Source organism: Colossoma macropomum, unplaced genomic scaffold (genome assembly GCF_904425465.1).
Source record: "Colossoma macropomum unplaced genomic scaffold, Colossoma_macropomum, whole genome shotgun sequence".
Classification (NCBI taxonomy): Eukaryota; Metazoa; Chordata; class Actinopteri; order Characiformes; family Serrasalmidae; genus Colossoma; species Colossoma macropomum.
Window position 1 is genome coordinate 13,099,893 of NW_023494810.1, and position 144,179 is coordinate 13,244,071.

At 38.5% G+C, this 144,179-nt stretch overlaps 9 protein-coding genes across 15 annotated transcripts in view; 4 read left to right on the forward strand and 5 right to left on the reverse strand.

The window, feature by feature from the left end:
• The first annotated feature begins 4,860 nt into the window (after window positions 1-4,860).
• Window positions 4,861-21,232, forward strand: LOC118799894 (bile acid-CoA:amino acid N-acyltransferase-like). 3 transcript variants are annotated; one of them, XM_036559982.1, is made up of 11 exons: window positions 4,861-5,118; window positions 7,605-7,809; window positions 9,478-9,577; window positions 10,491-10,702; window positions 11,822-11,997; window positions 13,402-13,518; window positions 14,698-14,777; window positions 15,615-15,708; window positions 17,923-18,003; window positions 20,784-20,919; window positions 21,003-21,232. In XM_036559982.1, exons 2-11 carry the CDS (start codon window positions 7,605-7,607, stop codon window positions 21,179-21,181), a joined length of 1,380 nt encoding a protein of 459 aa, XP_036415875.1. In that variant the 5' UTR covers window positions 4,861-5,118; the 3' UTR covers window positions 21,182-21,232. The 3 variants fall into 3 exon arrangements, with proteins under 3 accessions (XP_036415875.1, XP_036415876.1, XP_036415874.1); XM_036559981.1 differs by having other exon boundaries at window positions 4,862-5,118; window positions 7,600-7,809; XM_036559983.1 differs by lacking the exon at window positions 7,605-7,809.
• Window positions 21,233-24,932: 3,700 nt separating this feature from the next.
• inpp1 (inositol polyphosphate-1-phosphatase) lies at window positions 24,933-42,383 on the forward strand. Of its 2 annotated transcripts, none has more exons than XM_036559627.1 (6): window positions 24,933-25,290; window positions 32,665-32,870; window positions 32,981-33,041; window positions 34,823-35,023; window positions 36,256-36,430; window positions 38,112-42,383. In XM_036559627.1, exons 2-6 carry the CDS (start codon window positions 32,667-32,669, stop codon window positions 38,611-38,613), a joined length of 1,143 nt encoding a protein of 380 aa, XP_036415520.1. In that variant the 5' UTR covers window positions 24,933-25,290; window positions 32,665-32,666; the 3' UTR covers window positions 38,614-42,383. The 2 variants fall into 2 exon arrangements, with proteins under 2 accessions (XP_036415520.1, XP_036415519.1); XM_036559626.1 differs by having other exon boundaries at window positions 24,933-25,230.
• A 1,979-nt stretch (window positions 42,384-44,362) lies between these two features.
• On the reverse strand, window positions 44,363-55,885 carry dnajc14 (DnaJ (Hsp40) homolog, subfamily C, member 14). The gene is made up of 8 exons (XM_036559797.1): window positions 55,736-55,885; window positions 52,076-53,486; window positions 49,847-49,945; window positions 49,578-49,684; window positions 49,152-49,271; window positions 47,102-47,262; window positions 46,870-46,972; window positions 44,363-45,406 (listed from the first exon to the last, which is right to left on the reverse strand). The coding sequence occupies exons 2-8, from the start codon at window positions 53,207-53,209 to the stop codon at window positions 45,103-45,105; spliced, it is 2,028 nt and encodes a 675-aa protein (XP_036415690.1). The 5' UTR covers window positions 53,210-53,486; window positions 55,736-55,885; the 3' UTR covers window positions 44,363-45,102.
• Window positions 55,886-61,190: 5,305 nt separating this feature from the next.
• nab2 (NGFI-A binding protein 2 (EGR1 binding protein 2)) lies at window positions 61,191-74,377 on the forward strand. 3 transcript variants are annotated; one of them, XM_036560023.1, is made up of 7 exons: window positions 61,191-61,821; window positions 62,702-63,704; window positions 65,735-65,868; window positions 66,150-66,216; window positions 68,366-68,495; window positions 68,713-68,898; window positions 73,590-74,377. In XM_036560023.1, exons 2-7 carry the CDS (start codon window positions 62,787-62,789, stop codon window positions 73,673-73,675), a joined length of 1,521 nt encoding a protein of 506 aa, XP_036415916.1. In that variant the 5' UTR covers window positions 61,191-61,821; window positions 62,702-62,786; the 3' UTR covers window positions 73,676-74,377. The 3 variants fall into 3 exon arrangements, with proteins under 3 accessions (XP_036415916.1, XP_036415917.1, XP_036415915.1); XM_036560024.1 differs by having other exon boundaries at window positions 62,778-63,704; XM_036560022.1 differs by lacking the exon at window positions 61,191-61,821 and having other exon boundaries at window positions 62,292-63,704.
• Window positions 74,378-79,847: 5,470 nt separating this feature from the next.
• Window positions 79,848-89,750, reverse strand: zgc:113184 (uncharacterized protein LOC553745 homolog). Of its 2 annotated transcripts, XM_036559929.1 has the most exons (5): window positions 89,529-89,750; window positions 86,973-87,191; window positions 83,803-83,940; window positions 82,236-82,441; window positions 79,848-80,936 (listed from the first exon to the last, which is right to left on the reverse strand). In XM_036559929.1, the coding sequence occupies exons 2-5, from the start codon at window positions 87,082-87,084 to the stop codon at window positions 80,763-80,765; spliced, it is 630 nt and encodes a 209-aa protein (XP_036415822.1). In that variant the 5' UTR covers window positions 87,085-87,191; window positions 89,529-89,750; the 3' UTR covers window positions 79,848-80,762. The 2 variants fall into 2 exon arrangements, with proteins under 2 accessions (XP_036415822.1, XP_036415823.1); XM_036559930.1 differs by lacking the exon at window positions 83,803-83,940.
• A 1,176-nt stretch (window positions 89,751-90,926) lies between these two features.
• On the reverse strand, window positions 90,927-102,130 carry LOC118799945 (LETM1 domain-containing protein 1-like). Its single transcript, XM_036560079.1, is given in 10 exon segments — window positions 90,927-91,821; window positions 94,617-94,713; window positions 94,864-95,016; window positions 95,146-95,229; window positions 95,231-95,248; window positions 96,407-96,593; window positions 96,809-96,891; window positions 98,866-98,981; window positions 99,634-99,773; window positions 102,002-102,130. Coding segments are annotated over 10 exon segments (1,011 nt in total). The 5' UTR covers window positions 102,064-102,130; the 3' UTR covers window positions 90,927-91,750.
• Window positions 102,131-115,034: 12,904 nt separating this feature from the next.
• Window positions 115,035-120,499, forward strand: cnpy2 (canopy FGF signaling regulator 2). Its single transcript, XM_036559495.1, has 6 exons — window positions 115,035-115,143; window positions 115,327-115,453; window positions 117,507-117,622; window positions 117,808-118,005; window positions 118,930-119,026; window positions 119,683-120,499. The coding sequence occupies exons 2-6, from the start codon at window positions 115,357-115,359 to the stop codon at window positions 119,724-119,726; spliced, it is 552 nt and encodes a 183-aa protein (XP_036415388.1). The 5' UTR covers window positions 115,035-115,143; window positions 115,327-115,356; the 3' UTR covers window positions 119,727-120,499.
• A 1,973-nt stretch (window positions 120,500-122,472) lies between these two features.
• On the reverse strand, window positions 122,473-129,808 carry LOC118799754 (coenzyme Q-binding protein COQ10 homolog A, mitochondrial-like). Its single transcript, XM_036559781.1, has 5 exons — window positions 129,204-129,808; window positions 127,869-128,015; window positions 127,353-127,545; window positions 125,557-125,658; window positions 122,473-124,287 (listed from the first exon to the last, which is right to left on the reverse strand). Exons 1-5 carry the CDS (start codon window positions 129,299-129,301, stop codon window positions 124,120-124,122), a joined length of 708 nt encoding a protein of 235 aa, XP_036415674.1. The 5' UTR covers window positions 129,302-129,808; the 3' UTR covers window positions 122,473-124,119.
• An 8,715-nt stretch (window positions 129,809-138,523) lies between these two features.
• The window catches only part of LOC118799738 (probable serine/threonine-protein kinase kinX), an 18,330-nt gene continuing 12,674 nt past the window's right edge, over window positions 138,524-144,179 (reverse strand). The window contains exon 2 of the mRNA XM_036559757.1: window positions 138,524-139,428. Within this exon, the coding sequence (XP_036415650.1) occupies window positions 139,237-139,428 (192 nt within the window). The 3' untranslated portion in view covers window positions 138,524-139,236. The remainder of the gene's footprint in view (window positions 139,429-144,179) is intronic.

Consider the following 144,179-nt stretch of genomic DNA (forward strand, 5'->3'; position numbering starts at 1 on the left):
AATACCAAATAGATGTGGAGTTTTAATTAAACAGTTAAAAAGCTGCGTTTTCAGATCATTGCAGTGATCAACTCTGCTGAACAAACAGCAGCAACAAGTTTCTGAACTTTGTATGAACTTTGAACGTGATGTGGGATAAAACAGAGCTCAGAGTCACACCCAGGTTTCCTACTTCAGGTTTGGTATATGAGCTTACGGAGCCGAGCTTCTCATAAAATGGCTTTCTCTGAGTTTTCATACCAAGAATCAATAATTCAGTTTGTTCTTGATTTAGTTGTAAAAAATCTTCATCCACTAAAATATATCTGACACACAGCTGGTCAGCCTGTTAACAGAGTCTTGATTTTTAGAGGGAATGGAAATGTATAATTTGTGTGTCATCAGCATACACTATAAAAAACTATAAAAAGTGTTATCACCTAGAGGTAATATAGAGAAAGAGAAAAGCAAAGGAACTAATACTAAACCTTGTGGGACTCCACAAGATATGTCAAACAATCCATTTGAAAATTCATAGACCTCTGAAGAGTTCAACGCCTCTAAAAGCTTCCTCACATAAAGTTATTACAAGAATTGGTTATAATTGTGCTGCTTGATGTCTGAGACAATTTTTTGGATAATTTTGAAAAAATTTTCTCCTAAAATGTATTTTTTAAATGCATTCAAAGTGGAGGGGTCCTTGCAGGGTATTGTAAGGCAGAATAGTCCCCAAACTTATTTTTAAAAATTTATCACTATTTTTCCATCAACAACATTCCACATAAAAACTCACACGACACATATAGGTTCACTGGTGGCTTTGTATTGTAAATAAAGTGGCTATATGTGTGTTGTAGTCATGGCAGAACAATTCATGGAATTAAAGTGCCACCCAGAGGATTTTTGCACACCTCATACTGCTAACCAGGGCTGAATGGATCTTGACCCTGAATTTCCTTTTGAGAATCTATCCTTAGATAAAGAAAACATTGATATCAGAGGTGGGTAGAGTAGTCTAAGTCAATACTCAAGTAAAAGGATTGATACTTGGGTAAAATAATGGTACAAGGAAAAATAAAGTTACTTTCCCAAAAAAAGAAATTGAATAGAAATATGAAAGTATCAAGTCAAAAAATACTCATTGAGTAACTTATAGAACTGCAGTGGAACTTCTTAGTAAGTCCAGCATCAGTCAGCACAGGAACTGAAGATTGTTACACTATATTCTTCTGTTTTTGAGATTCTTTTGGTCTAAAATAAAATGCTAAAGCTCTAACGTGAGAGGAGTGACCAACCACAAAGCAGAACAGGTGTCATCACCAACAAAACAATGAAATTAAACACAAAAAGGAATTAGTGACAATATATGAATGGCAAAAATGTAATTGAGTAAAAAGTACAGTCCTTTACCGACAATATACTTGAGTAGGAGTAAAAGTATTATGATTTGAAAAAAACTCAGGTAGAGTACAAATCCATCCTTATTTTACTGAAGTATATGTACTTGTGTAAATGTAACTAGTTAGTAAGCTCCTCTGCTAGTATAACTAGTGTTTTTCTTAACCAGTAATTTTCATATGTATCATAATGTATGTGTAGAATAGGAACTAGTTTTCTTTTCGCCCTTTTTCTCCGCTCCTCGTACACATAGGTCATATATTAAGCTTTGGGAAGACGTAAGACATAAGTGGATATGGCCTGTCAACTGAAAACATGCTTTTTTTCAGGAAAACAGTCTTTATAACTTGTCTTTTTCACTAAAAGAGTGAGTTATTGAAAAAATATTACACAATAAAAGTCCTTATGGAAGCAGGTAGGTGCTTGCTGGCTGTATTCTTATATGCAGTATTTATGATCAAGAATTACAGTAAAGCAGGTGATGAGAGCCAAAATAACACTGAGGATTTTGCATTAATTTTTGTATTAATTTGAATAACTAATTTTTTATAAAAACATTTTATCAGAAGAATTAAATAAACAAAACCCCCCAAAATCCCCCCAAAAACATATTATCAGAAGAATTAAATGAACAACCCCCCCCCATAAAACTGCCAACCAGTAACAGAAAGGAACAGCATGAAATAACTAAAAATTACAGCAGAGTTTTTCCCATGTGCTTTACATAAAATGTGTTTTGCACACACACACACGTTTTTGACCTGATTTGTTTTTTGACTCCGTTTTTGCCTAGCCCTTTTTGTACTTGCCTTTTCTCGTTTTTGACTCTGATTGTGTTTTTTGACCTGATAATATACATTTTTTTTCTAAAGTAGTAGATGAATTGAATCTTAATTATTCCCATGTAGGTATTATATGGTGGATGAACAGTTTGGCTGTGTGTCTGTGAGTGGCCTTGAGGTGTCGGCTGTGAGTTGGTGGGACACACACATACAGCTGAAGTCTTTTTATATCATCAGAACATTAAAATTATCACGGGAAAGGAGGAAAAGTACATATGTAGCAGCAATAAATTAAAAACATATCAATCGAAATGTAACAGATGAAGAAAATAAAGCTTGAAGGTTTGGGCCTGAGAGCAGCCTTGGCCTTCAACATTTAAAAAAATATTTTACTCCGTGGTTTGGAAATAAGGGTGGCGAAAATAGCTGTGACTTATGGAGAGAATGGTGTGCAAATCAAAAGTTTGAAATATATGGAAAGGACAAGGAGGAGCCAGGTGTTGACCCCTCCTGGCCCAAAAAGAGTATAAAAAGCGTGGATTTTTGTGGGTTTGTCAGTTGTGCCCAGGCCTACTCTAGATTAACGCTTGATGCTGGAAAGCCTTAATCCTCAGTGAAAGAATTGTGCTATTTCTTGCCAGTCCTGTTTTATTTTTTGTTCTGTGTCGAGAGCAAAGCTATGGAGATTTTTTTTCCACGACAGTCTCTTTTGGCTTATGTTCGTTCTCCCTTTGTTTTGACCGTCGCCTGTTTAATTACTACAAGTTTGGATCTCCCTTTTTTCATTAAAATCTCAAAACTGGTTTTTATCCACGCTGAACATGTACAGTATTTCTAATTTGAATTTTTATAGGGCCCTTGGCTCACGGGGGCCCTAGGCGGCTGCCTACGGCAAAGACATCACCTGACAGCATTCATTTGCCAACACATCTGCATGTTTTTTACTTAATGTAAATAATGAGTAGCGATCTCTCTGGCGACACTGGCTGTACTCCAAGAACCAGAAGCATAATAAGACCTAATATAAGTAGAACAGAACTAGAATATAGTTGGATATGTGGGAGCTGTTTGTCACACGTTTTCCATTGAGCATGTAAAAATCTGCTACCATGTGGAACAGCAAGTGCTCCTTATCGCCTGTTCTTCCTCGAGGATGTTTCATTCACACAGTATCATATCCAGTGAATCAAAACTGAAATGCTTGTAGCTTTAGTAGACTCATATGCTTTAGGTGTTTGTCAAAAATCATCTGTAACGACCTGTATGCACAAAGATGATTGACATATAGAGTGCTTCTAAAGCCATTCAAACAGATCAGGAGTGAATTTTGCAGTGCACCATTGCAAACTGCAAAAGTTGCACTTCAATTATCTGCTTCAAATAAGCAGATGTTTATTTGAAAATGGGTGACCAGATCTTATCTTATCTGTCCAAAAGTACATCATGCTACAAACCTGATTCCAAAAAAGTTGGGACAGTGTATGGAATGCTAATAAAAACAGAAAGTGATTGGTAAACTAGTAGTGATTAGTAAATTTTGTTTAGCATGCATTGAATTGAAAACAGCACAAAAATGTGATGTTTATTGTTTTTTTTTATGAACATTGTGTTTTTTGTAAATATTTGCTCATTCCAAATTTGATGTCTGCCAGAAATTGCAAAAAGTTGGGACGGGAGCATGTTTACCAGAGTGCTCCATCACCTTTTTCTTTGAACAACACTTAACAATCACTTGAGGACTGAAGACACAAACTGATCCAGTTTTTGAAGCGTAATTTTTTGCCATTCATCTGTTATGCAGGTCTTCAACTGTGCAACCATACGGAGCTCTCATTGTAGTATTGTAGTGTAGAGCTACACATTTTGATTGAAAGACAGGTCTGGACTGCAGGCAGGTCATAGAACAATCTTAACCTGCATTTGTGGATGCAACAATGAACTGTGATTATGGACATCGCATTTCCATCACAGGAGCATGCTGATTTTTAATTCAGTGCCTTCTGAGGAATCAAAGGTCACAGGCATTCACTTGTGTTGTTGGCCTTGCTCTTTACACATAGAGCTTTTTCCAGACTGCCTGGATCTTTTGAAGATATTATACACTGTGATATGATGTGATGAGGGTGAAATACCCAAAAATCCCAAACTGTTGGATTTTTTGCTCCTGCATTTTTGGCAAAGTGGTGAGCCTCGACCCATCTTTGTACATAAAGGACTCGGCCTTTCCTGGATGCTGCTTATATCCAAGCATGATTGCATCACTTGCTTAAGGTGTTTTTGAACATTTTATAATGCTCCTCATCTTAAATTGACCCTGTCCCAACTTTTTCGGAATGTGTCGCAGGTATCAATTTCAGATTTAATGTATATTTAAAGAGAAATGATGCTGCCAAGATAAAACACTATGTATTTTGTCTTTGTACTGTTTTTGTTCAAATACAGGTCACAGTATATTTATAAATCATTGCTTTCCAGCTTAAAGAAGAATGCCAATGAGTTTTCTAAATGTCTGCATATTTAAATTGTTAAGATGTAACCAGAGTCATTCAGAGTGGTTTGGTGTGAAATGCTCTGTTCTAGAGAAATTACTGACTCAGAATTGTTCACAGTCTCTATATGCGCATGCACAGTTAAATAAGTTGTGAACTGTGGATTGCCAAACCATTTGACCAGTTATCATGGCGAGCTCCTCCTTAAATACACATGCCCTCAGATGCTCTTAGATCCATCCAACCTAAACTGAGGTCATCAAGCTGCATGCAGTATAGGTTTTGTGGCACTTGGAGTGGAGTGTCAGCCTGAGAGAGGCTCTGAGAAAAATGTAAATAAGAAGTTACAGATCTGAAGATAATGTGGGGAGTATTGTCGAACCTGTGTCAGACGCAGTATAAATGCTTTTGCCTGTTTGCTTGGAGAGTGACTTCCAGCAGAAGGACCTGAATGAACTGTAGGCACACCGGTAAGATATCTGGACTGTTTATTCTGGTCAGATATTAAGCATTGTGAAGACATATGTAGGATGATGGATCTAGGCTTAAAACTGAAAGTAAATTTTTTTCTTGAATCTTTTTAAACTAAATGTTTTTCCTAATAGATTAATATTTGAAAACGAATATTTTAATTAAATGAATAGATCACTATTTTTAAAAAAGACCTTATGGAAGCAGAATGAAGTAGTTTACTCAAAGCAGATGCTTAGTACAGAATATACTCCTATGTACAGTATTTCTGTCATAATTACTGTAATACACTGACAGCAGGTTTTTACACAGAAATGTCTTAAAGAGTCACTCCACCTATTCAAAATTGTGGCATAATTCAATTCAGGAAACAATTCATTCAGAGTGGTTTGGTGTGAAATTCTCCGTTCTAGAGAAACGTATCGAGTCAGAATTGTTCACAGTGGTGGTGATAGGAACCAGATGTTCACCTCTAAAAGCTCCCTCACAGAAAGTTATTACATGAAATGGTTATGAGTACACTGCCTGATGTCTGAGACATTACAATAGTTTAGTCCTAAAACATATTTTCTTAATTCTATTCATGACAGAAAGGTACTTGCAGGGCATTATAAGGCAAAATAGCCCCCCAAAAACATATGTTTTTCAGATGTTCCACTATTTTATTATCATAAGCTTTACATATAAACACTCAGACTTCCCCTTAATGTTGTGTTTTAACTTTTAGCTAGTTATCCTAAATGTGGTTGTATTTTTGATTTTCTGGTCCACCATAGAAAAAGGTTGAAAACCTGTACCTGTCAATATAGAGTGCAAATCAAAGGAATTGTTCACAGTGGTGGTGATAGGAACCAGTCGGTTAAAATAATTTTTTGAAAAGTCAGCAGAAATCCCCATTAATTTTATTCTTGTGATGTTTAAAATACTGTACAATTTATTCTGCTAAATTTCCTTTGGGGTCAATAAAGTATCTATCTATCTATCTATCTATCTATCTATCTATCTATCTATCTATCTGTCTATCTATCTGTCTACCTATCTATCTATCTATCTATCTATCTATCTATCTATCTATCTGTACTCATCTACTGATGAGTACAGATCTCACCAGCTCTTTCTAAGAAGTCATATTGGCTGTGTTCCAAGAACCAGAAGCAGAACAAGATAAAGAAGGACAGAACTAGACCAAAGACTCCTGTACCATTCACATTTGAAAAAAGATGGTTCTTCCAGGGTTCTTTCGTAAATAAAATGGTTCTATATAGAACCATAAACACTCAAACAACCCTTTGCATGAATAAAGCGTTCTTTGCATCATGAAAGAGCTCTTCAAATTGATGGAGAATGCACCGCAGATGGTTCTATATAGAACCTTTTTGAAAAGGGTTCCTCACAGCACCAAAAGGGTGTGACACAGTAGAAGAAACTTTTTGGTGCTATAAAGAACCCTTGAAGAACCATCTTTTTTAAGAGTGCACACAGAAAACATAGCTTCCTAGATCCTACACGGAGAACAGAGATTAGATTAGATTAGATTCAACTTGTCGATGTGAAGAGTACAGGTCAATGAAATGCAGTAAACAGGAGGTGATAAGCATGAATTGTTCACAAGTATTACAATAGAAGTTATATACCAATATGTATGTTATGTAGATATGAAAGTGGGGAAATGTATATCCATATACATTAGAGGCTAAAGGGGCTAAAGGGGTTTAAAGCCTAAAAAACCCACACTTCAGCTCTACACTCTCATAATTGCAGAATATAATCATTAGTTTCACAGTAGTTACTGAATAATTTATAATTATATATAGTGGAATTCCACTGATTTTTCAGAAAGACTTTATAAGCTTTGTGTAAGTCATTTCAGTGAGGTTAACTTAAAGAGGAATTCCACTGATTTAAAATTTCTGCATATTTCAGTGTTTGAGATGTACAGAGTGATTCAGAGTGGTTTGGTGTGAAATGGTTCAGATTTCTTTACAGTGGTGGTGATAGGAACCAGGGGTCAACATGACTACAACACAGATATAGCTATTTTATTTGCTATCCAAAACCACGAGTGAACCTACACGTGTCTTCTGATTATTTATATGGAATGTTAATGATGGTAAAATAGTGGAAAATCAGAAAAAAATGCATTCTCTTTTTTCTCATTTTTAAAAGCACTAAACCCTTCAGTCGTCTGGTTCTTATTACCAACACTGTGACTCATTAAGTTTCTCCAGAATGCTGCATTTCAGCAAACCACTCTAAATGACTTTGTGTATATCTTAATGATTTACCAATGCCAAAATTCAGAAAAATCGGTTGATTTCCTCTTTGAGTCTTAAGATGAATAACTGATGAATAAAACAGCAGTTATGTCTTTCTGTCTTCTTTCAAACTGCATGATGGTGTCCTCTAAAAAGGGTGGGCCATGGCTGAGCTATTGATAGTGAACACTTTGGAATTTTTTGATGAGTACCTGTTCTCTCAAGGTCAGATGAGGTGGAGAGTGACCGATAGAATGGTTCGCTTGCTGACCGCCACGCCTTCTCGTGCTTTGATGGACGAGCAGATTGTTCTGAAGGGCCATTACCTGCCCTGCAACTCACCTGTAACCTTTCGAGCACGGATGCGCTGTGAAAACGGAAACTTATGGGAATCCATGTCTCATTACCACACTGATGAGAACGGGGATGTTGACTGTGAGCAACTGAAAAGATTAACATAATTAATAGATTATTAAAATTAACATATTAATATTTCCCAAAAATAGAATGAATTTGAATGGAAGCAAAATTTTGCTTTCAGTGGAAGCATCATATATCTACAGTATGATAGTATATGATATGTATATATATATATATATATATATATATATATATATATATACATATGAGCTGGTTCCATTGAACATATCAAATGTTAAAACTAAGAAATTTTATTGTTTTTTGAAAAATATATGCCCATTTTCAATTTGATGCCAACAACATGTTCCAAAAAAGTTGGGACGGGGCAACCAAAGGCTGGTAACTTTTTGTAATGCTAAAAAAAACACCTGGTGGTTAATTGGCAGCACGTCAATAAAATGATTGGGTATAAAAAAGCAGGGAGAGGTTGACCACTGTGAAAGACTGCAGGGGCACATAAGGTAACAATTCAAGAATATCGTTTTTCAATGTAAAGTAGCGAAGAACTTTTGCTTTTCATCATCTACGGTACATAATATCATTAAAAGATACAGAGAACCTGGAGAAATCTCTGTATGCAATGGACAAGGCCAAAAACTAGTATTTGCTGGCCGTGATCTTTGGGCCCTCAGGTGGCACAGCATTAAAAACAGACATGATTCTGTAGGGGAAATCACTGCATGGGCTCAGAAACACTTCTGAAAAACACTGTCTGTGAAAACAGTTCGTTGCTGCATCCACAAATGCAAGTTAAAACTCTAAACTCTAAACCGTACATAAACACAATCCAGAAACACTGCAACTTTCTCTGGGCCCAAGCTCATTTAAAATGGATTGAAGTGAAGTGGAGAAGTGTCCTGTGGTCTGATTAATCAAAACTTCTCTTTGGAAATCATGTACACTGTGTCCTCCGGGCTAAAAGCTATCAGGCTTGTTATCAGCACAAAGTTCAAAAGCCAGCATCCGTGATGGTATGGGAGTGCGTTAGAGCACATGGCATGGGTGACTGGCACATCTGTGAAGGCACCATTAATGCTGAATGATATATACAGGCATTGGCAAAAATTGCTGGAGCAGACCAGCAATTGGTCTGCTCAGTTCCCAAAAACTTACAGAGTGTTGTTAAAAGAAGAGGTGATGAAACATAGTGGTAAACATGCCACTGTCCCAACTTTTTTGGAACGTGTTGTTGGTATTTAATTAGAAATGGACATATATTAAAAAAAAAAAAATACAATTTCTCTGTTTCAACATTTGATATATTGTCTTTGTTGTATTTTCCTTTAAAAATATGGTTTACATGATTTGCATATCATTGCATTCTATTTTTATTTACATTCTGCACAGCATCCCAACATTTTTGGAAATGGGGGTGTAGATTTGCTCTCCTTTAACTTACAATCTGAACACTTATTCTAAAAACTTTATTTATATAATTAGTATATAGTATATAACTTGATTTATATAACTAGTCTAATTTGCCCTGCTATGTGAGCAAAGCCCTGGATTCAGATCTGAATGCTCTCATTATGGTCAAATGGGCACAATTGCAATGTTTTTGAAAGAAGTTTGAAAAGATCTGTTGTGAATTTTCATTTTCACACTGCTCTGAAATAATTAAATCTGTGTCATATTTAGGCCAAAAGTTTGATTAATAGAATTAAAACTCTCCCTCTTTAACAGTGACCAGGGATTCGTCTATGGGCGGCTCATACATTGGTTGTGAACCAATGGGACTCTTTTGGAGTCTGCAGCCTGCACGTGGACAGGAAGAAGGTCTAAGGTACAGAAGGGAAAGATGGTCATCTTATTGAGGTCATTTTTCTATTAATGTAATTGTGTAATTACATGATAAACAGCACAGTTGTGTAATGAATTACATTTGCTTTGATTTGCATTCTATATTGACAGGTTCAGGTTTTCAACCTTTTCCTACAGTGACCTGTATACAACAACCACATTTAGGATAGCTCAAAATACAACCACATTTAGGATAGCTAACTAAAGATGAAAAGACAACATTATGGGGGAATTCCACCAATTTTTCAAAATTTCTGCATAATTCAATGTAAACAGAGTGATTCAGAGTGGTTTGGTGTGAAATGGTTCAGATTTCTTTACAATGGTGGTGATAACAACCAGGAGTCACCATGACAACAACACAAATATAGCCATTTTATTTACTATCCAAAACCATCAGTGAACCTAAACATGTCTTCTGAGTTTTATATGTAATGTTTATTATGGTAAAATAGTGGAAAATCTTTTTCTTTGGTGACTATTTTGCCCTTTACTGCCCTGCAAGTACCTTTCTGTCATGAATGGAATCATGAAAATATGTTTCAGGACAAAACTGTCATAATGTCTCAGACATCAGGGAATGTATTCGTAACCATTTAATGTAATAACTTTCGGTGAGGGAGCTTTTAGAAGGGGAAGTCTGGTTCCTATCACCACCACTGTGAACATTTCTGACAGAGCATTTTACACCAAACCACTCTGAATGAGTTTGTTTACATCTTAACTGGTAAAATTCTCCAAAAGATCATAAATTCAAATCATAAATAAATAATAATAATATTTATAAATATCTCCTCTTTGCCTTACAAACACAAACATGGTATGAACTGAAAGTTTAGAATCTGCTATTTCAGCACAATTTAAACTTTAACCTCAATTCTATTCCTTGTATTCAGATTACGGAAGAAAAATGTGGACACTCCATATACGGTACATGTGACCATGCTGGAAGGCCACATTTTATTGCGTGATTCCTCTGAAGACGAAGAGATGATAGGAAAGCAGGAGCTGGCCACTGTCACAGTGCAGCGCTGGTACAAGGCCCCGGGGGTCCAGAGAATAGAAATATGTCAGAACCAAGTTGTGGGAACCTTGTTTCTGCCTCCAGGTGAGTTTGGAAGGGAAATGAGATTAAAAGAAGTTCCGTTGTGCTCCTGTAGCTCATCTAGCAAATCATGGCATTAACAATGTCAAGGTGATCGAATTCAAAGTCGCATTGCAACAAACTGTCAGTTGTCGTATATTGAGAAAATAATATTGTAAAGGTCTCTTCAAAACTGGAACACATATGGCAAAGTTGTAATGTCACAATACTTCAAAAGGTTTTCACAATACATATGTCACGTATATTTTTTCAGACATATGATTAGTTGGAACGAAAACTGTGGATACATTGTTTTGTATTCCACATTTCAATGCTGAGCTGCGCTAAATACAATTAAGCAGGATGAAATCTGCTCTCTTTTAGTCAAACTAGCAGTTGGAAAGTGGTTTTTAAGGACCAACGATATTCACAATACACTCAGAAAAGTTTATTGTGAAATATTGTGACAATTTATCACAATAATGATAGATTTGTAACTCTTAAAATGTACAAATCTTTACACAGGTCAATACTTTAATTCCTCACTTTCATAACCGGTGGCGATCCTATGATTTTTTTTTAGCCGGAGCCATAATGAGGCCATAGTTTCTGTTCTGGGGCTACGGTGGGCCTCTTTGCAACGGCGTGGGGCAATTATTCACAGCCAACACGGGTTAAGTTCATTTCTGAGTCCATGCAGTTCACACATGGAGCAAAAAAAGCTGCAAAAAACAGCCTTTTTTTAATTCAGTGCTTTTGTGATATCACAAAAACCAATACATTTACATATATACAACTACTCAGCCTACAGCAGTTGAGCCTGCCCACTCACACTGATATTATAAGGAGTGTTTCAGCCCAGACTGATTTTTGAATGAGGTACAATCAGAACTGAACTCATTTACATATATCAGGCACAGTAACAAAAACAGCCTGTTTAACACTAAGGTATCAAGCGAGATTGGAAAATGAACATATATCTGAAGGTGCATAAATGCAATGGAGGACTTAGCGCAAAATCATAATAACATTCTTTTAAACTCATTAGATGAGAATTGCGAATACTTTACTTTGAACAAAAAGCTTTCCAAGTGACTTATATTTTAATGAATGCTGAAAGTAAATTGTGGCTTATTCTTCCAGGTCCAGGTCCGTTTCCTGGAGTTTTGGACCTGTGGGGAATTGGCGGAGGCCTGGTGGAGTATCGAGCAGCTTTGTTCGCCTCTCGTGGTCTGGCTAGCCTGGCATTGGCCTACTTTAACCATAAAGACATTCCAGGCCCCCGAAATCACTTCACTGTTGGAGACTCCTATTTCAAGGTCTAGCCTTGAGTAATCATATATAGGCAGTCACATCATAGATTTTCCGTTATACACTATATGGACAAAAGTACTGGTACTATACTGTGGTACTGTAAAAGGATGCCACTGTTGCAAGTCAATTCATGGAATTTCTTCCCTCCTAGATATTCCATGACCAACTGTGAGTGGTTTTATTGAAAAGTGGAAGCATTTAGGAGCCACAGCAGCTCAACCACAAAGTGACAGACCATGTAAAGTTACAGAGCGGGTTGCTGAGTGCTGAGGCACATAGTGCATAAAAGTTACCAATGCTCTGCTGATCAACACTGCAGAGTTCAAAACCTCCTCTGGCTTTAACATCAGTACAAACACTGCACCGGGAGCTTTATAGCACAATCCCAAGCGTCAGGTGGAGTGGTGTAAAGCACGGCGCCACTGGACTCTGAAGCAGTGGAAACATATTCTGTGGAGTGACGAATCACACTTCTCTCTCTGTCAGTCTGATGGACAAGTCTGGGTTTGGCAAATGCCAGGAGAAGATTACCTACCTGACTGCATTGTACCAACTGTAAAGTTTGGTGGAGGAGGGATAATGATATGGGCTTGTTTTTCAGGGTTTGGCCTAGATCCCTTAGTTCCAGTGAAGGAAAATCTTAATGCTTCAGCAGACCAAGACATTTTGGACAATTGTATGCTTCAACTTTGTGGGAACAGTTTGGAGAGGAACCTTTTATGTTCCAGCATGACTGAGCCCAAGTGCACAAAGCAAGGTCCATAAGGACATAGTTGGGTGAGTTTGGTATGGAAGAACTTGGCTGACCCTCACAGAGCCCTGACCTCAACCCCATCATACACCTAATGGAGATTGTGAGCCAGGCCCTCCCGTCCAACATCAGTGTTTGACCTCGCAAATGCTCTTCTGGATTAATGGGCAAAAATTTGCACAGACACACTCCAAAATATTGTAGAAAGCTTCCCAGAAGAGTGGAAGCTGTTATAGCTGCAAAGGGGGGAACCACTCCAAATGAATGCCTATAGATTTAGAATGGGATGTCATAAAAGCTCTTGTGGGTGTAATGTGTAGGCGTCCCAATACTATTGTCCATATAGTGTATGTAGCTATGCAAAATGAATTTAAAGAATTCTGACTGTTTCAACATATATACACAAACGTGACCATGCCAAGTTAGTTTAAATATTCTCGCAACTGGTAAACTTAATGATATATACATACAGTTGTATGCAAACGTTTAGGCTCCCCAGCCAAATTACATATTTTGTTGATTTAGGACAGTGTATTTAATATTCAGCCCAACCCTCTATGGGATTATGACAGAATTAGTGTTTGATATACAGTTGGAACACAGACTAATTATCACCATGATGAATTTGATGAATAGCTTTCTTAATTGTGTTCTCCAGGCAGCATGGCGTGTTCTTCAGGACCATCCACAGGTGTGTGGTAACAGGATGGCCATTATAGGCCTTTCGTTTGGGGTCTTCATAGCCCTGCGGATGGCCATGTATCCTTCAGTCAGTGTAAGTAACCACCTCTAGATTAATATGCTCATCTCTGCTGTCCTGCCTTTTAAAACAAGTCTGAAAAGAACTTCTGAATAGAAGTACACATAGAAACTCACACAAAACATCTGTTATTATCTACTTATAAGTGTCTCTCTGGATCTCTGTATCATTTGCAAACATGAATTCAAAATTCAAGAATTAGAAGTATTTACAGGTGATATTATAAGGCAGCTACTAATATGAATGCTGAAAAAAGTAATGCATTTCCTTTCTACAAATATGTTAAAGGGCCCATATCTTACATTTTTCTTCTGTTTTATTTGTGTCCCATGAGGTAATAAAGAGGCTGTTTTGTTGATGGATGTTGGTAAATGAGCTCTTTTCTGATTGGCTGCCCTGTTTTGAGCCTCAATTAAAAAGCAGTCCTTGATGAAATAGTCCATATAGCTTCAGGGTGAATGGGTGGGGCTAAACCTCTATAGGCTGAATAGGCAGATATATGTACAGGTTGGTTTTTGCGACATCACGAAACTAAATAAATTCAGAATTGCCTGTGTAATTTCCATATGTGGACTGTGTGGACTGGGGAGTGAAAGGTATGTTTTGAAACTTAACATACTACATGAAACCCTCCCAGAAAGTGTGGAATAATCAGTTTTCCATGATACGGGCCCTTTAAATTTTTAAATTACATACACAATTATTGGCAAAAGTAAATCAGCTGAAGAACAACATGTTGATGCATTGTTAATTGTTGTTGATATATTTGAAAAGTTGATTTATTAATTTATTTAATAATTATTTTAACAATAATTATTTTATTCATGTGGAAATGGTGTGCACTTAAATTCAATGCACTGCTTTTTTAAGTGTGGCTAAAAGGCTCACCTGGTTAAATGACATGTCTGCACATTTTAATGCACAATTACTGTTTATTTAACATAGGAAATTGTTGCCTGTACAAAAGCTGTATCACAATTTATTGTATTTATTTTTTTTGTTTTTCAATATTTAACTCAGCAATATTTGAGTGTTCCCTGTAAAAGATATTCTCAGTAAGATCAACAGAAACATGTCATTTCAACAGGGCACCCAAATGTCTGAATGTAACTGGACATGTTTGTCTGCTGTTGTATGCTTTATATCATGCAAAACACAACATGCAGCATTTTTTTTCTTCCATTAATTGTCAAGCCCAAATGTGTGGTGTGCATCAACGGGCCTTTGGGGGTTTACAACAGCTTAGCCAACGAAGACCGACTTACTTGTGATACGTGAGTAGATAATGAAATGAGTTAGCAGTTCTGAAATAAACATGAATGTCATTATGTACAACGATCAGCAATAACATTAAACCCACCTCTTTGTTACACTCATTTTATCAGCTTCACTGACCATATAGGAATAATTTGTAGTTCTACAGTTACAGACTGTAGTCCATCTGTTTCTATGCATACTTTGTTACCCTGTTCTTCAATGGTCAGGACCCCCACAGGACTCCCACAGAGCAGGTATTATTTGGGAGGTGGGTCATTCTCAGCACTGCAGTAACACTGACGTGGTGGTGATGTGTTAGCATGTGTTGCGCTGGTGTGAGTGGATCAGACACAGCAGTGCTGCTGGAGTTTTTAAATGCCTCAGTGTCGCTGCTGGACTGAGAACCAAAAACATTCAGCCAACAGCGTCCTGTGGGCAGCGTCCTGTGACCACTGATAAGGAACTAGAGGATGAACAACACAAACTGTGCAGCGGCAGATGAGCTATCGTCTCTGACTTTACATCTACAAGGTGGACCAACAAGGTAGGAGTGTCTAATAGAGTGGACAGTGAGTGGACTCAGTGTTTAAAAACTCCAGCATCTCTGCTGTGTTTGATCCACTCGCACCAGCGCAACACACATTAACACACCACCACGACGTCAGTGTCACTGCAGTGCTGTGAATGACCCACCACACAAATAATGCCTGAAAACAGATGGACTACAGTCTGTAATTGTAGAACTACAAAGTGCTCCTATATGGTCAATGGGGCTGATTAAATGGACACTGAGTGTAAAAACAAAGGGGTGGTTTTAATGTTACGGCTGATTAGTGTCTATGTTACGTCTACAGAGGCAAAAAACTTTGGGGTGTTAATCAGCAAGGTTACCTGAGCTTCTGGGAAGCATCCTTGCCCAGCAATTTTCCACCTGCTAACATTGTTCAGGTGAGTTTTCACAGTCAAATGTTCAGGTTATTCTCAAGTCACCATAAAGAAGAATTTCGCTGATTTTCTATATTTATCACATAATTTATTTGGTGAGATGTAAACAAAGTCATTCAGAGTGGTTTGATATGAAATGCATGTACCACACAATAATTAAAAAAATAAGTTTAATTTAGACCAAAACATTTATTTCAGAACTATCGTAAAACAATGTCTCAGGCATCATGCAGTTAACCATTGTGTGATAACTTTCTGTGAGGGAGCTTTTAGAGGTGGACATCTGGTTCCTATCACCACCACTGTGAACAATTCTGACTCTGAATGACTTTGTTTACATCTTAACCATGCAAATTTAAAATGATCATGCTGTGAATCTGTTAGGCTAAGACAAGTTATACAAACACATTTTAGACACATGAAAACAGAGAAAATACTACAGTGACACAGTTATTAACAAAAGTAAGTAAACTGAAAGACACAGTGATGTTGATGTAATACATTGTATTGATGTGGAAATGATGTACACAATGCATCACTGTTTTCAGCATAGGACATGAAATTCTCAACAGTTTTGAAGCATAAATCCGAGAAGGTGGCTGATGCAGAGAATTTGTAGAGGGGAGAATTACCGCTCCGTATAGTCTTCCGGGTTTCTCAAACGCTAGAGGGCGCTCCTGAGCAAGTCCAAAATGAATGGGTTAAGATGGAGCATTTGAGCAAAATCATAGTTTATAAATGATTGAACATTTTAATGTAAAATAATATATTAACTTCCAGATCACAGAACAGCATAAAACATTTTAACATTGCTGTTATATTTTTAACACTTTTGAACTCACCAACGCTCTAATAGAAGTTTAATAGAAGTTCAGAACGCACCTTGTGGACGTCCATGACATCAGTGAGCGTGAACAGCCAATGAGCTGCTCCGCTGGCCAACCGATCAGCACTCAGTAGCAGTAATGTTAGCGTCCTGCTGCATCAAACCCGTTTGCTGTAGAAAAAAGGAAAAACACATTTTTTTAGTGAAATACATCCTTCTGCTTTCTACAATTAAAGGAAAATTCTGGGCAAGTGATAAGAAACTATTTTAACATATTGTTTTTAGCTGTTTAGCTCCATTCACCCCATTTATTGAGGACTCGCTCATGTGTGCCCTCTGGCGATTTTGCAGTCAGGTTTTTGATATAACTGGGGAAATAGGTAAAAGCCAGGCTCCTCATAAACTGATGTGGTGCCCAGTCTCACATTCCCATCCTAATCTTACTTCCCCTAGTTTCCGTTCATGGTATTCGCAGTTTTATTGGATGAATCATACATATCACATCCGTCAATCAACAATTCTGGGATGAACCTCGAAAGGCATAGGTAGATATGTATGTGCCTGGCTTTTTGTATATTTAAATATATATTTATAACGCAACAAAACTAACACACAACTGAATTAAAACAGTGACATGGTTTACAGTTAACAGTACTGGCGTGACAATGAAAATGTGCTAACTTGCTAACTCTTGCCGAGGGTCTTTGGGACGTGAAATCAGAATGGGGATGTGAGATTGGGCCAGAGCCGGCTCATGAGGAGCCTGGCAGCAGAGGGCGCCCGCGAGCGAGTCCTCAATGAATGGGAGTGAATGGAGCTCAACGCCTAAAAACGAAAAGTTAAAATAGTTTCTAATCACTCGCCCAGAACTTTCCTTTAATTTTAGAAAGGAGAAGGATGTATTTCACTAAAAAAGCAAAGAAAACTCACCTATATATTTCCTTGTCTCTACAGCAAACGGGTTTGGCCAGAAGAAGGTTGGCATTACTGCTAGTGGGTGCTGATTGGTTAGCATTACTGCTACTGAGTGCTGATTGGTTGGTGAGCGGAGCAGCTCATTGGCTGTTCACGCTCACAGACATCATGACCATCCATGAGGCGCCGTTTTAAACTCGAGTTTAAAAGCTCTTAAAAATATAACAGCAGTTTTAAAATGTTTTATGCTGCCCGGTGTTCAGGAAAAATATTCTTTTACATTAAAAATGTTTAATCATTTATAAACTATGATTTTTCTTGAATGCTCCATCTTTACCCATTTATTTTGGACTCGCTCTGGAGCGCCCTCTAGTGTTTGAGAAACCCGGAAGACATTACAGAGTGGCAATTCTCCTCTCTGACTGGTCTTTGCACTGGCTTTTCCTGATGTCTCTTTTTTGGCTCAACTTGTCCAGATTGAGAAGCTGGAGTGCCCCCTGCTGTACATTGTGGGCGAGGACGACTTAAGCTGTGCAAGTATGGTGAACGCAGACGAGGTGAGCAGGTTGTTTTTTGGCCGTGGGGTCATCACCAGAAATGGACCAGAAGCATAATAGTCGTGGCCTGGGGTGGCGAGTGCCATACTAACATGAAGCATGGCCACCTAAGTTATGGAAAATGAGACAGTCAGCCATCAATAAAGCATCAATTACGCTTTATGGTAAAAATCTGCTTTTGGGGTAGTTACCAATCAGTTATGAGAGTGCAATGATGCTGTGTTTAACATATTTAACATACCTTGATGGGTTGATAGTGAGTAAATGTGTGCTGGGTCCTTAAGCAGTGCTGCTCACTGAGCTACACTATGAAGTACTCAATGGTCCATTCACACTATATTCAGTTTACATCAGTTTAGATCTGCCCATTCACACTCTATTCAGTCTACATCAGTTTAGCTCTGCCCATTCATGCTCTATTCAGTCTACATCAGTTTAGCCCTGCAAATTCTTGCTTTATTCAGTCTACATCAGTTTAGATCTGCCCATTCATACTCTATTCAGTCTACATCAGTTTAGCTCTGCCCATTCATGCTCTATTCAGTCTACATCAGTTTAGCCCTGCAAATTCTTGCTTTATTCAGTCTACATCAGTTTAGCTCTGCCCATTCATGCTCTATTCAGTCTACATCAGTTTAGCCCTGCAAATTCTTGCTTTATTCAGTCTACATCAGTTTAGATCTGCCCATTCATACTCTATTCAGTCTACATCAGTTTAGCTCTGCCCATTCACACTTCATTCAGTCTACATCAGTTTAACTTTGCACATTCACACTTTATTCAGTCTGCATCAGTTTAGCTCCGCCCATTCACGCATTATTCAGTCTACATCAGTTTAGCTTTGCCCCTTCACGCTATATTCAGTCTACATCAGTTTAGCCCTGCACATTCACACTTTATTCAGTCTGCATCAGTTTAGCTCCGCCCATTCATGCTTTATTCAGTCTACATCAGTTTAGCTTTGCCCCTTCACGCTTTATTTAGCCAACATCAGTTTGGCTCCACCCATTCACACCCTATTCAGTCTACATCAGTTTGGCTCCAACCATTCACACTCTGTTCAGTCAACATCAGTTTAGCTCTGCCCATTCACGCTTTATTCAGTCTACATCAGTTTAGCTCCACCCATTCACACTCTATTAAGGCTACATCAGTTTAGCTCCACCCATTCATGCTCGATTTAGTCTACATCAGTTTAGCTCCGCCCAAGTCTATATCAGTTTAGCTCTGCCCATTCACACTCTATTAAGTCTGCATCCACTAAGCTCTGCCCATTTACACTCTATTAAGGCTGCATCAATTTAGTTCCACCCATTCACACACTACGAAGTCTACATCAGCTTGGCTCCACCCATTTACACTCCATTAAGTCTACATCAATTTAGTTCCACCCATTCACACTCTACGAAGTCTACACCAGCTTGGCTTCACCCATTTACACTCTATTAAGGCTACATCGGTTTAGCTCTGCCCATTCACACTCTATTAAGTCTATATCACTTTAGCTCTACCCATTCACACCCTATTAAGGCAACATCAGTTTAGCTCCACCCATTCACAATCTTTTAAGTCTACTTCAGTTTAGCTCTGCCTATTCACACTCTATTACGGCTACATAAATTTAGCTCCGCCCAAGTCTACGTCAGTTTAGCCCCGCCCATCACACTCTATTAAGGCTACATCCGTTTAGCTCAATGCATTCACACTCTAATAAGGCTACATCAGTTTAGCTTCACCGATTCACATTCTAGCTGCATTCCAAAGCCTAGGCTGCATTTCTCGGCTGCTGTGTCATATCAGGTCATTCCGAAGTAAAGCAGCCTTCATATACAGCCTAGAAATTCAGCCTACATTCGGAGTGATTTGAAGGACCCATCAGATGTATCCTTCCCGGTCTTCAGTTACCCACAGTTCTCTGCACAATAACGACGCAAAGGAGAAAAAAAAACAGCACAACGAAAATAGAGGAAAACGAAGCTGTTGGAGCAGAGCCTGTTTTAAAATGTAAATTGTTTACATACTTGAATTCTTCTTTGTTACATTATAAACTGTAAAATCACTGATTAATTAAAGAATTCATCCATGTATCATAATGCGCCCTTATATCGTATTTTATTTAGAAGTATTTGTATATACGTAGTTTATTGTACTACATAAGAACGTTTCCTCCGTTTTTGTGAAGAAATGAAAAAGCAACAAACACAATGCAACGAGCTCCATTTTCTCTCACCAGTTCTCTCACGAGTTTTGCGCCTCTCTGGCGACGTCACCACTCAGCCTCATTAGGACTGTTCTATTTGTGTGTTCAATAGGCTACTAAGGAGGAGTCTTCACAGTACAGTCCTACCGAGGACCTGCCCTACCTCAGCTGCAGCCTAGGCCTTGGAACGCAGCTTCTATTAAGACTACATCAGTTTAGCTCCACCCATTCTCACTCTTTTAAGACGACATCAGTTTAGCACCGCCCATTCACACTATTAAGTCTGTATCAGTTTAGCCCCACCCCTGCACACTCTATTAAGACTACATCAGTTTAGCCTTGCCCATTCACCTTCTGTTCAGTCTACATCAGCTTAGCTCTGAACTCAGGCTGAAGTTATAAGGAGTGTTTCAGCTCAGACTGAAATGCAGGACAGCCAATCAGAATAGAGCTCATTTACATATATCAGTCTTAAAGGCGTAGTAACAAAAACAGGCTGTTTAATTGCAATAAAGAGAGGTTGGAAACAAAGAGCCAACGAAATACGTAAAACATGACAATCACCTGACTTGTGCTGTAGATCGAGAAAAGATTGCTGGCTGTTGGCAAATCTCACCTGTTCACTCGTGTCTCTTACCCTGGTGCGGGTCACCTGATCGAGCCTCCATACACCCCCTGTGCCCGGACCTCTTTGTGGGCAAAGCGGCCTACTAAATGCAAGTGTCCTTTTCTCCTTTAAATAAAAAATATTTTCAGCAATTTTTTTTTATTATTAAACCTGCGGTTTGTGTCATTTCAGTGTTTACCCAGTGGGGAGGAAAGCTAGCAGAACACGCAGCAGCTCAAGAGGACTCATGGCAAAGGATCCTGGGATTTCTTGAGTGTAACTTAAGAGGGGAGCAGAGAACACAGTCCTTTTCTACAAAAGAACCAAATCAACACATTGTTCCAAAACATCTGGACACCCTTTTCAATTAATTCAGCTATGATAAGGTGCACTCAGTGCTGACAAAGGAGTTTAATTGCAAACACAGAGCTTGTAAGGGGGAGGGAAAGTGCAGCACTACGCTACCTACTGGTTGCATACAAAACATTGACTTATCATTCACTTTGCCATAGGGAACTTTCATGAAGTTAAATCAGTGTCTCTAAAACCTTAACCTGAAGTTGTGATGCTTGAATACATGTGTAATTTTATGTGCTTGAAAATGTTCACTGTGAATTTTAGATATTTAAATATGAGTCTGAATTACCTCTTTAAAATGTAGGTCTTGAAAATTCAGGTTAAAAAATTCAGGTCATAAAAGTTCAGGTTGAAAAAAATCAGATAGTAAGGAATTCAGTTTATAAAAAATCAGGCAGTAAAAAAATTTATTTTCATAAAAGCAAGAAATTTAGGTTAAAAAATCCCAACTGTACAAAATGCAACACCTAATTTTGGCATGGTGGTGAAAATTCAGGTCATATTTTTGAAACTTTTTAAAGACCTGAAATTTTTAACCTGAATTTTTCAAGAACTGAATTTTAAAGCAGTAAATTCAGACTCAGTATATTCAAATATCTAAAATTCACAGTGAAAATTTTCAAAAGCATAAAATTATGCATGGATGTTTTTTCAAGCATCATAAATTCAGGTTCAGATTCTAGTGACACAGATTTTAGTCCACAAACTTTTCCCGTGGGGATTTTTTGTATTGGAAAAGAAATGCAACTGAGAGGTCATCTGCTTAAATATGCATACATTTACACAAAGGGAGGATTTTACAGTACAAATCATTGAAATTTTATTGTTTACACTATGAGCTGTTATTACAGAACCTTTTTCTTGTCATTTTGTAGTACACAATTTTGCATAAATCCAGTTATGAGCAATATATTTAAAAAATCTTATAATAACCTTCAAAATACAATTACAAATGGACATGAAAAAAATCTGGACAAAAATAAACAAATCCCTGCTGAAAAAAAAGCACAGACCAGCAAGCATTTCATGCTGGTCTAAGCTGGTCAATGCTGGTTTATGCTGGTCTTGTGTTGTTCTGGTGCTGGTTTAGCTGCTCACCCCAGCATGGTCATGCTGGTTGACCAGCATACCAGCATCAAAACACATAAGTAAAACGTGTTTTGCTGTCTTTTCCTCTCAGTCAATCATTTGGATCATTCACATAGTATCAAATACAACTGGATATAGAAGTGACACACTATGTTATGTTTTAATGTGCATCCTTTTTCCAAAAGAATGGGACACTCTGGAACAAGTGTCTCTAAACCTATGGTGGACATACACTGACCGACCACTTCATTAAAACCACCTCCTTGTTTCTACACTCATTGTCCATTTAATCAGCTCCACTGACCATATAGGAGCACTTTGTAGTTCTACAGTTACAGACTGTGTAGTCCATCTGTTTCTATGCATACTTTGTTACCCTGTTCGTCAACGGTCAGAACCCCACAGGACCCCCACAGAGCAGGTATTTTAAGGGTGGTGGGTCATTCTCAGCACTGCAGTGACACTGATGTGGTGGTGGTGTGTTAGTGTGTGTTGCGCTGGTATGAGTGGATCAGACACAGCAGTGCTGCTGGAGTTTTTAAACACCTCAGTGTCGCTGCTGGACTGAGAACCAAAAATATCCAGCCAACAGTGTCCTGTGGGCAGCGTCACTAATGAAGGACTAGAGGATGACCAACACTGTGCAGCAGCAGATGAGCTAGTGTCTCTGACTTTACATCTACAATGTGGACCAACAAGGTAGGAGTGTTAGAAGAGAGAAATGCTTAGCAGGACCATTTGTCTAGTATTCAAGACATACAGTCTGGACTCTTGGTTGTAACCAAATAGAGAGATAAATTGCCTAAAAAGACTTTTGAGTGTTGAATTTTTTTACACTTTGAAATGATGTACGCCTAATTTCTGCAACCTTACACCTACAAATACAATGGCTCCTGGTGTGGATGTACGGTTCAAGAAGAAACCTTTAATTGGTCTACACACTTAAAAATGATGTTTCTTCAAAGGTTATTTAGTAAAATAGTTCTATATAGAACCATGAACTATCAAAGAACCTTTTGCATGGTTAAAAAGTTTTTGGCATCATGAAAAGGTTGTTCAGATTGATGGAGAATGTGCTGTAGATGGTTCTATATAAAATCTTTTTGAAAAAGGGGTTCCATATAGCTCCAAAAAGGGTTCTGCTATTGTTACAAGCTTGACATAGTCACAATAGAAGAACCATTTTTGGTGCTATATAGAATCCGTTTTAAAAGGGTTCTGAATATCACCATCTACAGCACATTCCCCATCAATCTGAAGAACGCTTTCACAATGCAAAGAACCCTTTAATCATGCAAAGGGTTCTCTGAGTGTTCATTGTTCTACATAGAGCCATTTTGTTTACAAAAGATCTCTTAAAAAAACATCATTTTTAATAGTGTAGAACTTTTTAGAACATTATGTGGAGGTGATGATGTGGAGGTGAGAAGCAGAAAATGCAACCAAATTCTAAGACTGAACTTTTAGGTGTGTCTGCAGATTTCTTTGAGAAACTGAAAGTGAGTCTCCTAAAAAGAATGGAAGCTGTAATAAAGGTAAAGAGTGACACACTGAACACTCAATCATCTGATATTAGATTTACACACACACACTTTCTAAACCACTTATCCTTCATTTCGCTTATCCTGGGTCACAGGGGTGCTGGAGCCTATCCCAGCTGTCATTGAGCGGAAGGCAGGATACACCCTGAACAGGTTGCTGGTCCATCGCAAGGCAAACAGACAGACATATACATTCATACTCACATACACATTCACACCTAGGGGCAATTTAGCATGTCCAATTGGCCTTGCTGCATGTCTTTGGATTGTGGGTGAAGACACAGACACAGACACGGGGAGAACATGCAAACTCCACACAGAAAGGACCCCAGGTCACCCGACAATCAAACCCAGGCCCTTTTTGCTGTGAGGCAACAGCACTACCCACTGCACCACCGTGCCGCCAATATTAGATTTAGTTGTTGTGTGATTTTATGTTAAATATATGTTTTTTGCTTTTTTCTAACACTGAAATGTGAAAAACAATTTTGACTGAAAACCAAATAAATGAACTGAGCTCTGAATTTTGGACAGTGATTTCTTTAGGAACCTGATAGGAACCAGGGGTTGCCATGATTACAACACAAATATAGACATTTTATTTACTATCTATAAACAACAGTGAACCGACATGTGTCTTCTGAGTTTTATATGGAATGATGATGATGGGAAAATAGTGGAAAGGCTGAACAAATATGTTTTCTTTGGGGGTTATTTTGTCTCACAACACCCTGCATGTATCCCTCCACCATGAATGACTTTTTAAAATACATTTTCAGCCAAAATCATTTATTGAATGTTAATGATGGTAAAATAGTGATAAATCTGATTTAAAAATACATTTAGTGGACACACAGTGGCCTCAAAATATATTTGGACATTTGTGCCATATTTAGAAATGTACATGCAGTGCATGTTTCGGATTGTAGTGCGGTGCATTGTAAATATTAATAGAAAAGTAAAGACATTCAGATTCAAAGAGATTCAGACAGAATTGTACCTCAGGCCTTTTGTTAGACACATGGGCTTTAAAATGTTAAGAGTGATTCTGATTCGGATACAGAAAAAAATGCCTCCATGTTGCCAGCAGGGGGCAACAGAAGCAGCAGCGCACAGGCCCCGCCCCCCTGCGCTGACGTTTTCCATGGGAAAATATACGCTTCAGCACCGAGCGCTAAAAACACCGATACAAAACAAACCACAAACAGCGGTTTCGGTCAAAATGAAAGCTGAGTTTCGATAGAGAAAGCAGTCGGCTCAGGTCGACCTGCCCTGTTTGCCTCGACAAGTCCGTGCAGAGGGCCAGCAGCAGCTACAGGAAGCAAACACGCATCTGACTGCCTGCCTGACTGACTGGTGAAGAACTCAGCAAGAATTCAAGGGCGAAAAAATCCAGATCGAAAGCAGCTCGACCGGAGCGGCGTTAGTTTAAGGTGAGAGCTTCTTCAGACCCGTCTGTAGTCCGGCTGTGCTCCCTGACTGCCTGACCTTTGGTAAGTTTTGACTACATAAACTGCACAGGTGAGGAGGCTGAAGTCAGCTCCTCTCTCGCCAGCTTCTGGTTCGAATTTTCGTGTTCCACCTTAAATGGTGCAGCGGTTACATTCTGGCGTTACTGCTCCGCAGTTTAAGGTGGAATGGAAAAAAATCGAGTAGGAGGAAGTCTCTACTACAGCCTAATGCACAGATCTGAGTGAGTGTTAGGGGTTGTGCACTAAAGATTTTGGGTTTGGTAAAGGTAGTGGTTCTGTTTAGAACCATGCGTTCTATACCTTCTTAAAAAGATTGTTCATTTTCAGGAAAGAAAATGATTCTGTAAAGAACCATGAACACTCAAAGAACCCTTTGCATGCATGATTAAAGGGTTCTTCAGAATGTGCTGTAGACGGTTCTGTATAGAACCTTTTTGAAAAGGGTTCTATATAGCACCCAAAAGGGTTCTTCTGTTGGTTCTTTCTGTGTTAATGGTTCTTCATAGAAACATTTTCTTTTCTAAAGAACCCTTGAAGAACCATCTTTTTGAACAGTGTATAGAACCATTGGCTTGCTTTTATTGCTCTTTGCATGGTGAAACGAAATGATGGCGAATGTTATGCTCGTTACCTTGTAACAATAGCAGAACCCGTTTTGGTGCTATATAGAACCATTTTTTTCAAAAAAGGTTTTATGTAGAACCATATACAACACATTCTCCATCAGTCTGAAGAACCATTTCACCATGCAAGGAATCTTTTAAGCATGAAATGGTTCTATAGAATTCATGGTTCTAAATAGAACCAATGAACCGAAGATGAGCCATCTTTATGCAAGTGTATATAGAACAATTTCATGCTTAAATGGTTCTTTAGAGTGATGGAGAATGTGTTGTATATGCTTCTATGTAGAATCTTTTTAGAAAATGGTTCTGTGTTGCACCAAAAAGGGTTCTGCTATTGTTGGGATGTCAAGCTTGTAACAATAGAAGAACCCTGTTTGGTGCTATATAGAACTCTATTCCGAAAGGTTCTATGTTGAACCGTACACAACACATTAATCCATCAATCTGAAGAACCATTTCACCACGCACAGAACCTTTTAAGCATGAAATGGTTCTATACATGACTATTTCTGAATAGTCCCATTCCCTTTACTAAGGAAATCCTTGAGGAACCGTCTTTTTTAAGTGTGTTAATAATATAAACTCTCAAAAATAAAAGATATGAAACCATCACTGGGGCAGTACCTCGCTTATCACTGGGCTGGGACCCTCAAGGGTACGTCTCAGTATCTTTAGTCAGGAAACATAACTGTACCATAATCCACTGAAATTATATTTTCTAAGTTGTGTTGACTCCGCAAACAACGTCTCGCCTCCAGGTTTTTTATTTTATTGTACTGTCTTATAACTTTAGGTTAAGAAAAGGTACAAATACATACTTTTCACCTGGAAAAACTTATTTAAGGTGCACAGTTGGACCTTAAAACCACTGTTGTACATTTGAGGAACATTTACATGGTTTGTATCTGTATGTTAATGATTGTGGTTTAAAGCGAAAAGTCTGATCTTTTAATAGTATTTGTCATTTATGGTTTTTGCAGGACGTTTATTATTGTTATGTCGGCTCAGGCTGTGTGGCATCATCACTGAGTCACCTTATTCAAAACCAGTGGTGCTCTTTACAAATCATACTTGCACTGAATTTGAGTGCCGCCCGGGTTCATGAGCTGCTCGGCGTGTGATTCATGAAACGACGTACACATGGAAAAGAGGGAAGAGGGGGCTTATAATGTTTCAGCTTCAGTGCGTGAAATCAAGCGCCAGCCAAACAGCACCTCGTTCACATGGAACAGGCCCTAATTCAGCGGCTTGTAAGCCAATGGCTGTGCTCGTAGGCGGAGTTCGAGGGAGAGTAGTGAGTGTGCTGCTCCGCCCACTGACCAAACTTTATAGTGTAAAAATTACAATGACTGTGAAGAATAAAATGTGATATGATTAATGGTATATTTAAACTTTATTGCAGTGTATGAGATGCTACTGCACTAGCTGTATTTTGTATTGTTTATTTTGTGGGCAAAGTCAGTATTATAAAACAAACACAGTGTAATATGCTTTTAAATGGAAAGTGGAATTGGGTGGGTGATATGGCAAAAATATTACATCACAATACTTCAAGACATTTTTGCGAGACATGATATGCATCACAATATTTAGTTTTTTTCTAAGATTTAATAAGTTGGATCAGACAAAATAGAGCCTATAGTGCCACATATAAAAATACAATAATACTAATACTACTACTAATAATAATAATACAAATAATACACCTTTAATTACAATGATTTATATTCAGTATTTTGGAAATTGCACTAAATCCAGTTAAACATTTTAAATGTGTTCATTGTTGATGTGAATGTAAAATAAGTACATCCACTTTTGTACTGGATTGTCATCTGAACAAATTATTAGTATTACCATAATGTTCTGTTTTTATTCTGATTAATGTAATTATAGATGATGTTGATAATAGTTTAAGCGAATTGATCGCAAATAAACTGTAATGTATGTCATGTACTTTGTGCTTTAGGTTGTTTAGGAAGAAAATCCTTTAAATATCTTTGGAAATCAAGTAAATAGTAAGTTTAATTTCTGGAAATGTCTTTTCCTCCTGGTTTATGCTTCTAATACTGTGTGAGGTGTGATTTTTAAAAGAAGAAAACAGTCCAATCAAAACGATGAGGTTTGTCAAGTTTTGAAAGATTCCTTTAGCACAGAGCAGCATGGAATCACTAACTTTATTACCCCAACCTTAAATATTGTTTGCTACTGTGATTCTGTGATATATTCAGAAAATATTGCAATGTTGAAGTTTATCGAAATTCGCCTGCACAACTGGAGGACTGTATCAGGCCCTCTTTCAGCTCAGACATCAGCAATCTTTCAAAAGATTTTCTATATTAAACCATTAGAACCTTTTTAGATCTCAGTCCTCTGATAGTAGGTTAATTCTAACTGGGTGTCCCAGTTTGCGTGATATTTTTGTTTCTAGTTTTCACGCAGCCTGACCTGATTATAGTATTATGTATACAGGGTGATTTCAAATGATCCACTGCAGTAACCCCACCTTACTATCTATGTTAAACACACTGCAACTACATTGCAAATTATTATATGAATAAATAGTATCATAATTATTATTATTACCCAGTACTGTTGTTTAAACATCAGACCTTTGAAAGCAAAATTGCAACCCACAGAGCTTCACCTGGTCATGGACAGGAATGTACTAATACAGTACAGTGCATGTATAATACATACTTTTCTATAAATAATTGTACAGCAAAAGGACAAAACCCCCATTTATTGATAGAGGATGTATTGCTAATATATATAAATAGTTGAAAATCAGAGTAAATAATAAGTATAGCATTATTTCCTTTGAGTAGAAAAGGCAGAAAGGATATAATCCAACATGTTTAATGATTTGGTTACTTTATTCTGCAGTACATGATTTAAAAAATAATAATAATAATTGTAAAAAAGTTCTTTACAGCACCAAAAAGGGCTCTGCTATGGTTATGATGTCAAGCTTGTGTTAATAGAAGATTGGTGTTGTATAGAATCCTTTTCAAAAAGGATCTATATAGAACAATCTAGCACATCACAATCTCCATCAATTTAAAGGACCTGTTCATGATACAGAGAACCCTTTAATTATGCATAGGGTTCTTTAAGTGTTCATGGTTCTATATAAAACCATTTTCTTTACTAAAGAATCCTTGAAGAACCATCTTTATGAGTGTACTCTGCGTCTGATTCATAAAACATTCATACGACACAGAAAAGAGCGGAGATTGGCACATGATTTTAAAAATAATAATATTGATAATAAAAGTCTTTATTTATGTTGCACCTTTCATACATTAAAATCAAAGCAACAATAGCTGTTAACCACTCAGTCCAAGCAGCATAAACAGAGGGGTCGTATAAAAAAAACAATATAGGCATTTAAAAAAGAAGAAATAAATGCAGGTAAAAGATTCAACTATTTAAACAAGGGGTTATAATGAAAAAGAACGGATAAAATCAAAAGAGTAAAGTAAAAGGAGTGTTTTGATGTAATTTAAAAACGACTTTAATGACATAATAAGTGGCCTTGCAGCGTTATATATATGATATACAGCAGTGTTTTACCACAGAGAGCCTTTTGTAAAGTCCACCAAATACCACATCTGACCCTAAATGTCTAAACGTATGTGGAAATCTGACCGTTACATCCACATGTGCTTACTGAACATTCATTCCAAAATGAAGGGTATTAACAGTGAGTTTGTCCTGCTTTGCTGAAGTAACAGCCTCTACTCTTCTGCGAAGGCTTTACACTAGATGTTGCTGTAAGGATTTGATTGCATTCAGCCACCACAGCATTAGTGAGGCACTGTTGTTGGGTGATAAGACCTGGCTCACAGTTCAGGCTTTGCATGGGGTTGAGGTCAGGGCTCCAGGCAGGCCAGTCAGGTTCTTCCACACCAAAATTTGCAAATCATTTATTTATTGAGCTCATTTGTGCACGGGGACACTGTCCTACTTAAACAGGAATGAGTCATCCCCAAACTCCTGCCACAAAGTTAACACACGATCATCTAGAACAGAGATTCCCAACCTTTTCTAACTCGCAGCTCACACAGCCATGACCAACATTAAACAAATCTAATGCAAAAATCAACGTAGCCTGTCAGTTCTGCTTGATTTTGTAACAGAATGCAACACAATAAACACTAATAAAATAAATAATATTTTCTGACTCACCTAATGAGTTTGCTGCTGATGTTTGGCAGCTACCAACTACTGGATGACATGCTGAAGAAATGAAAGTTGCGAAAAGAGATCTGTCTTAGTTTAATAGGTTTAGATGCATATTTGTTTAGCCTTCAACTGACAGAGTATTTTGGCTTCAAAGTTTTGCTCCAGAGAGATGCAACCGTGTAAGCGCTGGCCCTCTCATCAGGAGATCGCGAGTTCGATCCCTGGTGATGCTACAGCCGTCCATAGCCGGGAGTCCAAGAGAGCGCAATTGGCCTCGCTCTCTAGGTGGGTAGGATGGCCCCTCCTTCTCCCCCCATCACTCAAAGCGATGCTAATTAGCGCAGGCGTCTGTTAGCTGACGTAACAGATCTGGCGGTTGGCGCTTTCCTCCGCGCGCGTTTAGCCCTGCAATGACGTCTTAGCTCTGCAATGACGTCTGCAGTTTGAAAAGAAGCGGTAGCGCTTCACAGGTCTCGGAGGAAGCCTGTGCTAGCCTTCGCCTTCCTAGAGTTGGTAGTACCATGTGATTGGGGAGTCCTAACTAGTGGGTGGAATTGGAGATGACTAAAAAAAAAAAGACCTTTGAAGGTTTGAACCTTGCTTAAAGGGCCCAAATCATTATAACAGCCCCAGCCAATTATTCCTCCTCCACCAAACTTTATGTTCAGTTCAGTGCAGAGCGCTAGTTACTCCTTTTCTGGCGCAGCCTTGGGATCTTTCTTTGTGAAACACTGTCTTCAAAACTGTCGATCTGTGATGGATGAATTTATTACGAAATAAAAGAGAAACGACTTGCACTGAACATGTAAACATAGCTAACAGTTTGCCAGACTTATAAATGAAGTCAACCTAAATATGATGTTCTGTTTTTGTGAATAAGTCATCATTTTTAAAATAACATTTGATTAAATGTCTACAAAAAATGGTTAAAAAACAGCCCTTAGGTTTAAAACCACTGATCTAGAAGATTATTCCATGCTGTAGCATTAAGATTTCCCTTTACTCGAACTAATTTACATGCACTTAATAATCCGATAACTGCAGCAAATCAGATTTGGTCAGTAAATACGATCAATGCGTTTATATGCACTTGAGTAATCTGATAATGGGGAAACTCCAGGTCTACATGAGTCAGGCAGTAATCAGATTTCTGCTTTACAACCAGCCAGTAAACTCACAGAAGAAGACGTGAAGTAAACGTAACTCAAACTTCATGCCGCAGCCTTAGAACATCGCTTCACTTTACCTGAAAATATGAACATCTATCATCTAGAAAATGAAGAGTATTTAAATCCTTCATTCAGTCGAGAATGTAATGCTCCAAAAGTGTTTTGCTGTCATCTCACAGCTTGTTTATTTCTGGGACAGCAGTCTGTTTTCTCAGACTGAGACATCCGAAAGAAATCAGAGTAAGAGTTTACATGTACTGAGAAATCTGATTACTGAGCAAAAATCCAGCTCTCTTCATCAGATTTCTTGATCAGATTTCTAGACCTTACTCAGATCTAAGAAATCGGAGTGTGCTGTTTACATGAACATTTGAACAATCAGATAACAGCAGAAATCCGGTTTTGATTGGATTATTAAGTGCATGTAAACACGCTCGTTGTAACAGCACCAGCCAATTATTTCTGCTCTACCAAACTTTATTTTCGGGCAAGTAGTGTTCTCCTGCACCCAAACTCAGATTCGCATGTCATCAGTTTAGACCTCTCTAGCTGACTCCTGGCAATCTTAGATGGAAAAAATGGAACGAATACATTACAGATTTTCACATATTAATGGAACTGAGTACTCTACAAACTAATAACCTTTTTGTTTAAGGAAATGAAATGAATGTGTCTTTTCAAACTTGAAATGCGCAAATTTCTCTTTAAAGCACTGCAGCATATCACAGTAAAAGCCCCTCTTAACAGTGTATGACAGTGCGTCAGTATTGATGATTTGTGCAAGAGGGCTCTCTTAAATTCCTCTGTACTTCAAACCAACTTTGACAGCAAATAACCATTTTAGACTTTTGTTGTCAGGTTTTAAAAATAAAATATAATTGAAGAATATGGTCGGATATGAAATACTTGGTGAGTGCGCCTCACTTTAAAACTCTTTTGCTACCATAATGTCTTAAAATAGATATGACAGGTTGTGCAATGAATTGTTTAATTGTGACTGCACATTATAGGAGATGTACAAATTTTAAATTGAAGAGAAAATATTGGATCAGTACTCTGTATTGGTAAATAGTTCAGGTGTTGGAGACTGGTTTTTACGTGCTTCAGCACTTAGCAGTCCTGTTCTGTAATAATGGCTGTGCTGTTGTTGCTCCTAGACATTTCCACTTCACAATAACAGCACTTACAGTTGCCTGGGACAGCTCTAGCAGGGCAGAAATTTTATAAACTGACTTTTTTCAATTGTGGCGTCCTCTGATAGTGCCATGTTAAAAGTTTGCCAGTGCTTGTCCACAGAGATTGCATGGCTGTGTGCACCTATTAGCAATGGGTGTGGCTGGAATGTGTGTCCACATAGTTTTGGCAATGTATTTTACCTCAGTAAACAGTATTTTTTTCTCCTGTGTTATTCACAGTGATGGCAGAGTTGCTGCGTCTGCTGCTCAGCGTGTCCGAAAAGGCTGCCAATGTTGCTCGAGTGTGCAGGCAGGAGGCGGCACTCTTTGAGCTGCTGGTACAGGAGAAAACAGGAGCTGATAAGAACAAGAAGTTTGTCCAGGACTTCAAGACGCTCGCCGATGTGGTGATACAAGAAATGATTCGACATGATGTTTGCACACAGGTGCTTAGCAAATATTTGATTGTATTTGTCAATTGGGCGATATTATCATTTGGCTGTGGCTTATCATAATGTTATCTTTCTGCTCTTTTGTGTTTATTCTTGTTTGATAGTTTCCAGAGTTGACCGGCTTCATTCATGGAGAGGAATCAAACAAGTTTGAGAACGGACTTGGTGAGTGGTTTCCCTCAAGATGCCCCAGCATACAATTGCTGATCTCACATCACATTGACGACCTGGTTGCTAATACAGCTGACAGAATTGACAATATTGAACGTTTTATTTACCCCAGTTGACTTTACTGTGTACCTAGCGTGCTAGCCTGTTAAGTAGTAGCTTATGAATGAGCACAGCTTAAGTTTCCAGTATCTGCAGAAGTTGGGCAGGCTAATGCTGTTTTTGCATATTGCAGTTGGAAAAAAAAGGTTTTCTATGCCTTTTTTGCTGAGTTGGTTTAAAACAGTGAAGGTTTTAAGTGTTTAAAGTGAAAGTACTGACTGATGGCATTATGCAGCCATGAAGAAGGTTGAGTCCAAGCCCCCATGAACATCGCCAGTGGCGACAGTGACAAGGAAAAACTCCCTAAGAGCAAGAGGAAGAAACCTTGAGAGGAACCAAGACTCAAAAGGGGAACCCATCCTCCTCTGGTCCACACTGGATAGCAAACAATACCAGTGGAGAATGAGGTTTGACCATCAGTATAAGATACGGAAAAGGGGAAAAGCAGGAGTAGCAATGTCTGTGATTACAAAAATGCTGCCGCATCATCAGGAGGGTCAAGGCAGATGAAGCAACAGCATCAGACCACACAGGATGGGCAGTTGTTCAGCTCAGCAGAGAAACACACAGGCAGTTCATTCAGTTAAGAGAGACTGATTACGGTATACAGTGATAACAGAGCGCAGCAGAGACTCCGGGAACAGGATGCTATTTATTTTATTAAGGTAGAGAGAAAAGGCAGGAAGATGCAGGAACTCTCAACGAATGTGCTTTTGGTTTTATTCATTATTGTGAGAGCACAAGGCAAATTACATTTAGTAATGTTTTCATTGGCATCAGAGATGTGAGGATCCACCATAGTTTAGGTTTGCGCACCCCCTGATGCTTAAAGCAGAGTTAGGGTTATGGTTGGTCAGCTAACTAGTTAACTAAGTTAACTTTATATCGAAAAGTTTCAAAATATTTAGTATGAAAGTGCTTTGTTAGCTAGCAAGCAACCTAAAATACAGCCAGTACATCCACAAATTGACTTCATCTGTTTTCATGTAAAGAAAAAACTTGAAAAAATGGAAAAAAAACTGTTTATTTTTCATCTTTGTAATTTCTTGCTTCTCATTTTTGCTATTAAAATGTGCGGTTAAGGAATTTAAAATGTCAACGTTACATATTACACAAAAAAAAATTCCCTGAAACTGCAGGTAGTGCTAAGTGATGCATCGTCTGCACCATTATTACTTCACACAGCAGTACTGATGTTTAGTTTTAGAAATATTTAAAGGAAGCATTTTGCGCACTACAACATACTAGTCCATAAACCTGACATCCTTAATACACTGTGCGGTTCACTTCTGTAGTATTTAAAAAGGAGGAAACAGAACACAGCAATCCGATCAATACAATTTCTGGTTTGTAAGTCATTCTTATGGGATCATTAACATTATCAGTACAAGCTTTAATATCATCTGATACTGAGATATTGTGACATATATATAGAAAATATTGTTATATTGAATTTTGTCAGTATTGCCCAGCACTGCAGGTCTGGAATAACATAACAAACATTCTGTCTCAGCTTTTTGAATTGTTGTATCTTATATTGTACTGTATCTTCATCTACACTGAAAACTTGAATGTACTTGATTTAAATGTGTGTCTTCATAAAAATAGCCTTTATATCCTCAAGCTTTTGTTATATTATGCATCATTGTTAGGGACGTCTCTGTGTTTCCTTTTAGGAGAGAGTGTGACCGTTACAGTTTGTGCCAAGGAAGAGGACACAGCTGCCTTGTTAGCCAAGGTGCTGGATGGTGACCAAGCAGCTGCAGTCCTCCTGACCAAAGCAATCCACCAGGACCTGCAGATTAGAGATGAAGAGGCAGAATCCTTGCAGCTTGCTCTCAGCCCAGCAGATGTGGGCATCTGGATTGATCCCATTGGTAACTCATGATCTGTTTCAGTCATAGTTTTGTGTTGAAATCACTAGTAGTAAGTTAATGTTGACCTAATTTCAAATTGGACTTTTATGTTGTTAATGACCTGGTCATGTTAAGCATGATTTGTTGTATCATATCATATAAAAGATTAAATTCTTGTTTTCTTGTAATCTTCCATTAAAATGTAACAACTTTGGTCCCAGCTCTAAAACTTGATGATATCACTGTGCACCAGTGGGCGGGGCAAAATAACATTAACCAAAAATATCATGTTTTAGCTACCCCTCCCACCCCCACCTATCATGAAGAGAAAAACGCTCACCCTCCCTGGTGTTGTGTTTCACTCACAGATACAGAGAAGAGCGTCTTATGATTTCACATTCACGCTGATTAATGTTAGATATTTTGAGGTGACGGTTTAGTGAAGTATCAGATTTACACAGTTTGTTCCTTTCCACAAATTTTGTTGGTCAGCCAAGACATTTTGGGGTCTGAAGATGGTTCTTGCACTGAAGCTACAAGGCTATAGTAGCTAACAAGTAATGGAAGCCTGTACTTCACCTGTTAGCATCTAAATCATAACTCACCTCCCTCAAATTGTGTGGAGCCAAATCTGATGGCTTTACAGTGGTGCTGACAGGAACCAGGGGTCGCCATGACTACAACACAAATAGCCATATTATTTACTAAAGCCATATTATTTACTATCCAAAACAACCAGTGAACCTACACGTGTCTTCTGAGTTTTATATGGAATTTGATGTATTCTACTGCATTTGTAACCCTACAGAAACAAATGGTACATTTCTCTGTAGTGCTGATTCAAGTCGATCTCAATTTCTAAATTTTATAAATGTTTATAAATTGGCATCGGCAGATATGTACATGAAAAATATCGGTATCAGCCCACGACTTCCATATCGATGCATCCCTAGTTTCTGACTCTGTATGACATACTGTAATCTATGGACCATTTGAAAACAGCATAGCTAAAAGCAGTAATAGCAGCCATCTTAAAACCTGGATTTGCTTGGTTCTGTTGTTTTTATAGATAATATTGTGTCATACAGTGTTAGAAACCACATAAGCTATTAGCTAAGTATATTAGAGATTACTGCCTTTCTAGCTAATGTCTTGCAAACATGGAGCGTACTCCTTTATTTTTGCCCAAGGCTCATATGTCATTACTAATACTCATGACCTATTAAGCAAACTGAAATGTTCTCTTTGTGCAGATGCCACCAGTCAGTATATTGAAGGGAAGGAAGAGGAGGTGTCAGATGGAGGCTTTTGCCCTTCAGGACTTCGATGTGCACTGGTTCTGATTGGGGTCTACTTGCGGGCCACTGGAGAACCAGTAATGGGTGTCATTAATCAACCATTTAGCCGCAAAGACTCAACAGGCAAGGGGTAAGAGTCCTCTTATCAGCACTACATTATATGTCCAGAGGTGTCCAGAGGGCTCTAATTGGTGAATTCAGCTGTACTCATTGCTGACACAAGCATTCAGCTCTGCACAAACGGCTTGTATAGTCTCCATAGAAAACCAAAAAAAAAAGGTCTACCATTAAAATAATATCTGGACATTAGTGGTCTTTTATTGGAGGTGTACCTCATAAATTGGCCAATCAGTGTATTTTCTTAGAGTTTTAATTGTAGTAAGTGAAATTGTATTCCAGAGATAATTCACAGATACTTTTGCTTCTCTTAAGTAATTTAAAAGAGGATTCCAGCCCAAACCTGGCATTAAATGTGTTGTTTGGCCTGTTATGATATTCTTTAGCACAACATTGCATCCCTCAGCCTCATCGGTTTGACAGAATTTGCAGTTTTATATTGTTTTCATGTTTCCATTCATCAGTGTTCTCTCACTACAATACCCAGCATGCATTGCTCAAACACATCATATAACTGTTGGAAATCTGTGGTGTCAACAAATCTACTTGTTGACTGCTAGTCTAGCAGCTGAGCTAAAGTTAATAAATAAAACTGAGCTAGCATTATTGCAACTCTTACCTCATCAAACTAAATCATAAAGGAAACAGCAATTCTGTCTTTATTCAGTACAAAATAAATGCCAGAAATGAGATTTTACCCTTTTAGACAACAAAAAAAGCAGAGCTGAGGTGCGATATCTATAGCTTGTTGTCCTCCTGATCTGAGTCATTTCTGTCATTTAAGGGACCCATTCTGTTTGTTATAATAATGATATGAAGACAGTTATTACAGTTATACACTTATTACAGTTATTAGAGCAATAACTTTAGCTATCTGGCTTCATTCTGCATTCACCAGCAAATAAAAACAGAAAAAGTCCAAATGGCCTTGAAAATTCAACTCTAAGCAGTTTCTTCCACCCTAAGACACATCATCAAAGGGTTTTTTCTAGTCTTTAAATCACAAAATGTCACCATATTGATTACAGGAGCGCCTCTCTAGAAGGTGGATAGGCATGTTTATGACAGATGTAGCGAAAGTTACATTTTTCATTTTGGTTGGAGTGTTCCTTTAAAATATGTCTTTTTTATGTCCACATTAATTTATGTAACTATTCCTGTGACTCACCATACATGAACAATTGAATTAACCCTGAATTAAAGTACTATTTAAGCGGAAAATCAAATTTACACAGTTTTCTCTCCCTAACTCTAGTTGATCAGTCAAGACATGTTTGGTGTCTTTCTGTAGTTTTAACACTGGAGCTACGAGGCTAATGAAGCTAACAAGTATTGTAAACTAAACTATGGACAAAGTTCAGGCTTTAACAGGGCGAGTAGTTTATAACTGTGCAGCTTACAGTCGTACAGTGTCAGAAACCACATAAGCAAGTCTGTTAGAGATTATGGAACAAACAGACAAGTGTGTGTTGATTTAGGTGAGCGGTTAGCATCATGCTAATTGGATATATTGGCTGTAAGCCTCCATTACTTGTTAGCTACATTAGCCTCGTAGCTCCAGTGCTAAAACTATAGAAGCAAACTTCAGACACCAAACATGTCTTGGCAGATTGACTGTATTTGAGGGAAGGGGGTAAATTGTGTCAACTATTGCCAATTTATGAACCCTGTCTTTCATTTTGTTATCACTTTAGGTGGAAGGGGCAGCACTTCTGGGGAGTGTCATATGGAGGAGTAAATACTTACTCCTTCAAACATCCCAAGCAGTCTCTTAAGAAGAAAAATGACTCCCTCTCGGTGGTCCTGAGCTCCAGTGAGCGCCGGGAAGTAAAGGATGCTTTAGCACCGCTTTGCAATGGCCGTTTGAAGTATGCTTCTGGAGCCGGGTACAAGATCCTGTGCGTCATCCAAGGCCTTGTGGATGTGTACGTGCTCTCAGAGGGAAGCACCTTCAAGTGGGACTCCTGTGCCCCCCATGCCCTGCTCCGGGCGCTTGGGGGAGGAGTTTCCGACCTCGGGGAGTGTCTCTCAGCCGTCAGCGATGGAAACAAGGGCTTTAAAGCCGAACTGACCTACCATCAGCCCCAGGCAGGCTGCCAGGGAGTAGAGAGGTGGGCAAACCAAGGCGGACTGGTGGCCTATTTGGACTCTGCAGTTATTGACAGGGTTGTGGGTGCACTTGTTGGGAAAATTTGAGTTATTATGTTGTCAGATGTTTATCTTTGGAGCAGGTTTTATTCTTTTATTAACAGTTATGGGTATGTTCATTGTTGCTATTCGTTGACATAGATCTTCATGGCATTATAGACTATTATATGTATCGAGAGATTCAGTGATGCCAAAATGTTTTAAAGTCTATACAGAAATCCTTTTTAAGCTATGAAAACAAGACAAATCCTGATTGGGACCTTTTTAAGTTTCATTTACGTAGCCTACATGTAATCTATTGCGTACATTTATATTTCCATTTTTCTCAAACTAGCAAATGTTGGAGCTGCCAGTGAAAAAACAGGCAGTCAGAATGCAATATTATATTTTGTTATGTCTATTATATTTTAAGATGCAGTATGTAATGCAAATTCTTAAAGTAATATTAAAGACATATAATACTGTGTAATCTTTAGAGTTATGCAAAAGAGCATAAAGTTTGTGAAAATGTAAAGTAAAAAAAAAGATAAAGTTACCATTGAGTTTGCATGTTCTACTCCAAATCGTCAGTGTCAAAACAAACTAGAATGTACCTCGAAAATGCTGACTTTACACATTGTTTGGACAATTTTTATTGGGCGATTCATCATGAAAGTTTCATGCAATGTAAAGGAAAGCTGGCACTTTCAAATCATGTATGGAGGAGCGGGGTTCGTTGGCACTCTGCCTTTATCCCAAGCATACCATACATTAGGATGACCTACCTAGCAGCAAGTGAAACACCTAGATGTGTACATTTATTACTCAAATAACTTCATACGAATTTCATTAACTTAGCATCAGTTAGCTTTTATGATTCTCCAATTAATGGATGTTTCTTTCAGCAATGAAAGCATCATTCAACTCACCACTGCAGGTGTTGAGGTCGTCACAGCTCATGGCCCAAACTTTATTTCTTCAGCAGACATTTCTTGATCGTGATCTAAAATCTGGCTGGCAGCTCGCCAATTGTTGAGAACTCCCAAATTATTGAAGCTATTGAGAATAAACTAGACTCAGGCACCTGTGCGGAGAAAGTTGGGTTTATTAAAAGACATCGTCATACAGAGATGTTAACGGATCACCATTTTCTTCTTTCTCCTGCCACTGAGCAGGAGTTCACACATTACAGAGAGTGTTATCACCCTCAGCCAGCCCAAACTGTCTTCCCCTGATAAACATCAAGGTTACATACCAGTGATAAAGAGGCATAGGAACATGCAGAACATTCCTAACCTGAAATATTTAGGCCCTAGAGACAACACAACTGCTCTGATAGACAGAATAAGCATATAAAAGTTCTAAAAATTAACCACTTTCCAGCAAAGGTCGTGGCTAAAAGACAGACCCTTTTAATATCAGTAAGTATTGGTTGGAATTGGTTGTGCATTCATGACTAAATTAATATTGTACACTTGTTCCAACCAGCCCCAGCATAGAATTCATTGGCACAGTGCCAATAAATATAATTTCAAAGACTGAAGCAACAAATAGAAATGATCAGACTAAATGGCAACCAAATGACATTTTCGAATCAATTAGATGTTCAGAATGTTATTTTTATTTTAGTAGCATACAATGTACAGCTGTGCTTTGTGAAAAAAGAGACAGCTTTCATACAATATTACTCAAGCAAAAATTTGAGTATGTGTATTTCACATTTGAAAAATGTTGATTTTCTAAGTGAAAATACAAACTCTTGTAGACAGCTTAGAGGTAAAAACAACTTGTTATAAATGTAATCTAATTTTAATATAAACACAGGATTCTAGTCGTGTTAGTATGCTATGTAGTATGTGTGCAGCGTATAATATAAAATAACTTAGGCAGGCTGACACATGTGCCAACCAACCCCACCCACATCAGGACACAACTCTGTTTACTTCATGCTAGCCAGCTGGCATTACTTATCATTGGCTTTCAAATCAAACACAGCCGATTGCTATCTCTTAATGTATTTCAAAATTCTGCCTTTAAAAATGAACTGTGTTTACTCAGGGAGATTTTTTTATACCCACCTTAACACACGGTAGCGTTCAGAGCTCCTGATAAACTGGATGAACATCGGTTTAATGAGGGCAGTTATTTTTATGTTACATTTTGGTGACAGTGTCTCCTCTCTCTGTAAGTTGACACTGTGCCAACCAACCCTGTTGTTTCCCAGAGTCCAGTGGTGGTGTGCTTTACACCCCTCCAGCCGACACCTGGCATTGCACACAGTGACCCTAGGCTCCGTGGTGTGACACTTCAAGGCTGAGCTATTGTTGCTTCTAGACGCCTCCATTTTGCAATAATAACACTTACAGTTGACTGGGGCAGATCTAGCAGGACAGAAATTTAACAGTCTGACTTTTGGCAAAGGTGGCATCCTATGACAGTGCCATGTTCAAAGTCACTGAGCTCCTCAGTACAACCTATTAAACTGCCAATCTGTGTTTATCGAGACTGCAAGGCTATGTGCTTGATTTTATACACCTGTTAGCAATGAGGGTGGCTGAAACACCTGAACTCAGTAATTAGGAGTGGTGTCCACATACATACATTTGGCCATATAGTGTGTGTGCATGTATGTGTGTGTGTATATATATATATATATACACACACCAAATAGCCAGGTTTCAGAAACTTGTTCTGGATTTATTTATATCATCAATGGGGAAAATATCCACTAATCCTTATTAGTCCATTTCCTGAACTGTGAATGCCACAGAGCTGTGGTTTCACTGCGGTTCTTTTCGTAGGGTTATACTCTGCCGGTGAATCAGTGTTGTGGAAACAGCAGGATACATCTGCACTTTGGGAAATGCCTTTTTATGGCCAAAGACCTCTCAAAGAGAGAACTCGATTTCATCTCCACTCAGCTGAAGAAACATTAAGAAGTGTTGCCAAAGCCACATGAATAAATAGAATAAGAGATTAGAAGGCCATAAAGAGCCTTTGCTCTTTAGTTGATTTACTGTAAATACTAGATTAGTCTGTAATACTACATGAAAGGATGCTTGCAATATCAAACTGGCAAACTCATAAAATTACAATTACAGTACTTTCTTCACTATTTGGGGTTCATGAGGTGAAATCTATTCTTCCTGTGTGAACATTTTACATGATCTTGCAGCTTTTCAGCTTTAAACACAGTAGGACTAAACCATTAGAGTATGTTCGTGTAAGGAGTATATATTATACACTATTCAATTCAGCTGTAGGACTAGAATGAATACCATATTTTAGTTGGAGTCTGTTTAACCTGTAGCATATAATGAAAATGGTTGGTGCTACTGCTGAAAAGTTTGGAATCACGGTAATAATTGTTCATAAATAATTTTATTCAATAACGTTCGGGGTAGACTAAAATATGAACAAATATTTTCGATGTTTTGTTCAATATTTTCATAGGTGGCAGGATATTTTGACATAAATAGTGTACTGTAATTGTCTAGTTATTTCTTGTCTTGTCAGTCATCTGCCTTTAATCACTACTTTTGAAATATGAGGAATTCTGGATATTTTATTATAGCTTTATTCTTGATATTAGACAGCTTTCTCAATCATTTAATCATTAGAATCTTTATCTGCAGCAAATTTGATTTTGTATTATTTTAAAACAGTGATACCAAACTTTTAAACAGTGTGTAATTCTGATCACAAGAAATTTGCATTGTGGGCCGTACTTCAAATATATATAAGCGCTAAATTCTGATCTGTGAACTTTTGTAGTTCAAAGTTTGGAATGAAGCAGGAAAACTGAATTATGCCGTTTGAAATAAATTATCGCATCATGATCTTGTTTCTGGCATTTTCTTCTATAAATACACTTTGTTTTCAGATGTCCAGATGTTTGAAGGCATTAATAAAGGGGAATACCACCATTTTTTTCTAAATTTATATATAAGTGTTTGAGATGTAAACAGAATGATTCAGAGTGGTTTGGTGTGAAATGGTTCAGCTTCTTTACAGTGGTCGTGATAGGAACCAGAGGTCGCCATGACTACAACACAAATTTAGATATTTTATTTACTATCCAAAGCCACCAGTGAACCTACATTCTGTCTTAACCACTGAATTATGCCAAAATTTTGAAAATATGGTGTAATTCCCCTTTAAGTTTCATTGAAAATTACAGTACATAAATCCACAGAACGCTACCTCCCACAAAAGACTTAATACTGCAAATAGTTACGGAAATCAACTTTAATATGAAAAGAAAAAAAACAGCAATTGATGACTGATTATGGGGGAAAGGATGGATATAAGTGTCCTGCACCATCATAATGATTGTCTGAGATTTTAGTTATATAAATTTTTTGCATATACATTTAAATTCACTTAACACCTTATTCTGGGATGGTCATCCAGAAACAGACTGCCTTCATCAAGACACATTCTTATGTAAACTAGAACATTTATGCTGCCATGCATCCAATTTCTTTTAAGCAAATTTAGTGAAAGTGACCCACTGGAATCAAACTGATTTGTAAATACTGAGATGGGGAGGGAAAAAACTCCTTACAGTTAAGAGTCCTCAAGCAAATATAAAGTTCAATTTAATAAATTTAACATGTGACAAAATTCTGTTCATATAATGGAGCCATTCTTTATACAAATGGTTGACAGACATTAAACGAAAAGGAAAATGATCGAAATTAATTGCACATTTATCCCCACTTTACACTGAAAACACACTCATACTCTGGGAAGTTCTATCACTGTTAGTGTGTTTAGGCTATTTTTTTGCATGCCTGCTTTATCCCTTCAGCACTATCATCATTCTAACTGCCCAATTAAGAAACGATGGCTGATCTGGCAAGCGCAGCTATATTTCACATTCTATAGTACTCCTAAAAAAGATGCTTCTTTAAGGGTTCCTTAGTAAAGAAAATGGTTCTATAAAGAACCATGAACACTCAAAGAACCCTCTGAATGAATAAGCGATCTCTGCATCATGAAAAGTTTCCTCAGATTGGTGGAGAATGAGCTATAGATGGTTCTATATTGAACCCATTTTGAAAAGGTTCTATATAGCACCCAAAAGGGTTCTTCTATCGTTACAAGCTCGACATCGTAACAATAGAAGAACCCATATGGGTGCTATATGGAACCCTTTTCAAAAAGGTTCTATATAGCACCATCTACAGAAAGAAGCTTTTAATCATGCAAAGGGTTCTTTGAGTGTTCATGGTTCTTTATAGAACCATTTTCTTTACTGAAGAACTCTTAAAGAACCATCTTTTTAAGAGTGTTGAAGTGACAAGGCAGAAAAAAAACATAGGAAGGTATGGTGGACTAAATAGAAAGTGGACGAAGATCTTGAATATCAATCTGGACAGTATTAAGACCATCACAGTATTAAGACCAAGCCCATTAAACATGGTTCTTAGGATACCGTCTCATCAGGATTATTGTGCAAAAAAACACTTTTCAGAAAGCAGGCTGTTTGCTTTTTGCCTAAATATGGTTTACAATAGATTTGAACAGATTTAATTCAAATACAGTAATTCAAATACAGTAAATCAATAAGAATAAAAACCAAAAAGATGGTTCTGATGTGTATTTCAGCATCTGTTTTCAATATAATCACTTGCTGCTTAGCAAGAAACAAACTTGCAAAAAGTGCTTATTTTAAATTTTTCTAGCATTCCAACTAAATTTCAGTGAGCAGCTCATTCGGTTCAGCTAACAAAGCAGTTAGCAGAAACAAGAGGACTGGCGATAGTTGTGTGTCTCACATCTGTTTCAAACTACGCAAAATGTGACCAAAAATCTAGAACAATAAAGTAATTCAAAATTCATTCAAGTGTAAACAGAAGTGAACTGCTGTGAGTTTGGGCAGAGTAATGACAGAGTAGCGTTCCTCCTGACCATCCTCAGAAGGCTGTGGACTATCATTATTGTACTCTGTGCAAATTCCACTTATATTTCAAATTCTGAACTGCCTTTCAGATCATCAGCTTCTTCTCTCTGTTCTCCGCAGACCAACTGTGACCGCACCATAGTCATCCCTGAGGTGTATTCATGGTCGACAGAAGAATCATAAACACTGATGCAAAAATTTTTTACAAAGAATGGCAAAAAAATTATGCAAACTTCATCATGAAAAACCATGCCATCATCTAACTGTGCATGACAAAAACATACGAAAGGCCATGGAAATTTAACTTCTGCAAATCATTTAACACAATAAACCTGTGGAACGAGTGGCATGGGCAAGCTGTGCCTTTCCAGACACAAATAAAAAAGAAAGGGCTTGAAAATTATCCGACAAAAAGGCTACAATTGTAGATCTTTTCCTTCGCCAGCCTTCTCAAACAGAGCACAGTTTTCAGCTAGTTCCTGTTGGCATCGAGAAGATTCGACACACCAACACTGAAACATTCTTCTGAGGTCAACCCAACCCATTTTGTCCTTGTGCCCCGGCACAAGTCCGTCAGGCCAGGCCGTGGCAGCGCTCTGCTGCAGTCCGTCTTCCTCCTGCAAGGTCGTCGGAGCACGCTATGGCACCACTCAGCGCTGGAAAGGCTTGCGTGCCTTCTTCCGCCGGCGTGGGTGTTTTCCTCCTTCAGTCCAACATTCACTAGGGTCTCCTCGTTGCGCCCCAGGGTTAAAGAAACCTGGCTGGGGAGGGGGACCTGAAAACAGTCCACCAGTCCCTGTGCCAGCCCCTGAGGGATGATGGGGAGGCGTTCCTGAGGGGAAGAACCCACCGTTGGAGGAAGCATCACCGGGAGAACCCCCCTGGAAGATACGGTTGAAGAAGTCCTGTAGGTCTGCAGGTGAGCCTGCACCTGGCGGATGGTCTGAAGGGGATCTGAGAGAGAGAAAATACATCAGACACAGGTCTCAGCTGAGAGTGTACAGCTGGTGTGTTGTGTCATCACATCATAACATAGATATACACACCATGTCCTGCCATTTATACACTATGTTCTGCTATTCATGTATGCAGTGGAATTACAGTTGCTGTTATTAGACACGGGTGGAAAACGATTAATTTTATCTGAGTATTATTTTTGAGGATGTGTACCGAGTATAATTGAAGCTGAATATTTGAAATACTTTCTCAATTAAGAAAAATAAATAAACTAATAAATAAATAAATAAATAACATGTTTTACTTTATTTGCTTATGAGTCAGGTTACCTTGCATTTAAATTTATTTTTCTGAAAAGCAACCAAATTCATATCAGCATAAAATGAAACTTCCCCCAGATGCGCATTCATATTTCTGTGAGGACTCCATTAGTCACCGCACCACACACCACTAAACAAGGAACTTTTATGTACTGGGTGTGTTTAAAGGGGAATTCCACCAAGTGTCCAAATTTCTGCACTATTCAATCATTAAGATGTCAAAGTTTAAGATGACAAAGTCATTCAGAGTGATTTGGTATGAAATGCTCAGTTCTAGAGAAACTTGTCAAGTCAGAAATGTTCACAGAAGTAGTGATGGGAACCAGACAGACTTTTTTTATAATACATGCAAGGCAGAGAGATATATGCATAGTGTTGGCACAAAAGTACATTAAGAATATTATTTTGGATTTACCACTATTGTACCATCATCAACATTCCATATAAAACTCAAATGTGAAGGTTCACTAGTGGATTTGTATGGTAAATAAAATGGCTATACTTGTGTTGTAGTCATGGCGACCCCTGGTTCCTATCACCACCACTGTAAAGAAATCTCTACACTCTTAAAAAAAGATGGTGCTTCAAGAGCTCTTTAGTAAGGAAATGGAACCATGAACACTCAAAGAACCCTTTGCATGCTCTTCAGCTTGATGGAGAATGTGTTGTAGATGGTTCTATATAGAACTTTTTTGAAAATTGTTCTATATAGCACCCAAGAGCTCTTACACTGTTACAGTGTCAAGCCTGCAACAATAAAAGAACCCTTTTGAGTGCTATATAGAACCCTTTATAACCCTATACAGAACCATTTATAGCACATTCATGCACATTTTCTGACAATCTTTAATCATGCAAAGGGTTCTTTGAGTGTTCATCGTTCTTTACAGAACCATTTTCTTTTACTAAAGAACCAATGAACATTCAAGAACCATCTCTGTACACTCCTAATCAACCATTTTTCATCAAACCACTCTGAATGTGCGAGTATATTTTTAGTTCCATACTTCCCCTTTTAATTGAGTGAAATTTTGATACAGGATTTTCACTTGAGTATAGTTTTTCTGTACTTTTTCTACCTCTGATTAGATGTCAACTAGATTAGACTCGTTCACCAAAGAAAAACATGAAGGTTGTTACCTATGGCGGTTGGTGCCACTGTTACTTTTAGAACCAAAAGAGATGTGATAGGGCACACGATGTGTGTCAGGAGAGATCCCTATCCGCTGGCAACCAGCCCACTCTGTATTAAAAACCAAAGATCGGTATACTTCACTACAAAGCAATTAATTTCAACACACAACATACTAAAGAGCTTTATATAAGCAGCAGAACCATAAAACAACTATCAGTCATGAGTAATATAAAATACCAGTTATGTCATAGACTTTGCCATCCATAAAGGCAAAGTATGTGATCCGCAGGCCCAGCATGCTGGACTCTGCCCACAGGTCTCCCTCCTCAGCACTGTGTCGTTTATTGCACTCAGCACAGAACCGGGCTTCATGGGGCTCCCGGTCCATCTCAAAGCGCCTGCAGCATAGAGAAAAAAAGAGGAACAGACTAATTAAGAATTCTTAACTAATCTTTTTAAAACAGTTTTAAAAAGGGCTAACAATGAAAGAAATGTGTGTTAAGTTAGCACTAATTCTATAATCACTGTCACTGCTAGGTTGGGGTTTGTCCAGCAAAAATATCCAGCTAAGAGTGGCTCTGTGGTCAGAAAGTGACCACTGATATAAGATGGCTAACATAAAAAGGTGCAAGGAAAAGAGTGAGTTATAGTCTCTAACTGTACACCAGGTGTACGAACAAGTAAGGTGTGTCGAATAAAGTGGTCAGTAAGTGTACACAGTGTTTAAAAACAAGTTCAGACATGGTTGGTATTCCAGATATACTTGTACCAGCACCAAACCTGCTAAAAATCCCAAAAAGTCTTAAAACCCACAGGACAGGTTTGATTTTGGCTTTCTGTCACTCCAACACCAGTCAGTCCACTTTTGTTCTCTCAGACATTAATTTTTAATCACCTACACTTGTTTCAACAGAGCAGCAGTTAGTCAGAATCAGGCCTGCTCTGTGGTGAGTGGCATCGTTTGGGTGTTTGCTGTTTGCTAAGCTAATGATCAGGCTACAGATCCACACACCACAGAACAGGTTTGATTTCCCTTCAACTTGATTTCTCTCTCTCTCTCACACACACACACACACACGTTTAAAACAAACAATACTTGTAATTAAGGCTGCAGCATCAGTATGTATGTGAGAAAGTTTCTGCAGCTGTAAAAAGAACAGCGAGTAACAAAATGTTCACTAAACAGCGTCAGAGATCGCCTACATCACGGTAACATCATCCGCTCAACGTTTAACGGCACTACAAACATGTAAACAAAATGCTAATAGCTAACGGCTATTATAACAGCTGCTACAAACTAATACTGCGAGCTAAACCACATCTGTGAAAGTGAAACTAACTCAAGTACATGACAAATAGGATCATACAGGCCTTAACAGTTAGTAAAGGAGACTTAACATCATTCACACACATAACAGTGCACAATAAACAGAATAAACTCTATTGTAGCTAGTTTTTGCCCTGAATGTGCGGCACTCAGGAGAGGCCAGAGTGAAACACTTTCCTCTCTAGTACAGCCTTTTAAAATAAAAGAGTGAATTGCTGAACTACTGCCAAACTGAACAACTGCCCATTCTGTGCTGTCTGACGCTGTTGCTTCATCTGCCTTGATCGGTCGCCCACTGCTTGCCTGCCTTCTTCCTGCTGTACAAACCTCACCTGCATGACCCTCCTTATGACAATGCTGCTGCACATTGCTTCTCCTGCTTTTCCCTTTTTCAGTATCTTATACTAATGGTCAGACTTTTTTCTTTGCACATATTGCTCCTCTGTTATTGTTTGCTACCTGGTCTGGACCAGAGAAGGATGAGTTCTCCTTTTGAGTCTTAGTTCTTCTCAAGTTTTCTTGCTCTTATGGAGTTTTTCCTTGCCACCATCACCATTGGCGATGCTCATGAGGGCTTGGACCCAGATTTTCCTGTAAAACTGCTTTGTGACGATGCCTTTTGTAAAAAGCACTATATAAATTAACTTTCACTTGACTTGACTATAAGAGCTCAAGTCTGCCTTGTCTGTGTTTCTCGTATCAGGAAAGTACCTGTGTAACTAGCTGATTAAATTAAACTGAATGAAAGATTAATATCAGGATTTTTTTTTTTATGTACCCCCAGCGTCATTCAACCTACCACTGGGGGTATGCGTAACACATTCATGGAACCTTACTGACCTAATAAAACAGCCAATTAATGTAGGGCCAAGGTAGGTACACCCAAAACACTAGCAAGCAGTGTCCACTGTTGATATGACCCCAATTTAATAAAGGGACAATATGGCTTTGCATACGTACTTGTGCTTGCCTTCACATTTGGTGCACATCATGGTGTTCATGGCTTCTTTCAGGTCATCCTGCAGCTTTGTCAGGAACTCGTTCATTGATCGGGATAGCTCTGTTGCTGCCATTCGCTTCCTGATTGGGTGAACAGGAACAAAGAGACTTGATATTTTGTCATTTGATTCATGAGAATTGAAAAAAATAAATATTTCTATAATAATGGACCAAAGAATGGTCAAAATCAGGCACTAAGATGACTGTTACTACTGTTTTAAGCTACGCAACGTGCTTTAGTCCATGTTTATAGATAAAAAGTCTTATGATGTCAAAACTCAAATAAGCACGTGTACATGAGATTACAACTCAACACAGTTTCACGTAAGGACAATAGCCTCACAGCTCCAACCCAAATCTAACATTCATTTTTAGACGTGCACTCACAGTTCATACTCCCGTCTTGTCTCTGGGTTACTGACGATGTCCCATGCAGCTCTAAGGACTTTGAAAGCCTCGCCAGCACGTGGGTGCTTGTTCTTGTCTGGATGGACCTAAAAGCCAAAAATACACAGGCCTCACATTTCATTTTCACTTTGAGTTCGAGTGATCACTGACTGTTCGAGTGCCAAATACTTTCTTATTAATTTTAAAAGGTAGCAAGAATCCAAGGATATTTAAAGTGTAGTACATTTGCAGATGAAGGTGAAGTTTACCTGTACAGCCAGCTGTCTATAGGCCCGCTTAAGTTCAGACTCTGTGGCATGGGTGTTCACACCCAGGACGTTAAACGGGTCCAGCTCATCTTCAGGGACCTGTAAAAGACGAAGCCTTTAATTTCCTAAAGGAAAATAAGATACCTTCCTTCCTTTTAACCATATCTAACATGATAATCAAATGCAAATACCACTGTCAGTGTAGGTTAAAAGTGCACTGTCTTCATTTCATGACGGAGCACAAAATATCATGATTAATTTCAGTCAGAAAGAACCCCAGGACACTTTGAACATGAGATAACCGCTCACTACAAGTCTCAGTACTTCCTACCAATAATAACCGTTGGCTTGTTCATCTTTTACAGATACAGAGAACATATAGAGAACATTCCCTCTAATCACAGACCTATTAGCGACACTGCGAATAGCATATGCTAATAGTAATCACTGCTGAAACAGTAAAATGACCCAAGGAAACACATTTAAGTTATAAACAGTGAGGGCGCAAGACAATAACACAACCTACTAACCATCTAATTTGTTAACAGCAACCTGAAATAACACTATCATGCTACAGATGGGAAAAATCGTGCTCTAATACCTCACACGAAGACATGCACACAGATTGTGGCTAAATGTTATTTGTTAGTTATTGTTAGAAATCTCAGAGACCTGCAACATGTAAAACTCTCTAATCACAATGTTGTTTACTGTTTGCTTTGAGTATCCTGACCAATCACAGCTCCAGATGAGTTTCTGTGGGTGCTGTGATGAAACAACATATTTGTGTATTCCAAAACAGGTAAATTATTTTGGTCAAACTAATGATGGCCGATCTTTAACCATGTAACACCAATGTGTTTTTAATGATCACAATATGTAGCAATATAATAGCAATACTAGTATTTTGTCTATGTAGTGCAATCCAGACAGTCATGGGCAATATCACTATATATACATCATAATTACGTCACATTAAGCTTCTCTAAGCGTATCGTGGATGTTGTCAGCACTCAAAGGGCCAACATCATGAAAAACTGAATTTTCCTCACTTTCTTCAAATAAAGGAGTTTGATGTAGTGTTTAAAGACTGTTACAAGTTTCAAAACGTGTCGTTCACTCCCCAGTCCTTACAGTCCATATATGGAAACTTAGCGGCAAAAGAAGTCCATTTCTGTGATGTCACAGAAACCAAATGCATTTACAAAACCTATTCAACTGACTGCAGTTCAGCTCTGTCCACTCACACTGAAGTTATGAGTGCTTTAATCCAGACTGCTTTTTGAATGAGGCAGCCAATCAGAACAAAGCTTCTTTACATATAACCGTCTTAAAGAGACCGTTAACAGAACAGTCTGTTTAATTCCAAGGGATAAAGAGAAGTTAGACAACTGTCATACAGAAATTAATTAGGACTTTGTGATACATAAACCCACACAAATGTTATAACTGGACTTCAGGACATGGGCCCTTTGAGGATCAAGGAAACAACTGAGCGTTTCATTACAAAGAGAGTATCATAGTTATTCCTGATTAACTGCAGTGCAGTGTGTGAAATGTTCAATAAAAATCATTCTACTTACACTTTCTAATAGAATTTTTTAAATGTAGCACTAATGCTGCTTTTTGTTCATTCTAACTTATCAAACTTACCAATATCATGATGTATTATCAAGTATCAAGAAAAGTGGGATATAACATTTTCACCATATTAGTATAATATTTAAGATGGAACTAATAAAGGTAATGAAACAATGCAGATTGTTTTGTTTTCTTCTCTCAACAATAGCAAAGGGAATTTTATACAGTATTGTAAACGTTAACCAGACAGGAAACAGAAGGGAAAGGAGTTTCCAGAACATAAACTATTTCTTTACTTTTATGGATTTTGTCCTTTCAAAACAGTCTTAGACACCCAATAAACGACACTGCAGTTAACTGTCTGGTCCTACCGCTTCAAAATACAATAATAAAAAAAAAAGCCTGAAAACAAAACAAAGTAAAAAACAAACGCTTAGAACAAGGACACTCATATATTATGATATATCATTATATTACGTACATATAATACAGTATATATTATATGCATTATATTATAGTTATAAAGCTAAACATCTAAAAAAATATTGGTAAAAAGTCATTACAATTGAAAAGGAATATCAATATCAACGTATACTGGTACATTCGATATATCTCCCTACAATTGGGTAAAAACGTGAGGTTAACTACCTGCGCCAGTGCCAGCAGTCTCTCAAGCTCTTGTCCAGGCTGACACTTATCTCTGTAGGGAGATTCTGGATTTGATGTTTCGTCTGAGGAGCTGCGCTTACAGAACCATCCTCCAACCCTTCCAATAATCATGGCCCCTTTCTTCCACACCCAGCAGTTCTGAAGAGCAAGCCACCATCGCCTTCCTCTTTCTCCACCCAGCCTTTCCAAGACACTCTTGATCAATCGGGCGCCCAAGCACACTGCTACACTCAGGAGACCAAAACTGGACACAATGCCTCGTCGGGCCATGCTTGTGGCCTTACTAACCCAAACCACAAGAGCCGCACCCATGCACCAGGTCCAGTCCGCTATTCGTCTTAGATCCTGCTTCATTCCGGCGATATCCGTGACCTTGAAGAACACAAGCGAGCCAAAGTCGTAAAGTGCAACTGCTCCTGATTCTACAGCGATCCCACAGCGGTGGGTCAAAGACACAATGAGGTCCACTACCATGTGGATACAGGAAATAGTCCACGGGCTGACTGACTCCGCTAAGAAATCCCGGAACGCTGCCATCAACTGGGCGCCGGTCTGCCTTCTCAAGCGGCCCTGGTTGTGATGGTGGTGGTTCCGTCGACGGACCTGCTTGTGCCTGCTCGATCCAGAGGAGGACAGACAGGATTTATAGGAAAGGGATGATGGGGATGTCCATGACGAACACTGCTCAGCTGGCCCTGAGCCTGATCCACTTTTTCTGGACTTTCCTTTCTTCGCTGATGCAGAATTCCGAGAGCCAGACTCGCTGTTGAACTTTGCTCCATTTCTGCATCCTTTCTCATCATCAATTTCATTAAACACACTATTCTCGTCTTCTTCCAGCTGATCCATCCTGCCATTTGTTCTTGTATATCCACTTTCTTCCGCTTTCTCCTTATCCTCCACCGCTTCCATGTAACCAGAGTCTTCTTGCTGTAGACTGTCCAGCACCTCCTCGGATGCTGGATCACCGCTTTCCTTTGTCTGTGACTGACTAAGGACAGAATGGGAGGAAAGGGATCCATAGCAAGTCTCTTCACATATTTGGTCATTCATTGGGACATCACCCACAGAAATCCCAGCGCTTATGTCCACTGGATCCCACTGTCCAGCCATGACGTCCGTCCTTCTCGAAAACCCGAAGTCTGCCTAAACTGAGAAGGCTCAGGGACCCGTCATCACTTGTAACGGGCTCCACTGATCTTCAAGAGAACAAATGAGTCAGGCTCAGGTTAGTGCAGCAGCACATTTGGTGCCAACCACTTCTTCATATGCACAAGTGAGACATAAGCATGATGCCATGGACGGTTATTAACCCTGACCATCACTGCATGAGGACAGGCAGGTGCACCACACTTTTACTAGAAATGTTTTAAAACTCTTGCCGTGGAACCTGTGAACAAGAAAAAAAAACTGTCAGTATAGTCAGCCACTCCAGCCTAAAACTAGCATTGTATCTCTAATTTGTCACACTATTTAAATTAATTTAGTTTAATTTATGCCAATCACTACAATATCCAGCATGCATTGTGCAAATATGTCATACAACTACTGGGAATCCTAAACGCCATAAAAAACACACTAACGTAAATAAAACTGACTACACTTAATTATCCACCCTAAAGCACTCATCATTTTTTAAAACATCCTCCCAACTTCAAGATACATTATCTGAACCTTTTTTTAGTCTTTAAACGGAAAAACTGCAAAATTGAAAATACTGTGGCAAGACTGTAAGAGACAGCAGACATCTTCACAACAGATGTAGCAATTGGTCCATTTTCATTTAGGCCAGAATGGCCTCTGTAATACATTTGACAACCCATTTTTGCCTGCGTTACATCACAATTTGGTTCACATGTTAGGGTGGGCGATATGGCAAAAATATTACATCACAATTGTTCAAGACATTTCCGTGATACATGATATGCATCCTGATATTTCGCTTTTCTAGGATTTAATAAGTTGGAACAGACAAAACAGTGCCTGTAGTTCCGTGTAAAAATACTACAATAATAATAATAATAATAATAATGATAATAATAATAATCCTACAACTACAATGATTTATTCAGTGTTTTGAAGACTGCACTAAATCCAGTTAAACAGGCCTAATTATGCTCACATTATGCAATGAAGCATGTAGTCAGCGTTTTTTAAGTACTGATGATATTCACGATATGCTCAGACGAACATATTGCAACAATTTCTCATGATCACAACAAAATATTGTCATATTGAACATCTCTATTCACATGTATTAAGATTTTCTATAAAAATCATATTTAATATGGAGAGGAATTTGTGCCAGACTGAAAAGCAATCACCACAGTGCAAAAACGTGAAATGCAATGCACACAACATTACCTTTCCATAGTGACATGCAGAACACACGAAAATGAAGAAGAAAACCCACATTACTGTTTTCACCTTGCTGGACTTCTAAATGATAAACAACGCATGAGGAGGTGAATTTTAAAATGAAATGCTGAATTCTCGTCAGAATTGAATACCATCCGCCTTGAAATGTAATAAAGGCATGACTATATTGCTTTCCACCATGCAGTACTTAAAACAACGTTAAGTGTTACTGTTCAAATGCAATCTTGTGTGTGCACTGCATTTCAATATAGAGAGGAATTCTGCACCTCATCTGTAGAAAAGTGATGACACGTGCATAGTATTTCACTGTTTTTACTGTTAGGGTTGCATTTCAATAAGGAAAATGTGTTTAAAGTAGTGCACGGTGGATTGTATTCAATTCTGACACTAATTCAGCATTTCAGCAATTTAATTTTTAAATTGAAATCTTCATGCACTGTTTTTCAGTAAAGAGGTCGAGCAAGGTGAAAACAACATAAGAGGTTTTGTTTTTCAATGTGGCACCTATTCTGCAGGTCACTACAGAAAGAATGTCGTGTGCATTGCATTTCACGTTTTTCCACTGTAGTGGCTGCTTTTTAATCTGGCATGAATTCCTCTTCATAGTTCAAGAAGTTGCTCCTTCTCGTAGCTTTGTCTGTTCTGTTTAAAGTGGACACGACAAAATTACAGAACAACAGAGATGGCCAAAAAACAACGTTTTAAAAGACAGATGAAATGTCCTCCTTACATTTCAAACCGAGATGTTTACAGTTTCTTTATCTTTAAAAATAAATCTAGAACCGCGCTGAGCCAAAGCTAAGCGCCCAGGGAAGCTTGTCGGCTTCTTATTTCCCAGCTTCTTGCTAGAATTTTCCCGTTCCACCTTAAATGATGCAGCAGTTACATTCTGGAGCTAGAATGTAACTGCTGCACCATTTAAGGTGGAACGGGAAAAATCGAACAAGAAGCTGGAGAACAGGAAGCCAACTTCAGCCTCGTAAGCATCCACTGCTCACTGATTTCTTAGCTCGCTTCTCGTTGCTGTTTCGCTTCTTGCTGACAGCTTGCAAGGCTGAAATCCGTCTGGTCGTGAATATATGGTTACATGTAATGCATTCAGGGTCAAAATATGAAAGAAAAACGCTCACTTATTTGAAAAACATTGTTTGGAGGGCTCGGTTTTCGGTTATCAGCTAGCCTAGCGAGCAGGCTAGTCTTGGTGCAGAGAGTGCTCGCGAGTCTTCGAGGCGTATTTGAGGGGAAAATGAACAAACTTACGTTTTAGCACAGCTCTGAAACAGCAGCGAAGCAAATATGTCGGGAGCTGTTCCTCTGTAGATGTTTTAAACGGACATTATAGCTCGCTAGGCAGAGTCTGTCCTTGTTGTTTCTCTTTTTACTGTTCACTTCCGAGGGCAGCTGCAGACTGTGGTTTAGCTTCCGCTCTGAGCTGCAGCGTGGCTAAAGCTGCGTCCAGAACCGAGCTGTTTTGTTTTTTTATTAGGAATAACTATTTATAGACACGACTGGACAAAATATTTAGAAAAAGTAGTGATAGATAATTATTGAAAAAAGGAAAAAAAGGACACATCACATGAAAGTATTACATTTCACACATCCGTTGACAGTTTTTGGCTTTTTTACTGTCACAAAGCTTTATGGTTTTAATGTATTCTTCAGTTTCATTTAGAAAAAACGTAAAAGAACCGTGTTTTTTAAAGGACTTACATGTATGTATATAAAAAACCTAGCTAGAATATTAAGTTTATCATATATATCTGCTCTTCTATGCTTTATCATATTTAAAGTAACCAAACAGAACATTCATGTCACAAAATAAAAGTTTATTATATATGTATTATACATAGACTTTCTCAATAATAGGCTTAAGAATTCAAATTTGATTAATAAAATTTAAATTCTGAGATACTGAAACTGAAATTATTAAGTATTACACATCCATATTGTTTTCTCACTTGCCTATGTAAAATATGGTGTTGAAATCTTACATGCAAGAACAGAATGAATTTACTATTACAAGAACAATTCAGCATGAATAGTTCAATGTCCATTAATGTTAAAGAGAAGCAGTGACCCTAATAATATAAATATCCCAATCTAAATTTTGCTTCAGGTCATTGCTATAATACTACTACCAGTTTTAAACATAATTTAAAAAAATGGATTCACTTCATTCATTTACTTTGCTGAAAACAAAATCCTAAATAGACTGACAACATGACCCATCATACATTTCAAGCTGGTCTGTGTCTACCATGTCATGTTGTGCCATACTATTATAATAGTGATGGTGATGCCAGTTACACAGCACTTTCTGGTGGCTGAACAGTGCAAAGTAATATAAGGGGTGACATTTTAGATTTTCAGAATGAACTACAAAATGCCTATTGACAATTAAAGGGCCCACATCATGGAAAACCAAAACTTTGTTGAAGTTTTAAAATGTACCATCCACTCCCCAGTTCATATATGAAGACTAAACTGCAAAAACGTTCATTCATTCATCATCATCATCATCATCTAAACTGCTTTATTCTCCTGGGTTGAGCTGGAGCCTACCCCAGGGCTCATTGGGCGGAAGGCGGGAAACACCCTGGACAGGTCGCCAGTCCATCACAGGGACACACGTTCACATCTAGAGGCAATTTAGTACCTCCAGTTAGCCTGACTGCATGTCTTTGGACTGTGGGAGGAAATCCGAGCACCGGGAGGAAACCCACACAGAGGCGGGGAGAACATGCAAACTCCACACAGAGTTTAAACCTCAGAATTGAACCTTATCTTATTTCCTACCTTGATTTTATTATTATATTATATATTTGTGCAGCAATAACCAAACTGTCTCCCAAGGCATTCTGTCCATTATTACAGTATGCTGTAAATGGCATTTCTCACCAGTAAGAATGTGTGGCTTTTCCCAATTTATTTTAAAGGGCCCATATTCTACTGTTTTTATGTCTTATTTTTCTTCCAGGTCCACGTATGACATTTCAGTGCGCGTATATACCAAAAATTGGTAACTTTCCATTACATGACTACTTTCTAACCTCTTTTATATCGCTTGAAATTAAATAGTCTGGTTTGTTACTGTGTCTTTAAAACTGATATATGTAAATGAGCTCTGTTCTGATTGGTTGCCCTGTGTTGGCCTTCATTCTAAAGTCCTCATAACTGTGAGTGAATGGGGCATAGGAGTTATAGGCTGAATAGGCAGATGTGTGTAAATGCCAGGGCACCACAAAGACACAGAAAAAACGTACAAACACAACACAGACAGGAGTCTGGTCACCCGGCTGGGGAATCGAACACAGGCCCTTCTTGCTTCTTGTATTTGTGACAACATTCAGCCCCACCCATTGAAGCTGAATCATCCTCCTTCAAACAATATGGATCTGTTGTGGTGAAGCCATAGTGCCCTAGTTTAAACGAAAGTTAGCCATGTCATTGACCAAGCATTCAGTTTCCTCTGATTCTGTCTCTTCCAGTTTGAGTCATAGCAAAAACATAGCCAAAATATGATTATTTGATTCAAATAAATTAGGGCATTTTAAACTGCCACTCAACTTATGTAAACAATGTAAAAAGTACAACACTATAACATATAACAATTTTCATCTGTTAATCAAGAATCGCAGAGGAGAATTTCAGACCAGAAAAGGCAGCTGTATTTGATTAAACTGAGTATAGGATATAGTACTTTAAAGGGCCCATATAATACAGATTATCTTCTCTTTTTTAGTAAAAGATGTAATATGTCAGAATCAGAGTCACTTTATTTCGCCCAGTATGTTACACATACAAGAAGTTAGTCTTGGTGGGTCACACATGGATGACAGACCAGACAAGCACACAGATTGTTAACAAGTGTTTAATTAAGAGACTAACAAAATAAGAAAACAATAAATAGGATGAATGAGTGAATAAGAGAGAATAATAAAGAGCCAATGAGAACAGAGCTAAAGGGATGTGGAATATCTGTACATATGCAGATGTGAATGTCTATACAAATGCTGGCCTAAGGAGATGCATAATTTAACATAATATAATATAATATAATATAATACAATATAATATACAGTATATTAGAGAATTATACAAACATTTGTAATAAGATAGAATGGAAAGGGACGACTCTACAGATTCAGGAAATGTCTGAACCGTATTTCTATGCTGTATTATTGCAAAGATAGAACAACATATATAGAAACATTGAGTTTGACATGCAGGTGAGTTCAGAGGATTTAAACAGAGCTCATTTACATATATTTGTCTTGAAGGAACAGTCACAAAAACATGCTGTCTAACTTTAAGGAATGAAGAGAGGGTGGGAAATGGTCATGTAGAAATGAATTATGACTGATTTTGGTACATAAATCATGCAAATGTCATAAAAGGATGTTTGAAAATAATGAAAAACACAATTGAAAATAATGAAACACAAGAAAAATGTAGGATATGGGCCCTTTAATGCAAGTACAGTCATGTGTTACGGGCTTAACATTACAGCATCTCCATCAGAATGAGACACATTACAGGTTTATAACTACTAAGCGCTTCAAAAACACGTGGTGTATATTTGAAAGCTGGCTGTAGAAGGTGGTGATGTGTCTACTTATAATTATTATGACTATTTTTTTGCAGTAAATGTAATTGAAAGTCATAAAATCAACTCGTGTCTCTAGAAAAGCTTCATTCATCAACAGGCCTAAAAGCATGTACAGTACTGTGCAAAAGCCAATAAGTACTAATTATTCATTTTTCAGGAGATATTTCTGAGATGATTAGATATAAGATAATCCACTTGCACAATGAACGAGAAAGACAAAGTGAAAAAACAAGAGTTACCTAAACAGGTGTTCAAAAAAGCTACAGAGAAAACATGCCTCCTAACAACCACCTTGAAGACCTGGTAGACACCAAAACTGCCCCCATCAGATAAACAGCACTCAAAGCCTTCATCTTTTGAGAGAGAGGAGAAAATCAAGCTGCTTCAGATCTGAAAACATCCACAGGTGTTTCTGTCCATCCTTCCACTGTGAGAAGACAACTCAGCGCTATGGCTCTGAAAGGATGTGTAGCTGTCAAGAAGCCTCACTGAGAAAAGGAGATGTGTCTGCAGATTTCTGTGAGAAACCGAAAGTGAGTCTCCTGAAAAGAATGGAAGCTGTAATAAAGGTGAAGAGTGATAGACTGAACACTTTTTCCTGATTTTGCATGTACTTAATGGCCATTTTGACTGGAAAATAAATAAATGAAGGGGGGGGGTGTCTCTGACTTTTGCACAGAGTTTACTTCGAAGTCAGTTAAATTTTCTCAGAGTATACTACCAGGGATAACACAATGTTCTTTAATTAACAAATGAAATAAATGTTGTGTTATTTGTTCACTTAGAATACTTTTTAATATTAGGTTGTGTTTTTATGGCTAACATTCACTACGTCGCCTCATATCTCTGAAAATTAAACATGTTTAAACACTAATTATCATTAAACAACAGTTCTGACAAACTGTAGATTTGCTATTGCTTTAGATGAACACAGCCATTCAACATGAATCAGCATTAAAGTGGAACTCCAATAATTTTTCAAAAATTCTACGTAATTAAGTGGTTGAGATGTAAACAGAATCATTCAGAGTGGTTTGATGTGAAATGCTCCGTTCTAGAGGAACTTACTGAGTCAGAATTGTTCACAGTGATGGTGATAGGAACCAAACGTCCATCTCTAAAAGACCCCTCACGGAAAGTTATTACATGAAATGGTTATAAATTCACTGCCTGATGTCTGAGACACTGTTTTATGGCGGATGGGTACATGCAGGGTGTTGTGAGGCCCAATATACCCCAAAGAAAATCCCATTTTTCATATTTATGACTATTTCACCATCATCAGCATTCCATATAAAACTTGTGTAGGTTCACTGATGGTTTTGGATAGTAAATAAAATGTCTATATTTGTGAGGTAGTCATGGTGACTCCTAGTTTCCTATTACCATCACTGTAAAGAAATCTGAGCCTCTCCAATCAACCATTTCACACCAGAATGCCTCCAGAATGTTTACATCTCAAGGTCTGAATCATTCAGAAATTTTGAAAAATCGTGAAAAATGGAATTCCCCTTTCAGTAGAGACTGACTGCAGCCTGCCATTCAGGTTATGTGATAGCCCATCTAGTGCACAGTCAATGTGGGTGTGTATTCAACACCCTTTTCTGCTGCATTATCAGTAAAATTCACAGATAACGATTATTTTATGCTTATTTTGCTGGGCAACCCCAAACGACGCAGTCAAAGACATTTAGCATCGTGCACAGCTAACAGCCTCGTCTATTGTATTCAAAGCATATTGACATCACTGGGGGAATCCCACCAGCCAAACCTGCGTCACGCGTGGAACCTTATAGCATTCGGAAAGAACTCGAGCGTCCTCCCACAGAGGCGTTTCCTCGGGGGTAGTTTCGTTTAACGCCCGTTTTCGGACAAGCCCCGCCCCTCTGTGCTGCGATTGGTCAGTGTGATCGCGCGTTCCGCACTACGATTGACTAGCGACTCGACCACCTGAGGTAGTAGCCAATCGCAGCGCTGAGGTGGCGGGCTCTTCCGGAAAACAGGCGGGAAAAACGTTCCAACGTTGTGCTGCGGCTCTCATTGATTGTTAGCACTAATATTCAGTATCATACATGTACTGTAAAGTGAAAAAGGAGGAGGGTCAGAAAATGTACAAAAGAAAGCTAGCAGGCTGTTTGTTCTCATTTAGCTGAAATATAAATGAACCGCTTGCTTCATGTAACACAGCGGACTGTATTTACGTGAGAAAATGGCCGGAAATGGGCAGAATTTTTAACCAAAAACGAGGCCGTGAAACCCCATCCACACACACCCCCCACCCCCCGGTTGAGAGGCGCCTTAGCCGGGAGAGGAAAGCTCTTTTTCGGTCAGATGGCGTGCCGCAGTCCGCCCACAGATTTCTCGCGCCCACACCGCCAGCGAAAAGACTGTCATTAACAATACAGCAACACTGGCAGGAGAAGGCAGGCGAGCAGGGACTGAAAGGCTGAAAGGACCAGACTTTATTTCCTTCTAGTGCACTTCTATAATCATGTTAGAGCCCTTTAGCTGAAGATTTAGCGCACACATTTGGTCTGCGTTGCTCGTAGGTAGCGAAGAACTCGCTTTATCACCTTTTGTGAAATGTGAACGCTTCATATAAACTGCGACAGACGTAAACATCCTACTGTAAACGCTGTATAGGCGAACACTGAAACAGGACAGAAGCCAAAAGCGGTAAAGGAAAGAAAAGGAGCCTCGAAATTCAAGTCTTGATTTCGTCCCAGAACCCCACGGGGTAAGTAGAGCACTTCAAACTTAATAAAGTCCTGTACAGTTTTTCATTTTTGTTCTATATGCTACTCTAATGTAGTCTATTGTGTATTGCATTGTTACGCCTGGTCATCTAACCTAATCCTAACCCTAAATCCTAAATTTAACCAGCGACAACTAGTGGTAATATAGTTGTGTATAACCACAATTAAACCGTAAACTCTTTATTAGCCTTAATTTAAACACTTAAAAAAACACGGGCTCCTTTGTGTCTTAATATGACTCAAAAATTATTAAAGCTCATGCTTAAAGATATAGGGACATGGATTAAGCCTAGTGCTGGATTACATTTTCCTTCAATGGAGAATTTCCATTCCGAATAGTGTGCAGTTCAACACTAAGAAGCTTAGTCTTAGACTACATTGTAGACAGTGAATCAATATTATAAATACTTCTTAATCCAGGTTTAGGCTTAATCTGGGTCTGGGAAGCTGGCCCAAATCTTAACAGTATAAATAAAGCACTTTTTTTTTAAATTTTACATGGAGAGAATCATTGACCGTTGTATTCATCATAATATTTCAGCACTATCATTGTTAGTCATTCTGTGGTTTAGCTGTCAGTGTTATGACTGTATAATAAAAACAGTTCTGCTATTTCAGCATCCAATGGGAGCCTGTATGTTCCTGATAAATATTTAACTTGCATGCACCCACACTGTGTTTATTACCACAGTGTCATGGTATCATGATTGCCAATTCTTAGGAATGTGCCTGAGCCCACACATCGGAAAAGTTATGGGTGGTTAAGATTACGGGTTGGGGTGGATTTACGTCTGAGCCTTGTTCATGTGAATTCTAATGAAACCTCTTCATAATTCCTACAAATGTTTGCTGTTATTCCAGCATCTTGTTTTTGCAGTCTGATTCTGAGTTTTTGACGTTATGCTTATGGTCGGTTCACCCTGACCAACGCTTCCAGCCACCCAGGATGTCGCTGCCGCGGACGCTAGGTGAGTTGCAGCTGTATCGGGTCTTGCAGCGGGCCAACCTGCTGATGTACTACGACACCTTCATCCAGCAAGGCGGCGACGACGTGCAGCAGCTGTGCGAGGCGGGCGAAGAGGAATTTCTGGAGATCATGGCCCTGGTTGGCATGGCGACGAAGCCCTTGCACGTCCGCCGCCTGCAGAAGGCCCTCCGGGACTGGGCGGCCAACCCCACGGTCTTCAACCAGCCTCTGGCCGCCAATGTGGCGCCTGGAGGAATCCCACTTTTTAAGATAGATAGCACCAGCGCTGGAGGAACCAGCGTCCTGGGGTCAAGAAAGTCTTTAAGCAATGGTCAGCCAGGGTCTCCTGGTGACAGAGAAGACCAAGGAGCTTGCCTCACGCCATTACGAGACAACGGGAGCCCTCGAAGTCCATGCTCTCAGGCTTCGCCGCTGCCACCAGATCATCTTTATCGGGATAAGCTGAGCCCTATGGAGCCTCACTGGCTCAGCCCAGACCTAGACGGAAGTGTTGGAGCGGATGAGGACCAGCCTAGCCCCCCTTTGCCTCTTACACTTCACTCTCGGCCTGTTGGCCTCTCAACGCCACCCACCTCTTCCTCGTCCTCCTCCTCTTCCACCGCAGCCTCTCCCTGGCCAGGCGGTCAACTGGACCCAGAGACGGTAAGAGCTGTGGCCGAGAGCGTGGACCGGCTGCTCAGGACAATGCCCCAAGCCGACCCAGGTGAAGTGAAGACTTTGCTGAGGCTCAACAAGAAGATGGCCAAGACGGTGGGCCACATCTTCAACCTGGACCCCCACGACAAGAGCAAAGAGGAGGAGATCCGCAAGTACAGCCTCATCTATGGCCGCTTCGACTCCAAGAGGAGAGAGGGCAAGCAGCTCACCCATCACGAGGTACGTAAGCCGAAAGGAGATGAAAGGAGCGATTGGGAACTGCGAGTTACATCGCTGCCTGGTGCGTTTCAGTTCCGCCAACGTGCCATATGCTCCAGCAGTCTCAGAGGACCTGCTGAGATAAGGCTTACGATGTGTTGTGTGAGGGTATGGGGGGGGAAACCTTGGAGCACAGGCCGATTGACTGTTTATTCTATTTTCATTATTTTTTTACAAATTAACTAATTTTGGGGGGGCTTTTGAAAATATCTGCTTTGAAAACAACAACAACTGAAGTGATAAATGTCAAACAGTGACTCATAATATGATTCCAAGTGATCTATGACTGCTTAATGAATATCCTTTTCACTAGATCTGATAAAAATGTATTAATAGAACATTACAATGTAAGTAAAATATAAATATATTTGAATATTAACGCCTTAAACTCCAAACACCTGTATGTGCAACGTCACCCTCGTAACTGTAGTTTATACTGAATATTAGGTTTTACCGAATTATTAACCCTACAATTTATACACAGTGAGATTTATGTATACAGTACTGTGAAAGTCTTAGGCAGACATAAACTTCAAAATTAGTTATCTGGGTGTGTAAAAATAAATGGACATAAACACAAATACAGTCAAACATAATTATTTCTTGTTTTCTTAAAAGCTATTAACAAGTACTCTTTAAAAAAAAAAGTACTCCAAGGGTTCTTTAGTAAAGGGAATGGTTCACCTTAGAACCATGACTTCTATATGCTTAAATCATTCTTTGCATGGTGAAATGGTTCTTCAGATTGATGGAGAATGCGTTGTATATGGTTCTATATAGCACCAAAAAGGGTTGTAACAATAGCTTGAATTTTTGGTGCTTTATTGAACAAACCATCAAGCCGAAGAAAATTTCACCATGCCCGGAACCATTTAATCTTGAAATGGTTCTATATCGAAGTCGTGTTTCTAAATAGAACCATTCCCTTTACCAAAGAACCCTTGAAGAACCATCTTTTAAGACTGTAGGTTAGAGAAATACAGTTAGACCCTTTTTTGTTTCTGAAAGCTCCAGCTATGGCATAGGTTTAATTCCATAAGCAGCACTTGATTTAATTTAATGAAGGATCGATTGGATAAACTAGGTACTGGACAGTAACTGTAAATACTGGGCTTCCTCGAGGAGAGCTTTGGAAATGGTTAAGCTAACTCACTCACTTAAATAAAACCACAATGGATTATTTATTTGTGTTTATACTAATTATATTGTTTTTTTAAACATACAAATGCTTTCCACTCAGATAAACAGCTTCATATTTACACTACACATTTTCTTTGCAGTACTGTAGATTTAAGCAGTAGATCACAATGGGGAGCGTGTTATTACGAGTAACATCTCGGCTGTGATTCAGCTGAAGGTGAGAACAGTAAGTTAGCACATACATGATGTTACTCCCACCAACATGAGCTTGAATGCTCTGTTGCTTTTATATAGTTCTGCAAAATAAAGAAAAAAGTAAAGCGAAGTTGTATCAAATGTGCTTTTCTGTGGGTAATTTCCTCCACCAAAAAAGTAGTACCCTTTTGTGATATAGCCATAATTTAAAGCTCAGATCAGCTTTTTCAATATTCACCAGATGAAGTCTGTAATTTCACAGCCCATCTGGATCGCTGGATTGTATTCTGTTGGTTTCTGTCTGATTCCAGTTTGTTTAGTTGTTCAGCTGCTGATCAAAAAGCTCACTAAGGATCAACGGGTTCAGAATTTAATGTAGTCTTCTTCAGAGTCTGTCCAAAGATGCTGCAGGTCAAATATTTTCTTATCGGTGTTATCTATTGTTTTCTGTTTTTGCATGTGGTAAAGTAGAAAGCCTGTAGAGAGAAGCGAGTCCTTACTTAGAGACCAGTGCTCAGCAGAATGATACAGCTGTTGTGAAAGAAATGCGCTGTTGTTTGTGATAACATGCTTCTCAAACTGTGCCGTCAGAACTAACTGTTGTATAATTCTCAACACTGACAGCCTGACGGCCTTGCTTGTGTCTTCCTGCTTAGATGATCATCAATGAGGCAGCTGCCCAGTTCTGTATCCGGGACAATGCCCTATTGTTAAGGCGAGTCGAGCTGTTCTCACTGGCTCGGCAGGTTGCAAGAGAATGTGCCTATACCTCAACGCTTAAGCACACCAGGTCAGGAACTGCATATTTCTTTTAGTAAAAAAGAAAAAACAGGATTAATCTAATTTGATTGACATGATAAAGTGATAAACGTAGGTTCAGAACATTTCCTGTGACATTTCACATTTGTTATCTTTCCATTTTCACATTGTTTTTCACATTGTTTTTCCCCTAAGGGCTCTTTTTTCTGCTATTCTTGCTGAACACTTTTTGTCCACAAAATATAATAATCTCTACAAATCCAACATCTTGTGTCTGACTGTAAAAGAATTGTTTTCTTGCCATCTTTGCAGGACCAACCCTGAGGACTGCACTGCGTCCACTACTGACAGTGCAGCTCCAAAAAGAATCAAACTGGAGGTCAGTGTTTTAAATACAGGCGTTGTTCACAAATATGTATGTCATATAGTGCAGGTGCAACAGTTCTGAGTATCTGTATTATTATCAGAATATCTGTATCATTATCAGAATGTCTGTATTATTGGTTGATTGCAGTGCTTTTATTAAGACTAAAGAACACAGAGCCTGGAAAGGGGATTTCCATTCAGTTTCCATTCACAGTTTGCACCCACCTGAATGACAGTGGCCACCGCTTGATTTTTTAACCACTTATTATTAAAGTGTCTTTAGAGTATCTGTTTGTCTATGTGCCTTACTAGGCTGATAGCAAGACAAATTAACCACTAAATCATTGTTGTTTGGCAGGGGTTTGTGGCAGGGACAATCTGCATATATATTTTCACATTTTAAAGGCAAAACACCATACGCAGAAATGATTTTTGTCTTTTCTTAACCTCTTACCAAGTCATGGGCCCAAAGTTTTATCACACATTTCTATAACCTAAGAAAAGCTCCATTAGTATACATTGAATTCCCTGTAGTTCATGAACAATAAGCCATAGTATGTAATGAGCCTGGAATATTAAGGGGTTAAACTGTAATCATAAAAATAAAAAATTAACACAGTTGGGTTTATTTTTGTATGTTTTGCCAATTTGCGTCCACTTGTGTGAAGCTATTTTCCAAAAGTTAGTGACTTTAATGAAGCCTTAGCTCTGCCCACATTTGGCACAACCACATTATATACAGTCGTATGCAGAAGTTTGAATACCTTGTTCAGATGATGTGTTTTTTTGATCTTCTAAGTGAAAATAAGTGCTCTAAATAATAAACACACTTAAATATGGCATTTTTCTACAAATGTTAGTGTACAAATTTCTATTTGTCTTCAGAGTTTAACATATTGGGGAAAAAATAAAATATAAAATATACAAATACAAATATACAAATATTTATTTTTTTCCCCAGTATGTTAAATAGAGCAAATAAACAGTAATTGTGCATTAAAATGTGCAGAAGTGTGTTCTTTGTAGGGGACGTGTTCACTTATTTACACTTAGAAAATCAACAACAACATTCATTTGACCAAAAATTTTGCATACGATTGTATCACTGAGCTTGTTTCCTGTACAACCTGACTGGAATGTCCAAGTTTCCTCTATTTCCTTTGTACTAACGACACAAATAGTGCATGCTTTCTGTTTCTCAAAATCAGCTTTTCTTGATATTTACAACCAAAAATCTACACTCTTAGCAAAACAAGTTCAATATAGTTCCAAAAAACAATAACTTGTAACAACAGTGGAAACCTTTTTGATGCTACACAGAACCCTTTTCAAAAAGGTCATTGCAAAGGGTTCTTTGAGTGTTAATGGTTCTGTATAGAACCATTTTTTGACTAAATAACCGTTGAAGAACCAGCCTGTAAAGTTCCTGCATTCATTCAATTCTACCTATTCATTTTAAACCCCATTCTGAAGGGCATTACAGAATAATACCTTAATATCCTCTTAACATCTAGATTTAATAGTCCAAAATTACATAAAAACAGTTTACGACACAGATAGTTAATCTGCTGAAACACTTTTGGTGTCTCAAACTTGCCACTTTATTTTTGGACTGGAGCTACAAAGCTAATATAATAGAATAATAGAAGCCTGTGACCCCTTATCTACAACGTCTATGTAGCTCCAAAGGCTACAGAAATAATGCAAAGCAAACTGCAGACATCAAAGTGTCTGATCACCTACATTTGGGCTAAGAGGAAAGTTTTTTTGATGAACTTTAGAATGCAAGGCACTGTAAGTGGGCCCACATTTCAGTTCCTCACTCTCATAACTACAGTACAGTAGGCCTAAGATTTATAATGGAATAATAAGCCTGCAGTTTCTTTTTCATCTTTTCTAAATGGGCTGGCAAGTCACACTCTTAGCAAAAAGGGTTCTATATAGTACCAAAAAGGATTCTTTGGCTTATGAAAGTAGTAGAGCCCTTTTTGGTGCTATATAGTATCCTTTTAAAGCATATTCTTCATCAATCTGAAGAACCCTTTCATGATGCAAATGAGTTTTGATGAGTTGTCATGGTTCTATATAGCATTTTCTATAGCATGTTCTTGACTAAAGAACCCTTCATGAACCATTTTAAGAGTGTAGCATTTTCTCTTCAGATCACAGATTCCGACATCATTAACCCCATACGTGGGTTGAAAGGCTCTGAATCAGTTTCCCACGGCAACCTCAGGTCAGCGGCCGACGACGACAGCCTGTCAGGAGAGAGCCTCGACAGTTTAACCCAAGGTAAAAATGTATTTAATTTTATTATGTATGTGCCATTTTTCTCAGGAAAATACTCAGTATGCAGCTTCTCTCTCTCATACATCATCGTCTTGCATTTTCTGTTGCTTTTGCAGTAAAATCACGGCTCTCACTGGTCCATACAGAATGATCATGTTGTGTTACTGACTGCTCTGATGGCTTCAGAGCCATGTTTGTCTAACTGTGTCTGTCTTGATAGATGTAGGCCCACAGTTGCACCCCTCCTCATCCCCCCGCCCCCTCACGGACACCATTGGCCCTGTCACCTGGAGTCGCCAGCTCATGCAACAAACGCTCATGGATGAGGGCCTACGATTGGCTAGAATGGTGTCACGTGACCACGTGGGCAAGGTCAGCCTAGGTTCAGAGAAGAGACAGACTTCAGGTGAATACTAGAATTCTATTCTATGACATGAGCTTCATTTGGTACACAAATAAAACAAGCTGAGTAATGGCAGGAAGCAATGGGTCTGTTACATTCAGCCCCTGCTGGTTGAAGGACGTCTGAAATCGAGTACCTCCACCACTTTTAGTGTAAGCTGTGGGAAATGAAATGGGATGTAGTGTACTGCTGATACCTGGATGATGTACTAGGACCACCAAAACAATCTGATGCTCACTGTTTGCGCTCAGCAGAAGGGCTGGGGAGCCATTATCGGATGTTGAGTTGGGCCAGGCATGCCCAATCCTGGTCCCTGAGATGCACCACCATGGAGAGTTCAGAGCCTACACACCTGGCTCTAATGTTCAGATGTCCCTGAAGGCCTTTGTTACCTGGATCAGGTGTGTTAGAGTAGGGTTGCAGCTAATCTCTGCAGGGTGGTAGATCTCCAGGACCAGGATTGGGCACCCCTGAGTTAGACTGTTTGTAATATACAGGTAAGGATGTTTAAAATGATAGAATGGTGTCTGAGCATGTTCTGTTCTAGTTAACTTTAGCTTGCTAATGTTCATTAACTGCATGATTCATTGAGATAAGCTACTAGGAAGGGGTGGGTGATACGGTGATATGATATCGTTATCATGATAAATTACATCACAATAAATTTTCCTGATTATATTGTCAATGTTATCGATAGGGAGAGTGACATAATCTAACACATTTTGTTTTGTGCTAAATATTTTTAAAAGTATTTGTACTAGAATATTGACTTATACAAACAGACTTTGCATCTTTGCTACATATTAAATGGCAACATCTACTGCTTGCTTGTAATCCGTCCCAAAGCAGAATGAGAGCAAATCATACTTGCTTATATGTTACAGTTTTAAGAGCTAGCTGTAATATTCACTAAAATCCCTGGTAAATCGATTCAAAACACAATTAATTCAATATAATCCTATGTTATTTGAGCAAGACGAGCTGTACAACATAAATAAATAATAATATGCATCTTAATAAATGTGGTTAGTGGAAAGAGACTGTATGAAACACTAGCAAATTAAGAAAATATAAGCTTGATAAAATTGAAATAAGTTTAATGTACATTACATTTGTAGTACAAGTTTTGCTTAAAAAACTTCCAAAAAATGAAACCTTTTGGAGGTGTATGGGGGGATATTGAGGCTTAGTTGTAACACTGTGTTAAACTATCCCTGCCTTGTGGAGGCTGGACTGGCCTGGCTGTCCCTCACTGTGAGCTGTTTATACACTTCAGTGAATATAAAAAAACAGTGTACTTATATTTTGATGGCATTTTAATTGTGAAACTATTAGTGCATTGTGTCTATTCCAACTTATAAACCTGAAAAAAATTAAATATTGTGATGCGCATTGTGTGTCTTCAGAGTATTGCGATACTATATTTTTTCCATATTCCCCACCCCTAATACCGCATGATAATTTTTCATTTTAATTTAGTGCAAAACCTCGCAGTGTATATTTACAGCACTGTGCAAAAGTCATAGAACCCCCTTCATTTATTCCATTTCCAGTCCAAATGGTCAAGTTTCATTTTCCAGCGTCAGAAAAAAAGCAGAAAACAGAAAATTACACAGAAGCCTCAACAACTCATCTAATATCAGATTTTTCACTCTTAACTTTCATTACAGCTTCAATTCTGTAAATCTGCCAGGCCTCCAAAGTTCAGTTTTAGAAGCTGGTGGTATTTTTTCTGGGAACACATTCAGTGACGTTGAGGTCTGGACTCTGGGGTGGTCAGTCCATTGTTCAGATTCTTTGTTTGATGTGTCTGTCTCCTGTTCTCAGTGAGGCTTCTTCAGATGTGAAGCAGCTTGATTTTCTCCTCCCTCTCAAAGATGAAAGCTTTAAGTGCTGTTTATCTGATGGGGACAGTTTTGGTGTCTAACAGGTCTTCCAGGTGGTTGTTAGAAGGCCCATTTTCTCTGTAGCTTTTAATCATTTTTTGAACTTTAGTTTACCTTTGACTTTGTCCATGCTTAGGCAATTGGATTATCTTACATATAATCTCTTGAGAAATATCTCCTGAAAATTGAGTAGCGTAATTGCTGGTTAGACTGGAAATTAAAGAAGAGTGGTCTCTGACTTCTGCATTTTACTGTATATACCGTCAAAATATAGCACATATTCATATTCTAAGTCTATGGAGTTTTCAAGGAGTTAGGGATGGCAATAAGCTTTGATGTAGAAAAAGGCTTATTGGATAGTGAAGGGAATCTAAACAGCCTCACTGTGGGATCAATGCATCTGATTTACGTGAAGCAAATCTCAGGAAAACTGGTTACCCTTCAGTGACAGAGAGAGTGACAGCGGCGTTCTCACCATAAAACTATAGTTTTGAAAAGTCCTTTCAGAAGCAAACGTCTCTGTAATAGGTTGTCGCCATGGGGGATCATGCAAGAGAGGAAGCAACAGAGGGAGAGAGAGAAAGAGAGAGAAAAAAAAGATGTATGGGTGGATGGGGCCACAGGAAGTAGTGTGGGGGCGGCAAATTGGAGCTCCCCCCTCCCTCTCTGACGTCAAAGCTTGTGAGAATGTGTGAGCGGAGGGCGGGATGGATGGATTGAGAGAGAGCGGGGGCGGACGAGTGGGAGGGAGTGAGAAGGGCGTCGCATTGACTCATAGAAAGACGGAGTAAAAATAAAACACGTGGGCAGGGAAAGGGTGCAGTCTCTTTTATTTCTTTCTCTCTCCTTGCGCTTAATGAGAAAAAAAAGTCAGCTCAGTAATGCTTCTTCAACTTTCGCTCGCTTCTGTCCCTCTCTCCACTCTCCACCGCTCCTTCATCCATGAAGACGAAAATATGAGCTCATCATGTCAAGTCACTGTCACTCATTCTGCCTCTCACCCCTCCTCCCTTTCTTTGTTTGCCTTTTGTTAGCTGTAATTTAGAATTTGATTGCCTTAACAACAGATTCACAGTACTAAATTATGCTTTTTTTATCCTGACTGTTTCATGTGCTAAAAGAAAAACTATAAACAGAAGTGTTTTGATCAAGATGGAAGCTGATAAGGATACTTTTTATACTAAATATGTTTATAACTCAAGCCTCAGCACGATTTTTAATGCATAATGGATTATAATGAAGTTTGTTGTCATTTTAATATTAAATAACAATAATAATAATAATAAACTTTGTTTATACAGCACTTTTTATACACATAGCAGCTCAAAGTGCCTGAATGGGCCACTTTTAGTGTGCAGAACACCCCCTCTACAGGTGATATAATTCACAAATACAAGTTATCTTCCCTGGAAAACACTTAAAGGGCCCATAGTGTAACATTTTTTGCAACAAAAAACTTATGGAATAAAAACAGCCACAAACTTGACAATCTTGGTGAAGTTTTTTTATGACCATTTACATTTTCCTGCTTGTGTTTATCCCATAGAATTAAACAGTGTGTTTTTGTTACTGTGCCTTTAAGACTGATGTATGTAAATGAGCTCTGTTCTGATTGGCTGACCCCTATTTAGACTTATTCTAAAAATCAGTCCAGGCTGAAACACCCCTTCAGTGCGGATGGTCTGAGCAAAACTGCTGTAGGCTGAATAGGTGGATATTTTATGACATCAAAAAAACAATGGCAGTTTGAAAGAGTTTTCAAGAGCTGCGATTTTAATAATAGCAATGCAATATAACAAAAGCTACATGGTTTCCAATCACTTAATGTGCGTTTTTAACCTAATAACACAAAGCTTGTGAGCTAGTTAGACCAATCAGAAGCAACTATCCACCCACATGATGCATACATGACAATACGGAGTGTTTCACACCAAACCTCTCTGAATAACTTTGTTTACATCTTAATTATTTAATTATGCTTAAACTTTGAAAAATTGGTGGAATTCCTCTTTAACTCTTGTTAAAGGAACATTTAAGTCAAAAATGCAAACGTTACTTGCAATAAATGAAAACAAGTAGCAGCTAACTGCCAGTATGCAAACGACATCATGCTAACTGGGGGCTACTAGCTATTCTATTCATTGTTAGCCACATTAGCATGCTTGGTCAAGTTCCTCCTTTAACCTTTTAAATGGCTACTTATGACATTTGTGTGGGTTTATGTACCAACAACAATTATTTATTTTTACCATGAGCATTTTCGCAACTCTCTTTATCACTTAGACTTTGTTAGTGTACCTTTAGGGCTGATATATGTAAATGAGGTCTGTTCTGATTGGCTGCCCTGTATTGTGCTTTATTCAAAAAGGTTTCCAGGCTGAAACACTCCTTGTAACTTTAGTGCGAATGGCTGGGGTTAAGCTGCTGTAGATTGAATATGTAGATGAATATGGTTGAATATGTAGTATGTAAATGAGTTGGCTCTTGTGACATCACAAAAATGAATCATTTAAAACAGTGTGTTTTGAAACTTTAACAGTGTTTGCGTACATCTTTAATTTAAAAAAGTGAGAAAAGTTCTGTGTCTCATGATATGGGCCCTTTAAGGATAATTTAACCAGCTTGCACTGTTTTCACTGTTCACTGTTCTTTGTGTTTGCTGAATGTTAAGCCTTAGAATGTAATAAGTTTAGGAACTTCAGGGGTTAAAAAGTGCTTTATTTGTTCTATATTCATTTAAAGTTCATATACTTTACTCATTAGGGTTCGCATCAAACTCCTAATGCTCATTTCTTCTTGTCCTCGCAGAGATAGAGAGCAGAGTTTCGGAAAGACGAGGCTTAAGCACGTCCCACAGGAGCGGAAGTCCTGGAAGCACCAAAGACGACCCATAACCCACCACAAGCTAGAATCTGCCTTGCTGCTCAACTCAGGTCTCACACGACTGGAACCCTCTGGAGGTTTTCACATCCGCTTTCCCAAGACGTGTTGCAACCCAAAAGCCGTCGCAACCAAAACTACACACAGCTGTATGCATTCCATCGAACATGAGCGTTGAAGGACGTCTCCTGTATTGTGATTGGGTGAACAGTTTAAGATGAGAAAGAGGGCTGGAGGACGTTTCTTGTAAATACATAGATAGCATCCCTTTCTTTCTGTCACACCAGTAACAACAAGCAGTGCGTGTTTCCGCCTCTGAATGACACGTATCTTTAGTTTAATGGCACAGTATAGCAGTAAACTACTTCCATGGTGCTAATCTTGAGTCACTTGTAGAAAAAGTGTAGAAGTAGATTGTAATGTGGTAAAAGTTAGCCTGCTTTTGCCTGAATTCAAAGTACTGTTTGACCCAGTTTAATTGTGGATGTTAAAGAAAATGAATTTTAACACTAATATACTAAACTACAATACACATCCGTGAACTCTTGGGAACATTTTGTGTTATCTTTCCAATTTAAAAGTCCAATTTACATGTTTTAACTGGTTATAATGGCAGTTTTATCCAGTAGATTGTACGCCATCGACACCATCCCATAATAGAAATCATTGTTGGCATACTTGCATCAGATAATTTATTTTTTAATATTCTCAATAAATGGTATTTTATTGTTTCCTACTGTTATTCTTTTCCTTCTAATGAGTGCATTCAGCCACTTTAAAGGCCCTATATGCTAAATAGGCTTTTTTTGTACTTAAAATGTTTACCCAGAAGTCTATTATGATCTTTATGTGGGTTTATGCACCAAAAACAGTAATTATTAATTTTTACATGACCATTTTCCAAGCTCTTTATCTGTTAGAGTTCAACAGGCTGTTCTTTTTACTGTACCTTTAAGACTAATGTATTTAAATGAGTTCTGCTCTGATTGCCTGTATTGAGCCTCAAAAGCAGTCCAGCCTGAAACACTCCTTAAAGGTGGGGCTAAACTGCTGTAGGCTGAATGGGAGTATTATGTAAATGTACTGGATTTTGTGACATTGCAAAAACTATTAATTCAAAATGTATTTTCAGCTTATTTTCTACATGTGGACTGGAAAGTGAACAACACATTTTGAAAATTTAACAATGTTTATATACTAAATCAAACTCTTTTATTTCAAAAAAGTGAGGAAATGTGATTTTCCTTGTTATGGGCTCCTACTGCTGATACAGCTTGTCACTCTTGGAAAAAAAAATCTGACATCTCCAAAATTATAATTTTAAATGGGAAAGAAAAAAACTTACATACATACATACATCATCTAAACCGCTTATCCTTCTGGGTCGCGGTGGGGTGCTGGAGCCTATCCCAGCTGTCATTGGGCGGAAGGCAGGATACACCCTGGACAGGTCGCCAGTCCATCGCAGGGCAAGAAAAAAAAAACAAAAAAAAAACAAAACTTTTTTGCTAATAATTTTATATCATTTCTATTCAGGAAATACTGACACAATGTAAAGTGCAGCTGGCATTTTGAAATTATATTGAAAAGAAATTTTAAAACAACATAAATGGAGATACAATGTATGTTTTAGCTTAACATTGACAACAATCTCCAGACAAAAGCATTGCCAATAGAACGAAAGCAGCCCCATATGGGCCTGACATCATCATGCCCAGTGCCAAGTGTGGGTTAGAGGGGTATAAAGGCCCCCCGCACTGGGCTGTGGAGCAGTGGAGCTGCGTTCTCTGGAGTAATGGAGCGCCATCCAATACTTTTGGGATGAGCTGGAGTGATCCAGAACTGACCATCCAACATCAGAACCTGACCTCACTAATGCTCAATCAAATCCTCCCAGCAATGTTCAACATCTAGTGTAAAGCCTTCTCAGAAGAGTAGAGGCTGTTACTGCAGCAAAGTGGGACAAATTTACTGTTCAAGGGCAATTTCACGAGTTTTCAAAAGCACTACATAATTCAGTGGTTGATGTAAAATACAAGAAAAATAAAATGTAAAAAGAACAAAAAACTTTTCATTTTAAGCAGAAATAAATTAAGGTGTAAACAGAGTGATTCAGAGTGGTTTGGTGTGAAATGGTTCAGATTTATTTACAGTGGCGGTGATAGGAACCAGGGGTCACTATGACTACAACACAAATACAGCCATTTTATTTACTATCCAGAACCACCAGTGAACCTACACGTCTTCTGAGTTTTATATGGATTGTTGATGATGGTAAAAAAGGTGATATATTTGAAAAATTATGTTTCTTTGGGGACTATTTTGCCTCACAATGCCCTGCATGTATCCCTCCACAACAACTGGCTTTTTACACCTTTTAGGCCAAAACCTTCTGTGTCTCAGTCATCAAGCAGTGTATTCATTACCATTTCATATAGTAACTTTCTGTAAAGAAGCTTTTAGAGGTGGACGTCTGGTTCCTATCACCACCACTGTGAACAATTCTGACTCTGTAAGTTTCTCTAGAACAGAGAATTTCACACCAAAGCACTCTGAATGACTCTGTTCACATCTAAGCCGTTATATCATGCAGAATTTTATTTTGGTGGAGTTCCCCTTTAATACCCTTCACTATTGTTTATGGCACTTTTCATGGCGATTACGTTCCGTTCCATCTTGTTTTCATCCCGCGCGCTGATTCGCCGCCCACGTTCGCCACCAGGTGTTTCCCTCCGCTCTCATTGGCTCCCGCGAACAGATGACGTCGGTGGTTCACACCTGATCCGCCACGACGTCATCAGCCGGGAGAAGCAGGGCTAAATATAGCGCGCGCCGCCGAGCGCCCGAGAGTGGACAGGCTGCATGCAAGAACATCACGACTATGATAAAATCACACGGAGCTCGAGGACGTTCATGTGCTTTCTGATGTGCAATTATGCTTTCATTTTTTTGCATTATAATGCTAAAGCGCTAATAGGTTGATGTTAATGGCTCGCGCAGTGTTTTGTGGCTGAATCATGCTGAGTCCATTATTTTAACAGTATTAGTCATGATGATAAGTATTGGATGGAGAGGAAATTAGAGATGCAGACTCCAGCGTTCCTTCTGAAATGAAGGGTATTAATAGTGAGTTTGTCCGTCTTTGCTGCAGTAACAGCCTCTACTCTTCTGGGAATGCTTTACTCTAGTTGTTGGAACATTGCTGTAAGGATTTGATTGCATGCAGCCTCAAAAAATCCTCATGAGAAACACACAAATCAGCCATAACAGTAAAACCTCCTTGTCCATTTTGTCAGGAGCACTTTGTAGTCTTACAGTTACAGACTGTAGTCCATCTGTTTCTCTGCATACTTTGATACCCTGCTCTTCAATGGTCAGGACCCCCACAGAGCAGGTATTATTTGGGTGGTGGGTCATTCTCAGCAGTGCAGTGACACTGATGTGGTGGTGGTGTGTTAGTGTGTGTTGTGCTGGTGTGAGTGGATCAGACGCAGCAGTGATGCTGGAGTTTTTAAACACTGTGTCCACTCACTGTCCACTCTATTAGACACTTCTACTTTGTTATTCCACCTTGTAGAGGAAAAGTCTTAGACGACAGCTCATCAGTTTGTGTTGGTCATCCTCATCTTCATCGGCGGTCACAGAACGCTGCCCACAGGACGCTGCTGGCTGGATGTCTTTGGTTCTCAGACCAGCAGCAACACTAAGGTGTTTAAAAACTCCAGCAGCACTGAGTCAGACTGTGTCTGATCCACTCGCACCAGCACAACACACACTAACAGACCACCACCACATCAGTGTCACTGCAGTATTAAGAATGACCCACCATCCAAATAATACCTGCTCTGTGGTGGTCCTGTGAGGGTCCTGACTACTGAAGGACAGGGTAACAAAGTATGCAGAGAAACAGATGGACTACTGTCTGTAACTGCAGAACTACAAAGTGCTCCTATATGGTCAGTGGAGCTGATTAAATGGCCAAAGAGTGTAGAAAGAGGGAGGTGGTTTTAATGTTATAACTGATCAGATTTTTCAAGACATTTTCAAGATACACATAATGTAAAATCTCTATAAAGGACTCATCCAAAGAAAGGCTCTTTAAAGAAACAAAAAGGTGTTTTTTCATAGGAAATCCTGAACAGAACCCTTTTATTATCTTTTTATTCCTATATTTTTGAGAGTGCGCACTGTTTGAGAGTATATGGGACTTCGTAGTGTGTTCATGCCACCTAGTGGAGAACTATTAAGCTTATTAAGATTCTAAGATTACTAAGATCATTCTGCACTTCCACCTCATTTTTCTTGAAAGTTCTTTAATATTTTTAACCTGCTCACCGCGTTATTTGAAATTTAAAATAGCTTGATGTTTGGGGTAATAAAAATGAACAACTATGGAACTCTCAGATGAAAGCAACATTCATTCCACTTATGAATTCCAGTAAGACCTTCCAGTAATATGCCAGTTATACTCCAGTAATAACAACAAAGTCACAGTGGCATGTTGTGTGACGCAGCCGGTAATAAAAGTACCCTGGGATTGGCCTGGTGTGAAGCTGAAGTAGGCCCACGGAGCATTACTGAGCTCACCATGTGCGAGAAGGCCACACAGACCTCCATCAGTAAAACAGTCGCCTGTTTCAATGCCACTTTTAACAAGACCTCGTCTACTTGGCCTTATTATTTCTCATCAGCGTGAATCCCCAACGCCATCTTAAGGGCCGCTTCATTACTTTACAAGCTCAAGTGAAGATTATTAAATGAGGTCTCAGAGAAAGGAGGGACTGAGTGAACGCAAGTGTCATCTTCAGGAGCAGAACTTGCCAAGAAATTGCTACATTCTGACACGTTACTAGAGCCCCGCTGGTGACATCCTGTATAAATAAAATATTACATGGCCACAATTTAGTAAGGCATGGGAATGAGATGATTAAGTTGTGGCCACAACTTAGTAAGGCACATCTTACTAAGTCGTGGCCATGCATAAGGATCTCATTCCCACGCCTTACTAAGTCGTGGCCTCGCATCAGGCTCTTGTTCTCATGCCTTACTAAGTTGTGGCTATGCATCAGGATCTTGTTCCCACGCCTTAGTAAGTCATGGCCACAGTTTAGGATCTCGTTTCCACGCCTTACTAAATCATGGCCACTCATCATGACCCTGTTTCCACACCTTAGTAAGTCATGGCTACACATCAGGACCTCGTTCCCATGCCTTTCTAAGTCGTGACCACGCATCCGGATCTCGTTCCCATTTTTTACCAAAACGTGGCTACACATCAAGATCTCATTCCTATGCTTTCTATCCTTACTAAGTCATGGCTATGCATCAATATCTCGTTCCCACACCTTACTAAGTTGTGGCAACGCCTCAGGATCTTGTTCCCATGCCTTACTAAGTTGTGGCAACACATCAGGATCTTATTGCCATGTGTACATATAGTGTGGCCACGCATTATGTTTAATTATACAGGATGTCACCAACGGGGCTCCGTACGTTTCCCTTTGCAAAATCAAACACACTTGTGAACAAAGCTGTTTAAAAGGCAGCTGTTGGTAAACTACTTTAAAATGCTTAACATTTCAAAACTATAATATTCGAGTTGCTAAGCTTCAGGGTGCAAACTACTCCAGCTGTTATACAAGACTGCTGATACAACTTCACCACTTTACTATGCTAGCTTGCAAGTTAGCAGAGGTTGTTAGTTTGTAAACTGAAGTCTACATGGCTAACAGCAACAAAGTAGGGCAATACACAAGTTTATAGCCAGATATAGCAACTATTCACAAAGTTCGTGCACGTTATGTTCAAACTTCTCCTTAACGGTAACCTAGCCAAAAGTGAGTGCCTTCCGATCTGAGAAATCTGCTCCTTGCTGGCCCCTTCTCCTCTGAGCAAGTGGCAAACGTGAAAAAAACAGAGCAAAACTTCTCTAGAAGTTTCCTTCTGATTGGGGGCTATGATAGTGAGTCCCTCAAAAGAATTTTCTGAGAATGCTGAGGCATTCAACTGGTAAATGCTGACAGGATGGAAGGCAAAACTCTGATAACTGATATGATTGACACTGAAAAGCAAACTGAACGTCCAGAACATGAAAATAAACGTGTTTTAGATCTATGGACCAGGTAAGAGTGTGAAGAAACTCAGAGAACATGTGGAACAACAGCCCCTTAACAAGATGAGCCTGCAAAGATTGAACATAGTTTTATTCAAGCTTAGTATGTTTTATTAGTGACATAGAACACCACTTTCACCAAAATAAAATACTGACTGTAGACTGTATAAATCTCAGGCACCTGTTGTGTAGTTAAGTTAGATAGAGTTAGTATGAGTATTGGTACTCGATATCAGCGGATCAGGCATTGATGTCATATCGGAAGGGCAAAATCTCTACTTGCTGGGATAGCAAAACATGTAAACCTTCTGGATTAAGAAGGGAAAGAAATTCAGTCTTTAACAAGCCAAAACTACTTTAAGCATGCCTAGAAAGCATGAAGTGCTACGCAAAGGCAGATAACTTCCCTGGCACTCAGTTTCAGGATGAAATTTCCTCCCTTTGCATATCCCTTTAAAGCAAAAGGGGGCCGTACCAAATACCAAAGAGAACTGAGTTCCATTAGCAGTTAGCACAAGTAGTGTCCATGCTGTTTACAGTAGAGGAAAAACACTTTTTCCAGGATTTGTTTTTATATATTATAACATGTGTACATTATATTACAGAACAGAAACTTCAACACACTGTTTTATCACGAGGCCACCCTTAATAGAGCACATTTAACAGCTTACAGTGTAGTTCAGCAGCATTTACGTTTCACTATTTCTTGCCAAAGTATGAATATAACTGCAATAAAGGCATTGGGCATTTTTGCACTAAAAACATTTACATTTAAGTCTTTTAGAGATCACAGATGCCTTTGTGAATCTGAGTAAAAAAATTCAACACTACACTTCATTACTCTGTACTGATGCTGAACACCTTATGTAACATATGTTTCACTGGTATGAACCAACAGTCCTGATAAAATTAATCTATTATGGCTACAAAAACATCCAGAAGGTTACTAATGACTCAGAGAAGCCCCGTACTTTAGCAGTGTGTTTCATTCATGAGGTATGAGTTGTCAGATGGCGAAGAAACTCTCCCCTGGTGGTGGTGTGTCCAGGAAACACAGCATGGCAGAACTCACACACCTGAGACTGCAGTGTAACCCCCGACATCAGCAGCCCCCCGGCCTGGCTCAGCATCTCACTGTTCATGAAGGAGGAGGACCAGGGTCTCTGCAGCATACAATACACAATATATGTTTAAGCATGTTTAAAGAAAAAGACTGGTGAAAAAATCTATATGTACAATTTTCTGCTTAATCCAAAAGCGGTTGGCCACAAAAGACATTTTAGCAGTCCAAATTTTGCTTCTTCTGTTTACAACTGGAGTGGTGAGGCTAACACCGTTAATAAAAACTCAACAGTCACCCAAATAGCCTAACTTGTTCCTGTAAAAATATATCACCACAACTTCTCTCAATACGCTCAAACCACATGCAGGTCTTCATAAAGGTTACTTATACTTGTCAATGTGATTCAGGACACTGTGAACTATGAAAATGAACAAAACCTCACAGTGTAGATGAACACTGAAGGCAGTCACATTAGACAACAGGGTCAAAAACCACCTCATGAGTAACAGGATGATCCAGATTGAATTTTAGTGACATTGACCAAAATAAATGTGAAGGAATCTGATCCAAGATCAGTCCTGCTTTGTAAATACCAGCACTTGTGTGGTCTGAAATGGCTGCCTGTATTGGTGAAGTTCATTTTACAGTGGGTACTGTAGGCACTGTGTTTTAAACCACATTGACTCGTCTTTGAGACCTAAATGAAGACCTGGATGTGGTTTGACTGGGTTGAGTGAAGTTTTGGGATGTATTTCTTTGAAAATTTATTTGGGCTGTTTAGGTGACTATTGAGTTCTAGTGTTTGTTAGTGATGGTAGTCTCGCAGGTCCAGTTCTAAACTAAAGAAGCAAATATTTGGACTTCTGTGGTAAGTAGAAAACTGTGCAAATTTGATTTTCGCCAATCTACTCCTTATATGTTCTGTATTAATGCCTGAAAAAGTGGTGATCACAATCAAGTTTATTACTTATTTAAAGTTTCATTTGACATTAATCAGCACTGCTGTAAACGCACCAGAGTAGAAGCAAGCGATCCAAAAACAGACCAATAAAGTGGTAGAAAGGTCATTCAAATACTAAATAAAAGTTAATTAGTGATGCCATTTTTTCAGTAATTATTATGTTTTTGGAAATGTAATTGCAAACCTGGCACAGAGACAAATGTTCTTTAAGAACTACAAAATCTGTCTTCACATACATACAAGTACATAGAGTCACTGATCTTCATTTTTATGACAGTAAAATGCACAGCATACACAAACTGTATCAGGAACTCTACTAGCTTTCTTACCAGGAAATTCAGGAAATCTACATTTAGAAGTTCCAAAAAAAAAGAATTAGCCTATTCATAAGCAGACACAAAAGGAAGTAAAAATCAACATAAACTGATGTTTATTTACCTGCGTCGGTTTAGGTGGTTGGCTGCTATGCCACCGTTGCTCTGCCTGCCTTAACTCCTCCAATATGCTGGGCTCCAGGGTCCCTTTTTGTCTTGTAGAATCCACTGACACTGTCTCATCATGGCTGTTCAGGTTTGCCTCCCTCCACGTCGGGTCGAGCTGTAGTCTGTCCATTGCTCCAGCAATGGGAGAGATCTCAGTATCACCTGAAACCCAAAGAACAGAAACTGACAGAAATAAGGATTCAGGGAGTTGGTACAAAACAAGTAGGCAAAATGACTGGTTACGCAAGCAAACTTTAATAGAAAACATTTAAATGAGCATATTATACCTGATGGACTACTGTAGCTCCTAAATGGCACTATGATCATGCCTTAGGTAAGTAGCTGAAAAAACCTTGGGGTTATCTTGAGAGATCCTACCTGATACACCTTCAGCATGTCTAAAAGTATCCAGACAGTCCCTCTACCCACTGAATTCAGCTACATTAAAGCCACTCATTGCTAACACAGCTTGTATAATCTCCATAGAAAAGCACTGATGAATAGAATGGCTCTGGGGCAGCTGCACATGAGCCTAAGGTCACCATGGCAAAGCCAAGCATGGGCTAGAGGGGTATAAAGGCCCCCCGCACTGGGCTGTGGAGCAGTGAAGCTCAGTTTTCTGGAGTGATGGAGCTCCATCCAATACCTTTGGGATGAGTTGGAGTGTCCAGGACTGACCATCCAACAACAGTACCTGACCTCACAAATGCTCAATCAAATCCTCACAGCAATATGTAAGTGTAAAGCCTTCCCAGAACACTAAAGGCTGTTACTGCAGCACAAACTCTCTATTAATACCCTTCATTGCAGAAGAAACACTGTATAAGCAGGTGTCTACAAACCCCTGGTTTGTACTGACAAAGCTGACAGCTTCAATAAACCATTTTAATAAACCTTTTTATTAAATAAACTTTAATATTTTTTTTCCCTTCAAGACTGTGTTCTTCACTTATGACCCGAGATGGACAGCAGTTGAATGCAATTGATTGCTTTGCGCTGATGCTGATTAAATTTACACACTAAAAAAGGCATTTCAGACTAAAACTAGCACTTAACGTTATTTGTCATGTCATTCCTCAGCCTCACTGGTTTGAGAAAGCTCACAAAGTCATATCATTTTTGTGTTTTTTTACTCTCACTACAGTACACTACAAAACAGTACCCAGCATGCATTAGGGATGGGAAACATAATCGATTCTTAGATGCACTGCAATTCCTCCTTGCAAGGTATGAATCGTCATAGTCAGATGATTATATAGGCTCTGTGTTTCCCCTATCTGATTTCCTTCTTCATTGTCTGTCTAGAATGAAAAAACATTTCAAAGAGCGCGCTATCAAACATCTGCAGTTTATCAAAGGTTCCTTTAAGATACAGTAAGAGACACTAAGCATGTTTAGAACAGATTTTGTGCCACTTTAAATGATATATATAGGCTATAATTGCAAATAAACAATATTCTCAATAAAACTTATCTACTGTGATACCAGAAATCCAGCAAATAAACAAATGCAATCCACTGTACCTCTACTGTGTAGTGCAAGGGTCTGCATTTGAGCTGCTTGTGCATGACCCTTAGGATAAGTGACGTTCTCATCATCCGTGCACTGGATTGGGATAGAAACCAAGTCCTCAAGGTCTCCATTAGAAACAGGAGGTAGACCTGAATTTGGGATTTAAACAGGTTCATTGCAACAGACTCTGACAGGTTGGATTTAGGGCTGCACGATATGGACAAAAAAGCTGTTGGATACCACCCTGATGATACGAGAAGCAATAAATTATTATTAAAATAGTGTGCCTCTCACGGTTTCTGCTGAAAATGCAGAATCTAACAAATTTAACAAACCTAAGAAAACACAAAAGCAACATTCACTTTTGTGCAAAATAAAACCAGTTACTTATATCAGAACTGACAGCACATTCTTATGCACTGTAAGGCTAAACAAAGACTCATATGAAGCTTTCGTAAAGTAGCTATTATGAAGCAAAAGCTACTTGACTGCTAACAGCGCCCCCCTTGTGGAAGATTTGTAGCCGGAGTGAAGTGCACAGTCACGGTTCCCTGAATAGCTTTTTCTATTTGTTTTGGCAGTCAGGCTACAATATACATACACACACATACACACACTCACCAAGCACTTTATTATTATTCAAATATTTTTATTGACTTTGTGAATGTAAACTGATTTCCAATTAGATAAAATAAGGCGACGAGCCAGTAAGGATGCAAAGGCTATGGCATCGGAATGGGCAGCTGGCATCGCCAGCCCATCAGGGGCCACCCCAAATATAGCAATTTCCAGGCCAGGACTGATCTCTTTGTTACAAATATAGGAGAATGTCTCAAAAATAGAGGACTAGAATTGTACCAGCAGTTGGCATGACCAGAACATATGATAAAAGGTGGCCGGAGCCTGTTGACATCGGGAGCAAGTTGGGTCTACGTCCAGATATATCTTGGCAAGCCTGCTCCTAGAAAGATGGAGCCTATGCAACACTTTAAATTGGAGTAAACCGTGTCTGATACAAATAGAAGCTGAATGTATCCTCTTAATTGCCAGCAGCCAGGAATAATCTGAAATCTTATAGCCAAAGTCCTCCTCCCATGCCGCCCTAATATGGTTAAGCAACGGTGAAGCAAACGTTTGAATAGCCGAGTACAATCTACTCACAACTCCCTTTTGACTTGGTTCCCCATCTAACCACTCATCTATCCAACTATTTGATGGGGGCAATGGAAAAGAAATGAAATGCTTCCTAACAAAGGTACGTATCTGTAAATACCTGAAAAAATGTGAGCGGGGGATACTGTATTCACTCACTAACTGCTCAAAAGACATAAATATACTGTGCTTAAAAAGATCTTTTATCCGTTTTAAACCATTATTGTACCAAAATTTGAATGCTGTGTCCGTAAGTGAGGGTGAGAAAAGCGCATTTGCAGCAACTGGAAGAGAGGGCAAAGCCTCTCTGAGCTTAAAGTGGGTCCTAAACTGCGACCACATTCGAAGCGAGCTGCTCACGATGGGGTTATTTGTAAGGCGCTGTTTGCTGAGTGGCAATGGGGCACACACTAAAGAAGACAGGGACACAGGATGTGCAGAATGTTGTTCCATTTCTGCCCACACCGATCCACCTCCCTCATAGTACTCTGAGACCCAGTATGTTAATTTATGAATATTAGCTGCCCAGTAGTACTGTAGGAAGTCTGGGAGTGCCAAGCCTCCATCTTCTTTCTGTCTCTCCAGATATGCCTTCCTTATCCGTGGGATAGTCTTATTCAGTCTTCTCCAATATTGGTTTAAAGTTATACTTTTTAACAGATCACTGTATCTATGGGTTACTGATACTCCAAGGTATGTAAAGGTGTCACAGGTTACTTTCAAAGGATATGACTTGAAAGACATCTCTCGGGCCTGGTCATTGATAGGGAAGAGCAAACTCTTAGTAAGATTAATTTTATATCCAGAGATCTTGCCAAAGTTAGAAATAATTTCTAATGCCTTAGGAATAGAGATGTCAGGATTAGACAAATAGAGCATAAGGTCATCTGCATATAAAGACAGTTTATGAGTGCAACCTCCCCTAACGATACCCATGAGGTCCCCAGCACCCCTTAGTGCCACAGCCAGTGGTTCGATGGCAAGATTGAATAAGAGAGGACTCAGCAGACAACTTTGTCTAGTCCCTCTACGCACAGGGAAATACTGAGAAATAATCTTATTGGTACGGACCGAAGCCTGGGGTGTAGCGTCGTCCCGTAATAAAACCGGTCTGGTCTGGGTGTATTACTGTATGCATAACCGACTCCAGTCTACTAGCTAGAACTTTAGTTAGGATCTTATAGTCGCAACAGAGCAAGCTCACAGGCCGATATCACTCTCCCTTAAAAGGGTCTTTTCCTTTTTTAAGAAGAACAGAAATTATAGCCTGAGTCATTGTAGGGGGGAACTCACCAAGCACTTTATTAGGAACACCTCCTTGTATCTACACTTGTTGTCTATTTTATCAGCTCCACTGACCATATAGGAGCACTTTGTAGTTCTACAGTTACAGACTGTAGTCCATCTGTTTCTCTGCATACTTTCTTAACCTGTTCTTCAATGGTCAGGTGGTGGTGTGTTAGTTGTGTGGTTAGGTGTTAGGTGGTGTGTTGCTCTGGTGTGAGTGGATCAGACGCAGCAGTGCTGCTGGGTTTTTTAATACGTCAGTGTCGCTGGACTGAAAACCAAAAATATCCACCCAACAGAGTCCTGTGGGCAGCGTCCTGTGACCACTGATGACGGATTAGAGGATGACCAACACAAACTGTGCAGCAGCAGATGAGCTATCGTCTCTGACTTTACATCCACAAGGTGGACCAACAAGGTAGGAGTGTCTAATAGAGTGGACAGTGAGTGACACACACTAACATACCACCAGTGTCACTGCAGTGAGAAAGAGCGTGACGTATAAAACCCTGGCTGTCTGAATCTGCATTTTTGAGACTGTCACTGGTACACTGTAGTTTCATAATGGAAATACTCAGCCATGATGTTGACTACTTTAAAAACTTGATTTTCACTGGAGGGGCTTTAACAATGTGTTGATCATGGAAACTCCTATCATGATAATGATAAAAATATGATTTATCATGCAGCCCAAGTTGGATTTATAACAGAACCATGAGTTGTTTTCACTGTGTGCAGGTACCTTGCTGTCTTCTGAGCGCTTCAGTAAGACGCTGTAGCATTTCAGCTTGTTTCAGGCAGAGTGCCTGAAGCCGGAGAAACTCCTGATACAAGGCCGTGTACGCTTCCTCCATCCTGCAGAACCTCACTGCGTTTCTCAATGCTTAGCAATGGTTCTGCCTTAAACGCTATTTTTACACTGGGTCAGTCAGCCGGATCAGTCAGCAGAAGGAAGAGAAAGCTAAAAAGAAAAGGGAAGACCCATATCAGTAACGTTAGACCATTATCTGCTTAGCAGATGAACTGCTATTGCTGTTTTCTCACAGTGATTTTATTACTCAGCTGCAAACATAACTAGCCTACATACTGTATTTAGACACAAACTCTTAGCACAGAGTCTTCAAAGGTTAAAGGGCTCATATTTTGTAAAAGCAAATTCCTCACTTTTTAAAAAATTATATTAGTATGTAAGTTGAGTAGGTAAACATAACTGAAGTTTCAAAAGGCACCATTCACGTCTAGTCCATACAGTCCAGACATAAAAAGCCATTTTTGCATTCATTGTAGCTTGCCCCGCCCATTTATGCTTAAGTTTTAAGGAGTGTTTCACTCCAAACTGCTTTTTGATTGAGGCACAGTACAGGGTAGCCAATCAGAAGAGAGCTTATTTACAAATCATTTTAAAAGGCACAGCAACAAAAAGAGCCTGTTTAATTCTAACGGGTGAAGAGAGATGGAAATTGGCAATGTAAAAATCATTTCTGACTGTTTTTGGTGCATAAAATTACTGTCATGTGTGAGAAAAGTGAATTAGTTTAGGATATGGGCCCTTTAAAATGTAATACTGTTGTTAATTATGTCATGTACATCTATCTTAAAAATCATCAATAAGCAGTTATAACACACAAATAAAAAAGGCAAATGGTTTGTTGTTTGCCAAATAGTGAGTCTGCATTCATCTATACTTCTATAGTATTCTATACTTTTGTCTTCTCCATCAGTCAGCATTAAAACCGTTAGCTTCATCACATATTCATATTCATTAGAAAACTGTTCACTGTCGCCCTTTTTTATATATGTATGTGTTACAAATGCTTATTAACAAACCAATTTCAAACCACTCATAAACCCTTTAAAAGGGTAGGCTTATTGTAAAGTGGTACCTTAAACAGTGGGGGAGACCAGGGAAGGTTCACCAATCAAAAATATGCTACAGGAGTGACATCACTACTGTGCACTGGGCCTGATTTGGGAAAAATATCTAACTGCCATTTTTATGACTAATATCGCAACCGTGATTTAAATTGCAATTATTTTCTATAAATTAACCCCTTCAAATCCCAGGCTTATTACATACTCAGGCCTATTATCTAGTAACGACAGGGACTTCAATGTACTTCAGTGGGACTTCAGTGTCTTAGGTTATAGAAGTGTGTAATAAAACTTTGGGCACTGGCCATATAAGGAGTTGAGGGTCAGATCTGATTTTTTTTTCTCCCAAGAACAACAGAATATCTTGAGGCTTGACCCCTGAGTGTAGCGTGCCAGACTGCCAGTAAGTTGTGGTTGTGATGCCACAACACATGCGGGTTTGGTTGCCTCTGTTTGGCATAGCTATTCCACAGGCAGTACACAAGCTCTGTGTTATTAGGTTAAATTTCCCCAGTTAAAATGTTTTTGATAATGTAGGCTATAATTTTTAAAAATTGTGATTTGGATATAAAAACAAGTAATCTTTCAGCTCTACTGTGCACACTCACTATCGCAGGTTAACTTGGAAGTCTTTAGCTCATGTAATAAAATATGAACTTGAGCTAAGAAAATAAAATTTCAAGTCTGGATTGTAGAGTGAACAGCACCCACATTAAAGGGGAATTCCACCAGTTTTTCAAAATTCCTGCCATTGAGAGTCATTGAGAGTGGTTTGGTGCGAAACGGTTCAGATTTCTTTTCAGTGGTGGTGATAGGAAGCAGGGGTCGCCATGACTGTAACACAAGTATACACATTTTATTTACTATCCAAAACTACCAGTGAACATTTGGGTACTATTTTGCCTTACAAAACTTCGCTTGCCCTTCTCGACCATGGATATAAGTGTTAGACCAAAACCTTCGAAAAATGGATTTGAATTTGTGATCATTTTATGAGTAGGCAGCAGACCTCTATACTGTTATTTGTAAGTGACACAGCTACAAGGGTCATTTATTTAAACGTCTGAAACGTAGCTACAGCACAAACAACCACGGAGTTAGAGACCGACCTGTATTCTTGCTGGCCGGTTTTGGAATTTTCCGTTCCACCTTAAATGCTACAGCGGCTAACTACTGCACCATTTAAGGTGGAAAGTTCGAAAAATCCTGTAGGCCAACAAGCGGATAATATAAAGGCTGAGACAGAAAGTTTTAGACTCTGTAATACTCTCCGTGTCTGTGTTAGACCCTCTGCGGTCTCTCCTGCCGAGTATCTGAGTCGCTGTGTGTCAGTGAATGAAGGCGCAGTGAAGGCCTGTTTAAACGAGCCGAGCTGCTCCACTGAGGACAAACAGACAGCAAAACAACGCAAAGCTTCAACACTTACATTCGCACACAAGTCAGCATCCAGCTCAGAGTGTCGAGTTGAGCTCGGTGTCCGGTCTGGATGGACACACACTGTCCACTCGAGGACGGAGAGTTTGTTTATGCTCTGAGTTTCTGAGGCTTAGCCGGAGAGTAACTTATATCCACAAAGTGAAAAGGTGAAAACAGGAACTGAAATCTCCTCATTTCACACAGAGCGGCTGCCGGGTCACGTAGCTCCCACAGCAGCAGGAGGAGGAGGAGGAGGTGGAGGAATGAATACACAAGAGCAAGTTTACCAAAGAAAAAAAATTCCTTATCGGTTTTCTTCTGTAGAACCTCACAACAAGATATATAGGCGTTGAGCTTTATATAAATGGACTACAATCCGTAACTGTAGAACTACAAAGTGAAAGTATATGGCCAGTGGAGCTGATAAAAAGGACAATGAGTGTAGAAACAAGGACATGTTCCTAATAAAGTGCTCAATGAGTGCATTTATATATATATATATATATATATATATATATATATATATATATATATATATGTGTGTGTGTGTGTGTGTGTGTGTGTATGTATGTGTGTGTGTATGTGTGTATTACTTTATGTACACTATGATTTTAACTATAGTGTTATGCATACCCTAGGTCTACAAATTAAAAACACAAAAAAATGTTGAATTTTTGAATTTGCCAAAAGCAAGTTGTGCTCAAAGTCATAAATATGTCATTCCACGAAGAGCGCCATGTTAGTCTGCAACATTCAAAGATAGGATTGTGCTGTTATTTGACACAAAAATGATTAATAAAATGGTTACTAAGATGGAAGTCTTTTATTTTGTAAAAGCAATTTTTTACTTAAAGAAAAAGAATAGGATAACATTTTCACATTAGCATGACCATCTGGCATCAGTTTTGTGGAATGAGTCACATGCAAAGCCATAGTTTTTATTAATAATTTATTGTGTCATTATTACATATACTTTTTATACCAGAAATTGAATATGATCAAGTAAATTTTATTTTTATTTTATTTATTAGTGCTTGTAAGAACATGAAATCTGAAAAGTAAAAAAATTCTTATATGTCTGAACATTTTATTGGTAGGAATTTTATTGCAGCATGTGCACTTTATCACCAACAAGTATGTATGGGTTTCCCCCAACCTGTTTTAGTGGGAGGAACATTTTTAAATATGTGCCAATTCTGTTTTTACAAGTAAAAAAATAATATTTATTTATATATAAAAGTTACATTTTTTTCATTTGTACATTTAAATTGATTTCTTGCTAGTGACAACTGGATTTTTACATGTGCAAATTTAATTCTTACATTATGAAAGAGAAGGTTTTACTTTCACACATGATTTTTTTCACATGTAAATGTTGAAAGAAAAAAGATCAGGCTGGATTCACAACTCACATAATTTAATATTTTAATGTCCCATGTTCACATAGGAAAGCATTTCAACATAAAAATTTCCAACCGCAGACCTTAAAAAAGTGGTAACCTGAGATTAACATGAAGTTGTATGACGTCAAACTGCAATTAATTTGGACTGAACAATAAAAAAAATGCAATGACAGGCAGCAGGTTTTTCTAAGCAGAACCACAAAGAGCTGATGTTTCAAAAAGCACAGTATAAAAATAAATAATAAAGTAGAATCCACTTATGACAGCAAATGAGGGTGAAGGCAACTGAATAATTAACCACAATTATATGTCAATATTTCAGTTTTCACCTGAAGCCACAGCACTTCTCAGTAAACAGGGCCATCAGATATGATCTTCCCACTTCTGTTCAGTTCCAAAAACCAGAAAACACTTCCACAAAACAAAGATCTACAGGTTCCGCAAATGTGAATGTTTCAGTCTGTGATTTTAATAAATAACATTTCTATGAGTAACTTGATCCAATTTACAAAAGTAGCTTTCCAGGGTATAGAAGTCAGTTAACATTTTCACAAAATATTCACAGTCAAAGGGAATACAAAGACAGCAAACGCTATAAAGACTATTAACAGTCATCACTGGTCCGACACATTTAGGAGTTGGCCCAGAATGCAGATGTTTTAAGACAACTTAAACGCTTTGGGTGGAATGTTGGCATGTAAAATGAAGGCTATTTGTTTATTAGCACATCTGGGATGTAAACTCTGTAAAGTGAAGTGGTCATTTATAATGAAACCTCTTCTGTAAACAGTTGAATGGTGATATGTGACCATGCAGCATCCTTCCTTGTTCACTTTGGGACTGAAGGGTAGTTAAGTGTTAGGATTGCCATGCTGTGAAGCAAGAGTGAGGTTTCCGATTCTGAGGAACAAGAAAAAATGAGAAAGATCAGAACAGAGCCTGACCGATAAGAACATCCTGTCAACCATATCAGTTTGAAGAAGCTAAAAGTCTGTGATAACAGAATAAAAAGGCTTTAGGTAGTCAAATGTTGACAAATATCGCTGTAAGTTTCAATATCAAACAGCAGAAACTCACAAAATCTTTAATATGAGAATTTTCCATGGTGGAGGAGTGTGTTCAATTATAATATAAAACCAGCTACTTTAACCTCTTAAAATCCCTGGATTATTGGCTAAACAAGGCAAGTTTATTATAAATGAGAAAATACAGAGTCAGAAAATACAGACAGATTTAAAAGAGAAAATCCTTAAATGAAAAATTAGATATTAGGATAGTTAAAAATTAAAATGAAAAATTAAAAGTAAGATTAGGATAAAAAAAAAAGTAAAAGGGGATAGAAATGCTAACAGTGTTTAAACTGAGCTGAAAGCTGCTCAAATAGGAATGATTTGAGTCTGGATTTAAAAGTGTCCAGTGTTGGAGCTCTTCTAATGCTCTCTGTCAACTGATTCCATTTAAGAGCTGCATAGTAGCCAAACGCTGCTTCTCCATGTTTAGTCTTCACCTTTGGCAGGACTAACTGACCAGTTCCTAATTGTCTGAGAGTTCTGCTCAGCTCATGTCGCTACAGCAGATCAGATAAATATGCTGCACCATTAAGACATTTATAGAACAGTAACAGCAACTTAAAGTCTGTATTCTGTAACAGACTGGTGGCCAGTGTAAGGATTTAAGAATGGTGGGATGTGTTCCTTCTTTTATTCCTAGTGAGATTCTGGCAGCTGCATTTTGTATCATCTGAAACTGTCTGATTGTCTTAGGCTTATTATTTAGTAATTACAGGCATTTTAGTGTAAACTGGCTGAGCTACTCTAGGGTTATAGATATAAATGGTGTATTAATTAAAATGTGTCTTATTATATAAAGTGTGTATTAAAACTTTGGGCCTGCCAGTGGGCCCCGGCTGTTTAAGAGGTTGAGCAAAGCAGTGCTTTAATTAACAGGATTCTCAACGATACAATAAATCTGTGAAACCTTAATACTGCCAACTTTTATTGGCCAACCGATGCATCTGTTGATATATGTAAATGCCCTCCTAATTAATAAATTAGAGATGGGTATTGTGATGACAGTTTATTGTTGTGGTGATAAATTCTTGATGATAAGCAGTGTTTTTATGAGCATACTGTACTTAAACAACAATGACTGCATGCTTCATTGCAGTACAGTGTGTGAAATTCTGAATAAAAATTATTGTACCAAATGTTTTTGATGGTTTTTTGTTTTAAATGTGACACTGCTAGTGCACTGTGTATTGTGTTTTGCCACTTCGCGCTTTTGTATAATCTCCTTGTATAATCAGCTTGTATAATCTCCAATTTAATCAACCAGTAGAATAAGACATATGAGCCTATTGCGGCCTTCACGTGGTGATGATAGGCGGTCAACGGTAAAATCCACTGTTTTCGATGGAGCAGCAGTGGAGAAACTCCGCCATTGCCAGTAAAGATGTCAAGAAATCAAATTTCCCAACTTTTGGCAGGTGAATCCTATTATACAACAAAATAAGCTCACTGGACAAAAAATTAGTCTGTGACTGAAACGTACCTAATAGTGCTCCACGAGCATGAATAACAGCTTTTGGATGTAGGCGACATCAATATTCAGCCACTCTTGCATCAAAGAATTTCGCAGTTCGTACAGATTTCGTGGATGCCTTCCCTGGCGTCTTACTTGCTGTTCCAGGTAGTCCCACAAATTTTCAAGACTATTCAAATCTGGAGATTTTGTGGGCCTGTCCAGATGTGTGAATGCTCCTGAATGTTCATCATGCCAATCAGTCACATTTGCAGCCCTGTGAACGTGAGAACTGTCATCTTGGAATGTTATGTTCCTCAGTAAGGCGATGAAAAGGCAAAACCTGGTTGTCGAGCAGCTCAATGAAGGCACTGTGGTTTAAATTTACAGTCACCTCAACCAAACGACCCATTTCCATGTAATTAAAACACCCCCAGACCATCACAGAGCCTCCAGCTTGAACCACAACGTGCATGCAGTCCTTCTTGAAGGCTTCCTGAGGTCTACAATGAACACAACGCCCAGCATTATTCACATACAGCCAGACACGAGATTCATCTGACCAGATAACGTTTCCAGTCACGAACAGTCCAAATTTTGTGTCTCTTCGCCCCCTGTAACTGGCAGCTTTGTGAGCAGAAGTTAACAAAGGCTTCTTGCATGCCACTCCACTCCATATGTTCATGGTATGCAGTTCCCTGTGGAGTGTTCTTTCAGAAATTGGTTATGAATGACCTGCATTGACTTCTTATTCACAAGCCCGATTTATAGCCTCGTGCAACACCATCTGCAGGAGTCTGAAGTTACTACCACCTTAAATACACAAGGTGACTTATTTTTTGTCCTGGGAGCTTATAAAAGAGCGTCCTCCTGCCATTACGCACCTTAAACAAACAGTCTTCACTACTAAAGCTTTACTCTGTTAACCATCCATTTTGATACAGTGATGCTGACACCATGGCAACGTTTGTGTGGCTGCATGGCTCCATTGGTCACATACCAGTATGAGGCGTAAAATGACATTCTTTCCAACACCAACAGGTAAAGCAGTTTTAGGTCACCATTTCCAATGCCAAGCGTGGGCCAGACGGTTATAGAGCTCCACTGTGAGTAGTTGTATACAAACTTTTTGACCTTAGTAAAGGGTGTTTTCATCCAGTTCATACGCGGCTTACCTTCGACCTGTATAGAAAACTGGAGCCACTGTTGAAGCCACTCTCTGCACTGACTGGAACTAAGATGGCTGGGATTCAGCCCTCGAAGGTCACAGGCCTGGTGGAGGGGAAGAGAAACATTAAAGATTCAAGATCCCTCTGAATGCCTTTCAGTCTGCTTCAGTTGAGAGTCTGTGGTTGCATAAAGGCAACTTGTGCAACATAAGAGAGGCAGTTTCTCTACTGAAAAGAGGCTAAGAATTCTGACCCGTCTCATTTCTTCATCGCTGAGCTGATCTAGGCCTAGAGAGTCTAAAGCTCGGTCCAGATATAGCAGGTCCAGGGCTTTCGTGGTGAGCCGCCTCCGCACCAGGAAACTAGGCAACCACACGATTACAGGGAGCTGAGAGCCCAGTGATCTCTAGATGAAAGGTAACAGGAAAAAACAAAGAGGGGGAGGTGAAAAGGGGGGAAGAGAGAAAGAATGAGAAAAAACAAGGCTGGACGGGAGAAGGAATACAGTGTATATATGGAGAAGGTAAAAACTCACCAAATGACGTGGTACCAAAGACCGCATTCCCAGTGGAGCGCCAGAGAAGACCTCGCGTACGGCTTTGAGTTCAGAAACACTTGGGATGGGCCCCGCTCTGGATCTGCAACACAAATACTCACATTTACTACATTTACATTCACATTTTGAGAAGTTTTAAGAAATATCTGAAAATGTCTCTTTAATATAGCTGTTAATTTAATCCTTTGTCTTATTTTGTATTTATTCTTATTCATTTCATCCATATTGTAGTTTAATTTGCTTAAAAATACTTCTTACTTTCATTCATTTAATTACTTTTTCTTAAATTGCTGTTACCAAACATAAACTGTAAACTGTAAACTTGCCACAGTTATGAAAAGCACTTTATAATAAACATATTACTATAATTATTATAACCTATTGGTAAAATGTAGAGATGACACTAATCTGATATGCACTACTGGATGTCAGAGGGTAAAAATAATAAAGTGATCTGATTCTGTAACAAATCTAGCAAATCTTGTAACATAACATAAAGTGACATAAAACACGTCTCCTTATAACCAAAGCAGGTCATGTGATAACAGTGGCCATAACATTAACGTAAGAAAAATGTTAGCAAGCATTATAGCAAGAATTATACTAGAATTTCACTTTTATATTTCATACTGCTGTTGTCGGATGAAAACCTCATATCTCCAAAATGGTAACTTTATAGGAGACGGAAAAAACATACTTTCCTTTTAATGTAAGTCAATGGAACCAGACATTTTTCCAAGTAATTTTGGGCTGTTTCTTTTGGTCCATTCTTCACAAAATTTAAACACAATGTAAAGGACAAGATGCATTTTCAAATTATGTCAAAAACTGAAAAATGACAAAAATGGAGATATGAGGTTTTCTTCCGACAGCAGTGATTTATTTATATTTAATTTTTTATATTTCCTTTTTTTTGGAAAGAAAACTGATTAAGACTGTTTAACTTAATAAAAATGTGCTTTTTTTGTATACATGATGTTGTCAGCTATATAGTCCTGTATTCCTGAAGTGTTTGAGCATTTTAAGAATGGCATTGTTAGTTAAGAGAAATGCTTCAAGCTTAGTGGTAATAAAAAATATCAAATCGTTATCGGAATCAGTCTATACTCAAGATTTCAGTATTAGAAAATAAAAAGTGTGTGAGCAATCTCTATGACTTTTAACATGAGCAGATGCTTCGGTTTTGCTTCCAAGAACAAACAACCCACAAGATTATTTGACAAATCCATAGAAGAGGCACCTTGGCACACAGGTTCAAGAGCAAAGTACGCCTGGGCCACTCGTCGACACGCGGGATTGTCCAGACAAGGTTTTTCAGAATCTCCGCCTGGTGTTGAGAACGCTTCAGATGAGTAATCGCCTGGAACTTCCTCTGCTGCTGTGGAGTCCAGAAGTGTCGAAACAGTAGCTGCCGTGGAAAGAGGCACCTGGACAAAACAGGGAAGTGACCACTTTCATAAAACAGAGTCACCTTCGCTATCACATTCACTGCTATCAGCAACAGTAGTCAAATGATCTGAGATGCATCCAGTGGTCAGCTTCCTTTAAAGAAAACCAACCATTACAGTGAATATGAGAGCTAAAATCCTTTACCCCAATTGTACACTTGGTGTTGTACACTTGGTGATACAAACTTACTCACATTAGGACGAAGACCAAACCGATGGCAAATGGAGGAAGAGAGATCACGACCAGTGGAACGGCTTTAATCATGTCTCTTCTAAACTACAGGATAGAAAGACAGAAAAGGCTTAAATTAATACACTACATTTACCAGAGGAACCTTTAAAACTCCAGGATAGATTTTGTGGAAATACACTGCATGTCCAAAAGTATTAAGACGCATCTTCTAATGAGTGAATTCAGTTACTTTAATGCAGGTATTCAATTCCGCACGGAGAGCTAATCTCTATAGAAAAGTATTGACCAATAAAATGGGACACTCTGGAGCCACAGATGAGCCTAAGGTCACCAAGAGTGAAACATCACTGTTTTTACATCACTAAGTGTCTGTACATTTTTGGATATTGACAGTTATCTGATTATTCAGGTGGTATACAGTTCAATTCACTTCTATTCCTTAGATCAGATTAAGGCCTAGAAATCTGATGAAGAAGCTGGATATGAGCTCAGTAATGGGGTTTCCAGTGCACGTAAACTCTTATTCTGATTTCTTTCATTTCTCTCAGTCTGCGCATGTGTGAAAATAGAGCACTGTCCCCGAAACAGCAAGCAGAGTTTAATGAAGCATCCACGAGATGCAATAAAACACTTTTGGAGCAATGCTGAAACCAACTACATGCTCAACGAAATGAAGGATTTAAATCTTTTAATCTTCATCTTCTAGATGTTGTATGTTCATCTTTTTCCATCAAAGTGGCGCAATGTTCTATAAAAAAAAAAAAAAAGCGCCATGACATTTCAGTTTTACATTTTGTTTACGTCACGTCTTCTTCTGTGAGTTTACTGGCTGGTTGTAAAGCAGAAATCCCATTACTGTCTGACGCATGTAGACCTGGAGTTTCCGCATTATCTGATTACCCAAGTGCATTAAATCACACTGAACCCATTACTGACACATTCAGATTTTCCAGCAAACACAGCTTTGAACAGCTGTACACACATAAAATCATATTTTTATTAAAACACAAAAAAATTGTATCTTGGTAGTGACAATTTTTAATGTTCCACACAGTTTTTTATACCTTGGGACACATTTACTTCAAAATAATGGGACAAGGATGCAATTTCACTTTCTGCTCTAAAATGCAGGGGCGTAGCTAAAATAAGGCTCTGCCTACAGACTAAATCTTTGTGTTTCCGTAATGACATGAAAACAGGACAGCATTTTTTTGAAGTATTTTTATTTATAAATAAACTAATTAATTAAAAATGAAACTTATAACAAATCACAATTAACGTCTTAGATTAAATAGATCTTGACATAATTCTTGTAAATATCAAAGGTCTGAATATTTCTTTTTTTTTACATAGCTTTTTCACTGTGTGGCTGCAGTTTAAACTAATTTGGTAGAATAGTCCTTATACCAACACCAGCTACTCCGAATATACTCTACGACTGCCAAAGCAACTTAGCTACCACAAACACACAGGGCTTGCTGGTATGTGTGGGGTATTTTGGCGTTAGCAGCTTATTTTTCAGTTTAGCCTGTTAATATATTTAGAGCATCCCAAGAAGCTGGTTCGGAAAGCCTGCTAATGCAGGGGTTCGGCAAACTCACTTGCTTCGTTTCGTGTTTTTCCTGCTCTAAAGTTTTTTGCAAATGTTCATATCATTCTGTAATATTCTATATATAATAGTTTTTATACTATATATCCACTCAGACCTGCATATGTACAGATATTCATATGTCTTTTTAGCTCCATTCACAAGGCTCTTTACTATTCTTTATTCTTTCTGCTAAGTATTGTATTTTATTTTATTTTTCCTCTTAGTTAAACACTTGTTAACAGTCTGTGTTCCTGGCTGATCTGTTCAGTCTGTTACATGTCATACATGTGTGGCTGACCAAGACTAACTCCTTGTATGTGTAACATACTTGGTGAAACAAAGTGATTCTGATTCTAAAAGAACTTCATTCCACTTAGGTCTTGATAATTAGATGACAGAGGATTAAGATTGATTAGAATCCTTCACAACATTACTAGAAGCAAACTGTCTGGGAGAAACAGGCTTACCAGGATAAGCCTCTCCATGTCTCGATATGGGAGCTCTCTGTGGTGGATGTTATTACTACGCATGATCCTCTTTATTCTTCTGACCTCTTTTACATCTTCAAAGAGAAGCTGGAACCCTAAAACAGAGGTTTGGCACATTAAAGGGGAATTCCACCAATTTTCACTATAATTAATATTTTACATACATTCACAGTAAAGTGGTACATGCAGGGTGTTGTGAGGCAAAAAATTAAAAGAAAACATTTTTTCATATTTTCCACTATTTTACCATCATCAACATTCCATATAAAATTCAGAAGACACATGTAGGTTCACTGGTGGTTTTGAATAGTAAATAAAATGTCTATACTGGTTTTGTAGCCATGGCGACCCCTGGTTCCTATCACCATCACTGTAAAGAAATCTGATTCTCTACAATAAACCATTCGACTCTTTACATCTCAACTACTGAATTATGCTGAAATTTTGAAAAATCCGTGGAATTCCTCTTTAAGGACACAACAAGCATCCTCAAATCTGGTCTAGTCTAGGTAAACATTGTTTAATATATGTTACTGTAGCATATTTAGATTATATTAAAAGCAATAGTTTAAATAACTCAGCACAAACAGAAAACAGCTGCATTGCTTCCCATCACGTCTCTGAGACAAAATTCTCGTAAACGCCTACTTTGTATGTGCCAGTTAATTTAGTTGGCAGTTTAATTACTACTCAGGCATGTCAACCTGTATAAGCTATGGTCACACTGGAGGATTAGGTCATGCTTACCTCTCCTGAGGGTGTGGTATAAGATATAAAATCGAGGAAATTGTTGCTCCAAGAAGCGCTCATACTTGTCACTTACTCTCTGAAGAACACCAAGTCTGGCTTGAGATGTTGAGTAACTGCTACAGCTAGGAAAATACAGCCTGAGGTAAAAGACAAAAAGAAACACCTTTAATTAAATACCACTCAAATTTATAATGATAATAATATGCTAAGAAAATGGACAGAAGCATTTCACTGTTACTGTTTGGCACAAAATTCTGCATACTTGATTATTTACATTCTTCTATGGCACTTCAGAATACATGCTGGCAGTAACCTCATTTTCAAAGAGAACACCCATCAGACATGCCCACTATCAACTGATCTACATGTTACACTGTCAGTCTTTGAAGGGGAATTCCACCAATTTTTCAAAATTTGTGCATAATTAAATGTGAATTGTTAAATGGTTAAGATGTAAACAAAGTCATTCAGAGTGGTTTGGGGTGAAATGCTCTGTTCTAGAGAAATTTACAGAGTCAGAATTGTTCACAGTGGTGATGATAGGAACCAGACGTCCACCTCTAAAAGCTCCCTCACAGACAGTTATTAAATGAAATGGTTATAAATACATTTCCTGATGACTTGATGATTGAGACATTGTTTTATGATAGTTTTGAGAAAGTTTTTTTAATCTATTCATGTCACATGCAGAGCATTGTGAGACAAAATAGCCCCAAAGTAAACCTATTTTTTCATGATCATCACTATTTTATAATCTTTAACACTACATATAAAAACTCAGAAGACACTGGTCGTTTTGGATAGTAAATAAAATGGTACATTTGTGTTGTAGTCATGGCGACCCCTGGTTCCTATCACCACCACCGTAAAGAAATCTGTAATTTGTCTTTAAGTTTCTTTAAAATGTGTCATTTCACATCAAATCACTCTAAATGACTATGGTTACATCTCAACCATTAAACTAGGCATACGTTATCACAGTTAGTTTTGCAATTATTTTGCAGAAATATTAGGTACTGTGCTTTTAGAAACCAATGACAGATGGATGTTTCAGCAAAAATAACACATATATGTGAAACCTGAGAAGAATATACGAATGTCTACTACTACTACTCCACTGACCTTGTGAATTCATGTGAATGTTGCATTCATGTATTTCTAAACATGTAAATGCAGGCAAAACATTTTGAAGGCACATTTTTGATTCAAAGTCTGTTTTAACCCCAGCAGCACCTGGGACACACTCTGTCACTCTGTGCAGATAATAACCCATATTAACCTGATCAATAGTAATAGTACTTACATTACTTACAAGAATCTCACAGCAAAAATTACAGGGAATTATTACAGTTTATCACAGGATGCTACACAAGTATCACACATTGCAATAAGACAGTACTGCAGGAACATGTAATAAATAATTATAGAAATATTATACAGCACTAGGGAAATTGCATAGTCATAAGAATTTCAAGAGATCATATATGTATAGTATTATTATAGTAACGTTTTTCTGAGGGAAATATGTAGCCCCTAAGGTGATGTGGTGATTATTTTTTAATAAGGTGTGGCCACGAATTACTATACTGAGGCCGCAATTTACTACATTGAGGCCACAAATTAATATTTTGAAGCCACAAATTACTATATTGAGGCCACAATTTACTATACTGAGGCCGCAAATTAATTTATTAAGGCCACAGATTCCTATATTGAGTTCAGAAATTATTATATAGAGACCACAACTGACTACATTGGGGCCACAAATTAATATATTGATCCAGGAATCAATATACTGAGGGCACAATTTACTATATTTAGGCCAGGAGCTATAAGAAACGTAACTAGTGGCCTCGATATAGTCACGTGTTGCCAATATATTAATTTGTAATCATGCCTTATTAAAAATAATGACCATGCCACCTTAGGGGTTCCGCAGAGGACCAACATACAACGTAAAGAAGCGAAATAAAATGAAGTAATGATACTTATAAAGCAATCAATGTGGTCACCCCAGTGCACCTACGTCATACACATGACTAAAAACAAAACAGTACTGCAGTAAATAAACCGGTTCAGCTCAGTAAAGTCGGCTATGACACCACGCGAATCAGCACCATCCTCTCAATATAACAAGAGACTGAATTTGGCTACTCGTTTGGCACATTTATATTCAAATGTTCCGTTCCTCCTTAAACAGCGCCGCAATTCTGTTCGGGTGCACGTGTGGCGCCTGTTAACCGCTGCGTCATTTAAGGTGGAACGGAAAATCCGAATGAGCTTTTCACTTCGTCAATATCCATCCCTGAATATTAACGCACAGAACAGACAGCGTGTATTTCAGAATCACTCTTCTGCTTTGTACCTGAATCCGAAGCCGCTCCGCTGTTTGTGCACAAAAACCGCTTGTTGGCAGAGACGAAACATTTTATCAGAGGACAGATGTCAACATCCCTCCTCCGCAACACACCAGACATGTCCGGGTTAAACACGCCGGGAGCGTTCAGTCGACTCAAGTTTTACCCCCTTATGCGCAGATTCGATGATCTTAAAACTACACCCACCATCCTAGGGCAGTGTTTTTGTAATGTAGATCGCACAATATCGCTTCGGCAAAGGAATGTGAGCGACAGGACGTTCAAAGATGCCAATAAAAGGCCTTAAATATAAAACTATTCGTAGTCGTTACGGTGTTTTTATAATGTAATATGTAGCTTATTTTTGAATCGCAGCTCCAGCCCAGCGGCTGCGTTAAACGAACGCATACAATATGTGCATTTTTCTCCTTACCGTAAAACTCATAAATTACGAGCATATAACTTTTGAACATACGCGGAAAAATTCCTTCGTGTCGAGACTTGTCTACACTCTACGTGCTTGATTCTCACATTTTTGTGTGTGAGTTATACTGTTTGCCGAGTTATGTGTTATAGGTCCGTAATTACACATACCGCAATTACGCTTCTCTTCTGAAGGGGAAAACCAAACATCGCCCCCTGCTGCCCTATGTGCTTACTACCCACATGGTAAGTATGTACTCTTTGTGCATTTATATTTCAGAGGTGGAGCACCTGATCGACCTGACCTGTACAATTCAGACACTAAGAGAAAAGGGAAAAGTGGTCCACCAATGTAATAGTTTGTAATAATTTGTAATTTCGGTAACGGAGCAGTTGCACCGAGCCTTTTAAGCGGTTTAAAAATGCTTTTTAAAACACTTTTTTTTTGTGGAAATCAATAGTTTATTCTAAAAATAAATGCAGTCTGCGCAGCAGCTACTTCAAAATACTTGAAGTCGCAGGGAACGTAAATTAAAATAAAGATGTTTGTATGATACTAATGTGAGTGTTCTATTAAACATCCACGAAAAAATTAAAGAAAAATATAAGATATAAATATGATAAAACACGACATGATCAGCCCTTTCTGAGAACTGTGTGGGCGTGGCTAATGAGCAGCTCGTTGACAGCTCTCTGTCTAACACCCCTAGCCTGCTCCGCTAGTTCACTAGCTTTCGGTTATGCTAGGTTAGGGCGGGGCAAGAGATGCAGCCTTGTGATTGGTCAGGGAAATGAATACAGAAGCGTTACCCAAGATTAGGACCGCCCAGTTTATATGGAGAGGAGAACAATATGGTGAAATATATTGGTCATTTATTGGTCACTCGGACATTATTTAATGTGTAAACTTAGTACACTTAGTTTACTGTTTGCCTGCAAGAACAAGACTAACCTAATCAGAAAGAAAACACAGATTTAGGTTCCCAGGGAACAGATTTGGGTTCCCAGGGTCTTCAGGTGTCACTGGGAAATAATTCAGAAATAGAAAAACACAAAAGGGAGTTTTTTTTTGCAATGTTGCCAAAAATCATCACACAGAGCTGACAGATTAGGGAAATAGTCCATGTTGAAAATATATGTATTATCTTATAACTCATCTGGGACTATTTTACTACTCAGTGCTGATATAAATGTTGCAGGTAATGATGCGTTGTTATTTGTGAGGGCTTTCCAATGTCCACTCTCTCACACTTAACAAGGTGAACAAGGCCAAAGGTGTTTTGAAGTGTTTTTTGAGGTTTGAAGTAGAATATAGAGCCTCATCACCTGGCCATATTAAGTGATTGACTGAATTAAAAAACTGCATTCGGCTGAGAACAATGTGTTGTAGAGACACTGTTTCATGATCAAAATGAAAACCTTTTAATGGGACTATTCCCATATAGGAAAAATATATTCCAAATGTCTTTATTATATATATATTTTGCAATGTGTAAAAATGACCAAAATGTATTTTTATGTTACATTTCTATGTGCAATATTTCCCTATACAGTTTAAAAAATGAAATTTAAAATTATTTGTTTAGTATTGCAGTATATTCTGAAATACATTTTATTGTTTGGAACACGTTTCAGCATGGACTGTAACGTGCTTGAAATTTTTCAAATTTCAAATGTTTAAAAATACATGTCCATATATTTTTTTTCCATATGGGTTAGTTTTAAGTTATTTTTTATCATTAAAAATGATCTATGGGCTGTCTTCTAATGTAATGGGATGTTATTTTCAGTGTAGAACTCACACAAAATGATTTTGGAAAGTGGAATATTTTCTGTTCTATAATTATTTAACCTCTCTGAAAGGTAACATTTCTCTGAAGGCTGGTGGCCAGGTTGGTTCGTGAGAGGACCTGAAGCACCATGGGACTCAAACACTGCAGTATAATGCTAGGCTGATGAATGTCAAGTCAAAGTTTATTTATATAGCACTTCTTACAACAGGCGTTGTCACAAAGCAGCTTCATAGAAAAAAAACCCAGTCCAAGCCCCCAGTGACCAAGCCAGTGGAGACAGTGGCAAGGAAAAACTCCCTAAGAGCAAGAGGAAGAAACCTTGAGAGGAACCAAGACTCAAAAAGGGAACCCATCCTCCTCTGGTTGATACCGGATAGCAAACAATAACAGCAGAAAATGAGATTTGACCATTAGTATAAGATACAGAAAGAAAGGAAAAGCAGGAGTAGTAATGTCTATGATAAAAAAAAAAAAGAAATGCAGCAGCAGCGGGAGGGTCAGTTCATGCAGGTGAGGTTTACAGAGCATTGTACAAGAGGACGCTCCATGGTGGTCAGACTGGTCCGAGCAACAGGCGAGCAGTGGGCACCCGATCAAGGCAGATGAAGCAACAGCATCAGACCGCACAGGATGGGCAGTTATTCAGCTCGGCAGAGAAACACACAAGCAGTTAGTTCTGTTAAAACAGACTGATTAGTGTTAAGAAAGTGAAAGAGAGACTCCGGCAGGCCAAGATCTGACAGTGTTAGTATTACAGTGAAGGTGTGAGAGCAGCAGAACAACAGCACCAACACTCACAGTCACCGTAGTACTCTACGTCAATGAACCCCCAAAATCTGCACCCTTTCACTAACAGGAAAAGCTAATTACCAAAAGCTTGGCTAAGTAGGTTTTTAAGCCTAGACTTAAAAACTGAGTATGTGTCTGAGTCCCGATCACTGACTTGAAGATTCTTCCAAAGCTGGGGGGGGGCTTTGTATGAAAAGGCTCTACCCCCTGATGTAACTATACTATTATTATTATTATTATAGTTCTTGTGAGGCAGCATTCTGGACTAACTGAAGCTTGTTAAGACTTTTGCTAGAACAACCAGACAGCAGGGCATTACAGGAACCCAGCCTTCTCTGCATCCTGTAGAGAAAGCTGCTGCAGAAGTGAAAAATATGAAGTTGTACATTAAATATTGCTCCTATGGTGAAAAATATGTGTGTCCTGCTGAAGGCAGGAAATCTTCCATGTCCTTAACAGCATCACTATGTTCTCCACTGTTTAAACGCTCACTCAGAAGTTACCTGGAGCTCTGTTAGTCTTCATCAACTGCCTCAAAATGCTCTACCCTCTTTCTCTTCCTCAGTATCTGTTCCAGGGACAAAATCACAGGATTAACCAACTCAAACATTTCTAACAAATATTTAAATCAGTTTAAACTCGGTAAAAGGAAAAATTCCACAGACCTTAAAGCATTTTGGGAACCCAAAGGGGAGCTGAAGCCTCCGTCTGCTGGTGTCCTGCATCACTGTGGGCTGAGGGAGCACAGGTTCTGCATCAACCACTGGCCCACGGAGCGAGACGTTCACTGCCACATCCCCAGTTACACACGTAGGAGGAGCATCTGCAGAGGAAGCAGCTTCCTGGGAAACAGAGGAGGAGGAGTTTTCTGTCGCAGAGGTCCTTCTGAAGAACCTCCTGATCCTCCCTCGAAGTGACTGGGAAGCTCTGAGAAGAGGTGCTACAATATTAGCACTAACCCTCCCTTCAACTACGGCACAAACTAGACTGCAGCAGCACTGAGACACAACGTTCACTACCACCTCCTGCTGATCCTGCATTATGTGTCCTTCCTCACTATCAGCTGTCCTCCCTGTATTCTCAGTCCCCAAAGCTGTGAGACTGCTGCAGAAAGAATGCAGAAATTATATTAAAGTTGAATCTTATTATATATTACCATATATTACTATGCATATTAGTGGTTTACTGACAAATACCCCTCAAGAGTGGCCTTTTACAGTTATAATATAGTATAATATAAGCAATCTTGGTTTATGAAGAATTTACATTTTTAATGAAGATTTGTGCAGCTGTCATTTGGTGATGATAGTCGGTGACACTGGATGTTGATGCATTTCTTCAAGGTATAGTTTGAAATTAACAATACCTGCTTTATAGCGTTCTTTCTTTCTCTAACATCATGTCCATATAATTATTTTTTTTGTCTATAGCCTGGAGCTCTAATATTTATGAACAGGCCTCCAGTACATCATTGCTGTCCAAAGAAAAAGAAGTATCTCCAAAACAATAACTTTACAGGAGAGGGCAAAAACGTTGTTTACTTTCAATGTACGTTAATGCAAAGAGATTTTATTCCAAGCAGTTCTGCAGCACTTCTATTGGTCCAATCATCAATAAATTTTCAAACAAAGTAAAGAACAGCAGCCATGTTCAAATTATGCAGAAAATTAAAAATCGAAAAAAATGGAGGACTTTGGGAATCCGAAGGGGAGCTGAAGCCTCCGTCTCCTGGTGTCTTGCGGGCTGAGGGAGCACAGGTTCTGCCTCAACCACCGGCCCACAGAGTGACACGTTTGGTGCCACATCCCTACTTTTACATGTAGGAGGAGCATCTGCAGAGGGAGCAGCCTCCTGGAAAACAGAGGAGGAACAGTTTTCCATCGCAGAGGTCCTTCTGAAGAACCTCCTGATCCTCCCTCGAAATGACTGGAAGGCTCTGAGAAGAGGTGCTACAAAATTAGCACCAACACTCCCTTCAACTGCGGCACAAACTGGACTGCAGCAGCACTGAGACACAACATGCACCACCGCCTCCTGCTGATCCTGCTCTGCGTGTCTTTCCTCACTATCACCTGTCCTTCCTGTATTCTCAGTCCCTGAAGCTGTGGGTCTGCTGCAGAAAGAATGCAGAAAATAAAAGATTATTATATTAAAGCTGAATCTTATTATATATTACTACATATTACTATGCATATTACTGGTTTACTGAAAAATACCCTTCAAGAGTGGCCTTTAACAGTTATAATATAAGCACACTTAATTTATGAGGAATTTATGTTTTTAATGAAGATTTGTGCAGCCGTCATTTGGTGATGATAGACAGTGACACTGGATTTTGAGGCATTTCTTCAAGGTACAGCTTGAAATGATTCATAGCTGGTTTATAGCTTAAAACAATTCATTGAAGTCTTTAACATCTCATATATATATATATATATATATATATATATATATATATATATATATATATATATATTAACTTCATTACTTTGCACAGCCTGGAGCACTAACATTTATAAACAGGCCTCCAGTATATCATCGCTGTCCAGAGTGACTGTGGGTGGAGGGGGGTTGGGTGGCTGTGGTACTACATCACCTCACCTATGATTATTAATAAACGAGGAGTTGTGACATTAATAGCAAAACAAAAAAGAAACATTTAAATTTAAATGTATTAGGGAGCCTTAAATGCTGAGCCTCTGACTGATAGAGATGACAGATGTCTGGCAACACTGTTTACTGCCTGATGTTATTACTATTATAATGGTTATCAGATTGGCTTTTATGAAGATTATTACAGGACAATCACAACCCAAGAATTTTACACACAGTACGGTATACTGAGGATTTTAAGTAAAGTGTGATCCTGCATCTTACCGTGCTGGAGAGGGACAGGGTGTGGCACAGCGTGAGGTGCAGGGAGTGTTCACTCTCCTCAGAAGGTCTGTGGACCCCAGCTCCTCTTGAAGGGAAGACATAGACGTTCTATCTCCCTCACTCCTCAAAGAGAATGAAGAGAGAGAGTCTTCTCTCCACGGTTCCAGGGCAGTGTCTCTGCTGGTTTCCTCCACCCGAATCAGAGCTATTCTACTCCTGCGCTCCAGTATAAGAGCTCCACGACTTGTTGAAGGGCTCATAATGGTGCAGAATCTATATGAAACATAAAAGAGACTCCTTGTTTAATGCAATACATTTAAAACTAATATTTTGTCTGTTAGCATGCACTGTATATTATCTATTTATTTACTTACAAAAACAATCAACTTAAGTGACTTATCAGTGCATAAAATATGTACAATACAGTAAATTAGTAAATGTCTTTTAGTAATTATTTTTTAATCAATCACTGGACAGACGTTTTCTCTGCCAGCTGCACTGTTTTTAATGATGTCTTTAATGAAGGCACCCAAGATACAACATAGGAGGAATAAAGCATCTTAAACACTTAAATGCTGTGAGTCTGGCCTGATATAGCATTTTGTTGCATTTCTTTACTTTAAAATATCTCCATATCCCAGAACACTGACAATTATTCACAAGCCTCTAATATATCCTCACTATCCAAAAACAAGTATATCCAAAAGATTAACCTTACAGGAGAGGGCAAAAACCTTCGTAACATTTAACGTAGGTTAATGTAAAGATATTTTATTCCAGATGATTTGTGCCATGTTGGACTCTCCCTGGCCCCGCCCACTCTCCTCCTGTCCCACACAGCTGCAGCTCATTCTAATGATGGTAAGACATCTACAAATACTCCTGTGTTTTCACTGAGTGCGTTTACATGCACTTAATAATCCGATAACTGCAGAAAATCAGATTTTGTCAGTAATCCGATCAACACATTTACATGTACTTGAGTAATCAGATAATGGGAAAACTCCAGGTCTACATGGCTCAGGCAGTAATCAGATTTCTGCTTTGCAACCAGCCAACAAACTCACAGAAGAAGACGAGATAACGTAAACTCAAACTTCATGCCACAGCTTTTTTTTAAACATTGCGCCACTTTAACTGAAAATATGAACATACAGCATGTAGAAGATGAATATTAAAATCCTTAATTTCGTCGAGAATGTGTTTGGTTTCAGAGTTGCTCCAAGGTGTTTTGCTGCGTCTCACGACAACACTGCCTGCTTATTTCCGGTATAGCTGTCTGTTCCGCACATGCACAGACTGTGAAATCTGAAAGAAATCAGAGCAAGAGTTTACATGCACTATGAAATCTGATTACTGAGCTAAAATCCAGCTCTCTTTATCGGATTTCCTAATCAGATTTCTAGATCGGAGTTTGATGTTTACATGACCATTTAAGTAATCAGATAACTGCAGAAATCTGACTATGATCGGATTATTGAGCGCATGTAAATGTGTGTTTTGCGAAGTCTTTGAGTTCTTCACCATAGTTCTGAGCCTGTTTATTGTGTTTGGTTTCCCTGCTTTTAACCCCTGCTACTCTCTTTGTTATTTCTGATTATGGATTATGCATCTTTTCCCACCTACTTGTGTGTTGACCCCTGCCTGCTATGACAATGAGTATCAGAATGCCACCAATAAAGTCACTTCGTAACTTGCAATCTGCCTCAGCCCCTACGTCACAGTTAGTCCATTCATTGTGAAGTTTTCCCGCAATGTCAAGGACAGCTGTCGTTCAAATTATGTGGAAAAATGAAAATCGACAAAAATGGAGATACATGTTATTCTTTGGACAGTGACGATATGCTAGTGCTGCTAGAGAGCCTTAGATGACTCAGAATCTATGGCAGGTGAAGTTTAAGTAGTGAGAAAAAGAGAAATCTGGAAACACTGTTTATTCACTCTGAAAGTAATTTTACAGTATATATACCGTAAATACAACAGTAAGTACTACAGTGAATTCTAACTAGAGTATTTGTAACCCTGGATCGTACTGTGTGAGACGGAGATAGGGTGAAGGAACGTGTGAGCATGGAGTGGTCCTTCTGCTGTCCCCACTGCTGTAGACTCTCATTGCGATTCGAGTGACAATGGGCTCCAGCTCCTCCTGAGGAGCAGAGGATGAAATACTGTTGTTTACTGATTAAAACCTGAAAAGTCTTATTTTTTACTTGTTATAACAGAAATGACTGTTCAAACAGTTGTGATTATGTGGTTTCTGACACTGTATGACAGGGTTATTAATAAAAATAGACACAAGTACAGAACAAATCCAAGCTTTGCGATGGCTGCCACTGTTTATTAGGTTCACTTTTTCATTTTTTATTATGGCCTTAAAAAAAAACTCTTAGAAAGGATGGTTCCTCAAGGTTCTTAAAAGGTTGGTTCTTTTGTAAAGACACTCATTCTATATAGAACCATGAACACTCAAAGATCCATTTCATGCTTAAAGCATTCTTTGCATGGTGAAATGGTTCTTTAGATTGATGGAGAATGTGTTGTATACGTTCTATATAGCACCAGAATGGGTTATGCTATTGTTATGTTGTCAGGCTTGCAACAATAGAAGAACGTTTTTGGTTCTATATAGAACCTTATACAACACATTCTCCATCAATCAGAAGAACCATTTCACCATGCAGAGAACCTTTTAACCATGAAATGGATCTTTGAGTGTTCAAGGTTCTATAGGACCATTTACTTTCAGAGGCATTCACAGGCCTTGTTCTCATCCTGAAATGTTATATTTTCACAAATGTAAAGATTTTACCATATTTTGAATCTGAAATCTGTGATCCACATTGTCATACTGTTGGACTTACTCACCTGTGCTGCTGAATCCACAGGTGGGACCAGCTCAGCAGAGGAGGACTCATCTGTTTCATTCATTTCACTGTTGATGAAAATAAAAGAAAATCCACTTATCTGAAGTTCTGCTGAACATCGTTGTAACTAAAATCTTTTTTAATATGCTATTTTTTAAGGCATCAACAGGGTTTGCTAATTATACTAACTGCCCTCCAAAATCAGAGTTTTTAAGCACGCTTTTGACCTCACGAGGCACATTAAGCTACAGATAATTAAACTGCTGACTTTGTTTACTGCTCAAGAGAACAGACTGCATATTTAAAATTTAAAATGACATTTAGTGCATCTAGTTAAAGGTTTTGTAAAAAAAAACAAATACATATATAAGCTATATTTGTTTATTAAAATATTATTGTTTTATATTATTATGATTATTATTATTGCTATTGTTGTTTATTTTTAACAATAAACAAACTACATTCAGTGCATCAACTCTAATGAACTTTGTAGGACAAATTCTCAGCAGCAGTTACTGAATTACATTAATAAATAATCAGAAATTCAATCAGAATTGAATCAGATTTTGTTGTTTTACTTTTCAATAAATCCATCCAATTTATGAAGGAGCTCTATGTACAGAAATAGATGTATATAATGTCAGAGACAGCAGATGCATCTCGTTTTTAACAGAGCTGTCAGTTAGATGCAGCCATAATAAATTGTCCCACAGTAGCACATATTTATAGATAAGCCACCTTATCATTAAACACTACCTGCATTAAAACTGTAGGTAGGACAATCTGATTTTGACAGCCTATAAAAAACTTTATCATGGGTCTGTAGTCTGTAGTATACACTTGAAGTAAGACTAAAATTAACATTAAAAACACAATAAAGTGTGGAAATTCTAAGTTACTACACTATACTACTAATATGTCCATGTGGTAAGACCAACAGATTGGTAGGGCAATTTGAGAACACCTGGTTTCCATCCAGCTGTCGAATTTGATTATAACAGTTATGCGAAACAATTCCACGTTTCCAGCATCTACAGTATAGGCACATCAAAGGGGCATGCAAATGTATGCAAATACTGTCGATTTTATTCAATACTTGCAGTTTCCATCAAGTGTTTTTACAATTAATAAGTCAAAATGTGTTTAAATAGATCATAACTTTCGCGAATATAAACATTAAGGTCACGTGCCTGATTCGAACATTCAAATTAGGTTAAATTAGCTTTGGTGTTTGTCACTAGTAATGAATTAATGAATGTTTACCTCCTACTGTAAGATGCCAAGCTGCCGTGAAGGCGATCCACCACTTGCCGAATGACCAAATGACGTGATATGGTCACAATAGACCACTGTAGTCTTGCGTCATTCTGTAGTCCTCGTTATGCCCATATTAGGAACTCCGGGTCTGAGCTCCATTTCTCTATGGCCAGAATGAATAGGGTTTTCGAAAAATCGCCTCTATCGCCCCCTGTGTTAAACAAAAATGTTCACAGTTCATAGTTTTGTCCTGTGTACATTTTTCTCCCGAATACCACTGGATCCTCCGAATTACGAGGCTGTTAAAGATATATAATATTAATACTGCTACACGTGAACTAAAGCTACTGCGCATCAATTTGATGTCACTAAGCTACACGACAGTAAGGCGGGCTGTGGCGGTGCTCTGACGATCTTATCGAAATGTTCTACCGTAGCGCATATTTACGGGTATACCTGTAAATAAAACCTCTAGGTAGGATATTTTGATAGGCTAAAACTCCTTATCGAAAATACTACCCGTGTTAAAAGTACGAGGCTGAATTTAGCTTCCTTTTTCGCAGCTTCTTGTTTGAATGTTTCCCGTTCCACCTTAACGCGAAATGATGCAACTTCTTTGACTAGCTATCACAAACATTAGCAAACGAGACAAAATACTGACCTGTCGGTTCTGTGAAACGGCAGAAGTAAGTTAATGTTACTCAGCTATTAAGCGGAAATAGAGAAACCTCCTCATATCATGCCTCAGTTTCTTTTTCGCCGGCTGCTTGTTCGATTTTTCAAGTTCCACCTTAAATGGCGCAGCAGTTCAGAACGTGACTGCTGCTCCATTTAAGGTGGAACGGGAAAGTCAAACAAAAAGCTGGCGAATGTCCCGAGAAAATGTCCTCAGAAAAATGTTGCCAGCATTAAAATTATAATTAGGATATTCTGATATCTTAAATCAGTTTATCAGGGGGTCAGCAGTGATATTAAGATTAAGGAGGCTGCCAGTCTAATTACGTGAATTCAGTGCGCTGTAGCTTTAGCTTACATGTAGCAATATTCATATTTCAACTCTTTAACGACCTCGTAGTTCAGAGGATCCAGTGGTGAGAAGAAATGTTCACAGGACAAAACGTGTCGGGTTCTGAACATTTTTGTTTAACACAGGGTGCGACAGAGGCGATTTTTCGAAAACCCTTTTCTTTCTGGCCCTAGAGAAACGGAGCTTAGACCCGAAGTTCCTGATATGGGCATAAGAACATAGTGCCGACTACAAATGACGACACGACTGCAGTGGTCTATAAGGAGATGAAATTCGACCCGCTTTTTAAAATTTGTCGACTGCTCTCAGTTCGTGTTAAGTAAACAAGTGTGTACTGCATTGTTGATTGTTTGATTGCAAACAAACAAACAACAACAACAAAAAAAACACGTCAAATGAATACCTGGCTAATCCAGAGAACTTGTAGTGTAACTCTAATGGAGTTCGGGTTTCTCAAACGCTAGAGGGCGCTCCCGAGCGAGTCTAAAAGGAACGGTTTAAAATGGAGCATTTGAACAAAATGTTTATAAATACTTAAACATTTGTAATATTAAAGAATACATGGAAACAGGAAGAGACCAGGCTCCCAATAAACCGGCTCTGGCAAATCCAGCTTCTGACAAAGTGTTTCATGAGAGTTGTAATTAATTTTCGAAATTATGTATTCATCTTTGACTGTTTGCAACATTCGTGGTATTGTTTCACTAGAATTGTAAATATTTTCATATGTATTCTTATATTCTTAATTATATATTCTTAATTGTATTTTCTTGATTAATATTCCCCTGTCCCCCCTTTTTCTACTTCTATCCTTCTATCAAGTTTACATTCTCTGCTTTGTAAGTCCTCTTTTGTTATAGCAAAATGATTGTTCATAAAAAGATTAATAGGCTAAATAAATAAAAAAAAAACAAATAAAAGGCGCATTAGAAAAGTATTGACATGGCTCCTACTATAATACTTAGTTACTATAATAACTTCATCAACAAGCCTCTAGAATACATTGTTATTTTTTTCATTCTACATGCTAAATTCTTTATTCACAAACAGAAGTTTTCGAATTCATGATTAATGGACCAAAAGAAACAGCCCATAATTACTTGGAAAAAAGTCTGGTTCCACTGACTTTGACTACCATTGACTTCCATTGAAAGTACAGTAGGTTTTTTCCTTCACCTGTAAAGTTACCATTTTGGAGATGTGAGGTTTTGTTCCGACAACAGCGATATTTTTGAATTACTATGACCAGCTTTACGGAAAGAAACTTTCCGGCTTTTCCTCTTGTATGTGTAGGTGTGTGTGTGTGTATATGTATATGTGTATGTGTATGTGTGTATATGTGTATGCGTGTATATGTGTGTGTGTATGTGTATATATGTGTATGTGTGTGTGTGTGTGTGTGTGTGTGTATGTGTATGTGTGTGTATGTGTATATGTGTGTATGTGTGTATATGTGTGTGTGTATGTGTGTATATGTGTATGTGTGTGTATGTGTGTGTATGTGTGTATATGTGTATGTGTGTGTGTATGTGTGTATGTGTATGTGTGTATATTTGTATATGTGTATGTGTGTGTATGTGTGTATGTGTATGTGTGTGTATGTGTAGGTGTGTGTATGTGTAGGTGTGTGTATGTGTATGTGTGTGTATGTGTGTATGTGTATGTGTGTATATGTGTATGTGTATATGTGTATGTGTGTATATGTGTATGTGTGTATATGTGTATGTGTGTATGTGCATATCCTCCTTTAGGTAAATAAGTTTTCTATGCAAATTATTAGGTTATATCTTTACTCTTTTGGTGTCATAATGTGCTTAAATGGTATGATGCTAACGCTGGGAAAACTGTTCACATATTGTGGTTCTGTTGTCCGATAATACGTTGCTTTGACGTTGGTTGTACATTTGTAAAATTCTTTGTGTATAAAAAAATGTATTGACACGGAACTAAAGAACGCTAGAGGTCCTTAGGAAATTCAGGCAAATATTCGGACACCCCGCAGAAGCAGCCAGTTGTATACGTCATCAGTTCCACTGATTGCTATGGAACAGCGTGGAATCAGTGCGGCTCCTCAGCGGCGACTGAATCACTGAATAACTGAGTTTTTTTACATATAAAAAGTGAGTCTTTTAACGTTTTATAGCGTCCGATATATAAATAGCTACGATAAAACTGCTTGGATGATTCTGTTCCCGCCGTGCTTGTCCAGCAGCTCCCCTGCATGAGATGGAAACTTGGTGAGATGGCTGGAAGCGTTTGCAGGAGTTCCTGATGTTCTGATGCTGCGGTGATGTGTGTTCTAGGTGTTTTAGGTTCCTTTGGTCCAGGTGGAGATGGAGCACAAGGTGTACATCTTGTTCCTTTGTGGATTTTTTTGTTTTAACGTGTTTGCTCACGGAGCCAGACAGGGCCAGGACATCAAATGTGGAGGTACTGTCAACATTTGAATTGAACTCGTGAGAAAAATTCATATAAATATGGCCCTTCATGTGCTTTACTTCATACACTGCATTCCTCACACACTCACAGTCACATGGGCTGATTTTCACAGAGCTCACAGAGTCTGTCCATTCATCAGTGCTGATCCTGGACCAGTGTCCTGATTTGAAAACCCTGCTGAGAAAAAGACCATTAGAACAATTAGGATTAAAACCTGATGGGTTTACTTTGTAATGGGAATTGGCTTAGTGGTGACTATTAGAGACCACTAGTTTCCTGTAGGACACCTTTAGATCCTATTAGGAAACCATCAAATGCGTCTGGAGTCAGTCCCAGAACACCTGTTAATCATTAGAGTCTTTTACACTGTGAAATTAACTCATCACGAAAACACAGAATACCATTAGTGACTATTGGACTCCACCAGAACCAGCAGAAACCTTTAATGGTTTCTGAGATATTTTCAGCAGGGTACCACCCCATGCCTGGTTCAAGGTGAAGTTCACATTTGGAAAAGTTGGCTTATTTGTTAAGCCCCCTTCTTTGTGTTTTCTTTTCTGAGAAATACTATACACTCTTAAAAAGATAATCTTTTCAAGGGTTCGTTTGTGGGGGCAGTGGTTCTGTTTAGATCCATGAGTTCTGCACAGAGCCATTTTATGCTTAAATGGTTCTTTGCCTGATTAAATGGTTCTTGTATATGGATCTTCATAGAACTTTTTTGAAAGTGGTTATGTAGCATTTAATAACTATTGGCATCAATGTATAGCATCAAAATGGTTCTCTTTTTGTTATCAGCATGACATTGTAACAATAGCAGAAAGGTTTTTGGCGCTGTATAGAACCATTTTCAAACAAGTTCTATGTAGAACAGTGTACAACACATTCTCCGTCAATTTGAAGAACTATTTCACAATGCAGATGGTTGTATTTACAACTCTTGGTTCTAAATAGAACCATTGTCTTCACTGACGTACCCTTGAAGAACCTTCCTTTTTAAGAATGCACTGTACTCAGGGGTGGAGAATACCTGAGTAGTTGTACTTCCTTAAAGTATTGTTTTGGATTATTTCTACCTTACTTGAGTATTATTGAAACTGAGTACTTGTACTTTTACTTAGTTACATTTCCAAGAAAAAAAAATATATTTTAGTCTTTGCATTTTCATTTATACCTTCAAACTACTTATGAATCTATCGATTTTTCTGCTAATCAGTTGAGTACATTTGTACATGAGTACAAATTGTTGTATTCATTAAAACATCAAATCATTGCAAAGTGAAAGAAATGTATAGCGGTGCTGATATCTCATATTTTGCGTGTAACATATTTGCCAGTGCCGATACAGTAACATTTATAAAAATATAGAAAGCAGTCACAAGTTTGCGCGCCCCTGGTCAAATGATGGATTTTACTGAGAGCACACTCTGTGCATTTTTATAACGTGTCATGGTTTTTCACACATCTTATTTGCAAAAACAGTTCTTTAAAGAGCCGATCACTAAAAGGTTCTTTTAAAGAACCAAAAATGATTCTTTTATGCCATCGCTCCAAAGAACCTTTTTGGCACCTAAATTTTTAAGAGCATTTATACATCTGTTTATACTAAAATGTCTTTCTTTGCATGGTTGTCTGCAAAAGTTTGGGCACCACTGGTCAAATTTCATGTTTGTTGTTGATTTTCTAAGTTACAGTTACTGTTTATTTACTGAGTTTAACACACTGAGAAAAAATTACACATAAAATGTGGGCTGTGAAAAGGTTATGGCACATTCTATATTTCATTTTTTATTTTTGTCAGAAAAATCAACAAAACGTGTAATTTGACCAAGAGTGTTCAAACCTTTGCATATGACTGTGTGTATATATAAAGTAACATATTGGTCAAATCTAAACATCCATCCAATTCCAAAAAGTTTAAGCAAATATCTCACTATACTGATGTGATTCTGATATTACTGTGAATGTCTACTATTTACTTTGAAATACTTGTGTATGTTTAACTGTCAGTACTTTTTTTTCACTCTTGACTGATTAATCACAGCTTGCAGAGCATTAGTTGATGAAATGGAATGGGCCATATCTCAAGTAGATCCAAAGAAAATGATCCAAACGGGATCATTTAGGATAAATCCTGATGGCAGCCAGTCCATAAAAGAGGTGAGATATTTACTGTTGTACAAGGTGTTTTGCACATACCCGTTTTCTTTTGCATGGTGTTCATATTCTTCCTTGGTAACTAGTGACTCAGTTGCGCTTGCTTTGATGCAGTTTAGCTATGTAATCTAGTTGATTTATTTTTTTTTATAATATATTTCTCTATTTCTCTATCATTGGTGGTCCAGGTTCCTCTTGCCCGTTCTGAGGGTCATCTTCTCGAACTAATGGAAGAAGTGTGTGACAGGATGAAGGATTACGGGGAACGCGTGGATACTACCACTAATCGTAAGACATATGTGAGACATACCTCACGCGACGGCACCTCCATGGATCTCTCCGATGTGACCTTAGACACAAGAGTCAGCGCCAGTTTAAAGTTTGCTGTAAGAAGTTGCATTTTTGCTTTCTTACTGGCTTTACCTTTGAGAGAAAGGTTTCTTTACCCAGTCTCCTGTAGCCCACCCGCCATGATAGGAGTACCAATCTTAAAGGGAATTCAACCAGTTTTTCAAATTTCTGTACAGTTTGGTGGTTGAAGCCATTCAGAGTGGTTTGATGTGAAATGGTTCATTTGCAGAGAAACTGATGTCTCTACAGTGGTGGTGATAGGAATGAGGGGTCCTGACGTCTACAATGCAAATATAGCCATTTTATTTACTACCCAAAACCACCAGTGAACCTACGCGTGTCCTGATGTCGTTGATGTTGATGATGGTAAAATAGTGAAAAACCTGAAAAAAAATCTTTGGGGGCTATTTTGCCTCTAGAACACCCTTCATGTATCCCTCCACTATGAATAATTCACTTATTCAGTGTCTGTTTTTTGCTGTTGTAGTTTTGGCATATTTTGAATAAACAATGTCCAGTTGTAGTCATGGCAAAATTTAAATTAAAAATTAAATAAAAACACAGCTGGCCCATGGATTTGTGGAGTTTTTTGACTATGGCTGAATAAAAAAATAATAATAATAATTACTATGTGATTGAGTTTGCCCCCCCGATCTAGAAGATGAAGAAAGTTTCGACAAGCGTGTAGTTGGGCTGTTTGTGTGACTGTGCCTTTAAGACTGATATGTAAATGAGCTCTGTTCTGATTGGCACACTACAGGACAGCCATTCATTTAAAAAGCACTTTGAGCTGAGCAGTTTAGCCCCACCCATTCACTTATTAATATGGGCCCTTTAATGTATTATGGATAATGCTTAGTTTCAGTTAATCAACTACGGCAGTTAATGCTGAGAATTGATTATTGTCTTTCTGAAGTAACACTGGGCTGTTCTGTCTTTTTTTCTCCTTAACTCTACAGTGTGAAACGATTGTTGAGCAGAATGAGGACGAAATTATTGAATTCTTTGCTCATGAAACGGACAACGTTAAAGACAAGCTCTGCAGCAAGAGAACAGGTAACACCTACAAACAGAATTTAATACGGTTGTATTCTTTTCACACACAATACTTAAATAAAATTCATGTGTATACAACTACATAGGTATATACTACTCATTTTTAAGAGCGTATATACATCTGTTTGTACTAAAATGTCCTCCAGCTTTCTATGCTTCTTTATAAGGTTGTATCCAAAAGTTTGCGCACCCCTGGTCAAATCATGTGTTGATTTTCTGAGTGTAAATAAGTGAACACATCCTCTACAGAGACACACTTCTGCACAATTTAATACACAATTACTGTTTATTTACCGAATTCATCATTGAAATTGTGGCACATACCCACCGCCCCACCCCACGAAATATTTAAATAAATAGAAATTGGGTTAAAAAAAAATGCCGTATTTAAGGTTGTTCTCCGTAGAGGATGTTATCTCAACAAAATAATAAAAAAACTTACTCATTTTATTTGTGTGTTTAAACCTTTAATGTACTAAAGCTTTTAATTATTCAAATGATTCAGTTTTGAAAGTCTTATGATTCTGAGCCTTAATTTCAGATTTTGTCCTGTTTAAAATTTTTACCTGATATCCCTATAAATAAAAAGCAACTATTGAGCTGATGGTTGTTGTTGTGCACAAGTCTAACTTGATTCATTTTGATTGCGCTTGCAGATCTTTGTGACCACGCACTTAAGATACCTCACGACGAGCTATAACATCACAGAACTACCTGCCACTGTAAAGAACTGATCATCGGTGGTCTCACTCCAGCACACTTGAATTTGTGATGCAGTGTCTGTGTGATCAGATTTGATCTTTTAGGTTGGATTAAATGTGAAATTGCATATTTCATTGCATATGTTAGCATTTAATCCAGTCTAAAATGAACTGGCCACAGACCTTTGTTTATGTTGGATATTATTTTTTAAAATCTGGTTGTGTATTATGTTCAGGCTGATTGTCCACTGTGCATTGGGTGCTATGAACACAGCTCAAGCTCGTGTTCATTTGTCTACAGTGTGACGGAATTAAAGTTGTATTTCAATTTAAAAGTGTTGGGGAAAACTGTATGCGTCGTATATGCAAGCTGGTCTCTAAAAACTGCCTCAAGTATTATTTGTTAACATCCACTTTTTATTTTAGTGTTTTTAGTGAGCCACAAAGCCCTGTTGATGAATCTTTTTTTTTCTTTGCAAGGTTTAATCTGTGTTTCTTTCTGCTTTTCATGTTGATTGCATTTATAGTGGGAAGTTAACTGATTTCTTTTTATTTCCTGTAACTTTATTCTTTCTTATTTAAGGACAGGTTTCTCTGTCTTTTGAATATATTTGGCTTTTTCCACTTAGAGGCGCAATTTGTCAGACTTGGTACTCTTACAATTATATGACCTCCAGCTCCTGTTGTTTGATAAGGATTTATGAAGCCTTTATTTCTACAAAAATGGTTTCCATTGATGCCCTTTGGAAAAATAAAATATACATTTTGTGTAGTCGGACTGCAAGTCTGGTTTCAATGTCAGTTTTGATGTTATAAGCTAAACAGAGAACCATTTTTCTGCATAATTCAGTGGTTGGGATGCGAACAAAATCACAGAAATTTGGAGAAACATATGAAAGGCAGATAATTCTGTGAACTAATATGCACGTTAAAGGGAAATTCCACATTTTTCAAATATCTGCATGATTTAGTGTTTGAGATGTTGAGTGATTCAGAGTGGTTTATTGTGAAATGGTTCAGGTTTCTTTACAGTGGTGATGGGGACCAGGGGTCACCATGACAACACAAATATAGACATTTTATTTACTATCCAAAACCAGAGTTTTATATAGAATGTCGATGATGAAAAAATAGTGGTAAATATGAAAAACAACGCCTTATGAAGCTTTTAAAGCCATTAAACATTTCTGGACGTCTGGTTCCTATCACCACCATTTTGAACAATTTCTGACTTTGTAGTTTTTCCAAGTGTGGAATGTTTTACATGCAACCGATCTGAATGATTTTTATTTACATCTCAGCCTTTTAATTACGCAGACATTTTTAGAAATCAGCAGATTTCCCCTTTAGTTGGTAGAGAGAGAGTGTGTGTTCAGTGTGATGCTCGCTTTACCACTTTCAGCTTTGAGCTTTGTACCGAGATGCTTTCAGGGAAACCAGCCTAGAATTGTTGAATCGGTTGTGTGAAGAGCAGAAATAAACAGTAAAATGTTTTGCAGCGAGGCTTTCCTGTAAGTTCAAAAGACTCCACTAGATGCAGAGACGTGAGATGCACCTGGCTTTACGATACTTCCTGTCATAGTTCCACATTGCTGATTCTGTCAGACAACAAAACCACACATTTCAAACATCACAGTGAGACAGAGTAGTCTGTCTCCATCAACTGCAGTAAATATCGAGCTGTGAACACTTAAAACGTGTCAAGAGTATTTTTACAGTAATAACCTGTTACAACAGAGTCAGAACAGGAACAGAAGTGCATCTGGTAAGTTACACTGTAGATGAGTCATTTCATGAAAACTCTGCTATTTGAGTCCACAACAGTTGATGCCTGAGATCTGATAATGAGTGTTTTTAAGTTTAAATATACAAATTTAAAGCTCATCATTAACAGCATATGAATTCTTTTATTGAAAAAGAAAAAATGTTGTAGTCTGAAATATCTGTGTATTGATCAGTCTACTGAGTTGAAAACACATTTTAGACTTTTAGCTGACTTGGACTTCAGACTAAAATTATTAGTAAGCTACAATTTTCTGCACAATTAAGTGGTTGAGATGTAAACAAAGTTCATTCAGAGTGGTTTGGTGTGAAATGCTCTGTTGCCTCTGTTCTAGAGAAACTTACAGAGTCAGAATTGTTCATAGTGGTGGTGATAGGAACCAGACGTCCACCTCTAAAAGCTCCCTCACAGAAAGTTATGGTTATGATTATGAATACACAGCCTGAAGTCTAAGTCATTGTTTTATAGTACTTTAGTGATAAGGCTTTTAATCTAAAATGTGTTTTAATCAGTTTATTTTAATCCGTTCATGCTGGAGGGATACAAGTAGGATGTTCTAAGGCAAAACAGTCCCCAATAAAAAAAAAAACCTTATTTTTTCATATTTAACAATATTTTACCGTCAACATTCCATATAAAACTCAGAAGACTTGTGTAGCTTCACTGGTGGTTTTGGATAGTAATTAAAATGTCTATATTTGTGTTGTTGTCATGGTAACCCTTGGTTCCTGTCACCAATTACTTTCTCTTTTAAATGACACATAAGTGTTACATTAGTAAACTCATTTATGGTAGCAAGAGCGATGAAACACTATAGTTTCCAAAAGCCATTTATTACTTCTGGCAGTTCCATGTTTAGTCAGGTTCTGAATTGTGTTTAGGACCATTAATGTAACTTACACATGGGCAGATATCTAGTGAGTTTAGCTATGATAACAGCTGCCCTCAGGCGAGGCAAGGGAGAGAGAGATCAGTCAAGACGGTTCACGCCCTTAGGCTGGACACAAGGTTGACTGTCATATGGCCTTTCAGAACTGTCGGGCTGTCAAGGTCTTAGAATAACCACTACAATCAGGTCCATAAATATTTGGACATTGACAAAGGTATTACTTTAGCTGTCTACCAGAGCATTTCGGAGTTGATTTAAATAATGAGTATGAGCTCTAAACCCCTCCCACCATTTTGGGCTCAAAAGTAGTTGGACAAGCTAACAATTTCCAATTAATCTGTCATTTTAATACTTGGTTGCAAATCATTTGAGTCAGTTACTGCCTGAAGTCTGGCACCCATAGAAATCTCCAGACGCTGAGGTTCTTCACTGGTGATGCTTTGCCAGGCCTTTACTGAATTCCCATGCAATGACACTACCTCCACCATGCTGGACAGATGAGGTGGTTTGCTCTGGATCATAAGCCATTCTGTTCTCTTTCCCAAACGCCTCCTTTCCCATTATTCTGGTACAAGTTGATGTGTCTCTCATCTGTCTATAAGATGTGCTTTTTAGATGTTTTTGGGCAAACTCTAATCTGGTGTAACATATACCTTGAAAATAGACGAGCAGCCAATTGTCCAATTACCTTTAAGCCCCACTTTGTATGAAATAGGAATTACAACCATTATCATTAACCTGGTTTGGATGTAAACACCCTCAAATTAAAGCTGAAATTCTGCTCTTTGAGTTCAAATTCATTATTTCATTTCAACTCCAATATGCTCACCCTTTCACCCTCAGGTGTGAATATAAAATAAACAGTAACTGGTTTGGAGCTCATAAGACTCAGAAGGGACACTTCTGGTGTAAACAGAAAATAACAGCTATAATAAAAAACTAAACTATGCCACTAAAATAGATTTTAGCATGTGCTGTTTCGATAAAGGCCAGAGTACTTACAAGCATACTAAGTGAATCCTGTTCCATCGATTTTCCTTTCTTTTTCTTTTTTAAATTTTTGGTCAGCGTTTCAAATGCATGAACACAATGTGTCCTCTTCTTGCGAAAACAATAGAAGCACTGTTGAAATAAACCCTTTTGTCTTATTGCACTTTACAATACTTACAGCAGTTTCACAGTATAAAGACTTTAGGCTATAAATAATCCAAGATGGCAAATAAAATATGTTGTGATTATCGTACTTTTCAGAAGAGGCTCGCCTCATCCATGTGCAATTCTTGCACTGTGGATAAAAATCCTCACGCTGCCTACATTTCAAAAGTCAAAAGGAAAAGTTAAAAACTAAAATAATATCACTCTGCAAACTGGGTAAAATAAAAAGCCTCTCATGCTTATTTTCCTTGACTAGAGCCGCATTCTTGGCATACTTAAATAGTGAAGGATCCGATTTCCTCCACAGATGAAGCAGATATACAGAAAGTTTGTCCTCAGTAATCCTCCATGGATCAGAAGCAGAAGGTGACTATCATATAAATATCCCATTTTCTGGGAGTTTTGTCACGTTGCATGACTGTCAGAACAGAGGTAATAAAAATGGTGTTGAATCATGATGCCAATAAGCTGTTGCTCACGCTCAGCTGCTGCGATGAGAAAAGTTCCACGTCAAGCAAAATAACGAAAAGACACGGAAAACAAACACAACCATTGTGCCGGAAGCTCAAGTCTGATGCACTTCATGGAACATGAGTTCTCTAGGGATGCGAGTCTCAGGGCCGTAGAGTTTACCAGCGCGACTCTCAAAGGCAGCCACCATTTGCTTTACAACCTCATCAAAGAACACTGTGGCTAGCTGGGAATGCAGAACTGAACGAAACTCAAAGGATATCTGAAAGAAAAGGAGGCAAAAAAAGACAGTGAGGGTGAACATGAAAATAGTAAGGCTTCAAATGATTTAATGCAATTATAAATGCCACTATGTTCTCAAACATATGCAACTGATCATGATTAACTACACACAGTAATGTGTTTAATTAGGATGAATTATTTTTAATTGCTTGACAGCCCTAAAAAATAAATGTATAAATTATCAAAATACTTAGTATGCTGGTGTTTTCAAGGGTATCCATAAGAAAAGGAGAAAAACGAAAGTCAGGATGAACAGGTTAATGCCCCAAATTATTAAATAATGGTAATGCATTTTCCTGGACTAGCTGTATGAAGACGAGAGGGCTACAATCATTTACACCCATTTCACACCAGATGCGATGAGGCGCGCACGTTAATCTGGAACCACTCCACGACACTTATTTCACACCTGTTGCTGGTTTTCTCACCAGGTGATGTAGCATTATATGAAGAGGAGGAGATGCCTGTGTGTTCACAACATAAACCCACTCAAGGAATTTGAGTTTGACTCAGCCTGTCAGAGAGTTAAAACTAGATTAGCTAATTTGTTTACTAGCCTAGATTGTATATTCTAGCATAGACGTTGATTTTCTTCACAATTTCTGCACAGAAACTGCTGACATGCCATGTGTGGCACACGTCAAAAACAGACCCAAAGCGTATTTTTGCACTTCATGTGCGCGTTACCACTGCAGTGAAAGTGTGAAAGGCTACGTAGATTAATACAGGAGCGTATTGTGTGCGACACTGCGCGGCACGCCATGCGGTGTGAAATGGGCTTGAGGATTTGGAACGTGTAGCCACTGATGCTCTCAGTGGATGCTGGTGATAAAAACACTGGACACTGCGTTCACCCTATGGAAATAAATTTTATGATTTTCATTTTCAAGAAACCTGCATTTACATAAAGAGAACCATATACAACACATTCTCCATCAATTTGAAGAACGCTTTCACAATGCAAAGAACCATTTACTCATAGAAAGGGTTCTTTGAATGTTTATGGTTCTATACAGAACCATTCTCTTTACTGAAGAACCATCTTTTTTAAGTGTATACTCTGGCATTTTTCAATGTCCGTTTGCAGCATCTGTAGCAAAAAGCCCATAACTGTGATGTTTTTTTTTCATACTTCCTGTCTACAAAGCATCTACAGTGGACTACCTAAATACACAGTTACCCAGGCTTGTGGCTGAAATGGCCTCACCGCACTGCAGACAGAATGTAGCTAAGGACAGTTAACACTTACAGAAAAATCGACCGTGCACGTCCTTGGATAACCGGGAATGCCTGGACTAAAACGCCATATTGTCTCCAAATGGTTAAAAAGTTTCCCATCTGAGCACACAGCCTGACAAGAGAAATATGAGAACTTCAGCAGCTTGCATCTCTTTTCAACATTTTGTGAAAAATTACATTTCAGTGATGTTCTACAGCAGTGCTCTCCAACCCTGGTCCTGGAGATCTACCTTCTTGCACACTCTAGGGCTACATTCAGACTGTAGGCAAGTCAGATTTGTTTCTCAAATCAGATCTTCTGAGATGGCTGTCTGCACTGCTATTTGGATGCAGGAGAGATCAACATCATACATGAATCTTTGGTGCTCTTTCTAAATTCCATCACTTCTGTGACTCAAGATTTAACACTGTGGTCGTTTGTCACATTGCAAGTGATGCACAAGACACTTTGAAATCCAATTTGAGCATCCAGACGGAGATGCATCTGTAAAAAATCCAATTGGAATCACATTGCAAACCACCACTAAATGTGGCTTGGATCCAATTTGCAGAAATTGGATTTCATGTTTTTTTGCTGTCCAGACTATCAAAAATAAATCTGGATACAAAAAATTGGATTCGGGCTGACAGTCTGAACAAGGCCTGGTACCACAATCAGCCACATTTGCTCCAGCTAATTAACTTCTTCAGAAGTCCCTGATTGGCTGGATCAGATGCCTTAGTGTTAGGTAAAGGTGGTGGGACAGCATGTTAGATAAAAGGTTAGAACCAAACTCTGCAGGAACATCGATCTCCAGGAGGAAGGTTGGTGACCACTGTTGTGCAACATAGAAAGTGTTCAATCTAAGGTTTGTGAAATGTGAATTTTAAGAGGAAAAAAAAAAATCAGAGTTAACTGTTTGTAATTACGGTCACACTTCATTTGGATGGTCCCCTATGGATGATCTACAGATACTCAAATTATTAACTAACTTTCTGGTGATAGCTGATTATCAACAACATTAGGGTTAGGTTTAGGAGTAGGTGTAGGTTTTGCATTTAGGTTAGGGGTAGGGTTAGGGTTAGGTTTAGGGTTAGGGACAGATTTAATAGAAACTTTCACACGCAACTTCAAGTTCAGTTGCATTTAATAGATACATAGTTAAATGTTAGTTAATGCATCTACAAAACATCTACAGTGGACCTTCCAAATAAAATGTTACCTTGATTACTGTATTTTTTAATGTTATACAGTGTGATTAGTTACTTTCATGCTTTGAACGTTATATTCATACTCTTGGCAGTGATGGTCACTGGGGTGGTACCCTCAAGGGTACGTCTTCAGTACCTTTAGTCAAGGAACATTTATATCTCTTTAAATTGTGCAGACTCCACACTCTGTCTTGTCTCCAGGCTTTTTAAAATATTAGTTAATAAAGAGATACAAATATGTACCTTTCGATTGAGGAAATCTCATTTAAGGTGCACAGTTAGAAAACTATTTATGTACCTTTAAGGGTACATTTACATTGTTTGCATCTTGATGAATGAAAAATGTACTGACTGTGTATTTCAACACTGAAAGTCTTAGCAAATGCCTGACAGTTATAGTTAATGCTTTAACTGGAATTTGGAAATCAAAAACTTTGAACATGCCGTATATTTAGTGAGTGCATTCGTTATTGTTATTAGTGTTTTGGGTTTACCTATTAAAAATGTTTTAATATTGAAAGTTCAATTGAGCAGTTATTTTTTGTGGGCCAATGACATCATGGCGTAAATATTAAAATGAAAACAAAATAACTGAAGTCGTTTGAAAACACTTACTTTGACTAAATGAGGGCGAACATTCGTGATCATGGAGGTATACCTCTCCACCACAGGTGGGAAACCGACCTCAAGCTGGGCTTTGGCGTGGCCGGCTCTCTTCATAATAGTTTCTGATTTTTTGCACCATGGAACAAAGTGTTTATAGTCATCTACGTTTGCTACCACGTCATACATTTCCTGCATGGAATACCTGATGGGAAAAAGCATTAATAGTAGGCTGATTGCACACAACTGCATCACTGAATCTTGCTGAAAATACTTCCTCACACAACTTTAGCAGTGCACTAAAGCAGTGTGTCGAAGTTAAGATGGCTTCAGAAATATTATAGAGCTGTATTAGGTCCTTTCTGCGACGGAGACGTCATGGTAATTCCTTCAAATAATTATCTCTCATAACACAAGGTCACACAGAATAGTTAATTCACTGGTGTATATCTATATGTTTACTTGCAGAGCAGATGTATGGAACATAAAAGGTGCACAGTAATCACAGGACAACAGGTATTATCATACCCCATGATCCTTCGCTCAGAATACTGCTTTCTTTTGTTAGCCAGACTGATGAAGGTCCGAGCTGGGGGTGTAGGTGTCGCTCGCTGCTCCCAATAGTATGCCCATCTTTGGGGATTCGTCCATAGGATTCCACATGCTGCAAGGTATCTATAAACCGAGTGCGAAACATCAAATCTCAAAGGAAAAAAAAAACAAAAAAAACAGACTTTGTCCGAAGACAAATCAAGCCTGAGGGAGCATTTTAGTGTTATTGTGATGAAGTACATCACAACACACTTTTTTGAGCACCTTGTGTATATATCGTCTGTACATTAAGGTGCATTTTGGCCTAAAATGAGCATTTAATCTGTTATTTGTCATGTTATGCTATGTGGCAGAGAACCCAGCATTCATGATTTTATCCATACAAGGCCCAGCATGCATTAAGCAAAAACATTATTCAAGCACTGCAAATTTAACTGTGGTAGGTGTGGTAACTGCTGTACTAAACAAATAGGCATGTGTACAACAGATGAAGCAAGATTTAAATTTTTTATTTTGTCTGGAGCGTCCCTTTAGATGAACACTGAGAGCATGATTCATTAACATAGAGAGTACACCTGGTCCTGACTCCTGTTTAATTGGATTTAGTGCAGTTTTGACAATATTTTTTTAATGTGACCACTGGTGCTTCAAACTTACAAAATATCGCAATGTTGAATTTTTGCTGTATTGCACATCACTATATAATTGGCACAAGCACTACATTATTAGGGAACAATTAGTTATTTCACAATATATCAAAATAGAGCTGGGCAATATGACAATACTATCATTATTGGGATGAATTACTTCACAATATGTCAGGATATGCTTACTTAAACAACACTGACAAGCTATTTCACTACAGAAAGAGAATAATTAGTGCTGTGCTATTGGAATTACTGGAGCACAGGATGTGAAATATTGACAACACTCTTAAAAAAGGGGGTTCTTCAAGGGTTTTTAGTAAAGGGGACTGTTCTGTTTAGAACCATTTCGTGCTGAAATGGTCCTTTGCAGGGTGAAATGTTTCTTCAGATTTTTGAAAGTGGTTCTATGTAGCACCAAAATGGGTTACTCTATTGTTACGATATCAAGCTTGAAACAATAGAAGAACCCTTTTTAATGCTACATAGAATCATACACAACACATTGTACATCAATCTGAAGAACCACGGAAATTGACAGCATGAAATGGTTCTGTAGAGAACTCATGGCCCTAAATGGAACCATTCCCTTTACCAACGAATCTCTGAAGAACTATCCTTTTAGAAGTGTGTGCATCATTGTACTCGTTGTCCAGCATCTGCTCACCTGATAGGCTGTTCCAGCCGGACTTTAGACCGAACAGAACTGAAGGAGACATTTATGATGCCTTTGGACAAACGGCGAGTGGCCAGCTGGAGAGCCATTTACGATCTGACTCGAGTTTTTGAAGTGGAAAATCTTCAGACATCACCGGCAGAGTAGCTCCCTATAGTGTCCTCCAACTAGCTTTAGCTTGTAATGACAACAAACCTAAACCAGCGTTAAAAAAGCTTTACGTGGTCACACACGTTTGAAAACTTAGTAAATGCAAAAAACACGGTGATACGACCTGTCGAGTGACCGCCATGGCGATTAACGAAATTAATGAAGAGCGGTAGAAATCATATTTTCCTCCTTAGCTAGCAGGTTAGCGGCTGGGCGGAGGGAGCTGCGGAACCAGCGCCGAACCGAGCTCTAAAACCGGGTAGCGGTGTTCTATCGAGCCCCATTAAACTCAGGAAAGATAAGCTTATATATCCGACAGTGTCGCTAACTTGTTGATGTGTATAAAGAGCTGTCTGACACCTAAACAGAGCAACAGATCCAGTACAGAAGCTCGCTAACCTTCACACAGAACTGACAGACTGTGCTAACGGCTAGCTGTTCGCACGTCATTGTCTCCGCCCACAGCTAGGTGACGTAGCGCGCTCGTCAAGGGACACACAACCGCTGGCCCACCTGCAGCTACCCGTTTTAAAAACATTTATTCAGTGTTTTTCGTGCATTTTAGTAAATATGTGATTTTCCAGTTTAAGAGGAGTCTGGTCGCTCTCTATTTATTCCGTTATTTCAATATGAAAAGCATTTGGACTCAAAACATGTTTAAACATGCACGTTAATACGTTAATAAAATTTTGCGCGTTAACACGTAAAATTTTACTGAAGGCCTTTGGGTTGAAAACATGTGGGAATCTCCGTGTTAAACTGTATAACATAATTTCGTGTTAACCCGTAAATACTTGGTGTGTTATTACGCAAAATGCGTGCGTTAAAACGTGTTAAAGACGCTTATTTTCAGTATTTGGATGTTGCTGCTGTTGGGAAACCTTTGTGCATCGTAATGCTTTACCGCCACTGATGTCGCGTTACTGCTCAAACAACATACAAAACCAACAGATCAAATAAATTAAAAAATACATTTTTTAATTTATTTAGAAAAATATTTTGAACAATGTATTTAGGTATATTTTTTATAAGCATAAATACATTGCATTATTGAACAGTTTAAAGTGTGAGCAATCCCTAATAGTACGATTGGAGTTCAAAAGAAAGTTACGCAAAGCCATTTTTCAAAACTTTCACTTTCAGTTCCTCTAAAGTTTTTTGGCTCCTCCTGGCGTAAACTGGACCGACCCCCCCCCCATTATTTGGTCTGTCGGTTCAGTATGTTGTTTGAGTAATAGCACCACACCAGTAGGTGGCGGTAAAGCCTCATTATTCACAAAGGTTTCCCCAACAGCAGTAAAATCCAAATACTGAACATTAGCGTCTCAACACGCAAATATTTCGCGTGTTAACACTGCGTATATTTACGTGTCAACACGAAATGATGGTATACGCGTTAACACGGAGATTCCGACATGTTCTGAGCCCAAAGGCCTGCCGTACTTCCTATTTATTCCGTTAATTCAAAAACAGGACTGCAAACGCCCGAATGGATGGGAGTGAATGGAGTTCAACAGCTAAATGTGAAAAGTTAAAATGGTTTCTAATCGGTTGTCCAGGACATTCCTTTAATTTAGAAAAGTAGAAGGATGTATTTCACTAAAAAGCAAAGAAAACGTACCTGTATGTTTCCTTTTTCCTGCAGCAAACAGGTTTTGGGCAACATGCCGCTAACATTACCGCTACTGAGTGCTGATTGGCTGCTGTGTGGAGCCCCTTTAATGTGAAGCCTGGCCTCTTCCTCATTAACCCCTTATATCAAAATATGACTGAAAAACGCCAGAGGGCGCCCGCGAGCGAATCCTCAATGGGAGAGGGCAAAAGAAGCTAAAAACGAAATGTTAAAATAATCGCTTGCCCAGAACCTTCCTTTAATTTTAGAAAGTAAAAGGATGTATTTTACTAAAAAAACAAAGAAAAGTTACCTGTATGTTACATTTTTTTCTACAGCAAACTGCTATTTTGGGCAGCAGGACGCTAACATTACTGCTATTGAGTGCTGATTGGTTGGCGAGCGGAGCAGCTCATTGGCTGTTCACGCTAATTGACATCATGAACATACATAAGGCGCTGTTTTAGACTCTTATAACTCGAGTTCAAAAGCGTTAAAAATATAACAGCTATTTTATGCTGTTCTTTGTCTGGGAAATGAATGTATACTTTTATATTAAAATGTTTAAGCATTTATAAACTAAAATTTTACTCAAATGCCCCATCTTAACCCATTCATTTTGGACTGGCTCAGGAGCACCCTCTAGTGTTTGAGAAACCCAGAAGACTATACATACATTAAAATACATACATTTGATGTGATAGGTATTCAGGTTACATTACATTCATAAATAATATTATTTTACAGTTTTTTGCAATTGCTTACACACTAAATTAAGAAATAACAAAGAATCAGTGAAACCTGACACTGAAAAAAAAAAACTTACTTCAGTAGCAGTACTTTTTTCAGTACTACTACTTTACTGATATATTGTTGATGTGTTACTGATAATCGGGACTACTTCAAATAAAGTGATACCGAAACATTACTTGCTGACAAACGTGAATCAAACTTACTAATAAAATATTAAAAAACACAAAGATACAAACTGATTTCACCGCTAATCCTCTACATTCTCTTGATCTCCAATACCTTTCATTATATTATGAACATTTAATTTCAAAAAGATTTAAAAACAGAATTACACAAGTCTGTTCTTACCTGCTGAAAGATCATTCATGCTGCTGAAAAGGTTAGAGCTGTGTTCAAGTTGCAGCTGTGTTTGGCAGGAATCCAGGATCACCGTCTGTCTGTCTTGTCAGTGACTAATCTTATATATGATTAGGTAGTGTCCAGTCTGTTGTGTTATCTGGTTGTTGTTTCGTTTCTCAGGGCCTTGAGAACTTTTAACACAGTGGTTAACACAACCCAATAGCAGGGGGTGAACAGCGGGGTGCCAGTTACACAGAGGTACACACTTTAGCTGATGCATCAAAAAGAAACCTGAGTCTCAACACTCACTGTTTTTTTAGATCAAGTTAGTTTAACTTTATCAAATCATGCAATTAAAAATAATTAATTCCACACATGGTTTAAATCTACCAAGGCTCTAGTCCAGAGTAATGAGGTAACAACATAAAACGAATAGATCAAGACAACCGATTTAATGCTCAAGTGAATAGTTTGTTTATTAGTCAGGGAAAATAGTCACAGGGTTTTAGACTTCAATAACCAACAAAACCCCCCATGAAACTACCTTCCCTAATGCAAAAAAAATAGAAAAACTAAATACTGCGGGTGCTTGTCTACCTCCCTCAACAGGTAAACAGGAGAAAAGGATACATCACAACATGTTATGTCCATTTTACCATCTTGGCTGTAAAAATGTCTCAGTATGTGCTAATGTACTAGTATAGACTAAAAAATATAATATAAACAAAAGCACAGCCTTACTTTGCTCTGCTTGAAGCTTTAGCTCAGCTATAGCTGCTTTTCTCACATCTCTGACAGGAAACTTTTCCACAAAAGTAGAATTGTTTCTTGTAGAATGTCCCTAAACATTTGACTATTTGTGAGGCTGAAGTTGCTTCTCATTCACCAGCATCTTCTTCAAATTTTCCCGTTCCACCTTAAATGGTGTCTGAGGCGCCAAAATGTAACTGCTGCGCCATTTAAGGTAGAACAGGAAAATTTGAACAAGAACCTGGTGAATGAGAAGCTGACTTTGGCCTCGTGACTTTTCAGTGTTTGACCGTTTCTCGTTGGAGATTAAATGTATCAGGAAACCAGCTGGAGTCATTATAAATGCAAATAAGTCAGTTTGTCTCCAAATTATATTGCCTCAAATCTTTCTCTTTGCCTTTTCGTTAGCTACTGCTTCTTGTCTGTGTTACTATGGTGACCATCAGTCTGCGTGCCAACGTTCAGGGTAAAAGGGTGAATTAGCAGTTATGCATTAACTTCAGCGTTTAAGACCATTTAGTGTTAAAACTGTGTTAAACGATCAGCAGAGCTTTATTTTAGAAGGATTATTTTTTTTTTACTAGAATCTAATTCTGCTGTGGAGCCACAACAGGAGCCGCATGCTGCTAACCCCTGACCTAGGAGAGAGAGAAAGAAAAACATGGAAGACCAGCGGAGGACAGCACCAGAGATGTCTTGGCTGTAACAATATCATCAAAATATTTGATCAAACCTTTTGCCAACAAAAGAACGACTGCAGTGTCTAACACAAGAACTACTAATCAATCAGGATTTCTTCTGCCTTTACTAAGTGTTGCAGTTCCCTTCATTAGCAGTTTGTCAGAGGTAGCATGTAAACCACTAAAAAGATGTATTTGGTGCCTCAACACCAACTCAATAAGCCTATAACCGTGACGAGTGGTGAAGAAAATGTTAGACAGATGGTGGACAATGATTTAGTTGAAGTGATGCGTCATATTTTGACCGGGTCTCGCTTGAATCCTTATGAAAAGGCAAAGCTTTATGCGTCAGCTCTGAAAGGATTTTTAAACATTGTCAAACAAGGAGATGAAGAAACAGCCCAACTAACCCAATCCTACCTGTTGAATCTGAAAATAAGACCGTGATCGGGCTGGTTCTCCAAAGTATCTTTCAATAGATGGTTCTTTGCTGTCCACCTCTGCATTAGGGTTCATCAAGCGAAGGCTGATGTTGCACTGCTTTATTTCAATGGAGAACCGTGACTATTAGAGCTAGGCCTTTAGTTTGGACCATAAATATCAAAACTACGATAATGCTAATTTCTGCTAGCCTCCGTATGGAATTCTAGTAGTATGTTAGTGCTAAGCTAACAATGGTGCACATGAACATTACTTGTCCATTCTATATAAAAGGTGGACAGTTGAAGCCTTTAAAACAGACATTGACATCTATCAGAACCTGTATGTTTCAGTTTTACAGTGACTCTTTCAGTAAAGTGTCCTGACATAGAGCTGCTGCTGTCCTAACAACTAACCCAAACCTGCCTAGACTACAGCTCACATTCACAGTCAGTGACGTATCTAGAACTTCTAGAAGGAGTAAGGTTATGTTTTTATTCAATAAATTGGTCCCAGATGTGACTGGTTGATTCTTTTGTCACTTCCTAATTACATTGCTAGTTAATTTGACGTTTAAGGTCTTCAGTCCAGCTCCTGAAGTCCTAACCAATGGGAGAGCTCACTTGGCTGCATTTACCCAGATACCACAGAGAAAACAATCCTGATTGGATAATTTTCCATTGTGAATTTCAAGAATGTAACCCTTTAGTTTCCAACTAAAATGTTGAAATAAGAGCATTACTACAATACTTTGTGTTAAAATAATACAATAAAAATAAGCAACAATGAGAGATTTATTTTATTTTACAGAAATCATTAAAAGACAAGAAAGACATCATTTTAAAAAGTGAAATCATTGACATTTAAGGAATATTAACTTAGAAATCTTAATAGAAAAAAGAACACAAAATGAAGCTTAACATTAACTAATAACCAACAATATTTATAACATAGCAATAACATAATAAATTCAAACAATATTTATAACATAGCAATAACATAACAATAAACTCAAACAATATTTATAACATAGCAATAACATAACAATAAACACTAAAACTAACTTTTTTTTTGCTTTTTTTTTTTTTGCATTGCTTTTTGGCAGTTTAATTAAAGGGCAACGTCTCCCTCTTTCCATCATCCTGATGCCTCCTCCATGTCTTTGAGTCTTTTACTCTATTTCCTCCTGATCTGACCCTCTGGTGTCATGCATGAACTGCACCTCCAGCTTTGGGAGCATGAAGAAGAGGCCACCGCGGAGCTACAGATCAAAGCAGCAAAGAGGACAATATATTCACTAAAGGTAAAGAGACGCACTTATCAGTTAGTTAAAGAGGGAATTTCACTATTTATTAAAAAATCCTGCATAATGAAATGGTTAAGATGTAAACAGAGTCATTCAGAGTGGTTTGGTGTGAAATGCTCTATTCTAGAGAAAATAACAGTCAGAACTGTTCACAGTGGTGGTGATAGGAACCAGATGTCCACCTCTAAAAGCTCCCTCACACAATGTTTTTACATACAATAGTTAAAAATACACTTCCTGATGTCTGAGACATTGTTTTATAACAGTTTTGAGAAGTTTTTGGCCTAAAATATATATTTTATTAATGAGAAGGGATATATGCAGAGTGCTGTGAGGCAAAATATTCCCCAAAGAAAATGTTTGTTTACATTTATCACTATTTTACCATCATCAACATTCAATATAAAACTCAGAAGACACGTGTGGGTTCACTTATGGTTTTGGATAGTAAAATGTCTATATTTATCTTGCAGTCCTAGTGACCCCTGGTTCCTATCACCACCACTGTAAAGGAATCTGAACCATTTCACACCAAACCACTCTGAATCACTCTGTTTACATCTCAAACAGAAAATTTGAAAAAAATGCCCCAATAAAGCTCATCAATTTGACCTCACGTTACCCACTAAACATAATAAGTACTAATAATACATACCGTTTTTTCTCTGGATTTCCTGCCCCAGTTAACCTTCATTGTCAAGATCTGCACCTCATACTCCTGGTGCTGATCTGTGACGTTGTTGTCAGAAGAGGTCCTGAAGGTTTTTACCTCCTGCTTCTCCTCCGGTGTCCTCATAGAGTCCAGCAGCAGCTCTAGAAGGAGAAAAACACAGTTCAACAACATTTCCATTCAGTTCATGCCTCTCTAGTCCAGGCTAGGCATTGGGCATGGAGACTTTAGGCTCATGTGTGGCTGTTCCAGAGTGTCCCATTTTATTGGTCAGTGCTTTTCTGTGAAGTGCAAGCTGAGTGGAGGCAATTGAGCACCTGAGTCAGCAATGTTTACACATTAAAGGGGAATTCCACTGATATTTCACATCAAATAGCCAAATTATTCAGAAATTAAAAAAAATATGGTGCAATTCCCCTTTAACGTAGCTAAATTCACTCATTAGAAGGGTGTCTACAAATGTTTAGAAATATAGTGTATATAAACATTATTTCTCACCACTTTTTTCAGGGGTGTAGACAGACGTCAGAGTGGTGGTGGTCTGTCCACTCAGCTTCATTTCATTTCCCTCCCTGAGATGCTTATTAGCAGAGCTGATAAATTTTTGGAGAGGCTCAATCAGTGAGACAGGATGTGAGGTCAGAGGGTGGACGACAGGAAGAGTCTCTACAACACAAAGCAGCAGTCAAATGACGTGTTCTTGATCTTCTGAGTGAATATAAGTGAACACATCCTCTACAGAGAGCACATTGTACATTTTAATACACAATTACTGTGAATGTTGCTGAATTTAACATACTGGGAAAAAAATATAAACTAAACAGGCCACATTTTCTCTTTTTTCTCTAATATGTCAGATTCAGTAAATAAACAGTAAACAGTGCATTAAATTGTGCAGAAGTGTGATCTCTGTAGATTTTCACAACAACAACTTGTCCAGAGGTGCCCAAACTTTTGCACACAACAGTAACAGTAGGATGTCAGGTCTGTCTTTGTGGTGCTGTTGCTGATGGACGCTCGCTAGTCAGGTATGTTATGGCCGCCGAATCTCCACAGCAGCTTTAATACAGCATGTCTAACATACCGTTCAGCTCTGTGTGTCTCTCTGACCACGTCCTCTTCCTCATCATCTTCATCTTCAGCATCCTGACCTCACAGTCCTGTGGGCGGACACTGATGCTGTGATGAAAGGGGACCTTGATGGTGTTCGTCTCCCTCTCGTCCAGTCTGATCAGAGTGCTGTGAGGAGCTGTGTTGAGGAGCAGGTCTAGGAGGAGTAAAACCCAGTTTAACCACATTTTCATTCACCGCAGTGGATGTGACGATCAGTATTAACACTGTGATACTGAACACTGTTAATATGAACATGCAAACCTATGGAAATATAAGAAGTGTGAATGTATGATTGATTCATATTTGTAATGTCTCTATTTAACATTTGCACTGTTTCTTCAACCTCACCATTAATCCGCACTGTGATCGGTTGAATGTTGTTGTCAGTAGTTGCTCCACTGATGCTGCAAACTGGGCCAGAAAAACATTTACATTTAAGACAATTACCACACAGTACACTGCAAAAAATATCTAAGCAACTGAAAACATCTTAAATCTATTCAATATATCTAAGATTTCTCATTGTGAGAATCTTGAGAAAATATCATATGAATATTTAACATATTTCTGGACATTTTTATCTCGTTTTGAATCATTTTATGTAGTGAAAGTTTTAAATGGACAGATAATTTTGCACAAAATTATCTGCATTATTCCCCGAAACAGGAGCAATGAACTGCCAATGGAATAAGACACTTTCAATTAGTAACACTATAGCTGGAAACAAGCAAAAACATAGTGAAATAGGTCAAATAATCTTATAATATTCTTACAATAGTTTCGTAATGAGTAATATTAGATATTTTGGCTAGAGATGTTTTTTTCAGTATTCATGTAAACACTGCCTAAATGATATCTTGGCAAGCGAAATGATCTTATATCTAGTTAATATATGTAATATTTATATTTGTTGTAAGCTTATCATAAGATTAGTCCCTTTTTTTCTTGTTTTAAATGATTTAGGTCAAATGATTTCACTACGTTGGGATATAAGTTTGCTTGTTTCTTAAAACAAGCAACATTTTCTGCTTCTATATTGTCTCACTCAATAAAGTCACTTATAACAAGAAAAACTGTTCAGAAATAAGTTCAATATTCTTATCATAAGCTTAGAACATTCTCATGATGAGAGACATTAGATATGTTGGCTTGTGTAAATTCACACACAGCACTGTAATCTCCTCCTTTCTGCTTCACCTTGATCCTCAACATGGTGGTCAGGCCTCTGAATGTCATAGACGTCGTCACTCCACCTCAGCTGCTCCTCTCTCTGCCTGAAGTGCTTCAGCCACTTTCTCTCCATCACTGCAGCACAATCCAGATCAAATCTATCACCTGAACTCTCACAGTCAGGCTCAGCAGCGCTCCTATCAGCTCTGTTAGCTGTGCAGGTGGAGTGGTCAGTGGTGACGAGGGCGAGAGACACTTCTGATGAACAGAGAAAGTGAACAATGGATCAAAGGAACAATGAAAGTCAAGTGTGTGAGCTTCTTAATGCTAAAGCATCATAAACTGCTACCTTGCTCCTCTTTGAGCTTTGTCACCCATTCAGTCTTAATGTGGGTCCTGCAGTGGTCAGTCTGGGCTGCAGCAGAGCTGTTAGAGTTGCTGGATTCCTGCAGCTGCTGCTCCGTGTTCTCATCAGAAGCAGTGAAGGTCGACTTCATAACTGCTTCCTGCAGCAGCTCTGATGTGAGCAAAGAAAGTGGATTAAGGACACTTTGTATGTTTACAGTTACAGACTGTAGCTCATCTGCTGATGAACAGTTCATCAGCCCCCTTTAACAATCCATCGTTGGAAAGGGACCACCAAAGGACCACCACTATCCAGATATTATTTGGGTGGTCGATTCTCAGCACAGCAGTGACTCTGATATGTGTAAAAGCTTCAGCAGCACCACCTTGAATGACACACACACTACTGCTGTGCTGAGAATGGACCCATGTAACATACAGTAAACAGGATATTTTGAAATATTAACAATGTTTACAAACTACATCAAACACCTTTATTTTGAAAAAGTGAGTAAAACTCAGTTTACTGTGATGTTTAAACAGTGGCTGAGTTCTCTTCATTCTCTCTCACAGTTTTACCTTCAAGCAGTTGCTGAATCATCTCAGCTTCATCAGACGCAGAAACCCTGGATTCCTCCCAGACTGGAAGACCTGAAATGATGAAATTAGTAGTAAAATTAGTTGTTTATCTGCTTTAAAGTAATAATTATGAACTCTTATTTTATCATGCATTCCTGGCTGAACTTACAGAGCAGATCTGCTGCCACACAGTCCTTCTCCTCCTCCTCCAGCAACATCTTCTCCTCTGTTCTGTCTCTGATGTTCTCCAGCTCTGCCTTCTGTTCCTCCACCACAGACGGGCTCTCCACACTGACCTCCTCCACCACAGCTGGGCTCTCCACACTGACCTCCTCCTCCAGGACCTCAACAGTCTCCACAACCTTCACCTCCTCCTCGATATCCTGCACCTGCTGCTTCTCTTCTTTCTTCCTCTCCATGATCACCACCACCACCATTCTGACCTTTTTTTTGCCCTTCTTCTCATCCTTCTCCTCCTCCACCACAGCCGTCTCCACATTGACCTCCTCCAGCAGGATATCTTTCTCCATTCTGTCATTGCCCTCAACTTTCACCTCCTCCTCCACAACCTGCTCCTCCTGCTTCTCCTCGTCCTTCATCTGTTTATGTTAGAAATGATGTTCAGATTATTTTACTGTATTTAAAACTGACTGACTGTAATTTTCATACCAGATCTAGAATTATTCACAGCAAATGCTGAATAATTCCATGTAGTTTCTAAATAAATCAGAGTAATTACTGAGTAATTCATAGTAAATACTGAATACTTCATAGTATTTAATGAATAATTCATAGTACTTACTGAATAATTCATATTATAAAACGGATGGTTCCGGTCCTAAAATCTGATTGGCTGAGTCGCATTTGAAGCCGTTGTACAATCATCGGGATGCGCACAGCTATGACCGCCTCACAGCAACTGAACTCTGTATTACTGCACCACAGTACAAAAAAAAACCCTTGTGCTGATAATGGAATAATCTCTGACTCTCGTGCTGCTCACAGGGACCACCGAGTATATCGATGAAGTGAGAACCCGTATTTTGTTTAAACTGAGCGGCTGGCAACTTATGATCTTAACTAGAGCTCGGCTGGTCAGCTAGACTCCCGGCGGTGATTTGGTGACCAAAAAGTACTTAGTATTAATAATAATTTTCTGAAAAAAATGTGTATTTTATCATTTTTTATGTTGTCCGCCGTTTATTAAAAGCAATAAGCCACTCGAGGCTGTTACTGCGATTTATATCAGTAAAGGGAGTTTAGAGCAGAAAACAGTGACACAATCACAGTAACGCTCAGCCTCTCGCGGCTTATTGCTTTAATAGATACTGAATAATTCATAATCGATACTGAACTCTCCTCAGTTCTCACCTCCTCAGGATCCTGCACCTCCTGTTCTTCATCCTTCACCTCCATTATCACCTCCTTCTCCTCCTCCAGCACCTTCTCTTTCTTCTCCTCAACAATAATCTGTCTCTCCTTCATGCCTCCTTCCTCCTGCACCTCCACCAGCTTCCCAACCTGCTCCTCCTCACTTCCTCTCTCCTTCTTCTTCCTCCTCCATTTCTTTTCTTTCTTAACATGTCCTGCTTTTCTCAGCTGACGCGCTTCATTTGGTTCGTCTTCGTCCACTTGCGGCCAAAAGCAGCAGAGCAGCATTTTGTCTGCAGTTTGAGTCGATGTCCAGCAACCAAATGACCACAGTCTGAGTTTCGGAATGTTCTCTCAGTGCTAAAGTTCTAAAATGTGTCTGTGACATCACTCATTTAAACTGTTGTCACAAACAAGCTCTCTTTGAAAGACGTTGGTTACTGTTGCCACATGATGAATCTAATGGAATTCTGAGTTGCTGTTATTGAAGTAAATGGGCAATAAACACTGAGGAACCCTCACTGTATACATATATACATACAGCTGTATGGAAAAGTTCTGGCGCCCCTGTTCAAATGACATGTTTTGTTGATTTTCGAAGAGAAAACATGTTCAGGTGTTCAGTCAAGTGGTTTTTATTGTTATTCTTCTATATAACTTTCATACATTGGAGTGAAATGTGGTCCTTTAGGCCCAAAAGGCCACCAGCAGTACATTACACAGAACCACACAGAGTGAAGAGACACGAAAGAGTGAAACGAAAATATAACCCTATTTCCAAAAAAGTTGGGACGCTGTGTAAAATGTAAATAAAAACAAGATGCAATGACGTGCAAATAATTTAAACCCTATAATTTAATTGAAAATAGTACAACGACAACATATCAAATGTTGAAACTGAGAAATTTTATTGTTTTTCGAAAAATATATGCCCATTTGGAATTTGATGGCAGCAACACATTGCAAAAGAGTTGGGACGGGAGCACCAAAAGGCTGGTAAAGTTGTGTTATTCCAAAACCAAAAACACCTAATTGTTAATGGTCAACAGGTCAGTAACATGATTGGGTATAAACAAGCATCCTAGAGAGTCTTTCAGAAGTAAAGATGAGGAAGCATTCACACTTCTGTGAAAGACTGCATGAGCAAATAGTGCAACAATTCAAGAATAACATCTTCAACGTAAAATAGCTTTTAAAGCAAAGTATTTGTAATGATCCATAATGAATTTACTTCCAGTATCTTTTATTAATAAATCAAATGGAAGTGATGTGACAAGTGAACTAGAAGACTCTCATTCACTGCTATTGCTTGGAGCACATGAGACGCTGCTGCCACTCATCTGCGATGACGGGACGTATGCAGCATAGCGCGAAAGCCCTGTTTCGCAACGACTGAGAATTGCCGTGCAGACTGCAGGTCACACAGCAACGATGCATTATTCACATTTATAAGCAATGCAGTTTATAACCAGTTTCCTGGCAAGTTAAATCTGCAACGAGAGACTGTCAAACTGTAAAAAGTCGCAAAGATGAAGTCGCTTCTCTTCCCAATTTCTCGTTCCACCTTAAATGGTGCCGCATTTACATTTGGCGCCTCAGTCAGAATTTAAGGTGGAACGGGAAAATTCGAACAAGAAGCTGGAGAATGAGAAGCAACTTCAGCTTTGTAAGACAGCCGAACGCTGAGAGACATTTTACAACAAACTCTTCTAGTTTTGAAGAAAAGTTTTCTGGAGGAGATGGGAGGAAAGCGGCTAAAGCTAAAGCTTAAAGCAGAGCGAAGTAAACCTGCACTCTCGTTTATATTGTTTAGCCTATACAAAGATATTATCACATACTGAGACATACTGGACATAAAATGTTGTGGCTTCCAAGGTGGTTTGATTTTTGTTGAAAGGACAAAATGGCTCTTCTTAACATTTGGGTTGTGACTCCTGACCTAACCTGGCTTTTAATGCAGAGGGAGCCGGACGGATTTCTTACACATCCATGTGTGTTTTTGTTGTGTGCCGTCACAGACTGTCCGGGGCTGCACTTACCCACTTCCAAGTTCTGCCTTTTGCGTTCCGTCAACATTACGTTATAAATTAAACATTTAGAAAATCGATTTTTGACATTTGTGAATCGATTCAGAATCGTTCATGTCCGCATCGCGATGCATCTAAGAATCTATTTTTTCCCGCACCCCTATCATCTACGGTACATAATACCATTAAAAGATTCAGAGAATCTGGAGAAATCTCTGTATGTAAGGGACGAGGCCAAAAACCAGTATTTTCTGGCCATGATCTTTGGGCCCTCAGGCAGCACTGCATTCAAAACAGATTCTGTAGTGGAAATCACTGCATGGGCTCAGAAACACTTCTGAAAACCACTGTCTGTGAAAACAGACAATACAAGTACAAATACAAGTGAAAACTCTAAAATGCAAAGAAGAATCCATGTATAAACAAGATCCAAGAATGCTGCCACCTTCTCTGACTCCGAGGTCCTTTAAAATGGACTGTGAGGAAGTGGAAAAGTGTCCTGTGGTCTGATGAATCAACATTTGAAATTTTTTTTGGGAAATTATGGACGTTGTGTCCTCTGGGGAAAAGACCACTCAGCTTGTAATCAGTGCACAGTTTAAAAGCCAGTATTCATGATGGTATAGGGGTGCATTAGTGCACATGGCATGGGTGACTGGCACATCTGTGAAGGCACCATTAATGCTGAACAATATATACATGTTTTGGCAACAGATGCTGCCGTCCAGATGACGTCTTTTTCAGGAAAGGCCTTGCTTATTTCCACATATGCATAACCACATTACACACCACTGTATTAATAGAGTCCGGTTGCTAAACTGGTCTGCCTGCAGTCCAAACCTGTCACCACTAAAAAAAACATTTGGCGCATTATGAAATGAAAATTATGATAAATGGGCCCCCGAAATGTTGAGCATCTGAAATCCTATATCAAGTAATGATGTGAAAAAACAGTGTCTCAACAGGTAAACAGGAGAAAAGGATACATCTAAAAAACAAGTGGCTCTCATCCCAACATAGTTGTGACTAGTAAGTTATAGCAGTTGTTAAACAAGCAACATCGTACACGTATCAAACAGGAGACACAGCTAAACAGTACTAAATCAAATCACTAATACAAACATCAATTCTAGTTAATACTGGTGTAACTCTATCAGCTCAAATCACAAGGCAAACAACAAACAGTAAAAGAGCAGCATAACTACAGCCCCTCCCAGAGACCACCATGGACCACATGGTGAAACACCGTGAGTCAAACTGCATCTAATGGCTGTCGCTTTGAATCTTCATGCAGCAACCAATCACACCATGCGTTGGAACCAGCTGACACCAGTATCTCTACACAGATAAGAGGTCGGCAACCCAAATGTTAAGAAGAGCCATTTTGTCCTTTCAACAAAAATCGAACCACCTTGGGAGCCACAACATGTTATGTCCATTTCACCATCTTGGCTGTAAAAATGTCTCAGTATGTGCTAATGTACTAGTATAGACTAAGAAATATAAACGAAAACACAGCTTTACTTTGCTCTGCTTGAAGCTTTAGCTCAGCTATAGCTGCTTTTCTCACATCTCCGACAGGAAACTTTTCCACAAAAGTAGAATTGTTTCTTGTAGAATGTTACTCAACATTCGACTTTTTGTGAGGCTGAAGTCGCTTCTCATTCACCAGCGTCTTCTTA

Bases quoted from the DNA above. Each gene is read 5' to 3' on its own strand.
- nab2 (XM_036560023.1), top strand. From the start codon at position 62,787: ATGTCGCTGCCGCGGACGCTAGGTGAGTTGCAGCTGTATCGGGTCTTG. The intron at 63,705-65,734 runs GTACGTAAGCCG...CTTCCTGCTTAG, and splicing joins AGCAGCTCACCCATCACGAG to ATGATCATCAATGAGGCAGC. The intron at 65,869-66,149 runs GTCAGGAACTGC...CCATCTTTGCAG, and splicing joins TCAACGCTTAAGCACACCAG to GACCAACCCTGAGGACTGCA.
- inpp1 (XM_036559627.1), top strand. From the start codon at position 32,667: ATGGCAGAGTTGCTGCGTCTGCTGCTCAGCGTGTCCGAAAAGGCTGCC. The intron at 32,871-32,980 runs GTGCTTAGCAAA...CTTGTTTGATAG, and splicing joins GACATGATGTTTGCACACAG to TTTCCAGAGTTGACCGGCTT. The intron at 33,042-34,822 runs GTGAGTGGTTTC...GTTTCCTTTTAG, and splicing joins CAAGTTTGAGAACGGACTTG to GAGAGAGTGTGACCGTTACA.
- dnajc14 (XM_036559797.1), bottom strand. From the start codon at position 53,209: ATGGCTGGACAGTGGGATCCAGTGGACATAAGCGCTGGGATTTCTGTG. The intron at 49,685-49,846 runs GTAAACTTCACC...TTTGGCTTTTAG, and splicing joins ATAGACAGCTGGCTGTACAG to GTCCATCCAGACAAGAACAA. The intron at 46,973-47,101 runs GTATTTTATATT...TTTTTAATACAG, and splicing joins CAAAGTCTATGACATAACTG to AGTGGGCTGGTTGCCAGCGG.
- zgc:113184 (XM_036559929.1), bottom strand. From the start codon at position 87,084: ATGGAGGAAGCGTACACGGCCTTGTATCAGGAGTTTCTCCGGCTTCAG. The intron at 83,941-86,972 runs GTACCTGCACAC...TCCCAAATTCAG, and splicing joins AGCGCTCAGAAGACAGCAAG to GTCTACCTCCTGTTTCTAAT. The intron at 80,937-82,235 runs GTAAATAAACAT...TGTATGCTGCAG, and splicing joins AACCACCTAAACCGACGCAG to AGACCCTGGTCCTCCTCCTT.
- cnpy2 (XM_036559495.1), top strand. From the start codon at position 115,357: ATGGAGCACAAGGTGTACATCTTGTTCCTTTGTGGATTTTTTTGTTTT. The intron at 115,454-117,506 runs GTACTGTCAACA...GATTAATCACAG, and splicing joins CCAGGACATCAAATGTGGAG to CTTGCAGAGCATTAGTTGAT. The intron at 118,006-118,929 runs GTAAGAAGTTGC...TTAACTCTACAG, and splicing joins GCGCCAGTTTAAAGTTTGCT to TGTGAAACGATTGTTGAGCA.
- LOC118799754 (XM_036559781.1), bottom strand. From the start codon at position 129,301: ATGGCTCTCCAGCTGGCCACTCGCCGTTTGTCCAAAGGCATCATAAAT. The intron at 127,546-127,868 runs GTATGATAATAC...TTTTCCCATCAG, and splicing joins TCTGAGCGAAGGATCATGGG to GTATTCCATGCAGGAAATGT. The intron at 125,659-127,352 runs GTAAGTGTTTTC...TTCTCTTGTCAG, and splicing joins TTCGCCCTCATTTAGTCAAA to GCTGTGTGCTCAGATGGGAA.
- LOC118799894 (XM_036559981.1), top strand. The intron at 15,709-17,922 runs GTGAGTTTTCAC...CAACTTGTCCAG, and splicing joins CACCTGCTAACATTGTTCAG to ATTGAGAAGCTGGAGTGCCC. The intron at 20,920-21,002 runs GCAAGTGTCCTT...GTGTCATTTCAG, and splicing joins GGCAAAGCGGCCTACTAAAT to TGTTTACCCAGTGGGGAGGA.